Here is a 117,500-nt window from a genome sequence, read left to right as displayed (position 1 = left end):
AGGACAGAGCAGGTTTAGAGCTGCTGTTCATGCTTTTCACCAGCAGGTGTCATTATCGTGCACTGGCTTTTCATTAAATTAATTTCATGGTTTCAGATCATCATCATTTTGATGATCTGATAATGAAGTTCAGTTATTAAAGAGCTGCATTAGGACATCATTATGTGTATGAATGTTTTCTTTCTTTTAATCTATTCACCTCCGTTTATTTATCAGACGGGACTGAATGTTCTCCAGGAAGATGGTCGTTCTGAGGGATGAATACCTGACTGGTAGTTTCTCACGTCTCTTGTGGTTTGTGAGATTTTGGGATAACAGTAACTTCGACACAAGCTCTGATTCACCGCGACAATCAGCTTTGAAGAAGTGAACCACGATTTGATATCAAACGTCCCTTTGCTGTCCGCTCGGTGACTTAAGGCCTCATTAAATGGGTCACTGCCCGGTCCACCCCACTGACCTGTCACAGCTACAGTCATGTTCAGCTGACAGAGGGCTGCAAAACTGCTCCTGGGAGAGGAGACGGGTTGGATGGTGAGGAAGCAGTGAAGGAGGGTCTCCTCTCACTGTACAGCTCAGCTGTGTCACTTCATCTTCAGGCATTTGTGCAGAACAGTAACTGGGGGAAGCAGCAGCTTCCAGACAGGCTTTTTAACAAAGAAAACGAAGTCAAGAGGTTTGAGGCTGTGGGTGAAAATGGACATTTTTTTATCTGTTCAATTTCAGCAGAAAAATTGTTTATTAATACCTGAAATGTTGGTGAACCTAAACGATTGGAATGTTTCTTTAATGAAACATTATGTTTATGCATATATATATATATATTTGATATGATAAAAATGTAGCATCATGTGACAGATTTTCCTCACAGCACTCCTGTTAAAGAGCTCTGGTTATCGGCGATTCTGTTTTACGGCACGTGAGAATAGCTTCTCCCTTAGGGGTGTCAGTAGCAGTTGACTGTATACCGGGGAGCCAGGGCGCCGGACATTAGAGGGAACCTGAAGCTGCTAGCTAGCTGTAGATATCCAAGGATAGTCACTCATCTAGGTACTAATGACGTTCGTCTGCGGCGGTCAGAAATATCCAAAGATCAGAAAACAATGTGGGATTTGTAGATAATTGATCTACTTTTGAGGGCAAGCCTGGTCTTTTGAGTCTCTCTGATAGCCACCTGCTCAGCAACCACCTTGGACACCATAGCAACCATGTAGTAACTGCTCAGCAACCAACTTGGACACCATAGCAACCACATAGTAACTGCTCAGCAACCAACTTGGACACCATGGCAAACACCTACTAAAAGGTTAGCAACCAACTTGGACACCGTAGCAACCACATAGTAACTGCTCAGCAACCAACTTGGACACCATAGCAACCACATAGTAACTGCTTAGCAACCAACTTGGACACCACAGAAAACATCTACTAAAAGGTTAGCAACCAACTTGGACACCATAGCAACCACATAGTAACTGCTTAGCAACGAACTTGGACACCATAGCAAACACCTACTAAAAGGTTAGCAACCAACTTGGACACTGTAGCAACCACACAGTAACTGCTCAGCAACCACCTTGGACACCATGGCAAACACCTACTAAAAGGTTAGCAACCAACTTGGACACCGTAGCAACCACACAGTAGCTGCTTAGCAACCAACTTGGACACCATAGCAACCACACAGTAACTGCTTAGCAACCAACTTGGACACCATAGTAACCACCTAGCAACTGTTTAGCAACCACCTTGGACAATATAGCAACTGCCTATCAACAGCTTAGCAACCACGTTGGACACCATAGCAACCGCCGAGCGCTGACTCATCACGCTCACAGACGTCAATGATGTACATTAAGCTGCGTTAGGAAGTTCTATAACTGGAATTCAAACGTGCTCGGAATCATAACAGCTGTGCTGAAGTGTTTTATGCTGTTGTGTTCAGGAAATTAATTTACTTTTCTATATAAAATATTTCAGCATTTACAAACTGACTTTGCACAGAAGCTCCTTATTAACCCATTCATTTTGAACTCGCTCGGTGGCGCCCTCTGTCAGACAAACTGTTCCAGTAGTCAGTCCTCAGCTGCAGCCTCGGAAACGCTGCACTCAGGAGCTCTGAACAGGTGAGCACTCGCTCTCAGATTCGCTCACACAGTAAACACGAATCTGAGGCCCAGATACGTCCGTGTGAGTCAGTCACCCAGCAGCGTCATAAAATCACACTTTGTTTTGCGCAAATGCTAATTCTGTTAGCATTGTTAGTGCCAAGCTAGCCATACTTCACCTAAGCAACTCATAGCATATTTCCAAAGAGACGTAGTTAGCCTGTCAGCTAACCTGTTAGCAGGGCAGGCTACGTTTGTGTACGTTTGTGTGATGGTTTGTGTACGTTTGTGTGATGGTTTATGTACGTTTGTGTACGTTTGTGTGATGGTTTGTGTACGTTTGTGTGATGGTTTGTGTGATGGTTTATGTACGTTTGTGTGATGGTTTGTGTACGTTTGTACGTTTATGTGATGGTTTATGTACGTTTGTGTGATGGTTTGTGTACGTTTGTGTGATGGTTTGTGTGATGGTTTATGTACGTTTGTGTACGTTTGTGTGATGGTTTGTGTACGTTTGTGTGATGGTTTGTGTGATGGTTTATGTACGTTTGTGTGATGGTTTGTGTACGTTTGTACGTTTATGTGATGGTTTATGTACGTTTGTGTGATGGTTTATGTACGTTTGTGTGATGGTTTGTGTACGTTTGTGTGATGTTTGTGTGATGGTTTATGTACGTTTGTGTGATGGTTTGTGTACGTTTGTGTAATGGTTTGTGTGCGTTTGTGTGATGGTTTGTGTACGTTTGTTTGATGGTTTGTGTACGTTTGTGTACATTTATGTGATGGTTTGTGTGATGGTTTGTGGACGTTTGTGTGATGGTTTATGTATGTTTGTGTGATGGTTTGTGTGATGGTTTGTGTACGTTTGTGTGATGGATTGTGTGATGGTTTATGTACGTTTGTGTGATGGTTTGTGTGATGGTTTGTGTGATGGTTTGTGTAGGTTTGTGTGATGGTTTGTGTAGGTTTGTGTGATGGTTTGTGTACGTTTGTGTGATGGATTGTGTGATGGTTTATGTACGTTTGTGTGATGGTTTGTGTGATGGTTTGTGTAGGTTTGTGTGATGGTTTGTGTGATGGTTTGTGTAGGTTTGTGTGATGGTTTGTGTAAGTTTGTGTGATGGTTTATGTAGGTTTGTATGATGGTTTGTGTAGGTTTTATGATGGTTTGTGTGATGGTTTGTGTGATGGTTTGTGTAGGTTTGTGTGATGGTTTGTGTAAGTTTGTGTAGGTTTGTGTGATGGTTTGTGTAGGTTTGTGTGATGGTTTGTGTAGGTTTGTGTGATGGTTTGTGTGATGGTTTGTGTAGGTTAGTGGGATGGTTTGTGTGATGGTTTGCTCATAATGAATCAATAAAGTGCGATACTTGTGAAACAGAGAAAGTTTTATTGCGTAGGCCGCTAAATACAGCATGTGATATTTTGTAGGTAGAACTTAATATTGTGAGGCTTAAAACTTTTTTCCAGACGAAGACGGAAGTGAGATAACATACGTTAGCGCTAACAGCAGACGCGCATTTCTGTAGCCTCAGAAAGGAGTGCTCCTTCTCTGGAGATCCAAAACATTCTGAAAGGAGCCAGCAGATGGCGCAGTTCTGCACTGTCCCTCCTCATCGCCAGCAGATGGCGCAGTTCTGCACTGTCCCTCCTCATCGCCAGCAGATGGCGCAGTTCTGCACTGTCCCTCCTCATCGCCAGCAGATGTAGTATTTTTGAAAATGAGTTTCAGGCTGTAAGATATGGAGGACCAGATTTGCCAAAATGAAAAATAAATTAAATTAAAAATAAATGACTTTATAAAGTAAATTAAGTAAACTGTAGATTAATATATGAAGTAGAATTGCTAAGAATAATGATGATAAATCTAAAAATAAATAAATATACATAACAATGAAGACATTAATAAATACAATCTTATATAAATTAATGTGTGCATTTATTTGTGTCTATTTAGTAATTTTCCCTTCTCGCTAATTTTTGTAATTTATTTTTTTGTTATTTATGTTTCTTTATGAACATTTTTTGGTTTTTTTTATTAATTTATTTCCATAACTATTAATTTCTATATTTATTTATTTCTGTATTTCCTTGTCCTTATGCTAATAAAGGGGCTCTCAGTCAATGATGTCACAGCGTCTCAATATTCCTATTGGTTGATCGATATCAGATTCTGTAGATCGATTGTTCATGTCTTGCCCTCTCAACGGTAACTGAGGACCAGACAGTACAGTAACGGCTTCTTGCAGCAGCAGACAGTCAGAGATCTGAGAGTCTCGGCTGATCTGGCTGAAAATGCAGGTCCGGTTTATTGACTCTTATATATACTTTGTTACACTTTAATATATATATATATATATATATATATATATATATATATATATATATATATATATACCTTATTTAGCTGTGTATTGATTAATTTACTGAACCATTTATTTTTTAATTTTATTTTTCGATTTGATGCGATAACAGGGATTTCCACTGCATCACTTCATCAGCTACGGAGAACGCAAACGCCGCGAGATCCGCCAGGTCAAGTTGGTTTCATGTAGCGACTGTCCGACTTGACGGCTCTTTTCCACCCTCCTCCTCCAACTGCAACCGGTTGCTCTCGCTGACCACCGAGGCGAGGCGAGGTCCATCTCGAACACGAGCAGTTCAGCCCTCCTGAGTCGGTAACCGGAGCTCTGAGCTGATCCGGTCTTGCTGAAGACACTGTGTCTGGTTGGTTGTGGTAGCTTTACGTTTTTACACTGTTCACTAAAATATCGGCATCATTTCATAACAACGTCTGTTTATCCGACATGAGTGAGGCTTTATTACAGTGAGCAGCTTTTATTCCACTGCCTGGATCCTGAACTGCTGCTGAGGAACGAACACCCTGTGATACACACGATGCTTTTATTCCACCTCCATATAAACACCTGAGCTCACCATCGCCCCCCAGTGTCAGAATTAAATCACTGCACCGCATAGTTTGTGTAAATAATCGTTTTTCCTCTTTAATCTATGAAATGATGTCCACAGAAAATAAACGGATTTCATACAACAACAGATTTATATTCATCTTTTAAGGGCAGTTATAGTTTAGTCTTTATGTTGTTCTCTGGGTGTGAGATGAGCATATATACATATATATACATCTTTTATGACACACAGTTTTTATGACATGCAAGAAAAATTTGTCCTGTTGGAATTAAAAAAGTTAATCTAATCCAATATTCATATATAGAGAAAGATATAGAGAGGTAAACATGTAGAGTAAGATTCAGGGGGAAAGCCTCTGCTCAGCAACCAATCAGCACTCAGTATCAGTAATGCTAACCAATCAGCACTCAGCAGCAGTAACGTTAATCAAGTTAACCGAGTGCTGATTGTTTATACACAACTTTAACTAACAACAACCAACAATAAACAACAACATTTAGTCCCTTTGTTGGAGGACGTGCCACCATGAGCCTCTGCGTGTGTTCATCTGCCTAGCACCACCCCCCCAGAGCCTCTCAGATCCAGCACCAGCCAGCAGAGGACGCTACAGTACCAACAATAACATCAGTACAGATCATTACTGTCCACTGTTTCCTCAGAGTGGAGTTTATGTTATTAATGACCTTCACTGCTTCAGAGATGAACTACACACTTTAAATCACTGCTAGATGAAAAGATCTGGACTTTTATCCTGATAGCTGCAGTTCATCCTTTTCACCACCAGGTGTCATTAATGTCCTCTGGATTTAAAAGCTTCCAGTAACGAACTCTTTTCTAACACAGTTTAAAGAGAAGCTTCACCAAAGATTCTATAATTATAGAAGATTTTTATCACAAAGACTGCAGACGGAGTTTATGAACAGAATCACAAATCACAGTTTATTTAAACAATAATAAAGCGTTCTGCTGCTGTCTGGCGCCTGAGACTCTGGAGGCGTGGCTGATCAGATAAGCACACGCGGCATTGTTCACAGTGGTGGTGATAGGAACCAAATGTCCACCTCTAAAAGCTCCCTCACAGAAAGTTACTACAGTAAATGGTTATGAATTCACTGCCTGATGTCTGAGACACTGTTTTATGATAGTTTAGAGAACTTAAACTCCATTCATGGTGGAGGGATACATGCAGGGCGCTGTGAGGCAAAATAGTCCCCAATAAAACGTATTATTTCAGATTTTCCACTATTTTCCATCATCAATGTTCCATATAAACTCAGAAGACTCGTGTAGGTTCACTGGTGGTTCTGGATAGTAAATAAAATGTCTATATTTGTGTTGTAGTCATGGCGACCCCTGGTTCCTATCACCACCACTGTAAAGACATCAGAACCATTTCAAACCAAACCACTCTGAGTCACTCTGATTACATCACACACACTGAATTATGGGGGAATTTGAAAAAATTCCCCTTTAAGATCCTCCCTAAGGAAAGCTCGCGTGAATCCGGCCCTGGAAGTTCTGGAGGAATTGAAGATGTGCTGTAAAAATGATTCAGTGTTTTGACTTTAAAGGGTCAGTAAACTGGTTTCTGAGTCCACTGATCTTCTAATAGTGAGTGAACAGAACAGTGCTGTGTGTTTTACTCTCTGTTCGCTGTATTTGAAGCTCAGTGAACTCTTTTAAAGTTAAATCACTGAATCGTTTGTACAGTGTGCGTTGAAGATGAACCTCTTGTGAGAAGAAAAGCGCTCAGAGGGAAAGAGAGAGAGAGACGAATCAGGCGCCTCACAGCGGATCAGCTAATCGCAGAGACGTGGTGAGAGTAAAGCCCAGCTAGCCGTGCGTGACCGGCCTGTAGAACCGCTTCTGTCCACTTCTGATGATGTGATGGTGGAGAAAACGAGTCCTGTTTTAACAACATTCATCTAAAACAGGCCATCAGAGACGGTGAAGCGCTGCAGAGTCGTGTGAAGGGAGACGCCCGTCTGTCTGTCTGAGTTCAGCTCAGCGCTCATTTCACTGGCTGGAGTCGTGACCCTCAGGCAGGAGGTCAGCACGGCTCATGCAAAGTTCTGGCAAAGCAGCTGAAGCTCTGGAGGAGAGAGTGATGATGTCAGCGTGGTGCAGAGTCAGCCTCGCCTCGCCTCGCTGCTACTGCTTTTTAACTGTTTATTTGTCTTCAGGTGTGTCAGTCTGTCTGTCTGTCCATCAGTCTGATCAGAAAAGGATAAAACACACGCTCAGGAATAAAGGAGGACATTCAGCCTGATCGCCTCATATCCACAATGTTCTCATTTCACAACAGCCTCAGACAGAGTACACTCTCAAATAAGAGGGTTCTTCAAGGGTTCTTTAGTAAAGAAAACGGTTCTACATAGAATCATGAACACTCAAAGAACTCCTTGCATGATTAAAGGGTTCTTTGCATGGTGAAACGGTTCCTCAGATTGATGGAGAATGAGCTGTTTATGGTTTTACATAGCACAAAAAGGGTTCTTTTATTGTTACTATGTCAAGCTTGGAAGAATAGCAGAACCCTTTTTGGTGCTATACAGAACCATTTGCAACACATTCTCCGTCTCACGAACGATTTCACCATGCAGAGAACCACAGTAAATCTATTGTGTGTATTGTGTCCCATGGCCATCAGATTGGTAAGGTTCTCTAAAACGGAACATTTGACATCAAACCGCTCGACTGGTGGTTGGTATAGTGTAGTGAGTAACACCTCTGTAGACTGGGGTTTGATCCCCGCCTGGGTCACCACCCTACACTATACCAATAAGAGTCCTTGGGCAAGACTCCGAACACCACCTTCACCCCCCTGTGTACAATGATCAAACTGTAAGTGGCTCTGGATGAGAGCGTCTGATAAATGCCCAAAATGACTGACCATTCACTGAATTATGCAGAAATCTTGACTGCTTTCCTTTAAGTGCTCCTAACTGAGTAAACAGGTGGTTTCCACCCACCTCTCAGACTCTGAGAGCCAGTTTCCCGGACCCAGATTAAACCTAAGGCAGTGGTGAATCACTCTGCTTTAGTGCGGGTCTTGGCCTAATCAGCATCCGGGAAACCGGCCCTTCCAGAGTCTTTTGTCCTGGCCTGCAGTCTGAACTGCTGGACCTCTGCTGCTGCACGTTCTCCAGCCCAGCTGATCTGTGGAATGCCGCGTCGCCATGGTGACGAGGGGGCCTGAATAAAAACAGCTCATCTAGTACCCCACCCCTGCGCTGTGGGATGATGTCATGCGTTACTGGAAGCAGAGAGTGAACTGAACTGTGGGAGCTGACTCGACCGGAGAAAAGAGTGCGCGCTGAGCCGAGGTCAGAGGTCACAGGAGCATGGCTGCGTAAGGAAAGACTCACTGCACTCTTCAGGGGGGGGCCATCAGAAGAGTCTAATCCCCCCCTAACGACCCCCCCGCCCTCATACACCCCCTTTTCATCATCCAGGACGCTCTGCAAGGCTCAGACGGGAGTCCTCATTACTCCTCTGTACAGAGCTCGTCTTTAAAGGGACCGTAGACGACACTCTTCTTCTGTTTTAGCTTCTTCCTTTGAGCACACGGAAAACCCTCGGGTGGTTTTAGGTTCCGAAAACAGTCATAATTCATTTCTGAATGACCATCTGAACGTCTTACTGTCACCTAGAATTAAACAGGCTGTTTTTATTAGTGTGCCTGTAAGGCTGATGTACAGTGAACACATCCTCTACACAGAACACACTTAAGCGCTCTATTATCATTATAAATGCATCATTAGTCTCTGTACAAATTTTCATTTAGAGAATCAACAAAACATGGAATCTGAACAAGGGTGCACAAACTTTTGCAGCTCTAAAAGAAACACAAATGAGCTCTGTTCTGATTGGCTGTACCTCAGTCGAAAAGCAGTCTGAAACACTCCTTACAGCTTCAGCGTAAATGGGTGGGGCTAAACTGCTGTAGGCAGGATTATGCAAATGTGACAAACAGAAACAATAAATTCAAAACAGCGAACTCTTCATATGTGGGCTTGAACACTTCATACACAACATCAAATTCTTATTTAAAAGCTGATTAAATCCCTGTTTTATAAAGATATGAGCCCTTTAACTCCTCCTTTTCTTCTACCTGTTCCTTCTCTTCAGGCGGCACGGTGGCGCAGTGGGTAGCGCTGTCGACCGGGGTCCTTTCTGTGTGAGTTTGCATGTTCTCCCCGCGTCTGTGTGGGTTTCCTCCCACGGTCCAAAGACATACAGTCAGGCCAATTGGACATGCTAAATTGCCCCTAGGTGTGAATGTGTGCGTGATTGTATATGTATGTCTGACTGTCTGCCCTGCGATGGACTGGCGACCTGTCCAGGGTGTATCCTGCCTTCTGCCCAATGACAGCTGGGATAGGCTCCAGCACCCCACCCCACCGCGACCCAGAAGGATAAGCAGTTTAGATGATGTATGCATGCATGCTCTTTTCTAACTGAAGTGACTCCATCTCAGCGCACTGAGGGATTTTTATCAGTATCATGTAAATGTGTAAAACACAGTAAACGTGTGGAGGGAAACCTGTATCACCACAAGAACTATAGAAAATTACACTTTTCTTCATTAATTTCTGCAAGGGGTTAAAATAATACTATATGTTTTTAAAGTGGGGTTAATTAGGGGTGTGGCTGTGGGGCCTGGTGGCCTGATTTGGTGTAATCTCAGACAAGCCAATTCTAATCGCACTAATCCGCTCCTAGATTATGTCCTGCCAAGAAAAGCTTACAGATTACAGTTGTTTTTGCCCAAAACTGCTTGAAAAGGCAACATAATATTAGTGTAATACAGAAACAGTGAGCAAAACATTGTTTTTGTCTTATATTGATGGATTTTATTGTAAGGGATGTTAACTGGCACAACGTGGACCTCTTTTAATTCAAATGTGTGAAATGGTTCAGATGTCTTTACAGTGGTGGTGATAGGAACCAGGGGTCGCCATGACTACAACACAAATATAGACATTTTATTTACTATCCAGAACCACCAGTGAACCTACACGAGTCTTCTGAGTTTATATGGAATGTTGATGACGGAAATTTTTTGGGGGGACCTTAAAATACATTAGTACTCAAAACTATCAGAAAACAGTGTCTCAGTCATCAGGCAGTGAATTCATAACCATTTCCTGTAGTAACTTTCTGTGAGGGAGCTTTTAGAGGTGGATGTCTGGTTCTTATCACCACCACTGTGAACAATTCTGACTCGGTAAGTTTATCTAGAACGGAAAACCACACTGAACAACTCTGTTTACATCTTAACCATCTAATCATGCAGAACATTCTCCTTTAACCTCCCACATAAAGTGATTCACTTGCTGGACTGCAGCGAGATGCTAATTCAGTGGGTCATCTAATTTTGTAATTCCCCCACTGAAGGGTCCAGTGTGAGGCCTTCAGATTAAGAGTGTGAGTCAGTTCCACAAAGAGTCTACAAGATAAGAGGGAACAGCCATAAATACCATTTATAAACTTGGGATGTAAAGGAACACGAATATTGGGAATATGTATTTAGAATACAGTAACCTTTTACATGTTTAGGTGAATAATGTTAGAATACTCACTCAGTAAACTGGAACAGATGCAATCTTTAAAAACACGATCAATGTTTTTATTAACTATTTTAAAATCACATCATGAAAGAAACAGCTTCTTTACAGTCACTGAAGTTCCTGCTAAAGCCTGAGTAGACTGATAAATCAACATGATGATCGGTTATTAATTAACATTACTGAGTTCTGCTAAAGCCTGAGTAGACTGATAAATCAATATGATGATCGGTTATTAATCTCAGCGTTACTGAGCTCTGCTAAAGCCTGAGTAGACTGATAAATCAATGTGATCAGTTATTAATCTCAGCGTTACTGAGCTCTGCTAAAGCCTGAGTAGACTGATAAATCAATGTGATCAGTTATTAATCTCAGCGTTACTGAGCTCTGCTAAAGCCTGAGTTATCAATATGTGTTCTAAATGTATTCTGAAGCCATTACTGTCGATGTACTGTAATGGAGTACATTACTGAGTACATTGGAGACTGTATTCAGTATTCCGAGTATTCTGCCCAACTCTTCTTACAAACCAATCGAAAATTCAGGATAAAGTCACGCGAAGACGAGAACACGAACCTTTTGGAACAGCTACACGTGTTATCTATGTTTTACAGGTGTTTTTTGCAGGTACAGTTTCTGTTCACGGCTAAAACTGAGTTGTCCACCTTTTGTTTACTCATTCAAACCGCCGGAGTGGGTTTGTACATATTCACGGCTGTAGGGGGAGCGCCTGATTTTATTGGGTTAACTTTTTTGACTGTTTTTGAGAATGCACAGTATAATTAATCTAGACTTATATTCACACCTTGTTCTGTATACGAAATTATATGCTCTCCTATTCCGATCACAAGAAGATTAATACTGAATATCCATAGGCGGGAACCCCCCCGGCAGGCCGACTTGGTACAGTCCACTGTGTTCAGTGCGTTCCTCTCGCCGTGGCTGCACTGAGCTGAGCTGAGCTGCTGGAAGTGGAGCTGCGGGCTGGTTTCTCTCACCGTCTCAACCCGAAATACACTCCAAACGCTGATTTTCACACGCAGGTGAGTTCAGGTTCTGTCTTTCACATTTGCTGTCTTAATGGTTTCGTTCGGCCGGAAAATGTGACCGAAAAACTGAAAAAAGCTTCAAATTAGCGGAGAGTGTGCGTCGTTATTAAAGGGGAACGCCACAGACTTTTCAAAAGTCCTGCGTGATGAAACGGTTAAGATGTAAACAGAGTCGTTCAGGGTGGCTCTCCGTTCTAGATTCACAGTGGTGGAGAGCACGACTGTGGTCTAAATCTGACCGTCTGTGGACTGAGTAGATAAATAATCTGCCTTAAGATCATCAGTGAACAAAAAAAAAGATCAGCTATCTAAGCTCAGAGAGGAATTACATTTTTCTAAATGTCTGAAAAAAATGGTTACGATGTAAACAGAGCGTTTCAGAGTGGTTCTCTGTTCTAGAGAAACTTACTGAGTTAGAACTGTTCACAGTGGTGGTGATAGGAACCAGACACCCACCTCTAAAAGCTCCCTCACAGAAAGTTATTACATGAAATGGTTATGAATTCACTGCCTGATGACTGAGACACTGTTTTATGATAGTTTAGAGAACTTAAACTCCATTCATGGTGGAGGGATACATGCAGGGTGCTGTGAGGCAAAACAGTCCCCAAAGAAAACTTATTATTTCAGATTTTCCACTATTTTCCATCATCAACATTCCATATAAACTCAGAAGACTCGTGTAGGTTCACTGGTTCTGCTCAGAAACACTGCAGAGAACAAATATATATGTTAGGGAAGAAGGATTGTGGGTAAGAATAAAGTAATGGTCGCCTTTAAAGACAGGAACGTCTGGTCACTGAACCAAAAAATTAGACTAGCCAATGTCTTGCTCTCAATTAAACTATTACAGCAATCTGTTAATGTTATAACACTTCATTCATAGCCCAACAGTCTACAGTAGCTTGAAGGGAAACTCCACCAAATTTTCAAAACTGCTCCATGATGGAAAAATGTGTAAAGTGATGGTAAAATAGTGGGACATCTGGAATAATAAGCTACAGTTTATTCCTCTGGGCTGCGGGAGGGCAGTGAGTATTGATTTGTTGTTGTGGTTGGGGTCTTCGTCCTTCTGGCCATGCAGAGTGGATGAGATTATAACTGTTGAGGGACCCAGAAACGCTCCGTCCTCACGCAGTATCCGCCCGTCTGGAGACGTGGGGATGTTATAACCCCATTCTTGTTCAGTTTGGGATTGTTAATGAGGCAGGGCTCATGGTACATTAACTGCAGTGGTTACGAGGTTAATGTCAGGTGCAGGGCTCAGGACTGAGCTTTACTGTGGGAAGATACAGAATGAGCACAAACAGCCTCAGACATGCCAAAACATGCTCCCGTAACGTTTTTGTTTGCAGGTGGAGATACAGGTGTTGATGGAGCTGTGGGTAGGTGAGCATTATTCACCGTAGGCATGCGGAGCTCTTTTGCCTCGGAAGTTCGTGGTACTGGAAAAACAGGACTATTCCGTTAATAACGCCCACTCTGACTTCACTGAGCGGTTAATGGAACAGGATCTAAGGGAAATATGATTATTTAATAGAAGAGTTATATGGAGCATTCTGCACATTCCACAGAGCAAAGTAAAAACAGACCAAGTTTCTCAAATCTGTGTAATTTTAAAGCAGTTAAAAACACAAGCGCACAAGCTGAACACTCAGGTCACTCACTGCTGCTGGTCTCGCTCTGACTGGACTCTCTGGTTCTTAAACACCTCAGTGTCACTGCTGGACTGAGAACGAAAAACATCCAGCCAACAGCGTCCTGTGGGCAGCGTCCTGTGTCCACTGATGAAGGACTAGAGCATGACCAACACAAACTGTGCAGCAGCAGATGAGCTATCGTCTCTGACTTTACATCTACAAGGTGGACTGACAAGGTAGGAGTGTCTAATAGAGTGGACAGTGAGTGGACACAGTGTTTAAAAACTCCAGCAGCACTGCTGTGTCTGCTGGTCTGAGTGGATCACAACACACACTAACACACCACCACCACGTCAGTGTTACTGCAGTGCTGAGAATGACCCACCACCCAAATAGTACCTGCTCTGTGAGGGTCCATGGGGGTCCTGACCACTGAAGAACAGGGTAACAGAGTATGTAGGGAAACAGATGGCCTACAGTCTGTAACTGTAGAACTACAGAGTGAAACTATACGGTCAGTGGAGCTGATAAAGTGGACAGTGAGTGTAGAAACAAGGAGGTGGACTTAATGAAGTGGCCGGTCAGTGTGGAGTGAGCATCATTATGTGGCGGTTTTGTATTTATTTTAATGATTATTTTATTGTTAATACTGCACATGTGAGGTAAATAATTACATGGAAACATTTGGTTTTATAAATATTTTAAAAATGCAACGTAATGATGCTGTAAACGCGATTATAGGTTTATCATAAACGGTATTATTGTGATTTTTTTTTATGCCTAATTATGTCTTGAAGCTTTTATCTCTGCTTAGTTTGAACGTGGTCAGTGATCTCTAATCAGAGACGAACCTTTTACTTGCCCATAAATATATCGCTGCTGTCGGAACAAAACCTCGTATCTCCAAACGGTAACTTTACAGGAGAAGGAAAAAACGTGCTTTACTTTTAATGTAAGTCAATAGAACCAGACGTCTTTCCAAGTCATTTTGGGTCGTTTCTTTTGGTCCATTCATCATGAAATTTACACACAGTGTGAAGAACAACAGGCATTTTCAAATTTCATCAAAAACTGAAAAATGACAAAAGCGAAGATACAAGGTTTTGTTTCAACAGCAGTGATATGTTGGTCTCTGTTTGGCGGACCCCACCCCCCCAACCCCGGACTCAGTGAGGATCCGATAGGCGCACTGCTCTCATTAATATGATTAGTTGATTTGGAGAGATAAGCCCCGTTAATCAGCGCAGGACTGTACCAGGCGGGGCTCTGCCCAGCGCCGGACCATACAGCTGAGTAAGCAGGGCTCGTGCCTCTCGTCCCTCTCTGCAGCTCCGGCTCGGCTCCTGACTGCAGGACACCCTCTCTGCTTCTGCTAAAGGAGTGAGTGGTGTGTTCTACACAGGGGTGTAGCTAGAACATTCTCAGTGGGGTGTCCAGGTTAGACGCAGTAGTTTTGTTTAGGTGTCTGCTAGAGGGGAACAATATGAGAGGATGATGTCCGACTGAGTGGCTTCCACACTTAGAAATATGCCATTTATGTCTAGAATGAAGCGAGAGATTTCACAACAGCAGCCGCCTGACGTCAGAGATGGAAATCACTCCCGCACCCTGTTACAAGCTCCTCACATTCAGTGCTGCTTAGCAGTGGACAGTACGAGCAAAAAATGACACCCTGGTGTGATTAAGATCACTGACGGTCACGGTATGTATAACGCTTTAGTGTGTTTGTGCTTGTTTTTGTTCAAATAAACCCGTTCTGGACGCTTCAGTAAACCGTCTTTGTAGATTATCAGTGCAGTATTTTTCTGGACGTCCCTTCACTTTTAATAAGAACCTCATTTAACAGCTGAAGTAGCTCTTAAATACGCTTATTGGGTGAAACTGTAAACAGGCATGATCAATGAAGAGTCAGGTGTCAGTGTTGCTGTCTGTGTCTCTAAACGCTGCTGAACGTTGTCATCACGCATCCCTCCGGCTCTGAAGCGTCCATGAACTCCATCTCCCGTAACCCTCTGGGAGATCAGGTGCCTGCTGACCCTCCACAGTGCTCCAATCATTGTTCACGCTCACCTGAGGGCTAATCTGGTTCACCTGTTCTTCTGGTCGTGTGATCTGTTAGAGTTAGTATAAAATCCAGGCTTTTAGATTCGGTTCTCTATGAGGTTCTGCTTGTTCTTGTGGACCTTTTGTATTTTGACCTGACTTGGATTCTCTGAATTTGCCCTTTTGATCTGGTTGCCTGGTTTTATGTTTGTCCTTCTTTGTGATTTGACCATCGCCTGTTGATCGACTTCAAGTTTTACCAAAGCCTTTATTAATAAAGCCTCATTTTCCGTTTTTACCACAAACGTCTGAGTGGTTTGGTTTTGTTACGGTTTTTTTAAGTCATTTGTCTCATATCTGTGTTTAATTTAGTCCAGACTCAGTTTAATGTCACTGCTTCCCCCGATCGGCTGATTTAGGCTCTTAAAATATCCTCCTTATTCTTCTAACGCTGTTAACATCTTCTAATAAAGACATTTACCAGCTTCTTGTTTTGAATCTTCCCGTTCCACCTTAAATGGTGCAGCCATTATTATTGTAATGCATAATTTTACAGTAATAACTGTTGCACCATTTAAGGTGGAACGGGAAGAGTTGAACGAGATGCTGGCGGATAAGAAGCCGACTTCAGCTTCGTAGTTTTAACACTGGCAGGATTTTCTGATTAAGGTGATTTTGGCTGTGAAAATGTCCTACCTGGGGGTTTTGGCTAATGGCTAACAGCTAACCCCAAGAGACTGGCTTTTCCTTCTGCTCTATTTTCCCCGTTAACTCATTACAGTCCGATGCCACTCCTTTGACCGTAAACTGGACTGACTGACCTCAGACTGCTGCTCAGTACACGTGAGGTGAGGAGATCAGTGAGTTCTGACCTGTTTGTATGTCACATTATCTGTGTTTATGCACATACAGGTGTAACGGTAATGACTATAGAATTTCAGCCGATACACTGGGTGAACCTGCATATTGTCCACTACTGCTGCTGCGTCTTCACTCAGAGGAGCCGTGCAGACAGGTGTCAGAAAATGATTTTACGTCTTCAGGTGTTTTCTGAATCCGTTTCTGAGTGTGCTGAATGAGGCCTAACTGACTCACGATGAAGGTGGACCTGCAGCAGAGCTCGTAAAGCTCTTTGCCAAATAATGTGAGGAATGCGGTCCGTCCCCCTTGTGTTTCTGAAGGGGGCTTATCTGATTTGGCTGTGCTGACCAGTCTTAGCAGCTTTGGTCTCGTACTCTGGAGTTTTCTCTCCGTTCAGAAACTTTATGTAACTGTATCTGTTTATATAATCAGGACTGAATGGATGATTTTGCAACATATTCACTGCTTATTGCTCACTGCGCTGGTTTATTCTGTGGGACGTATGAGGCGATTAAAGACGCTGCTGATGATTTTAACTCTGATTTAAAGTTTTCTGTTGTTTCTTTTTTAGATGAAGATGATGAAGCTCATCTGTGGAATAAACAGCCTGGAGAGGGACACGGTGTGAGGATAGGACTGGCTTAGTGTGTGTGTGTGTGTGTGTGTGTGTGTGCACGCGGAGAGAGAGTGGATGAAATCATGTCCGTCTCAGCCAAGCAGGAAAGGACAGTGTGTGTCCTGCTGCCCACCAAGGAGACGCTGGACATCACTGTGGGGGTAAATTTTCAGTCCTTTAAGCATGAATTAAACAGACTCGTCAGACTCTCTGCTGTATTCAGTCGAGATAAACAGGCTCAGTCAGAGTCAGAGGGGTGCGAAGTTCAGCGGGGAAGGTTGGGGGGGTAAGGAGTGTCGAATGGGCATTTTGTGGGGGCAGTTTTTGCTATAGACTATCATTATAGACAGAGTTATTCTAATTTTGTGGTATTCTGTATGCAGGTCTGATTATAATTATGCAAATGAAATGCAAATGAAGTCAATTTTTCTTGTTGCAAGAACCAAGAACAGACCGGATCCTAATTAATGTGCTTTATAGTAAACAAAGTCAATAGGTAAAATTCAGATTCTTTATTCAGTCAATAGTCATATTTTTTTTATCATTATCTATCTATATATATATATATGTGTGTGTGTGTGTGTATGTGTGTATATATATATATACTCTGCACTCTGCCTTCATATTTTCCATCTGGTTTTTGCAGCCAGTTTGTAATCAATTAGTCTTATAATCAAGAAACATATGTTTTTGATAAATAATATCAAATTAAAAAATATGATCAGTGATTTAGATTCAACATTTCACTGCGTTTAATCAAACTGCACTGGACTAAACATGCAGTTGGGATGTTTTTAGGTGGTGATGATATCCATGATATTCTGATTAAAAAAAAGCATATCGTAAAATGATTTATCACAGTAACAGTAAATACCATCATAATGCCCAGAACTGTAAACATGTAATAATGATTACTAAGTGGAATATGAAAATAATGGTGGTGATAGGAACCAGGGGTCGCCATGACTACAACACAAATATAGACATTTTATTTACTATCCAGAACCACCAGTGAACCTACACGAGTCTTCTGAGTTTATATGGAATGTTGATGATGGAAAATAGTGGAAAATCTGAAATAATAAGTTTTCTTTGGGGACTATTTTGCCTCACAGCGCCCTGCATGTATCCCTCCACCATGAATGGATTAAGTTCTCTAAACTATCATAAAACAGTGTCTCAGTCATCAGGCAGTGAATTCATAACCATTTCATGTAGTAATTTTCTGTGAGGGAGCTTTTAGAGGTGGGCGTCTGGTTCCTATCACCACCACTGTGAACAGTTCTGACTCGGTAAGTTTCTCTAGAACGGAGCGTTTCACACCAAACCACTCTGAATTAAATTGGTGGAATTATTGTCCTGAAGTTGTGGCTCAGTTTATTCACATTGGCTGAATCATCAGTAAACGTCTCCCTGCTTCCTAATTCTACAGAACACATTAAAGGTTTGGACACTTGATCTAGTGCACTTGGTCAAAATGGGATTTATCTGGATTGAGCCGACGTGGCTCGTCAGTTGTGCCAGTGCTGGATGAGCAGAAGAGCATTTCGTTCCCTTTTCCATTATTTATAATGCTTTAAAATGTAAATTTGTTTTTCCACTTAAATTAGGTCTTAACTAAAAAAAGGATTTTTAACAGTGATTGATCATGGCTGTCTGAATTTGGCTTAATCTGTGACGGACAGACAGAGAAACTCGCCCTGGCTCCTCGTATACGCTGCGGTTCTTATAGCACTGACTAAGTTTCTGCTGTATATACTGTATGTTTTCCTGTGTCGCGTGTTAATCAGATCTCTGTGTCTCCTGTTGTGTCCAGCTGAAGGCTACAGGACAGGAGGTCTTCTCTCACGTCTCTGAGCTTCTCGGCGTGAAACAGCTGCACAACTTTGGTCTGACGGTTGTCAAAGGTGAGGAACCATCTGAGCTGAGTTTCTAGTCACACCTTAGAGGCCAGTTTCACTCACACTCCACACACACATGCTAATTCACAGTATTGTAATGGCGTCACACACACAGAGTTTCACTAACTTCCCAGTCATTCAGCAGCGCAGCGGCGGTTTATTATGAAATAACAGCCATAACTGACCCAGAAAAGGCAGTGAAACACGGTTATTTAGGAAATACTCACTTTATTAACTTTATTTTATTTGATTTGTTGCTGTATTGATAATAAATGAAAGCTGAAATCTAAACGGCTGAGATTTCCCGCTGTGTTACTGGCGCCCCGTCCCAAACCGCACACTAGCTCACTAAATAGTGTGTAAAAATGAGTGCACTTCTAATTAGTGTAGTAGGTGAAGCACAGAAGTGTTTGGTTTGGGACGCGGCGTTAGATCAGCCAGTGAGGCGCGTTCAACGGAGATGAACTTTCTGTTGTTTCGTGATTCTGATCGGTGGTATCGGCTCTATCGGCTTGGTCGGCTCTCTCTCCCTTTAAACCACAGCGTCCGGTCCTGTCTCTCTCTCTCTCTCTCTCTCTCTCTCTCTCTCTGTTTCTCGCCTCTTTCATTCCTTTTCTCCGTTTCTCTCCGAGCTTCCTCTTCCTCACATACCTCCATAATCTGGTGTTGCTCACCTCTTGCACAAGACCGCCTTTGTTTGTGTAGTGTGGGGGGAGGGCAGGACCACTAAAGCCTGAATTCCAGCTATATTAACTTCATTAACTCTGGCATGTGTTCAGTGAAAACAAATAGCTGAGTTTGAGAGGGTCACGGTCTTCCCCTGTTTTGATTGTTGACCTGAGAGAGAGAGAGAGAGAGAGAGAGAGAGAGTGTGAATGAGTGAAAGGAGATCTAATCCAGAAGGAGGCGTGTCGGTGGAGTGCTGAAAGGTGGAGGTGATAGAGCGAGCGGAGGGAGTAAAGCTGGCGGTCAGTGTTTTGCGTGAGGAGTTATGTGTTATACACATTATGAATGAGTAAATAATGCTGTAATCATTCAGACAGACGAGGAAAAGGCCTGTCTCGACACCTTAAAGGGCCGCATCATGGAAACCTGAAGTTTTTTGAAGAGACTGATGTGATGCAGTGTCTTGCAAAAGTATTTAACCCCCTTAAGTCCTCAGATTTGTCTGGACTTTGTTCAGACCTTCAAAATTAATTTGCCGTATTACAGAAACTTCCTGTCTTTCTGTCATAAGTTCACTGATTCTGATTACAGAAGTAAATCTGATCTTAATTTAGGAATTTTATCTGATCTTACAGCATCTTATCTCCAGTTAGGAAATCTTAACCTACTTAATCAAAGTCGACAATCAGTTACCTAGCAGCCAACCATAAACACACAGCTGAAACGTAAACACTTCAAAATAATCAGCCTAGTCAGCCGGACAGCTACAGTTACTGCTGTTAAAAAGGTCAAACAGAGCTAAAGTGTGATAAACTGTAAGGTGTGAACACTGTGAGAGCGCCCCCTGCTGTTTATCAGAGCGTCACCGCTCCCCAGTTTCAGTCTCCATTTCCCAAACGCGTTAGCGCGCTAACGTTCCTCCTCCTAATAAACAGACACGCGTTCAGCTTTGGTGTGAAATGGTTCTGATGTCTTTACAGTGGTGGTGATAGGAACCAGGGGTCGCCATGACTACAACACAAATGTAGACATTTTATTTACTATCCAGAACCACCAGTGAACCTACACGAGTCTTCTGAGTTTATATGGAATGTTGATGATGGAAAATAGTGGAAAATCTGAAATAATACGTTTTCTTTGGGGACTATTTTGCCTCACAGCGCCCCGCATATTATGTATCCCTCCACCATGAATGGATTAAGTTCTCAAAACTATTATAAAACAGTGTCTCAGTCATCAGGCAGTGAATTCATAACCATTTCATGTAGTAACTTTCTGTGAGGGAGCTTTTAGAGGTGGACGTCTGGTTCCTATCACCACCACTGTGAACAGTTCTGACCCTGAATAAAACCTTTTCACTAGCAGTCGGGAGTCAATCTTAAACTGGTTTAATCACTTTTGTTAGTGAAATGTCAAAGAAGTTTTGCTGATGGTTTTTTTTTTTAACGGTTCCTCAAACATTCAGTGAACTGCTTTGACCTCTCCACACTCTGCTTTTGAAGAACCGACCCAGCAGTCCTGTTGTCTGCTGATGCTCTGCAGGAGCGTCTCTGCCTTGTTGTCCTCTCTCTGATTGAGGCCATTGTTGGGCAGATTTCATGCATGAGTTCCTGTTGCTTTTGTTGGCTGTGTGAAAGTATTTGTTTCATTTCCTCTCTGTATGTTTTGGGGATCATCCAGACAATGAGCACATGTTTCTGGACATGGAGGAGCGGCTGGCCAAGTACTTCCCCAAGGAGTGGAAGCAGGACTCGGCAAAGGTGACTTTCTTTATCTGTTCCTACAGGTCTGATTACAAAGCTCCCCACACTTTAGATACGTAATATTGAAGTGTCTTATGGTTATTCGGGCGATATTACAGTATATATCATTATCATGATAAATTATGTCATAATGTAACACAAGATTCATTATAAAGAGAGCAAAATTGGTCCTGTTTAACTGGATTTAGTGCCAGATATTGAATAAAAATCTCTGTGTTCAAGTTTTTGATAGTATTTTAGAAAATGTAGCACTGACAAAATAAATATTGTGTATTGTGAAATTTTTTTAGTATCACAATATTATGTTTTGTCCATATCGCCCAGCTCTACTGCTTATTATCCTCGATTGTGTTCTTTTCTGTCCAGATTCTGAATATGAGATTTACTTACAGCCGATCTGTGAAAATCATGATTCGTTTGCTGCAGATAAATCAGAGCAGATTTTTAGTTCCTGTCCAGTTTCTCACTCTGTGGACTATATTGCGGTCAGTAGGGCAGTTAGAACACGCAGACAGAACCATAACTGGGGAACCAATGGCATGCGAGAGTGGGCGCATAATGAGGGGGCTGCCACGGTAACCTACTTAACTCTGTTGTGGTTCTCCGCAGGGGTCTCAGAGGAGGTGGCTCCCCCCGCTGCTCTGTCTGAAAGTGCAGTACTATGTGGAGAACGGTAGGCTTATCTGGTGAGTACCTGTTACGATTCCGCAACTCCAGATCAATAAAACACCCCTTTAGATCAAGGAAGAGGAAAAAACAATTCATCGTGCTTCAGGACGAATGAGGACCGCGGCTGGTGGAGTTCCTCAGGGCTCTGTTCATATTTTACGCTCATATAAATGATCTGTCAGGTATACAAAACTGTCACATATGTATACGGATCATATATGTAAAATAAGAGTAAAAACTGTGTAGTTTTCAGATCTTAGACATTTACAGTGATTCTGTTCTGATCAGTAATAAACTAAATATATACACAGTCATTTATAGAGTGCTTTCTACTGGGAGGAGTCTGTCCCAAACACTAACCTCTAAATTTACATAAATGTTTCTCTCTCCCTCTCCAACTTCCCTCCCCCCCCCAACCCCCGCGGACCGAAGTGAGCGGAAGGCGAGGAGGCTGTACTACGCTGATCTGAGAGAGCGAGTCCTGCGATCAGAATGCCGACAGCAGGAGGAAGTCTATTTCCAGCTGGCGGGCTACGCTCTGCAGGCCGATCTAGGAGACCACCCTCCGGAGGACCTTGGCCAGCGAGTCGCTCCATACTTCCAGCCCAAGGACTACTTCCCTCCCTGGGTAAGCCTGCGCGCTGGCTGAGTAGCATTCGTCTGGATCTGTGAAGTTAAACTGTAGTGATATAAGAGGGTTGTGTTAAAGGTGCCGTGTGTAAGACTTAGTGCCATCTAGTGGTGAGGAATCATCCCCCTCCCTCTCACCTCCCTCTCCAAGAGTGTAGTAGAACCTACAGCGGCCGTCAGGTTTTCTGCCGTCGTCTGTCCCGAGTTTGTTTTGCTTTTTTATGTTTTCTCTTCTTTGCCGGCGAGGATTCACCCTCTCTCACTTTTTCTTCTGCTAAATAACAAATCTGATTGTTTATTTGTCAAAATTTGGGTTCTCAAACTTCTCACAACACAAATTTCAGATTTTCCATCATCAACATTCCATATAAACTCAGAAGACTCGTGTAGGTTCACTGGTGGTTCTGGATAGTAAATAAGATGTCTATACTTGTGTTGTAGTCATGGCAACGCCTGGTTCCTATCACCACCACTGTAAAGACATCTGAACCAATTCACACCAAACCACTCTGAGTCACTCTGATTACATCTCACACTCTGCTCTGTGTTCCTGTGCAGATTGTGGCTAAGCGTGGTGTGGAGTACCTGCTGTGTCATGGGCCGAAGGTGCACCGGGAGCTGTGGGGGATGCCCTCTCGAGACGCCATCCTCCTCTTCATCAGGGAGTCCTGCCGTTTGGAGGACGTGCCCGTCACCTTCTACAGGCTCCACAAGGTCAGAGGTCTCACGATCACAGAGGGCATGTTGGGAGTTTAAGACCCGTGGAGCCGTGGAATGTGGGAGGAAGCTTAGGGGGAGCGTTTTAATCAAAGTCGGGGCTTAGCGAGGTCATAGCGTGACGATGGGGGGTTATTGGCCTGTTTAAAGGCTCAGGTATGTCAGACCTGAAGCTCTGCAGGTCAGTTTCTTCAAAGCCTGTCTACATTTACAGACTCCCAGATTGATGAAGTGTGACTGCAGGTGCATAAACACACACATAAACACTCTGATGGGTTTATAGACCAGACTGTTCACACTCACAGGATGCTTTTTTAGGTCCACCTCCTTGTTTCTACACTCACTGTCCACTGTATCAGCTCCACTGACCATATAGTTTCACTCTGTAGTTCTACAGTTACAGACTGTCGTCCATCTGTTTCTCTGCGTACTTTGTTTCAGTCACACAGCTCTGCTACAGAAGCCGCGCTGGGTGATGTTCGTATATGTCGCTGAAATACGACCATTTTTGTTTACATCCGTTAATTGGCTTTGCTCGGTTCGGTCCGCTGAAGTACTTTGCTGGGTCCGGCAGTTGACCACAATGGACTAGATGACCAATAGATGAACTATCGTTTCTGACTGTACAGTGAACCTACACGAGTCTTCTGAGTTTATATGGAATGTTGATGATGGGAAAATAGTGGAAAATCTGAAATAGTAAGTTTTCTTTGGGGACTGTTTTGCCTCACAGCGCCCTGCATGTATCCCTCCACCATGAATGGAGTTTAAAACACAGTCTCTGGTATCAGGCAGCGCATTCACAACTATTTCATGTAGTGAGGGAGATTTTATACACTGTAATACTGACATTTCACATCAGACCGCTCTGAACAACTTTGAATTTTTGATAAATCAGTGGACTTCCCCTTCAGTTTATTCATCATGTTGTCATCACTGCAGGACAAGAGAGAGGAGAAAGGCTCTGCCCTGCTGGGACTCACCCTGCGAGGAATGCAGGTTTATCAGGTGGGTGTGGGGGTCAGAGTGTGTGGTGGGGTGTGTGTGTCTGTGTGTGTGTCTGTGTGTGTGTCTGTGTGTGTGTCTGTGTGTGTGGTGGGGGGGGTTATTTGTGTGTGTGAAGACGAGTGGGGTGTCTGTGAGTCAGTGGGTCGTCAGTGAGTCAGAGCAGAACCTCCCTCGGTCCTGTGTGCCAGTCCCCACCAGTCTGATAGCCCCCCGCCAGACAGGGGAGGAATGCGCAGGTTATCGTCAATAAGCCGAAAACAGGATTTGGGAAGCTGCCTCTGCGCTGATCCCTCTGAACTCTGTGGAACGAGTCCAGATTACGCTGAGAGCCCTGAGTCTGACCCATTACGGCCCCAGAGCCTGCTGGGAAATTCTCCCCGACCAAACCCCACTTCAAAATCAGAATCAGAACGTGTTTTTCTTCGCTAACATTCTGAATCAGGATATCTGGGTGGGAATAAATGTGGGCGAAACACGACGGAGTCGGACTGTTTTGTAGAAAATAAACAGTGATAAACAGAGTTTGTGAAAAAACAAAGTCTGCTCTTAAAGATGGTTCTTCAAGCGTTCTTGAGTACAGACAGTGGTTCTATATGGAACCACATACACTGAAAAAATGGTTCTTCAGATTGATGGAGAATGTGTTTGATATGGTTCTATATAGAATGTTTTTGAAAAGGGTTCTATGCAGCACCAAAAAGAGTTCTTCTATTGGTACAGTCTCGTAACGATAACGGAACCCTTTTTGGTGCTGTATAGACCCACATACAACACACTCACCATCACTCTCAAGAACCATTTCACCAGGCAGAGAACACTTTAAGCATGCACAGTGTTCATGGTTCTATATAGAACCACTGTTTTTACTAAAGAACCCTTGGAGAACCATTTTTTTAAGAACGTAGACTATTCTGATGTGTATGTTCTGAACGTGATTCATTAATTACTAACAGCTCGATTTTAATATTAATTTTTTTACTTTTTCTTTAAGACGTAAACGAAGCGCAGGGCTGGTTAGCAGGCTAGCCTGTTAGCGTCTGCGCTGCTTTTCTTACCTTTTCACAACAAAAGCAAGAGAACAAGAGCGCAAACAGGAAGAAGTCAGGTTATGGTTAAAATAAAGCCGTGTACGAGTGTAACTGCCAACCGTGTGACCGCGTGACCGAGTGTGGGCGCTTCTGCTCTGATGACCTGTTATCATATAAATAAGTTAATACACCCTCTACACACTTCTGCACATTTAGTGTTATTGTTTAATCACTGTATAAAACAGATTTTGGGGGAAAAAAATGTGCAAAATTCATACATTCCATAAAATGAACCAGGAGCTGAGCTGTATCTTATCTTAGTGTTTGATTGTCTTTATTCTAATGTTGAATGATGTTTTACACACTCGTGTATTTCTGTGTAAATGGATGTAAATAATGCGCTCGGACCTTTTGAACAGTCCTGCATGTGTTATACTCAGTTCTTCCTAGACTTTCTCTCCTTTCTTGGTCTGATTGTTCTTCCTGTTCTAATTCACACCCTCAGATGAAGTGAATGTTGTGGTAAAAGTATTGTTTGTCTCATTCAGCTCTGTGTCTCAGCTCAGGGGGTCTGTAATCTAACACCGCTGTGTGTGTTTGGTTTGTGTCACTTAGGAGATGAACAACGTACGTGAGCTGCTGTACGACTTCCCCTGGACCAACGTGGGGCGACTCACTTTTCTGGTACTTTCACATTGGTTCCCTCATTCCAGAGCGACGGGATCTTTTAACAGGCCGTTCTTCGCTGGCGTTTACTGAGGGTTTACTCAGCCTGTGTTGACCTGAGGGTCACAGTAGGAGTTCACTGCAAATATGAGATCTCAGCCAGTGTAAACACCTTAAATCTAGTCGATATATGTGATATTTCTCATTTAGACATTGTTTTTCATCATTATGGTGCAGATTGATGACTGATGTGTCAGGAGGTCGATTTCAATAGATTATATAGATTAAAGTTGTTATGCTGAAGTTTATTGAGCTGTAATTACAGATGTTACAGATGTTCGTCAGACTCCTCGTCTCCTCGGCTCTGTTTTAGGGGAAGAGGTTCGAGATCCAGCCGGACGGGCTGCCCTCAGCGAGGAAGCTGATTTACTACACCGGCTCGGCTTTCCGCTCTCGCCACCTTCTCCTCCACCTGAGCAGCAGCCATCGCCTCTACCTGAGCCTGCAGCCCGCCATCAAACACCTGCGGCAGCTGGAGGAGGCCGAGGGTGAGTGAGGGTCCCGCTCGAATGATGGTGTCTGATTTTCAGGCTGAGCATGTGAAATGGTGTCGACTGTGCTTGAATGATAAGGCAGTTATTAGCTTAAAGACTTAAAGGGGAAGTCCACTGAGTTCAGAAACTTTCTGCCTAGTTCAGCGTTTTGAGACGTAAACAGTCATTCAGAGTCATTTTATTTACTATCCAGAACCACCAGTGAACCTACACGAGTCTTCTGAGTTTATATGGAATGTTGATGATGGAAAATAGTGGAAAATCTGAAATAATAAGTTTTCTTTGGGGACTATTTTGCCTCACAGCGCCCTGCATGTATCCCTCCACCATGAATGGAGTTTAAGTTCTCAAACTATCATAAAACAGTGTCTCAGTCATCAGGCAGTGAATTCATAACCATTTCATGTAGTAACTTTCTGTGAGGGAGCTTTTAGAGGTGGACGTCTGGTTCCTATCACCACCACTGTGAACAGTTCTGACTCGGTAAGTTTATCTAGAACAGAGAACCACTCTGAACCACTCTCAGTGATTTTATTTTGGAGAAATTTTGAAAAATTGGTGGAGTTCCCTTTTAATGCTCTGCATGCTGCTTCAGGCTGTGTGTAGTTGACAGTAATTCAGAATAAGAATAATGAAAAGTTTGAAGCCTCCAGCAAACAGAACATTATTTATCTTTAAATTTGAGGTGTCATTGATTATTAGCAGCCTCTTAGCGTTAGAGATGGCGCTGATCTGATACCGGTTGGGGTGTAACGATACACTCGGTCCACAGTTTGATTCAGTTCTTGAGGCTCGATTCACGATTTGAGATTCTCTTGATATTTTCAACAAATTTCTGATGGATTTACATCAGGGCCACCACTGCTTATGGCAGCTTTGTGTCTCCTGCTGCCTTCAAATTCTCCTCAGAAGCTCCTTCTTATGACTTTGGAGGTCATTTGTGTTCCAGTGGTTCAGATAAATGCCCTGGAAACAACTTGGAAACTCAGGACCCCTAGAAAATCCCACTAGTAGATATGGCACTGTGGTGGCCATCATGTGTTCGATATTTCGGACACGAATTGACGGCGTCTCTCCTCTCCTTTCCAGAGAAAAAGAGATACAGGGAATCGTACATCAGCGATGACATGGATCCAGACCCCCCCTGCAGTGAGGGCAGCCCCCGCCTCTCCAGACATTCCACCAGCAGCTCCGGCATCGAGGCTGACGCCCGGCAACGCAGCGCCTCCGTGGAGATGGTCTCTGTGGAGGAGGAAGAAGCCCTGAGACGGACGGAGAAGTCCTTCAGCTCGGCGGCCAGTCACGGCTCCTCCCACACGTCCGGCATCGACACTGGCAGCAAAGCCCGCACTGAGGAGGAGGAGTGGCAGGACGAAGGTGAGGGAGGAGGTCATTCCTCATTCCATAGCAACACCTTAGCAACCACTTGGGATTTTATAGCAACACCTTAGCAACCACCTGTGATAACATAGCAGGATCTTAGCAGCCATCTGAGATAACATAGCAACAGCTTAGCAACCACCTGGGATTTCATAGCAGCATCTTAGCGACCACCTGGGATTTTAAAGCAACACCTTAGCGACCACCTGGGATTTCATAGCAGCATCTTAGCAACCACCTGGGATTTCATAGCAGCATCTTAGCAACCACCTGGGATTTTAAAGCAACACCTTAGCGACCACCTGGGATTTCATAGCAGCATCTTAACAACCTTAGCAAGGCTTTTTTGTTCTGCATCGACTCGTCAAACCTCAAAATAGCTAATTATTGATCATGATCCATAAAATTTTCTTTGAAGATAGAGCAACCTCACTGCTGCGCTTTAGTTACATTTAGGGAATCATACGCCTTCAAAGAGGGGGGCAATTATTTATTATCACCCACCCCTAATTCTTCAGTGATATGAAGCTGAAGTCAGATATTCTCCAGATTCTTATTAGAATTATTCTGTTCCACCTTAAATGGTGCGGCAGATACATTCTAGAGCGTCAGGTATCAGAACTGCCGCACCATTTAAGGTGGAACAGGACATTGATCTGGCTACCGAGACGTCAGCACTACCAGCGATGTGTGCTTGGTATAAAGAAAATGACCGTAATACACTGAAACTACGTTAAACTAAGATAATATTTTTCACAATTCTTAGTTTTCTTTTTTTTTCTCTCTCTCATTTTGTCGGTTTTTCTTTTTTCTCATAACGCTCCGTTTGTAGTCTCTGAAAAACCTCTGTTTGGAGGGTCATGTAGCCTTAACACTTCACCCTCCCCCTCTATCTCAACAAGAATCGGGACACCCTACCCCTAGACGAGAACACGCTAGACGGAGTGGTGGGGCGAGGGGTGAAACGGGACTGGGCTTTGGTGTTCAGGAGTCGGGATTTCTCGGCGTAACTGATACAGATGAATAACGACAGCAGGTCATTCACTACAGTGAGATGCTGTAGTGGATTAGTTCAAGGATCTCTTCCTGAAAAACACGGCAGGTGTTGCAGTAAAAGGCTCATTATGCATGAAGGGATGTTCATTTATTGTTTTGATTAAATGCTCTAGATTTTCAGCACCATGTGGACGGACCTGGAGAGGTTTCTGTGGACGATCCGGAGGAGATGCTGCGACTGGCTGAGCTGCTTCAGGGCGTGTCCATGGATTGCCCCTCCCTCGGCTCAGAGATGAACGCAGGAGGTGAGAAGCGCTGATGGGTTTCAGCTGATGGTCTTAGTCACGTGCAGGTTTGGTGTCAGGACTGGAATCTGACCCGATACTGATTTTAGGGTCATATAAGTCCCAAACTGTAGGCAGGATGTTCTAGAGGAACACTGTCCAGAGGGTCACCAGGACTTAAACAACTTGATGTTGCTTGTTATAAATGTATATAATATTGCACACAGATGTAGAAATAGATTTATATGTGGTTGGTGTAGTGTAGTGGGTAACACCTCTGCCTTCTACGCTGTAGACTGGGGTTTAATCCCTGCCTGGGTAAACACCCTGTACTGTGAGTCCTTGGGCAAGACTCCTAACACTACCTTCACCTACCTGTGTAAAGACATCAAGTTGTAAGTCGCTCTGGATAAGAGCGTCTGCCAAACGCCGTAAATGAATATAAAGATTTCATTCTCAAAAAACAGTAAACTCCCTCCTCTAAAACGGAGCTGACTGTGGTGAGTTATTAACGCTCAGCTCTGAACCCTGAACACGTTCAGTCACTATTGTTCATCACAAGTTCATGTTTTACAGCAGAAACGGTCAAACGCCAGCGCTGCTCTCCAGCAGAACCCCATAAATCCGTTCAGCCAATCAGAGCGCAGTATTCGAGTCAGATGACGCAGGACTGCCACCGACTGTTTGAGGCAGAGAACAGAGAACCACTCTGGACCCAGCCATGAGAGACGATTCATACTGGACACAGACCAATATTTGGGTGGAAAAGACTAAATTTCATAACTCATAGTGACTCTATAGGGAGCAGTGAGGCATCTGAGACTCAGCCTTATAGATGATCTTATAGATGATTAATATTGATCGTTAACGGCTGTTTGTGTTCAGTTTTCAGATCTTTACCTGCTTGGTTCATGGGAAAGATGTTAAATATTGACCTAAAAGAAGCTCCGAAACATGAACTGACCACAGGAGTTACCTGCTTTTGACACAAACAAAAATTAAAAAAAAAAAAATCAGAAAAGTTCCATTTTGTAAGTTTGACTGATATTACCTGGAAATAACACAATAAAAATGTGTGTGTGTGTGTGTGTGTGTGTGTGTGTGTGTGTGTGTGTGTATATATATATATATATATATAGTGTTTTTGTTTATTTTTGATTATTTATTACCTTTCATTTTTCTTATTGTCATTAGTTCTCTTCATTGAGGTGGTGTGTTCTGTCATTTACATAGATGTATTTATGTTTCTTATTCTGATATGATGGTGTGTTGTGCTCAGATTCGTCAGTACACTGTTCTCTGTCATGTTTCACCATTTCCAGTAAAATTGTGGGTCGTCAATATTGGGCGATATTATTGGCCAGCTGATGTACCGGTCAGTCTGTTAAGAGGCTGACGGAGCGGATTATTCTCTGTTCAGATGACCAGAACAGCATGTTGGCAGTAACAGAGCATGTCTTGATTACTTCTCAGAGTGACCACTGAAATCTCAGTTTCAAGTAGATAGTCAGTCAGTGTTGTGTCTGTCATTCAGATGACCACACCTGTCCACCCTGTTAACTGACTGGCCTTCATCCTCCAGCAGGAGGGATCACAGGTGGGCTAAACTGGATTTTGAGAGCTGGGGTGGGTAGGTGGGGGTCAGTGGACACCGCAGCTGTTTTCAGTCGTATTGTGAACTATAGAGGGCGCTGGTGGTCTGAGTTGGCAGGTTGTGAAGCTCACGCACATCTGAGGAATGTGCAAGTCTGCGCCCCTGTGGTGACACTGTGTCATTACAGACACACTGCCACTACATTTCCATGCGAAAGTGTATTTGTGTGAGAATGTTTATGCTAGAAAAGTGAATAATTACACAAACAAAAGAGATCTCATGTTTTTCTGTTCTGCTTTACTGTGTTTCAGACGTACATTTAAACCTTGTTCAGGCGACGGACGGTCCAGCAGAACCCTGTGACTCCAGCACCGCAGAGCAGGTCAGGCACCTCCACATCCTTCTCTTCTCTGTTCATCATCCATCGTTTCCTCAGCCCTTCTTTGGTCTTTACTGTGTAGTTAAGGGGGCCTATTTACAAAGGAACGCGAGGACAAATCAAACAACTGGAAAACATTAATAAAATGAGTAGAGACTCGTTTCCACTTTATCTTTTCAGTACTGATGCACCAGTATTGATATACCCATCAATAGCCAATGGTTTTCTTTATAAAAGAGTATAACGGTCTTACATCTAGTCAGTTACTCATGCCATTAGTATACTGCTGTTGTTGTTGTTGTTGTTGTTGTTGTTGTTTACAGACTCTCTAGTTGCTCTAAATCTGTCTTATTATGATTCATGCAGTTGTTTGGTTTTCTAGAATTACTGACAATACCTGTGAAAATCTCACACAAGGGATGGACGATACGGCAGAACATCAATATCATGGTGCTTAAAGATGTTTATTGCGATATTTTAGTTTTTCTGAGGTTTGATACCAAAGAAAAAAAGACCAGCCGAGCTGAATACAATCAAACACAGTGACTGTAATGATTTTTACTCAGTTTCACACACTGCACTGCACTAAACCCAGTTAAACAGGACTAGTTACTCTTAATCAGTGATGAAACATGCAGGTGGTCAGTGTTCTTTCTGCCCATACCATGATGCGGTTTAAAGTACCGTCCTGCTGGTCAGCCCTGCTTTAATTTATCACACTAACTCCAACACTGTCTGTCTCCGCTCTGCAGGTTCTGAAGTGGAAGTCTCGAGGTTCTGCTGACCGGCACAGTCAGAGTTTGGATGACGTCCGTCTTCTGCCTCGTCCTCTCCCGCTGGCTACCCTCGCCAGCACCTCCCACAGCTACACCTTCGGACTCCCCGACGCTCCGGACTGCACGGAGTTCGGCTCTTACCCAGCGAAGCCCTCTTTCTACGGCCGGCGCTCCATGAACTGCCTGGCCCTGGACCTGCTGGAGGATGACCAGCTCCTGGAACTCGTTCTGTGACCGTTGGAGTGAACAGTGTCGTGGCCAGGAGCTGAGAGAGCGGTCAGGATGGAGACCGTACAGAGAGGGTTCTTTGGTGCAGCTCATAGAGGAACCACTTTAGAACCTTTCAGTGGAGGCGTGGTGGTTTTAGTGAGAGTGTGAAGAACCTTTTCAATGTATAAAGATCCTGATCTAAAAGTTGTTTCCCCAAGAACCATAAGCGCAAGCTGAGAACCACGGAGAACCTCTGAGGAACCCTGTTTGTGAGGGTGGAGTCACTCAGATAATGAGAAAATGAGCCTCTTAATGTTCTGATGTTACACTGTTTCACTGTGAGGCTGTCGGTCAGTCAGCTGTCAGAATCCTGAGCTGAGTATTTGTTCCTGACGGACGCTGTTTGCACAGTCCAGCCTCCAGCTCAAAGGATCAGGAGGGTGACGGTGATGACCTGCGACCTCAGGATCAAAGAGGTGTTTAGAAAGCATGTGCTGCAGGCAATGAAGCACCACTTACAGGGGAATTCCACCGATTTTTAAAAATTCATCATAGTTCAGTCATTGAGACGTGAACACAGTGATTCAGAGTGGTTTATATAGAATGTAATGAAAGTCAAAATCTTCTCAAAACTATCATAAAACAGTGTCTCAGACATCAGGCAGTGAATTCATAACCATTTACTGTAGTAACTTTCTGTGAGGGAGGTGGACGTCTGGTTCCTATCACCACCACTGTGAACATTTGAGACGCTGTAAGTTTCTCTAGAACGGAGAACCACTCTGAACCGCCCTGTTTACATCTCAGTAATTAAACTGTGCAGAAATATCAGTGGCTTCAAGTTTCCTGTTTAAAGTTTGTTGCAGGATCTCCTGCAACACAGCCTCCCAGCCTTTTGCTACTCGCAGCCGACCACAGGAGCCTCCACAGCCTCCAAGATTCAACCAAACCATTAAAATGCAAACAAATATAAAAGTATAGTCGGTGCAGCCTGTAGGATTTAGTTTGACTGGATCACGGCAGGGCGGCACGGTGGCGCAGTGGGTAGCGCTGTTGCCTCACAGCAAGAAGGGCCTGGGCTCAATTCCCGGCCGGGCGACCAGGGTCATTCCTGTGTGGAGTTTGCCTGTTCTCCCCGTGTCTGCGTGGGTTTCCTCCGGGTACTCCGGTTTCCTCCCACAGTCCAAAGACATGCAGTCAGGCTGATTGGACATGCTAAATTGCCCCTAGGTGTGAGTGAGTGTGACTGTGTATGTCTGTCTGTCTGTCTGCCCTGCGATGGACTGGCGACCTGTCCAGGGTGTATCCCGCCTTCCGCCCAATGACAGCTGGGATAGGCTCCAGCACCCCACCGCGACCCAGAAGGATAAGCGGTTTAGATGATGTATGTATGTATGTATGTATGGATCACGGCATCATAATAACACCAATAAAATATTCCAAACTTTGGAGAAGTGATGGAATGGAGGATGCGTCGCTTCTCACAGTATCAGGGTGATCATGCAGCAGCTGTCAGTCTCTGCTCTGACGATGTTTCTGAAGCTGGTGTTTCACAGCGTAGCTGCTCTGTACATAAACTGCATTTACAGAGCAGCAGGGAGCTCCGTACAGCGGCTCATGGAGCTCAAGTGTTCCGCATTTCCTACTGAGGCATGAAATTCCACAGGACCCCCAAACAGAAGTAACTGAACTTGGAGTGATTCCAGCCGGAGGCTCCGCTGATGAACTCGTTCAGTGTGTGACTGACGGCACACAGAGGAGCTTTATGTGATTCTGTGAACTCCTGCGTATGTTTACTCTGTGCGGGGAATGTAGGCCACGTTCTCTGAGTGCAGGCTGTGGGTGTTTTACTGAGCTTTACCCTTTTCTCCTCCTTGGAAAACTGAAAACACACTGCATGGTTATTTCAGTCGGAGTTCTAGTGTTTCTCTATTAAATAAGACCCTCCGTAACGATGCTGTCTCTCCACAGAGTCTCATAAATGATACTAAATATGAACTTCTGTTCAGGTGGTGAACCCAGATGAACTGTTATGAAATTATACAAACAAAGCCTCTTTTTGTTAATTAAACCCCGTGTCTGCCTTATCAGGTGCACCTGCAGGTACTTTAAATTCATCTGATTAATTAAGTGCTACCCTCTTATAGGGGAAAGTCCACCAATTTTCAAAATCCCTCCATAACTCAGTGTGTGAGATGAGTGGTTCAGAGTGGTTTGGTGTGAAATGGTTCTGATGTCATTACAGTGGTGGTGATAGGAACCAGGGGTCGCCATGACTACAACACAAATATAGACATTTTATTTACTATCCAGAACCACCAGTGAACCTACACGAGTCTTCTGAGTTTATATGGAATGTTGACGATGGAAAATAGTGGAAAATCTGAAATAATAAGTTTTCTTTGGGGACTATTTTGCCTCACAGTACCCTGCATGTGTCTCTCCACTATTAAAGCATGTTTTAAATACATTTTAGGCATTTTTGGGTATTTTGCAGACACCCTTGCTTGTCTAATTGTGTTACAGATGTAGGCGAATGCAGCAAATTCTGCATAAAAGCTTTCAGTGAGGGAGCTTTGAGTCGTATCAGACGTCTGGTTCCCATCAGCACAACTGTGAAGAAGTTGAAGCGTGTCACACCAAACCACTCGGCATGACTGTTTACATCTCAAATTTTTCAGAAATTTTGAAAAAGTGGTGGAATTCTCCTGTGGGTAAAACACTATGGAGGTATTATGTTGTCAGTCTGAACAGGAGTGACCATTCTCTGCTCTTCATCTCATGTTTACAGTCTTGTACAGTCAGTGTTGAGTCTGTTGCTCTTCAGCCCAAACGCTCCCCTTTCAGTGAAAGGAAAGAACAGTGTGAACGATTAATATCAGAAATAAAGACATATACTTTCATTAAACTGCTGTATGATTGTGGTTTTTATGGTGATTTCCCTTAAAATGAAATCCAGCCAGAGAATCTGTATATCAGGTCATATTAGCAGGCATGTGACTGAAAAACAGCAGAGGGCGCCTGTGAGCGAGTCTTCAATGAATGCCAGTAGAGTTGAAAGGCTAGCACTAATGCTAACCAATCAGCTCTCAGTATCAGTAATGCTAACCAATCAGCTCTCAGTATCAGTGATGTTAACCAATCAGCTCTCAGTATCAGTGATGGTGTCTGTTTGCTGTAGTGAGGGATCGTCCAGGTGAGTTCTCTGTGCCGTTGTAGTCAGTTTAGTTCTTCTGCTGTCTGAATGAAAGGAAAGCTCTGAGAGATTAGAGACTATTTAACTGTGTTTTTAGCCGTTTAGCTCCATTTAGCTCCATTCACTCTGTCTCTCTCTCTGTCGGTCTCTCTCTCTCTCTCTCTCTCTCTCTCTCTCCCCCCCTCTGTCTCTCTCTCTCTCTCTCTCTCTCGCTCTCTCTCCCCCCCCTCTGTCTCTCTCTCTCTCTCTCTCTCTCTCTCTCTCTCTCTCTCTCTCTCTCTCCCCCCCCTCTGTCTCTCTCTCTCTCTCTCTCTCTGCAGCGGTGGAACGGAGCACCGCAGATGAGCAGCCAGACGCACAGGGCAGTGGACAGGGAAACTCTGTACTCTGGTAGACTTAGGATGGCGACGATAATACACACCATACAGGAGAGTTACGCTTACTGAGCTCGTTAACGTACTAACGGAGTATAGAGCTCGGTGACCTTCAGCAGCCTGAATACAGCCGGAAAAATTAGCTCGCAAGCTACTGAGGCGTCAGCACTGCTAGCGATTTTTTATTCTTGTAATGAAGAAAAGGACCATAATACACTGAAACGACATTAAACTAAGATAAAACAGTGATTATTGTCATTTTTAACAGAGAAATATTCTCACATTTGTGGGTTTCAAGGTGGAACGGGAAAATTCACCCAATAATCTGGTGAATGTCTGACTTCAGCTTCATATCACTGAAGAATTAGGGGTGGGTAATAATAATCACCCCCCTCTTTGACGATCATATGATTCCCTAAATGTAACTAAAGTGAAGGAATGAAGGGAATGAAGGAGCTCTATGAACAATCTCGCCGTGGCCTGCAGGGGGCAGCAGTCCGCCATCCTGCGCTCAAAGCTCGAGAAGAAGAAGAGCGCGACGAAAACACCAGCCACGTGGGTGTCTGTGTGTCTGAGTGTGTGGAGCAGAGTGTGTGGAGCTGCTGATGATGTCCTCCTCCTCCTCCTCCCTCCTGCTGAGCGCTCTGCTCTCCCGCTGCCCCGATGTGGAGCCGGTGTTCGAGGCGCTGCGCTGGCCGGGCTCCGCGCTGCCTGAGCCGGAGAGGGTGGAGTCTGTGTCCGCGCTGGTCGGGGAGCTGATCCGGAGCGGGGAGCGCTCAGAGCGACTGGCTATCCGGCTGCAGGCGCTGATCTGGGATCAGTGTGTGCCGCTCCTGAAGACCATCTCCAGGCAGGACCCGCAGAGCAGACAGAGCGGGCAGCTGCTGCCGGCCGTCTGCGCGCTGCTGGGCCTCTGTGTGGGTCAGAGCTCCGCGGACACCCTGCGGGACCTGGCCGCGCTGGCCTTACCTGCGCTCAGGTAACTGGAACGCTGACCCTCCGTACCAGAACTCACAGAAAGCAGCTCAAAAAGTCCGATACACTCTCACACAGGAGGGTTCTTTAGTGAAGACAGGGGTTCTGTTCACAACCGTGAGGACCGTTTACACGCCCGAATGTTCTCTGCATGGTGAAATGGTTCTTCGGACTGATGGAGAACGTGCTGTGTATGTGTTGAATGTGTTAGTAACAATAGAGGAACCCATTTCAGTACTATATAGAACCCTTTTCAAAAAGGTGCTGTGTGGAACCATGTACAGCACATTCCCCGTCAGTCTGAAGAACCATTTCACCAAATTGAAGAGCAGGTTCATCATGCAAAGAACCATTTAAGCATGCAAATGGTTCTTGTGGTTGTAAATCGAACTGTGTCTTCACTAAAGAACACTTGAGGAACCATAAGAGTATAATTAGTGTAATTAGACTCCAAGCTCTGTCACTACAGCTTCACTCTTAAAAAGACGGTTCCTCAAGGGTTCTTTAGTAAAGACCATAATTCTGTTTAGAACTCTGAGTGCTGGATAGAATCATTTCATAATCAAATGGTTCTTTGCGTGGTGAAAAGGTTCTTCAGACTGATAGAGAATGTGTTCTATATGGCTCTACTGGTTCTGCTTTACTACTATATGGTTCTAGGTTCTTCTGATTTTGTTACAATGTCGAGTTTATAACAATAGAAGAACACTTTCTGGTGGTATATGGAACCATATGCAACACGTTCTCCATTTCTATCAATCTGAAGAACCATTTCACATGGCAAAGAACCATTTAAGCATGCAAATGGTTCTAAATAGAGCCACTGTCTTCACTTGAAGAACCATAAGAGTGTAATTAGACTGTGAGTTCTGTTTTATCTCGCATGTGAACAGTCAGTGCAGCTCGCTCTTAAGAAGATGGTTCTTCAAGGGTTCTTTAGTAAAAACATTTGTTCTATATAGAACCACGAACGCTCAAAGAATCATGTGCATGCTTAAATGGTTCTCTGCACGGTGCTGTGTGTGGTTCCTTTTTGAAAATGTTTCTGCTTAGCACCAAAAAAGGTTCTGCTATTGTTATGATGTCAAGCTTAAAACAGTAGATGCTCCTTCGCGCTCTATAGAACCACATACAGCACATACCCAATTTCATTGTACCTTGTGCAGTGACAATAAAGAATCTTGAATCTGGAATTTAAATCAGTCTGAAGAACCATTTCACCATGCAGAGAACCCTAATCTGATCTGTGTCAGTGTCTTCTATGATTTTATATAAACACTCCTAGTTGGTTCTGTTGCTGTTAAGCTTTATGTTCTGTCTGTAAAGCACTCTGAGCTGCCATCGCTATGAAGCGTGGTCTGTAATCATCATCATCATCATCATTATTATTATTATTATTAATCAGTCCACCTGAGGGCGACGAGGAGCAGCTCCACCTGGACCTTGACGTGGCTGTAGAGCTGATGGCGGTGCTGCTGTCGTCTCAGAGGATCTCAGAAAGCCCCTCTTTGGCCCTGAGGTCTCTGTCCTGCACGCTCAGCAGCATCAAGCGGCTCTCGGAGGCCCAGGCATCCAAAATCATCATCCGCATCTGCTTCACGTCCCTCAAGTCCTCCAGCGAGGAGAGACGGGCAGACGTTCTCCAGCACATCTGGGAGGACCTGCTGGGCTGGCATGAGCGCGAGGACACGGCTGCGGTGACCGCACGGGCGCTGCTGTGTCTGACCGCTCTGTCAGACCACCTCTTCTCCACCTGGGAGCAGAAAACGTCCATCAAAGACCAGAACTGCAGACCGAAGCCCGACCCGCGAGAGTCCCGGGCCTTCTTCAGAGTCATCCAGGCCGGGCTGCAGCACCGAGACAGCGTTTCCCGCAAGCGCGCCCTCTACCTCCTGAAGAGGTGCGTCGCTCTGTCGGAGGCGCTGGACGCTGCTGTCGGTGTGAGCGAGCCAGGTGAGTTTGGACTTGGGTCTGTAGGCGGGTCACCAGGCTGATTCTGAAAAACAGCCCAAAACGTCCAAATAGGAAAGACATTTCATCTACAATACAAAGTAATCAGCATTAACATGACAGAATTCACAGATATGTATTTGAAGGACAACTCCACCAATTTTTAAAAATTTCTGAATCACCAAAGCATCGTGACGTAAACAGAGTAATTCAGAGTGGTTCTCGGTTCTGGAGAACTTACCGAGTCAGATCTGTTCACAGTGGTGGTGATAGGAACCAGACGTCCACCTCTAAAAGCTCCCTCACAGAAAGGTATTGTAGGAAATTAAAATAACGAGACGTTGTTTTTGTCATAGTTTTGAGAAAATTTTGGTTGAAAACGTTTTCTTTAATCCGTTCATGGTGCACGATGCATGCAGGTGTTCATATAAACTCAGAAGACTCGTGTAGGTTCACTGGTGGTTCTGGATAGTAAATAAAATGTCTATATTTGTGTTGTGGCTTTATTGGGCATCACAGCGTCTGGTTCCCATCAGCACCACTGTAAGAGGTCTGAGCTGGTACGTTTTCTTTACACACCAAACCACTCTGAATGGCGTTACATGTCAATCATCGTATTATCCACAAATGTTAAACTGGTGGAGTTGCCCTTTAAGATTTTTAGAGGGTGCTGTTGATCTTTTAACCTCTTATGCTTGTGGGTATATTTTGGTTTGTCCATCTGAATTTTCATGACCAAATCGTAAGGCAAATTATTCAGTAGCTGCATGAAATAAATGTAAATTTTTATTTTATTTATTATTTTTTTTAAAACTCTCCTCAAATTAACAGAACATGTGTTTTATGATACACATATTACTATATGCTTACAATTTACTGCTGAAAGCCAAAAATCTTAGACGCTCTTTGTATTATTTTATAAAAATAATGTTTACAGAGCAGATCACTGAAGAGACGCCATCTGTTTATAGTTTATAGCCCAGATTTGTGAAAAATGGGTCGACTTTCAGGAAACAAATAAACTGTGAGTTCAGCTTCTTTTATTATAAGGGTTTAAAATGACATCACCCATCTATTTGACTGGAAAGAAGACAGTTACAGCTCTCATACGACCCCCACCTTTAGAATGTAGCTTATGAAATATGAAAGTTATGAAGAATATGACAAAGTGTGTTTTGGAACCCCAATCAAGGAGTTGGAGAGGTTAAACAAACATGGTTATCGCTGCTACAAAGAAACGAAATCTTATCATGTCATTTTTAGCATCCCTGTCAGACGTCTAAGAAATCTGGAGCCCACAGGAGCTCACGGTGTGTTTTTATGAGATTTTATGAGACTATTAAAATAAAAATCTGTCTGCGAGAACGCTAGAGCTTTTATTATCTCAGGATCTTTTTTTGGCATCAATATCTCAAGATCATTTATGTTGATATAATTACAAACCTAACAGCTAATTAGCAGCTGTTCGTTACCATTTTTAGTCACCAAACAGCTGTTCTGCTGCACTCTAGAACCAGAGCTGGACAGGAGTGTTCTAGATAAGCTGCCTGTACATCTGTGCAGCGTCTCTGCCTGCAGGTAAAGTGAATTAACGTCTTGATCCTCTGCAGAGAGCCTGTTCAGATGGACACCGGGCCAGAAGTCAGTGCTTCGGCAGTTCTGGGAAGATTACGCGCTTGTGTTGGAGACTCTGGAGGAGAACCAGGTAAACAGGACTGTGACCATCATGACGTTTCAGATCATTTTACACCATTAATCATCGTGGAAATAATGGCAGTAATTTCATGAAGTACTACATAGTAAATTCAAGCCAAAAGTGGCTCAATCGATCAGATATCTAGGAAAAAAAATGAGAGAGAGAAATAGAAGTAATAGAAATAGTCACATTTACATTCAGAAACCCTGACCTTGACCTGTGGTGTCCAGATCCACGTGGTGCGGCCCGTACTGAACCGACTGGACGTTCTGGTTGAGAGAACAGCTGCAGGTGCTGAAGGTAGAGTTCGGTTCACATCTGTCTGGATCATCTGTGACGTTTGGGTTTGGATCGATGTTGACTGGTTTGTGGTTCTCTCAGGCGGCCGGCTGGTCCACCCGTCCTGGCTGCTGTGTGTGTATCAGCGCATGTTCCACAGTGAGAACAAGGCCGTGATGAAGGAGGGCGTCAATCACCTGCTGGAGCTGCGGCTGTTTCAGCAGCCTGGCTTCACCTCGGCTTCCTCTCAGGTCTGTTTACAGTCTCGTACTTCGTATCGCTGAAGGTTTATGTCAGAGATGATCTCGCAGCTGCTGGGAGGGTCCAGCTGATACCTTTGAACTGGTCATGTAGCTAATCTAGGCTGGGCGAAGTGGGTTAAAGTGAATATATCGGTATTTTTCAACCTTTATAAACGATATTTATGTCGATATTCGTGCACTTTTTCTGGAGCGGCTTTAAAGAGGGATCAAAATGAGCCATGAGACGACCTTCGTTAAATCCAGTGAAACTTGTAGAGTAAAAATATGTTACCAGGTATATTCAGAACTAAAACACTGTGACAAAAATATGTGATCCAACAATACATGTCCTGAAATGACTCTAGTGTGAGTACAATAAAGATCACGTTCATCCAGCACAACATTTTAGTTAATCTAACATGCAGTGTTTGGTGACTTCAGTACATTTTGCTTAAACTTGCTGGTTTGTTTACAAATGCTTAACGTAATTTCTTAGGGCAGCAGGTTTCCTGAAACATTTTAAGTTCTGTGAACTTGTTTGGGCTCACAGTGTGTAGGCCGTCCTTTGTGTGTGTGTGTGTGTGTGTGTGTGTGTGTGTGTGTGTGTGTGTGTGTGTGTGTGTGTGTGTGTACCTTTCCGTTCGGATATTTTCCGAATCCAAGGACTCGTGGAGCTTGTAGTCTATTCATGGTCAGTTATTTCTGAGCTGCTGTAAATGCCTGTGGAATGCCGATCGTTTCCCGCCTGCTCGCCGTAGTTGTGCAGACTGTGAAGCAGGTGTTTACGGTAGTTTTAGTCCATCAGGTAATACAGACACTGAAGAGAAAATCCAGATGTTCGTAAACTAAAGATTTTACGATTTACCGAATACCCAAACGTTGTTTAGCTTGGGGCTGTGATGTCAGTATGAGGCCATCATTGGTTTGAGAGTTTACGGTTCGTCTCCTGCTGTCTCTGCTTTCTTTAGCCTAATATGTAGAATTATTAAAATAAAAAACACACTTTATAACACTGACTCGACCGTTAGAGAATAAACTAACGTTTCTCACATTTTGAGAAAATTTATGACTCCAACGAAATATGTATTCCTGCTGGTGTGGATTTCCACAGAAAAAGCCTTCTTGAATGCTAATGGCGCCCCCTTGTGGGGACCCAGGATTATGCAGAGAAGCATTTCAGAAATGAATATTGAAATTCGAATCGTTTTTAAGCTGCTTCTGTTGTTTCCACGGTTAAAATGACAGTTTGTTCCACTTATTGAGATTTTTGATCACTTTGTGATTTTATTCAGTGCTAAAAAAATCTTCTATTCCTTTCGTACTGAAGGAGATCCTCTGCCCATGTCGTGGTTGGTGTAGTGGGTAACACCTCTGCCTTCTACACTGTAGACCGGGATTCGATCCCCACCTGGGTGAACACCCTACACTATACCAATAAGAGTCCTTGGGCAAGACTCCTAAAACTACCTTCACCCCCCTGTGTAAAATGATCAAACTGTACGTCACTCTGGATGAGAGCGTCTGATAAATGCCGTAAATGTAAATGCCTGTCTCTCTCTCTCTCTCTCTCTCTCTCTCTCTCTCTCTCTCTCTCTCTCTCTCTCTCAGTATGTTTTAGCTTTGTACCAGATTAATATGGTAGATGAATGCAGCGATCAGCATCAGGCTGTATTCCTGCCTGATCAGGGAATTGAACCCGTCCTGTGCGGGACAGTGCTGTTATCCACTGTACCATCCAGCTGCTCTACATGCATTATATTAGGTCTCCTTTTTGCTAATTAAGATGCTCACACTCGCGAGACAAGGAGGGGTCGCCTGACTGCTGTGGGCTCCCGGAAACTCAGCAGCATGCATAAAATGTGCATAATGAGGCAGAATTCACAATGTTGTCTAAATTTGTATAAATAACTGCAAATATATATCGCAAATACGATACATCGCCCGGCCTTACAGCCAGTACAGGCCCTGAGGAATCGCCTGCAGGTAATACACACTCAGTGTGATGTTTACTCACTCATGTTGGACTGGAGACTTTTAGACAAGAATGATTTAAAAATGCAACCGATTGTTGTTGAAATGCTTATCATTCAGCACTTGATATCATTGTTGGCTCTAAACTGAGCACATTACACATTTAATAACTAAGTAATAACACTTAATTCAGTTACTGTTGGTCAAATGTCAGATATTGATGTGACTGAAGCTCAGACTGATGCATGTTTCTGTGCTCTGGCTGTCAGTTTGTTGTAGGTCCCTTCATGGAGGTGCTGACCGAGAGCTCACTTTACCACAGGTGAGTCTCACTGTACCACAGGTGTGTTTACCACCAAAACCTGGACATTCATGGAAAATCAGTGTGCCAAAATCCAGTACTGAACTCTCCCCGACAAATAATACAATCAAAAATGTACTTTTCTTTACTTTTTTTTCCTTTTTACACCATAACTGTATCACTGAATCTGCCGTTAGCATGAAAACTGCCAGGTCGACTGCAGTGACGGAACAGCTGAACTTGCTGGAATCAGCCAGAAACAAACACAGTACAGTTCAGCAAATAAGATGGGCTACAAAGAGCTTCACAGACTGGCTGGTACAAAATGACATTCAGCTTAATTTGGAAACAACAAAAGGCTGAGCTGAACCTGATATTTCCACAGTTCTCTATTCTTACCACAAAAGCTGAGCCTCACAGGGTCAGAGGTTCTCCTGAACTGCACACAGGGCTCAACAGGCTCGGGAACCGTTACGCTCACATAGCAGCAGCTCGTGTGTTGTGGCGGAAGGTGCTGTCAGTATTAAAGCGTGTTCAGGGCTTCTTTGATTTGTTTCGTTATTTCATAAAACCTGTTGTATAAAAGCGAGGGAACACTTGAGGTTGTGTGTTACTGTGAATAACATCACGGCTGTATATATGACACTCACCTTCGCCTCCTGCTGTGATATTATTCACAATAACACACTTCCTCTGTGTTTTATTGCCTAAATATTATCAGTTATTATTTTACATTGTGAATAGTATCATGTCTATAGTCATCTTGCACGTCAGTACGTGACGAGATCTTATTTAGAACAAATTCTGCCCGGTTTTTTGAGGCGTGAATTTCCAGAACAGTTGTGTTTCGTCTGCTGTGTATAGTTTTTAACTGGTTTAGGCTCTTCTGGTTCTGCTCTGGAGATTCAATACTGAGTCCTGAGCCCTTTGTTCTGGAGTTTTTGTCTGGTGCTGAATAATCATGAACAGTCCTTGAATTTGAAAATGAAATGAAAGTTTGTGTCTCGTGTTTGTCCAGGTCAGCCGGACAGGCCGTTGGGGAGTGTCCGGAGATCGGGCTGAAGCTGCAGAGGTTCATGGTGACGTTCTTCAGCAGTTTGCCTGAGGAGCACCGAGGTACGACCAGCCGGTCACAGTGGCTGACCATGAGGCGTAGCGTCTGTTTATAGACTGCTGATTTATGATTTGGAGCTTGAGAGTAGCTTCAGCTCTCAGGACGCTGCGATTACATTTACACCCTTACATACAATCACAGGTTTGACAGTCTGGAATCGCATTTAAAGACGTACCTGTTCTGTACTGTAAATTATTAACAGAGATGCACCGTATCACTTTTTCTTTTCTCATACTGATATACAGTTGTATGCAAAAGTTTAGACACCCCCACTCAAATTGTGTTTATTTTCTAAGTGTAAATAAGTGAACAATCCTCTACAGAGACTCACGTAAATAAGGCATTTTCTGCAAGCTTTCTGCAATTTCTATTTATTTGATTAACATAGTTTTAACAACAGCTGTGCATTAAAAGTGTGTTTTCTGTAGAGGTTGTGTTAACTTTTGGATGCTGGTATTGGACGATACCAGTAACTCGGTTCAATATTAAAACAAAACACACAAGGAAAACCTGCTAACGTTACAGTGAAACTCTTCTACCCACCCTGCTGTTATTATGTGTGTCGTAGGTTTACTGATGTGACTTTCTTTCGCTTTGTGGTGCTACAATCAGTTCTCTGATCTTTCAGACTAGAACTGGATTCATTAATTCATTCATTTCTCCCTCTGATATCCCATCTGGCATTTTCTGCTGGACCAATATCGATACCCAGTATCAGATCAGTGCCGTCTTTAAACCCCTGGGGTCCTCAAACCCGTCTGTGCGTCAGATTCAGTGTTTCTATATCTGTTTATCTTTGTGATGATCCAGCTCAGAAATCCAGTTCAAACACTTCCTGAATCTGTAGAGTCGCCCTTTCCATTCCATCTTATCTCGAGATCATACGAGACTCACAACCGGAGTTATGAGCCTATGAAGAGGGGCTGAGATACACATCATCTGCCTCTCACCGTGTGGAACTGGTGGATTGCTGTGTCCGTCTACATTCTGTGTGAAACTGACCAATGGACACTCAGGAAATCACTAAGGACGGACCATCACACCGGAAACCCTTCATTCTTCATTCAGTCCACATCGGAGACTCATGTGAAACGGTGTGCAGAGAGTTTACAGCTGCTGAAGCTGCTGCAGCGGTTTTGGAAAGTAGTGATGAAGATAACGGAGCATTTAGATATGAAACATATGAGGATCATGTTATATGAAGAGCCTTTAAAGGGGAGTTTAAGGAGAGATGAACGAATCATATGACTGAATGTAGAATGTATAGTAACAGTGATGTTTGGTGCTGTGTGTTCAGGTTCGGTGTTGGTGCAGCTGTTCTGGCGGTTGGGCTCTCAGCACTGGTGTGCTGTGCCTCTGCTCTTCCTGTCTCAGGCCCTGTCCTGCCTGTCCCCCTGTCCTCTGCTCAGAGCGGACGGCCTGCACGTGCTCAGGTACGTTACTCACAAGAGCTCTAGGCGTCTGAGAAAATGAGGTATTGTTTATGTTTACAGTAAGTGTTTATTTGCTTAGGAAATCCTTAAAAAACAAATTAAAATAACATTAATTCATGAGTTTGCGTGTGTCAGTGTGTGTTTAACCCTTTCCTGCCTGCTCCTCGTGGCAGCCCAGTATGTCCAGTAAACCACCTCAGATCTCACTGGGCTGCCGACACGCCTGTATCTGATGTCAGGTGAGGTGATGTGATGGATGTGTCTGCCGTGTGTTGGTTTCAGAGAGGTGCTCCGCTGCACTGTGATCACACACCAGGTCCTGCTGAGAGGAGCCACACAGTGCTTCCTGCTCCACACCGCCCTCTGCCTGACGGACGTGGTACGACATCTTATTGTGACTACGGTTTATTAGTGCAGTCGTTTGCATTGTTAGTAGCAGCACAGCGAACAAAAATAACTCACTCGAAATCTGACACTGTCTGTCATCCTCTTCATTTCCTCCTCCGGTCACTGCTTGGCAGCCGTTCCTCTGTTCGCCATCACCTTCAGTTCCTTTAGCAGCATTTTAGAGCATCGAAAAACATTCTTACATATTCATTTAACACTGTAGCACTGCAGAGCTTTCAGCTAACCTGCTGTGATCTCATTAAAAAACCCTCCAAAAAAGTAGCTCCACCAAACAATTGAGGCCTGATACTTGATGATCCAGGCTTGGTAGTAGTGATGCATTACAGTTCTTTATGGAACAATTGGAATCAGTTGAAAATTTTACTACAGTTTGATTATTAGATTATTTTGGCACAATTCTATACACAGTTAACACTGGAGGATCTATTAGCCCAGTAGTGGACATTAGATAATCAGAGCCGTAAATCATTTTTACATTCGAGGACATTCATTTTAATTATACTCACTTCTACCCTGTCAAAATTGATGCAGTTGACGCAGATACACTCGTACAGTGTGAATTACCCAGTTAATAGTAAATGTTTAATCATTGTCAGAGCAAAACCTTTTAAGTCTAAGTTGGAAACTTTTTAAAAGATGTAAAAATAATCTCAGTTTCCACTGTAAATTAATGTCATTTTTTTTCTATTTGGTCCATTTGACCAATATAATGTACATTTAGCGTAGTGTGGAGATCTGTTTGCATTTTCACATAAAAAAAAAATGTTTTAGGCTGATAAAAATGCATAGTTGTAAAATATAATACAATGTATATAATATCTGACTGAGGTCCCTGTTTGTCGACAGTCTGCCGTGTCCCTGGATGAAGTCTTTGGTTTCCTCGTGTTGTTCCGAGCTGAGGAGTCTCTGTGTCGAGGCTCTGCGCTGTGGAGAGAGGTGAGACACCTGACTGAGCGAAGAGGACAAGTTTAGCATCTTAAGTCTAAAATTGTTTGTTTTTTTCAGGTGCTAACTTGGCGAATTGTGAATAACTGACCATTCACAATGCTAGCCAGGTTAGCATGACGCAGACGGCACAGGCGAGTCGTCGGTTAGCCGTGTAAGCGCTTATGAGGGAATCTTAATAGAGATGAGTCAAAATTTAGTTATGTAGCGTTTTTTACAGCAGGCCTTGTTACAAAGCAGCTTTACAGAAGATCCACGTCTACAGGAAGAACCCTCGAGAGGAACCAAGACTCAGCAGGGGAACCCCTCCTCCTCTTGTCCCCACTGCATGGCAGAACAATAACACGAGCAAAATGAACAGATTTTACAACTAATATAACAATGAATTTATTATGTTAATTAAAACATTGAATGTAGAGAAAAGGAAACCAGGCTGTGATTGGACAGAGGAGTTCAGATTATCCAGTGATGACCAATGACTGTTAGAGGCCGATCAGAGTAACACTGAAAAACAGTGGTGTGTGTCAGTGTGTGCGTCCTGTCCAGACTCACTCCTCTGCTGTTCTGCAGGTCTGTGATTGGTTGCTGGCTAACGAGGGCAGATTTCGTCCTGCTGAAACTTCTACCACCAGCACCCCGGAGAGGATCTCGGCTCACAGCTCCAGCCGGCTGAAGGCCTTCCTCACGGTGCCGGCCTGCTCAGGTGACTGAAGACGCTGTATCAGAGAACTTGTAGAGAGGAGAATTCCCGCTCTGCAGTGTCTTCCGGGTTTCTCAAACGCTAGAGGGCGCTCCCGGGCGAGTCCAAAATGAATGGGTTGATATGGAGTATTTTAGTAAAATCATAGTTTATAAACACTTAAACATTTTTAATGTAAAAGAATGCATTCATTTCCAGAACATAGAACAGCTTAAAACACTTTAACACCGCTGTTATATTTAAGAGCTTTTAAACTCGAGTTATAGGAGATTAAAACGGCGCCTCATGTACATTCATGACGTCAGTGAGCGCGAACAACCAATGAGCTGCTCCGCTCGCCAACCAATCAGCACTCAGTAGCAGTAATGCCCGCCTTCTGCTGCCCAAAACCCGTTTACTGTAGAAAAAGGAAACATACAGGTGAGACTTCTATGTTTATTTAGTGAAATCCATCCTTCTACTTTCTAAAACTAAAGGAAAGTTCTGATTAGAAACTATTTTAACTTTCCATTTTTTAGCCGTGGAGCTCCATTCACTCCCATTCATTGAGGACTCGCTCGCGGGCGCCCTCTGCTGTTTAGTAGTCCTGTTTTTGATATAACGGGGGGAATAGGAAGCAGCCAGGCTCCTCATAAACCGGCTCTGGCTTTATCTCACAGCAGTGACTCGCATTTCATACCAGTGAAGTTTTGTTTTCAGAGTTGCAGCAGTTCACAGCGCCAACTAGAGGTGTGGTGGACATGCACAGTCTGGATACGGTGGCTGTTTATGAATGTATGCATTTAAAAATGTGCACTTGTGACATTTGCTGTGTTCAGACTGCAGGTAAATCAGATTTGTCTCTCAAATTAGGTCTTTTGAGTTGACTGTCCGCTCTGTTATCTGCGATCAGATCAGATTTGTGTGTGCAGACATCACCAGTCTATCTGCATGTGTTGCCGTGGTAACGTCAGAGGTAACTACGTAGCTCTGCTGGTGACGCAGATTTCGAACGGGGATGCAGGAGAGATGGAGGAGCATCATCTCCCCTCCAAACTCTCCAGAACTCTCTTCATCATCTTGAATCTTTGGAGCTCTTCTTGAATCCCAGAACTGCATCACTCTGGATTTGACATTGTCGCTGTTTGTCGTGTTCTGAGCGACGAAAAAGACGCTCTGAAATCTGATTCACACCTGTAAAAATCTGACTGGAGTGACATTTCAGACCCCCTCCAAATTGGATGTGATGTTTTTTTTTTTTTTTAGTTGTCAAAAATCAGTCTGGATAAAATCTGGAAATGAGAGGAATCCGTTTGGGGCTGGCGGTCTGAATGTGGCCTTACAGGATTTATAATTATTAAAAAATCCCTTGAACACAGTTTTCCCATTAGCTGGGGAGCATCGTGTCACAGCTGAAGGGAGTTTATATCTTACAAACATCTTTATCTTTTAAAATATCTTTTACAGTTTGGGCAGCAGATACGTCTTATCTGATTGTCTGCATAAACCACGTTCTTAAACACGTTAACATGTAGTGTAATAAGTATTGCACTGCCGTATTGAAATACGGAGTATTGATCTCAGCAGCACTCGGACTAGAGCACAGGTTAGTCTCGTTGCTCATCAGGACACAGTATAGAGCGGATTGACTTCCATTTACAGTCAGTAACTGTTCATGTGTAGCTTCTGAGTGCTGCATGCAGTGAATGTGTTCTGGATACAGTGCTGTGAAAATGTTTGACACCTGAAAAAAGCACTGAAAAATAGGCAGCGTGTGTTTATCTAATTTTAGAAAAACTAAAATTAGAATGAAAAAATAATATTAATACAATAATAAGTCCGTTTTTTAACCATTTCCTGTCCTCTCCTCGTCACAGAACAGTATTATTTATATTCATCATCACCAATAAACCAATACCTTGTTTATCTAATTAGTACTGTTTTGTGTTAAATCAGGTTCTGGTGATGGATTTTAATAAATCCATGTACCAAACTTTGTTTGTCAAACTAGCTTACAAGTCATCATTTACTTATTTTTTATTTTGTTTTTTTACATTTACAGCATTTAGCAGACGTTCTTATCCAGAGCGACTTACAAAAAGTGCTTTGTCTGTCTAGAGAAAGTATCTTTGCTAATTATAAATAGGTTAGAGAGAGAGACGGTCCTGAGCTCAGATACTGCTAGAAACAAGAGTCCATATTGATACAGAGAGAAGAAGGAACAGAGTTAAACACAGCGCAGTGCAGTACATTTCAATAAGTACTTAACTCAGTGCTCGTTTCAGTGCTGTATAAAGAGACGGTCTTCAGTCTGCGTTTGAAGACCCCGAGAGACTCTGCTGTACGGACAGCCAGTGGGAGTTCGTTCCACCACCTGGACTCCAGGACAGAGAAAAGTCTTCATGCTTGTCTTCCACGTCTCTTGAAGGATGTCCCGCATAGGAAGACCAGCCAAGAGCGAGTTGCAGTAGTCAAGCCCTGAGATGACGAGACTGAGCGAGCGCCTGGGTGGCCCCTCCACCACACTTTTCGCTGTGTTTATGTTTGTTTGCATCTATTCATTCAGTACCGACAGCGTACATGGTTTTAAGTAATGTGCTTAGGTGTCTAAGACTTTTGCACAGTACTGAAAACAGTATCCACATGCAAATCGTTGACCCCCGACCTCAGGGGGCCACCATGGGCACTGAACGCTGTTGGATGATTGGCTGTGGGCATCTGTTGTGGACGTGTTTGGTTTTGAAAGTGGATTTTAATGATCGGTAATATGAATTGCTGTAAATACATGGTTAGGATATTCTGTCCCTTATATGGTGCTCTGTTTATCTAATGCCTGCGCATGATATTTACATCAGCCCACGAAACGGGGTCACCAAGGGGCCCTGACCGAGTTAGACCACCCTGAAGTGACCCTACAGTAATAGCACCTAAATCAATGGTGTGGACTTTGTCTTCCTTTCGCTCTAACAGATCAGACAGACGGCGTTCCGGACCCCGGCGAGGCCGAGCTGCTGGCTCGCGCTCTCCTCCTCTCTGTGGATGTGGAGTGGAGCAGGAGAGAGGAGCGCAAGCCTGACGATGACCGACTGGAACAGCTCCTCTGCCCGCTGCTGGACGTCCTGCGTCGGCTCAGCACCAGCGTCTACCTGCCGCTGCGCAAGACCGATAAGAGCCTGCAGCTCACGCTGCGGCTGCTGCAGCTGCTCGGCAGTCGCTCGGGGGCGGAGAAGGAGAACGGTGCGTGCTGTGGCTGTGGATGGTGGAGATTAAGGCGCGTGTGGTTTTTAAAGCTCTCTCTCTGATGTTGTAGAGGACATGGTGGCCGCAGCGCTGACGAGGCTGCTGCTGGGGGCGGTGGAGCCAGTTCACGAGTTCATACTGAGGAGGCTGAGTGGTGAACTGCAGGAGGTGGGCACTTTACAGGAACCCCAATACAGATCGAGAACATTCTGCTCGACTCTGAGACGACACACAGCTCCAGGTTTTGAATCCAAGCATGAATGTAGTCTAAATCTGACCGTCTGTGGACTGAGTGGATATAAATAATCTGTCTTATGATCATCAGTAAACAAAAAAAGATCAGCTATCTAAGCTCAGAGAGGAATTACATTTTTCTAAATGTCTGAAAAAAATGGTTACGATGTAAACAGAGCGGTTCAGAGTGGTTCTCTGTTCTAGAGAAACTTACTGAGTCAGAATTGTTCACAGTGGTGGTGATAGGAACCAGACGTCCACCTCTAAAAGCTCCCTCACAGAGTTACTACATGAAATGGTTATGAATTCACTGCCTGATGACTGAGACGCTGTTTTATGATAGTTTAGAGAACTTAAACTCCATTCATGGTGGAGGGATACATGCAGGGTGCTGTGAGGCAAAATAGTCCCCAAAGAAAACTTCTTATTTCAGATTTTCCACTATTTTCCATCATCAACATTCCATATAAACTCAGAAGACTCGTGTAGGTTCACTGGTGGTTCTGGATAGTAAATAAAATGTCTATATTTGTGTTGTGGCTTTACTGCATCTTTTCAGCCAGGATCATGTTTAGGCTACACAGGCTAAAGTTCTCCTGCTGGTCTGGTGGACGTCACTGCCAGCAGTATGAGTGACCCCAGCGCGACAGATTAAAGCTGCACTGTGCAAGTTTTTTGTTAAAGCTGAAAAAGTGTCATTCCTGAGTGAGGAGAATATAAACAGGCTAAACTATGGTGAGCTGCTCTGAGTCGCCCTGTAAAGCCTGAAATAATCATTTAAACTCAGAGGCGTCGAGTTTTTCACTTACACGTCGTATGTCTTTACATATTAACATCACTCACAGACTCTAAAAGAAGGTCCGGCTCGATGTTTCGGCCTCAAATGATCTCAGAATCAACATCAAACTGATGAAGATGTGATGATAATAGTGGATAATTCACTCTCATCCTCAGAGACGCTCCTTCACCAAGTTTAGACCGAGTTCTCTCTGATTCTCTTTCAATCAGCAGATTCATCCACTCAGGGAAGGTGCAGTTACACATCTCCACCAGAGAGGTCTCTAAATCCCCAAATCTTACACAGTGCAGCTTTTTTTTAACTTTAAATGTTTATGGGAAAGGACATCCATCCATCCATCCATCCATCATCTAAACCGCTTATCCTTCTGGGTCGCGGTGGGGTGCTGGAGCCTATCCCAGCTGTCATCGGGCGGAAGGCAGGATACACCCTGGACAGGTCGCCAGTCCATCGCAGGGCAGACAAACAGACATATACATCCACACACACACTCACACCTAGGGGCAATTTAGCACGTCCAATTGGCCTGACTGCATGTTTTTGGACTGTGGGAGGAAACCGGAGTACCCGGAGGAAACCCACGCAGACACGGGGAGAACATGCAAACTCCACACAGAAATGACCCTGGTCACCCAGCCGGGAATCGAACCCAGGCCATTCTTGCTGTGAGGTGACAGCGCTACCCACTGCGCCACCGTGCCGCCCGGGAAAGGACATGTATCCATTAAAATTAACGTGCTTCTTTTAACATATGGACCACTAAAAATGGTGGGAGGTTTACTTACCTTTACGTCACTAAATCTGGACCAAAAAATTTCCGGTCTTATAAACATCAGATTAAAAAAATAAATAAAGGAAAAAAAGAGGAAAAAGATGCATAGAAAGCAGGTTCTCACCCTGTTTTTTACCCTGAATGTAGAACTGTTTATGAGATGTTGGACATAATGCGTTATGAATAATAATTTAAGAATGAAAGCAATAAAAGACGGAAGAATGAAGCAAAGAGACAGTTTGTGAGATCTCAGTCTCACCTGAACTCAAACCTTGTTCATGATCCGGTTCCTTTAAGTTTGGACGAACACTTGAAGCGCTTCTGCATTTCTTCTGCTGAGTGTGTGTTGTAAGCGTGACTGTGTTGTTGTTGCAGCTGTGTGATGTGGACAGAGCCGGCCTGTATCTGTCTGTCCTGCGGGAGCTGGTCAGGACCTACAGCGCTGTTCCCAGCTATCTCTCAAACCTGCAGAAGAACTTTGTGTCCAGACTCGCTGTGAACTGCATGAGGATCCTCAGTGGGCCTCCTGAGCAGGTACCGTAATGTACTGTGTGGTCAGCAGGTGGTCAGCATGGTTATGTTTACTTGGCTGGGCAGAGTGATGTTATCAGTGTCGCGATTAACTACGTCACAGGTTCTCTGAGCACGTTGTGGACATCGTCAGTACTTAATCACTCGCTGACTGCAGGTTTGATTACAAGCCGAGCCTAATTAGTCCTGTTTGATAGGATTTAATGTAGCATAGTATATGAAATAGATCTGGGCTATATGGCAAAAACGTAAAGTCACGATACTTGAGGTAAACTGGAACAGACAAAGTAGCGCCACATTTAACAGATACTGTAAAAACCAGCATAGTAGTGGATGATATAGGGGTTCATCCTGGATACTGGCTAAAATTCTTCTTAAGGTGTTAGTTTTTTAATTATTGCTACTATTATTATTATTATTATTATTATTATTATTATTGCCGTTATACCGGTGTGCACATTAATGCAGATAACGCACCGTAAAAAAATCTACGTAAATACACTGTACCGTGTTATATATAGGGAAAGCATCAGTGATCTTAATAATACTGATATTTTTCCCATATCGCCCACTACTAATCCAACGATCTGTATTATGAGATTACTGTAACATTTCACACACTGTGCTACATCAGATCCTGTTAAACAGGACTAATTACGCTGTATTAATCAAACAAGCTCAGAAAAGCATATTGTGATGTAATTTATCACCTTTCTGATAAATATTTGTAACGTCCTGTCTCGTTCTGTCTTTGTCTTTCTCTGTTTTAGTCTTGGTGTCCTTGTTTTCCTCTGTGCTTTTGTTGTGTTAGCTCCTCCCCTGTTGTAGTGTTTATTAAATGTGGTGTTGTTTGTCGTTTTTCCTGACTTATCACATCACAGAAATAAACATCTGGTGAAGTCGCCCCCTCCGTCCCGTCTGTCTGTGATTTTGAGTCTGAGCGAGTTTCCGGCCTCGTCCTGACTCTCTGAATTGGACGTTCACGTCCTTCTGCTCTGTTTTTCAGACTCCCTCTGTTGCTGGGCAGGTGCAGAGAGCAGTGAGCATGGCTACGCTAGCTTTGCTGTGTGAACTTGCTCAGCAGGGTTTGTTCGACCCCCAGTCTGATGCCGTGAGGACCCTCTGCTCGCTCGCTGACTTCTTCTGCACGTCTTCATCCTCCTCATCCTCACTCCAGTGCTTTAACCAGCCCTTACTGAAGCCCTCAACACAGGACGTCTCTGGAAGGTCTGATCAGATGAGCAACCAAGTGTTATGAAAGCAGTAATCTGTGAGAGCCTCACGTGTGCTGGTGATTTCAGGGGAAGGGTGTTCCTAGGCACAGCGCGAAGCAGAGTAAAGCCTCCTTTCCTCTGATAAAATCACTGTAGTGTCCAGCCTCAAGAGGCTCATTACTTTATAGAACAGCGGCCAACATGAAACATAATAAAACACACAGTGCTTTAGAAAATATTTTAAATTGTTACAGTAATGAAGATACCATAGCACAGCACTGTTTAATGCAGAAACCTTCGCTTTATAAGTACTTTTTGGTCACCAAATCACCACCTTGAGTCTTATTCAGCACCAATCCAGCAGCTCCTCTTCTCACGCTGGGGCTGAATCTCAAACGGCTCCCTGCTCCCTACATAGTGCACTACAGGAGTTTAAATACTGGATCCTGCAGCCCAACAGAGCAAAATACAGCTAATAAACAGTCATTTGGGACTCAGACACATCCACACTCGATACATGATGCACTGTTTGGCTGTAGAGGCTAGAATTTCTAATCTTTATAGCTGGAACACTATTTAGGGAGTATAGAGCCGTTTGGGATTCAGCCTGGGTTTGACGCCACTTCTGACTGAAACACGAGCATTTGAGGCGTGTAAAACATTCAGGTGACGTTCTTTAGATTTTTATACTGCAGTTTTACAGTGAATCACACAGTCAGTGCTTTAATTCAAGCCTGTGATATTAATGATGGAGCTGTTCAGGCTGTTGGCTATTTTAGCCTGTTAGCTAGCTGACCAGCCTGGTTCCAGTTAAGAACATAAGCTGTCAGCCCCTCAGTTTAAACAGAACCGGGTTCTTACTTCATCAGTACACGCTGTGCTCCATGTGATTTTTCATGGTGCAGTAATACACAGTTCAGTGGCTGTGAGGTGGTCAGTGAGCGTATATTGTGTGTTTTACATCAACTTTGAGCGCGGCTCAGCCAATCAGGTTTTAGGGCCTATCCTTTTTATTATGAATTAATTCATTAATTAATCCTTTAATGACACTATATAACACTTATTACTATATAATAAATATTTCTGTCAGTAAAACTGTATGTGCAGGTCTTCCTGGGTACTAAAACGGCCTGGTGGCCACTTTTATAACACATTTTAAGTATTGAATATTTGTCTTTGGTTAATAAAAGATTCATTTTAAGCTATACATCTACATTTTAGCACTGCAGCTGAAACTTAAACTTACTGCAGCTGAACTTAAACTCACTTCACAGTGATGGGTTTTGACTGACTTCATTTCCCTGAAGAGATTTTACACACCTCACAAACACGAAGGGGACACTAAAGGCCAAAATTCAGTTTTGATGTTTTTTGAAAGTGACCATTGTGCTGAATGTGTAGAAAACAGTCACACTTAAATTGCAATATTGGTCAGAAAGATCGAATCCCATATTTTTCCCCTAATCGTTCAGCCCCAGGATCGATCAATACTTAAATCAGTGTTTAAGTACCTGCATGTTTGTTTCCGCCTCGTTTACTGGACTCGCTTTTCACTTTTCTTTAAACACAGTTTACCCAGCAGTGATCACATATTAATGAGGCTAAAGCAGAAGATAAAAATATTAATATTCCAAGCTAAAGTTTCATAAACAGTTAGCTCCCTCTCTGACATTCACTGTGAGCTACATCAGCGTTTTTGGCTGCTCTTTTCCAGTTTGAGCTCCGACAGTCGTCCAGATGACAGTCCGGTGCTGAAGGATTGGGGCAGAGTGGCTGCCCGCTTCATCCGAGACCAGTGGACGTGTCTGAGCTTTCTCCAGAAGGTTGCCGTCCCTGTCGGCCCCCCTGAGGCCACCAGTGCCACGGTGGCCTTCCAGGCTGCTCTGGAGGCTGTTTCGCTGCTGCCCAGTGATCTGGTGCTGCCTGTGCTGGACTTCATGTCTTCAACTTTACCACAGGTCAGACTCAGCTTACCACCCCACACTCTGTCTGAGTCTAGATCAGTCAGTCAGATGTAATCAGAGTAATTCAGAGTGGTTTGGTGTGAAATGGTTCAGATGTCTTTACAGTGGTGGTGATAGGAACCAGGGGTCGCCATGACTACAACACAAATATAGACATTTTATTTACTATCCAGAACCACCAGTGAACCTACACGAGTCTTCTGAGTCTATATGGAATGTTGATGACGGAAAATAGTGGAAAATCTGAAATAATACGTTTTCTTTGGGGACTATTTTGCCTCACAGCGCCCTGCATGTATCCCTCCACCATGAATGGAGTTTAAGTTCTCTAAACTATCATAAAACAGTGTCTCAGACATCAGGCAGCGAATTCATAACCATTTCATGTAGTAACTTTCAGTGAGGGAGCTTTTAGAGGTGGACGTCTGGTTCCTATCACCACCACTGTGAACAATTCTGACTCTGTAAGTTTATCTAGAACAGACAACCACTCTGAGCCACTCTGTTCACATTGCAATGATTTAATTATGCAGAAGGCGCACTGTCAGATCGTCTGCACCGTCAGTCACTCCCGATACCACTTCTTCCCTTCTGAAACCCCACATACCTGATCTTTTAGTATCGGTTGATACCGAATACCGATACAGATAGTAACTCTGTCTAACCTAACTCCCCTAAAACTTACAATTTTAAAACATTTTATTTTGGTAAAATCTGTTCTGCATCACAAATAAAACACACTCGGCTTGGCTGGATGGCATTTACTTGTTATATTATATTTATTAGACCCTTAAGAAAACATATTTTGTCTATTTACTGTGTATATTTAGTATTTACTGTTATATAATTAGGAATAAGAATCATGTTTAAAAACTTAAGTAAATGTAGAACATCTTTATTGTGTAAAGCAGTTAAAGACAGAGCTGAACAGTGTACAGATACTGTGGTGTTTACACATCAGCACACAGCAGCTTCTCTGGATCAAAAACGGAGCTGAATGTTGTTTAATGTCTGAATTTCTCGAGCCGTTTGTCTCAGACGTGCGTCTTGTTCACTCGCGCTGCGTCTCTGAGCGTCAGTTTGGTAATTATCACCGTCATTCACGCTGTCAGTGTCAGTGACTTTCAGTATTTTCAGTGGTCACTGAAGGAAGCAGCTCAGCCGTTCAGGTCAGCGGCTCCGTTAGCGAGTTCTTCACTCCCAAAACTGCCGCGACAGATTCGGCTATGAGCGTTTCTACTGCTGCTTGTCGTTCCACACGCCGACGTGTTGCTGAGTGATGCTAATATCACTGATCACTGATGCTAATACTGCGTTTAAGTGCCAGTATCGGCGCTGATACTGATACAGTATCAGTATCGCTGCAGCACTAGTAAACACATTTATCACCTCAGCCTGCTTCGTGTACTGTAGCATACAGAGCAGCACAGCTGAGCACACAGCGTTGTCTAAATAAGGCTGGTGTAATGTTACGCTCAATAATGTTATTGAGTAGTAGATCACTGGATTTCATGCCGAGCTGACTTTTTGTGTAGTATTTTTTAAAAATTCTCTTGACTTTAACTCATTAAATGCTGTGTCCATTTTAGTAATGAAAGCTGGTCATTTCTGTCTCGTCCACTAGGTGGTGCTCTACGATGAGGCGCTTTGTGTGGAGGCGGTGCGTGTGTCCTGGAAGCTGGTTCAGGCCTTGAGCACGAACGCTCATGACTTCTGGCTGGCGCTGGAGGCTTTCGTGCGCCTGGCCTTCCATCGCAGCGTCCTGGAGCTGACCGACGCTCAGAGCCCTGAACTCACCTCCTGCATCAGACAAGTGAGCTCAGATAATCAGCCGGACAACAGAACGGCTGCAGGTTACTGAATGGATATACACCGAACACCCGGCACTGCTGAGAGTGAACGAGGGGCACAGTCACAGTCTGAGGGGCCTCAACACTTCTGTTTAGATACGTTTACAGATATATATATATATATATATATATATATACACACAAATATGGGTCATTCTCCTTCTGGAGTGGGAATTCAGGTGGATACATTTTAAAAAAATCTATTTCTTTAACCTCAAAACTGAACAATTTTAATATGTCAATTAACATCTATTATCATATATGCAGAAAGGAGAGCTTAATTCAGTCAAATGTTACTGTCACTGGTGTTGTATGAATATGGAGTAACATCAGTGACGGTGACTCCAGTGACATTCTGGTTAAAACTGAGGATTCTGTAAATTGGCTGACTCGTTGTCCATCAGGTGACCTTGGATGTATTTAAAATTAGTAATAAAAATGATATACAGCATTATTTTCACAAAAATTTAATTACCCAGCCAATAAAGCACATAGAAGTTCTGAGCTGCCTGATAAACAAAATTATTAATAAATTAATGAAATATAGTGAGCGAGTGTAACTCGCCTTCCCATGCCTTGAGCTGCTTCCTCTCTGATGAGCCTCAACCCAAAGAGGCAGTTTAATAGAGCTGAAAATACTGTGTTAAAATGTAATACAAGAGTTCTGATAACAGCAGAGACCAAAACCTCTGTGACAGATGAATTATTTAAATAAAATACATACTTTTTAAATGTAGCATAACGTTAATGATATAAAGAGTAAACATGAATCTGTTTTATACAAATTTCTAAGTTAAACCTCTTAAAAATATTGTTTTATGTTAAAAATGGTTTGAAAATTGGTTTTGTGAGGAGCTGTTTTACAGATGCAGGGCGACTATGAAACAGGATAAAAAAAGAAAAATCAGAGAAATCATAAGGAAAAAGTGTTATTTAGTCTTAGTTCAACTGTGTAAATGTACAAACTGACTTTTGGAGCTGTGCCTGATATTTTAAGCATCTTTTTAAGCCCTGAAACCTTTGTGACATGGTTTCCCACTACAAATGGAGAATGACCCACATATGTGTGTGTATGTATATATATATGCGTGTATATATCTCTGTGATGTCTGAACAAAACCTCATATCTCCACAATAGTAACTTTACAGGAGAAGGAAAAAACTTGCTTTACTTTTAATGTAAATCAATAGAAACAGACTTTGTTCTAAGTAATTTTGGGCCGTTTATAAATATATATATGCATGGGTGACATTTGATATTTATGTTGGGAGGGAAGCCATCTCAGTCAACTATATAGTAAGTATGAAACCTATTTTTAGCAAATAATCCATATCAAAGTATAAATGATGTCCCACCTCAGTGAAGTGCAAGATGGTCATCATCAAATGCACTGACTGTGTAGCTCCATTCACCTCCATTCACTGAGGACTCGCTCGTGGGCGCCCTCTGCTGTTTAGCAGTCCTGTTCTTGATATAACAGGGGGAAACAGGAAGTGGCCAGGCTCCTCATAAACCGGCTCTGACTGCAGTGCTTTTGATAGTACGCTGCCTATCAATCTCTATTCATAGTAGAGAGTTTTGACTGATGTCAGTATTCCATAATTAAAGTGAGTAGACAAACCTTTCAGCAGGGCCGAATGCCACCCCCTCCCTCCCAAATGTCGCCCATGCATGTATGTATGTAGAAAATCAGGTCCATAAATATTTGGACATTGCTGGACATAGCATGTTGGTGATTTTGAATGCAGAAGGCCTGGCGGAGCATCACCCAGCATCTGGTGATGTCTGGGGGTTCCAGACTTCAGGCAGTGATCAAGTGCAAAGGATTTGCAACCAAGTAGTAAAAAAAGACCCTTTCGTTAATGTTTATGTTTATGTTAGTTCTGATTACTTTCGAATCTGGAAAATGTGAGGTGGCTGTTTTAATTCACTCTATTTGGATGCAAACCCCCTCTAATTTTGAATATTGATTATCTAATTTAATATGCTGTGGTGAACAGCTACAGTAGTGATGTCTTTGTCGATGCATAATTTGCATAATTTGTGGAACTCGCACTCAAGTTTTTCACTCACCTGTGTCCCTGTACTCTTGTGATGTGACAATAAATCTGATTTGATTTGATTTGATTTGTCCAGATATTGTATTCAGAGCAGATGTCAATGTGTAAATGTTTGTATGAAATTACTTCTGCTTTGTTTTTTTGTTTTTGGCAGGTTGCCTGTGAGCTGGTGGAGCTGTCCCAGGCGAAGTCCGGTGTGATGAATGTGCTGATCCAGCACTGCTGTCAGACCTGGCTGCCCTCTGACCCTAATAAACATACAGACGCCGGCATTCAAAGCGCTATTAACCACTTAGACGTCCTGACCGAGGCGTGTGTGTACGGGTCGGTCTTCAGAAGAGATCAGAGGTACCTCCCACAGATACCACCACTTTTCATTAGAAAAGACTGTAGAGAGACTGTAGAGAGACCGTACTGTCCTAGCGTGAACATCATTAAATCTGATGTTAAATGAAGTGCATTAGCTCGCTATGCTACATCAGTGATCTCTGATCGAGCAGCGCTGCGGTGGAGGTTTAGTTCCCCATCAGAAAAGCTCTTCTGTACAGCTGTGAGTAAAGTAGGTGTTATAGTTTTGATCCTCATCCATCTCTTTCAGCAGCAGCACAGCGACAGCAGGAATCACATCCGAGGCTGACGCATCCGAGGAGCTCACGCTTCCAGTTTTCCGTCTTGATGTATCTTTTAAGACTAACTGAAACTGAACTAAAATCAAAAAACAAAATGAAAAACCCCGGTCCAGAGCTGGTGTGGTCAGAGCTGGTCTTACTGGTCGTCGTTATTGATGGACAGGGTCGAGGGAGCTGATAAATATGCAGAGACAGATGAGCTACAGTCGGCACCTGTATGGCAGCATCACAAGGTGTATTTGCTGCGTTACTCAGCAGTTTCTTCTCCTTCTTGCAGGCTCATTCAGGAGGTTCAGACCTATGTGGAGCAGCTTGGCGAGGACTGTGCAGCCAATACAGTGATCAGCAGGTCAGAACCTTAAAGAAACTATGACTCTGCGAAATAAACACTGAATTACAGCAGGATTTCACTTAGAGCTGGGCGATATGGCAAAAATATAATATTGTGATACTTCAAGAAACGTTCGCGATAAATGATACGTCACAATATTTTTTTATTCAGAGTCAGACATCTGATCAATCGGAACAGAGAAAAAAAACAGAAGTGCTACAGTTTTAAAAAATACTATCAAAATTTGATGATTTTTATTTAATATTTGGCACTAAATCCAGTTAAACAGGACTAATTTTGCTCTCTTTATAATGAAACATGAAGTTGGTCAGTGTCTACAAGCACTGACGATAAACACAATATGTTCAGAAAAGCTTATTGTATTAAATTGTGATATAATTTATCACTATTATGACATACATACATGGTCATATTGCCCTGCCCTTGAAAGCAGTGATACACAGATATAAAAAGTCTAGACAGTCTTGTTTAAATTTTAGGTGTTTTGGGTCGCAAAAAATAGAAATTGAGAAATAAAGAAAATCATGTCAAACAATTTCTTTCTTAATTGTGACTAACAATCACAATTGATCAGAAATTACATTATTATGATGATTAAAAATTAAATACAGCACCCTGCTTGTGTACACACCCTCACAACTAATGCTTTTTTGCAGCACCTTCTGCAGTTACTATTGATAAAGGCAGTAAGTCTTAATAAATGAGTCTTTAGACCTGTGATTTTATCCCACTTTTCCTTGCGAAGAGTTTAAGCTCCTTTGTTTTGCCAGCTGATCTCTTGTGCACAGCCGAATGGAGGTCATTTCACAGTTTGTCTGAGGGAATCAGGTCTGGGCTCTGACTGGGCCATTCCCAGATGATATTCCTTTTTTGAACCCATTCCCTGGTTGACTCGAAAACATGATATGAAACATGATACTCCCACCACCATGCTTCACAGTAGGTTTGGTGTTCTTCAGTGTTGTCATTGCACCAAACATAGATCTTAAAATTCATCTTAAAATCGTAAGATCTTAAAATTCGGACCAAAACTTCAACCTTTGCCTCATCTGAGGGTTTTGGGTGGTTTAATGTATTTTTGTGAATTTTATAGGAGCTTTGGTGATTTTCTGTTAACGAAAAATGGCTGCCTTGTGTGTGACGTTAATACTTGAAGACGTACAACGTGGTGTGAAAAACGACGCCTCTGACGTTGAAATGATTATTTCAGGCTTTACAGCGGCGCACGCTCACCGTATCTTAGCCTGATTATATTCTCCTCACTCAGTAACAACACTGCTTTCAGTTTAACCCACAAAATAAGCTTCTTATTGGCAGGATGACAATTTATGAATTTGATTCAAAGATAGTCAAAATGCTAATTATCGTCCCCTGTTGGTTCTGCCTCTTCCCCCTCAGTGAGAACAGAGATGACCAGTTTCCACGCTTGTGCGTTCTGGCCTTCTTAAGTCGTCTAGAACCCTCCAGTGGCCTGCAGCGGAGCCTGATGGAGGAGCTGGTGCAGCGCTTACTGAGAAAGGTTTGTGAGTGTTTTTGTACATATTTCTCTTATTTTATTTGTTTAATTTGTGGAAATGAAAGCTCAACCGTATCCTCTCCCCTTTTCTCTCTGTGTGTGTTCAGGATGAGGAGATATCAAAGTCAAAAGTGCGTTACTATAGCAACTCCATGCATCACCGTGTGAAGAACAGGGTGTGGCAGACGTTACTGCTGCTGCTGCCGAGACTGAGGCCGGTGAGGAACACAAACACCCACACAAACCCACTTCACTCGCTCTCACGCTGCTCCTCAGTAGTGTGTGACTCTGTCCCGTCTTCACAGGAGTTTGTGGTGCGGTGTGTGCTGGTTCCGGTGTGTGAGGCCGGCTTCTGCGGCAATCAGGCATCCGTCAAGTACCTGATTGAGTGGGCTCTGATCCTGATTCTCCACCAGAACCCCTCCCACATTCAGCACCTGTGGGACTGCTTCAGTACGGTGAGCGTCCTCTTCCCAGGCATCAACAGATCAATGCAAAATCCACACCGGTAGGCCTGTGCCCAAAATTCTGCATACTGAAGTTTTTAAGTTATAGACAGAGTCATTCAGAGTGGTTTGGTGTGAAACACTCTGTTCTAGATAAACTTACCGAGTCAGAACCGTTCACAGTGGTGGTGATAGGAACCAGACGTCCACCTCTAAAAGCTCCCTCACAGACAGTTATGAATTCACAGCCTGATGACTGAGACACTGTTTTATGATAGTTTTGAGAAGATTTTGGCAAAATAGTCCCCAAAGAAAACTTAACATTCCTAAACAATCATAACTCTACCAAACTGTACAAGATGTGTCAGTAGTGTCTGTGTCAGTAGTGTCTGTGTCAGTAGTGTCTGTGTCAGTAGTGACTGTTTCAGTGACAATTTTAGCTCATTCTGAGCTCAGAAACTCAGCAGAACTTGACCAGAAACACAGCTCTGAACAGTTAACAGTTAAATGCCTGTTTTCTGTGGCTCGGCAGGATCAGGAGAAGACGAAGACGAGCATCTGCACATTCCTGTCCGTCTTAGTCCACCTGGACGTCCTTCTCCCTCAACTGGACGATAAGGTATGACAGTGTCCTGATATTCTACCTTCATCCTCTGTCCGTAGTACATGCTGCTCCTCGTGTGTCTGTTAGCACTGTCCTCAACTGACCTTAAACACAGAAACAGAAATCGGTGGTTAAAATGTACGTTTCTCACAGTCCGGAAACAAATCAGTACATTTACAGGAGAAGGCAACTCGGAATGGAAGTTAATGTAAAGACGTGTTTTTCTGAGAGCGTGTGTTGGTCCGCCCCTTACGAATGTTTCTCACAGTGTGACAGACAGCTGCCGTGTGGACACGATATCGAAAAATAAAAATCGACAAAAATGGTGTTTTTTTGGACAGCAGTGAAATCGAGTAGTTCGGCACACCCTCTTTATAAATGATTAGCTTCAGTAGGACCTACAAGAGGGACAGTCTCTAAGCTTTACAGATTTATTTCTGAACCTTGTAGACCACTACCAGTAGAAGTTACGTGGCGTGGGGATCTGTCTCCTGTAGATGATGAAGAGATCTGTTGGAGCACGGGGCGGAAGAATTTGTATAGTACATCTAAAAATCCTGATCATGATTAATTCTCACTCTCTGAGTCCCTCTATGAAAATCATCACATCCCCACATCACAACCATGACTAATGTCCACTGAACGCCTTGGGATTGTTTATGCATATGCATTGGGAGTGTCCCGATGTTGTCAGTTTATCTCTAACCTTAAGTTACCTACTTAAAATTAGTATCCTACTCTCACTGGGCTGACTCTTTCCTCAAAATTGTCCTGATGAAAGGGTGTATAGGGGTTTGAGGACTGTTAATTCCTTATGATCACATAAGCCTGCATTTGTTTGTATATGTTTGGTTATTATATAAATACATTGGAGGGGGAAGGGGTGAAAAAAAAGAGAAAATATATGATGTATGATGTTTCCTCCCTGTACTCTTCTCACTTAAAATTTCATCACCAAGAGAAGCAAAGTCTGATAGACGTCTACGTTTTTAATCACGTATCGTTTCTATATGTTTTTAATGAAGTTACACTCAGTTGCTAAGATAATCAATAGTGACCGGCTGCTGATTTGCTCCACGTTCTGGGAAAATCATCAGATTTTGTGCATATTCCTCTGAGCGGTGCAGTCAGGGCGCTTTTCCACCACATGGTACAACTCGGCTTGACTTGACTCGCTTTTGGTACCAGCTACATCATTTCCCACTGCAGATATAGATATAGTGATTCTCTCCGACCAATCAGCAGCCTGCAGTGTTTTCCCATCACCTTTTGGTATCAGCTCAGCTCGCTTGGAATCCCAACGGAGGTGATAAAAGCAGTACCAGGTACCAGGTTTGCCTGATGGGGATCCAAAAAGACGAGTGGAGCTGAGCTGAGCCGGTACCGTACAGTGGAAAAGCAGCTCTAGGCTTTGTATAGAATAAATAAACAGTACGATTTAAAAGCCTCTCTAATTACTTAAGTTGATCATGCTCCTGATCTAGTGGACAGCACGTCTGCAGTGAGAGTCCAGCTGCCTCCGTCTCTTCACCAGGGACTGTTATTGACTCGGATTGAGGAGAACGGGTTACTGAAACTGCTCACATCAGCGCTTCTCAGTCCTCAGAGACTTGCAGGCCTCTTTGTGTTTGTGTCTGTTTAACTACCTTAAAGATTGTGTGTGTCCGTGTTCATGAAGCTCCTCTGACGCCCAGTGAAAGGTCCTTTTTTAGGCAGCGTAATGACTCCTTGTTATCCAGTTGTCATAAATCAAACTCGTACCGAACGGCTGTTTGTAAATGTGAAATATAAGAATCGCAGATGAAGAACAGAAGAGATCACAAACAGGGAAAAATCAGAGGGGTTTGCTGAGTGGAGCAGTTCATCACCGTTTTCAGTCATATGTAAAATTCAGTGGCATTTTTCTCAACATTTTAATGTACAGTTAATGTTTATTTGCTGAGTTTAAAGGGACCTCCATAATTTTTTCAAAATTTGTGCATGATTAACTGGTTGAGATGTTGAGTGGTTCAGAGTGGTTCTCTGTTCTAGATAAACTTACCGAGTCAGAATTGTTCAAAGTGGTGACGATAGGAACCAGACGTCCACCTCTAAAAGCTCCTCACAGAAAGTTCCTACATGAAATGGTTATGAATTCACTGCCTGATGACTGAGACACTGTTTTATGATAGTCCATTCATGGTGGAGGGATACGTGCAGGGCGCTGTGAGGCAAAATAGTCCCCAAAGAAAACGTATTATTTCAGATTTTCCACTATTTTCCATCATCAACATTCCATATAAACTCAGAAGACTCGTGTAGGTTCACTGGTGGTTCTGGACAGTAAATAAAATGTCTATATCTGTGTTGTAGTCATGGCGACCCCTGGTTCCTATCACCACCACTGTAAAGACATCTGAACCATTTCAAACCAAACCACTCTGAATCACTGTTAACATCTCAATGACTGAACTATGGAGCCATTTTTAAAATTGGGTGGAGTTCCCCTTTACAGGCTGTGATAAGCCGTGCTGTGTGTGTGTTCCAGGCGGCGCAGTGGCGGAGGGCTGTGGAGGTGATCCTGCTGTGGTGCTTCAGTCATAACTTCAGTGTGCGGCTCTACGCCCTGCTGGCTCTGAAGAGGGTGTGGGAGATGGAGGGGCTGCAGGCCCTGGCTGAACATCAACAGGGGGGTCCAGCTGCTCTGGGAGGGCTGGCGGCTGTCGTCCAGGCCTGCCTGTGTCAAGCTGAGGCCATGCAGAACACAGGGTGAGAGGAACTGAAGAGAACGGTCAATCCACCATCCACTATGAGCTCTTTAAAGGGGAAGTCCACCGATTCTTCTGAATTTCTGCATAGCTCAATTGTTGAGATGTCAATCAGTCATGTAGTAACTTTCTGTGAGGGAGCTTTTAGAGGTGGACTCAGTAAGTTTCTCTTGAAAGAGAACCACTCTGAACCACTCTGTTTACATCTCAACCACTTAATAATGGGGGAATTTTGAAAAAATTGTGGACTTCCCCTGTAAGGTTTAGCTGTGTTGTGTTCTCAACAAGTCAACATGGACTCGTGTCCTCAGTTTATTAAAGCAGATGATTGAGAATCTGTCTCATTACCTTTAACTCATGAAGTGATGCGTCTGTATGTCTGTGTTTCAATATCTGCAGCAACGCCATGAAGAACTGGACCAGAATCCAGGAGCACTTCTTCTTCAGCGCCTTCCATCCTCTTAGAGATTACAGTGCCGAGGTGAGGCTGTCTCACTCTCCGTCTCCTCTCTTTCGCCCTCATTCACGTTTTCACACTCAGATTCATGACGTGCTCTTAAAGCGCAGAACTGTTCTCTCCTTTGTGCTCTTGAGTGTGTAGATTCTGTTCTTACCTAAGAACTAATCCCACCTAAGAGAACAGTGGAGAGTCAGAGTCTTCTAGAAAACTGCGTAAGAAGAAATTTCTTCTTAGGACGGTTGGAGAACGAGGCCCTTGATTTCGTGTGATTTCACCAACATCCAGTCAGACCAACGGAGGCTGTGTGTTCCAACCAGTGACGTTATGCATATTATATACATATATATCGTATGCAAAAGTTTGGGCGCCCCTGGTCAAATGATGATGATGTTTATTTTCTAAGTGTAAATAAGTTAAACATCCTCTACAGAGACTCACTACTGCACACTGTAAGACACACTTACTGTTTATTTACTGCGTTTGAATGTGAAGGGCCGCACCGCAGAAAACTGATCTTGCTTTTTTAATGAAAGTCGTTTGTAAACATGGTTAAAGTTCCTGTTCACTCCCTGGTCTGTTTAAAAAAAAAAAACAGCCTGTTTTAAAATTTTAGTTTTTTGTGATGTAATGAAAACCAGCTCATTTTCGCATGTCAGCCTATAGCGGTTTAGCTCCGCCCACTCAGGCTGAAGTTGTAAGGAGTGTTTCAGCTCAGGCTGATTTTGGAATGAAGCACAAGGCAGGGCAGCCAATCAGAGCAGAGCTCATTTACATAGACCAGTCTTAAAGACACAGTAACAGAAACACCCTGTTTAATTCTAAAGGATAAAGAGAGGTTGGAACATGATCGTGTAAAAATGAATTATTTATTTATTTCAATAAGTATTTATTATTTTGGTATATAAACCCACTTGAGGAAAAATAAGATATGGGAAAAGTGCAAGATGTGGACCCTCCAACATACTGGGGCAAAATAAACAGCAGATTTGTCGTGTGCATAATTAGGCCATGTTATATTTTGTTGTTTTTTTCAGTGTGTTTCATGTAGAAGATGTGTTTACTTACTTCCACTTGTGTTCAAAAGTGTCCAAAGTTTTGCGTACGACTGTATATCAAATGTATATTCGGCGGCTGCAGCTCCTCCACGATTGTAGCCTTTCGTTGTCACTCTCGCTCTTACAGCTTCGCCAGTGGGTTCTTGTTATAGTGGAGGCTCTTGAGGAGAACTCGAGAACTCGAGGAGAACTGCGGCGTCCACTCTGCTCTGCTTTTGTTAGTTTGCTACTCATTGATTTATCCATAAGAGCACAGTGTGGTCTGCCGAAGGTGCTGGTGTTCATACAGTCACAGGTTCTGTTATTACAGCGTACGAGTGGCTGGCCTTTAGCCTGAACTTCTACGCATTGTTTGAAGGGACAAACCAGGAAAATGCCACCATGTTTTCAAAATTCCTGCATGATTACATGGTTAAGATGTAATCAAAGTGGTTCAGAGTGGTTTGGTGTGAAACGCTCTGTTCTAGATAAACTTACAGAGTCAGAACTGTTCACAGTGGTGGTGATAGGAACCAGATGTCCACCTCTAAAAGCTCCCTCACAGAAAGTTACTACATGAAATGGTTATGAATTCACTGCCTGATGACTGAGACACTGTTTTATGATAGTTTAGAGAACTTAAACTCCATTCATGGTGGAGGGATACATGCAGGGCGCTGTGAGGCAAAATAGTCCCCAAAGAAAACTTCTTATTTCAGATTTTCAACTATTTTCCATCATCAACATTCCATATAAACTCAGAAGACTCGTGTAGGTTCACTGGTGGTTCTGGACAGTAAATAAAATGTCTGTATTTGTACTGTGGCTTTATTGTTCATCACAGCATCTGGTTCCCCTCAGCACCACTGTACAGAAATCTGAGCTGGTAGGTTTTCTCTACAGTGAATGACTATGTTTATGTGTCACTGACTAAACTATGAAAGCTGTTTAAAACAATGATTGTTAGTAATTGTGCTACTAATTTTACGACTAAGGCTTTAACAGCCTTAATTCTCTCTCACACACACACACACACACACACACACACACACACACACAGACACACACACACACACACACACACACATACATTCATCTCTCATACCAGAGGCTTCTTAACCAAACATTATAACCCATGATTAAAACAGTCCCTTCTTCTTTCCAAGACCATATTCCACACGTTCCCCAGCCTGTCAGAGCTGGCGGATGATGAGTGGGTTCCAGTGTGGAAGTTTGAGAAGCTGGTGGACTTTCACTCCTCTTTCCCCTTGAGGAACCCAGGCAGGGAGCTGAGAGAGCTGCAGCCTGGAGACTGGGTCCAGCAGGACAGAGGTAACACCAGCAGGGGGCAGCAGAGAGCACCACCAGGACATCACATGTGGTCACAGTCAGTAGGGTTCTCCACTTTCAGAGAAATGACACCGGCATTGTTCACACAGCAGGTCAGATTTAGGACACCGTGACCCTGTTCACACCTGGTCACATCAGGGCAAACTATGCTTTATTTACATTTCGGTGGCCCCTTTATTTCAAATACAGGGCATCGAACAAAGCCACATCACGCTTTTACAGAAAAGGTCACATATAAGCTGCGTCCCAATTCAGGAGCTGCGTCCTTTGAAGGACGCGGTCTGTGCAGTTCTTTTAATGTTCTGTAAACAGAGCCAGAAACTTTGATTTCAGTGTTGTATTTATTAGAGCTGGAGATGCTCAGACTGATGAGATTGGGTCTTTTTAACATCACCATCGTTCGCTATTCGACTCAGTTTAAACCCAATACTTACATCCTTGGTTGCCATGGAAAAGAAGGACACATTTCTCGGCTGCATATGAAGGAGCCTTTGAAATGGGACAGTCTAGTCGTGCCACTGTGACACATTCGGCCTTCAAATGCAGCCTCTGAATTGGGACACAGCCTTACTGTTTTCTATTGCAAAGACTTCTTTCCAGTTTAAAAGCAGTACATTTTTGTTATTTGTATGTGTGTGTGTGTGTGTGTGTGTGTGTGTGTGTGTGTGTGTGTGTGTGTGTATATGTGTGTGTGTGTGTGGGTGTGTGGGTGTGTGTGCGCCCTGTAGCTGAGCTGGAGCAGGAGGAGCGCTGGGCAGACGTGCAGAAGAAGATCGCCCCCTGGAGGCTGAGTGTGCAGGAGCAGGAGCCGCAGCTGATGGCTCAGCAGAGAGCGGCACGTCTGGGCAAACTCACCAACGCGCTGCTTGTCGTAGCCTCGCTCATCGACAAGCCCACCAACCTGGGCGGTAAGGGGGGTTTCTTTCTCACAGACACATCGCGTGGAGCGTTAGGAGCGGAGCTCTGCACAGGCCTGACGCTGCAGGTGCTGGCGGTGCCATTTAAGGTGGAACGGAACACTAGAACATGATGCTAACTGCTAACTAGGAGTGCCGTGAGTTAGAGAGAGCAGAGGTCTGAGAAAACAAAAAAAAGCTGAATGAATGTTAATAAAGTAAAATTTGTAAGAAATATTCAACATTCTGCACTGTTTACAGGTCACTATTAACAGGTCAGAGTCTGCTGATCAGACACGTTTACACAAACCTGTGCAGCTCGAGAGCATGCGGTCATTAAACCAGAAAAGGGACACACCACCAAATTCTGAAATTCATGTTAATATTTCTAGGATTCTACCTTCACTCAAATTGTTATGCTAATAATAGAACTTGATATTTATCTATAAAGCTCTTACTGACCGTTTGCCGTCATACATCGCCGAAATGCTCAGTGTGAATAATGCAGCTTATCAGATTCGGTCAGTGACTGATCAGCCTTCAGAGCTTTTACTGCACTGGGGAAATCTGCTTTCAGCTGCAGCACCGGTGATTTATTTTACAGTTTATTACAGGAAACTCTGAAGCTTCCTGTCTCTGACCACCTCCAATCAGCCTGACACTGATTTACTTGATTGTAGGTTACTTTAAAAGTGTTTTTTGGTATGTTTTTAGTTATTGTTTCATTTTTATTATTCTGTTCTCATTTATTTTAATATTGCTAAGCTATTGTTTTACATCTTTTTTTTTCATCAATTATATTTTTTATTTATCCTTATTTTATCTTATTTATGAAGTTATTTAGGTAGCATTTGTTATGTTTTACTATTTAACTTCTCAATCCCTGATCCCTGTATTCTCAATCCCACTCCCTCAGTGTACTCCGGGTTTAAGTAAAGGTTGATTGATTGGTTGTATTAGATTAGAAAGGTATGCAGAACAGAAGCATTTTCACTAAAGGTCTCAGACCTTTGGACTCTCTACAGTTAAATTTGGGCTCACAAATTCAACTATAATTGAGTAGTTAAAATATTTGTCAGGATGGGACATAAAAGAGGTATAAATAAGGAATTCAAATAAAAATGTAAATTTTGGGGAATTTATCCTCCTCATCCAAAAATGAATGGATTAAATAAACACGTTTAAGGCCAAAATCTCACAGCTACCGTCTCCGTCGTCAGGCGGCGCATTAAACCAGCTTTAGTGACGGGACAGTTTAAAACTGACTAGTTGGCTGTAATAAGCTGAGAATGGGCTCATATGTGAAAGACCCCCACAGACCCCACACTCCCCTGATGTCATGGTCCATCGTCCCAGTATAGATCATCATATGCCAGTTAGGCCAGTTAGACGCCCCCCAGCCCCACAGCTTCATCTCCGCCGTCGCTCTCAGGCTGCAGCTCATCGAGGAAACTCTTATCACTGCGTGAATGGAGATGGTCCGATGGCCCAGGTGAACAGGGGTCTCCGTGTGTGTGCATGCGCGTGTGATGTGAGTGTGTGTCCCCGTCTGTCCTCTTTCACTCCGACAGATGTGAAAGCGTGTCGGGCTGTTTCTGTTGCCAAGCTCTGCCGCGATGTCCTCCCAGCTGAAACGCAGCAACCGCGACAGCTTATCTCAGCGTCCTCTGCTCTCGGTGTGGCTGAATCAAGAGACGCATCGTAAAGTGTTTTCATTTCATTTACACTTCCAGCGTCTCCCGTTGTGTCCTTCTCTTTTTTTTTTCTGCTTTTTCATTTCGCGAGAACCCATTTCATGAGTAAATATTGACTCTTAATGATAAGACAGATTGAGGGAGCTTATTGTCCTGCATAGAGCTTTTATATTGACACCAAAACACTCCGGCAGGTTATGGACCCTGTGTGACCGTCAGTCAGTGTTTGCCCAGCGATGCGCCTGCTGTAATGTCTGAGTTCAGACACTCAGATTTAAACAGCTTAATGAACGAACGTGCAGAATTATTGACTTCAAAAGTGCTGAATCTCCACCTTTAAGAGTCGTAATGAACTGGAATATGACTCACTCACATCTGCACATCACAGGGCTGCTGAGTGTGGATCAGCACAGAACACAGAGATGATTATATTAGTTAGTATAATTAGCTTAGTGTGTTAAATATGATTTTATAAATGTAGATGATCGTTACTGAACTGCACTCAGACCTTTTTAACCCCATTTGAAAGTCTAAGCAGATGAGGAAAATATTTTTTCTGCTTGAAAAATAATTTACTGATTTTTTTTTTTCCAAATTTCTGCCTAATTAAATGTTTAAGCTCTACACAAACTCATCCAGAGAGGTTTTGTGTGAGATGCTTTGTTCTAGACAAAATTACAGGTTCTGAATTGTCCCCATCCATGGAGGACGTAACCAGACGTCTGAAGAGTTTAATGCCTCTAAGGAAGTTATTACATGAGATGGTTATGAATACACTGAGTGGTTCACGTGCACACCAGTAATCAGATTATAATCTGATTTCTGCAGGTATCTGATTATTAAGTGGTGGTGTAAACACACAGTCTGATTTCTTAGATTAAGGTCTGGAAATCTGATCAAGAAATCTTGTAAAGAGGTCATTGACTGACTCACTCACTGACTGACTCACTCACTCACTTACTGACTGACTTACTGATTCACTCACTGACTGACTGACTGACTGACTCACTGATTCACTCACTGACTGACTGACTGACTCACTTACTGACTGACTGATTCACTGACTGACTGACTGACTCACTCACTTACTGACTGACTGACTCACACACTGACTGACTGGCTCACTGACTGACTCACTCACTGACTGACTCACTTACTGACTGACTGACTGACTCACACACTGACTCGCTGACTGACTGACTGACTGATTCACTGACTGACTGACTGATTCACTGACTGACTGACTGGCTGATTCACTGACTGACTGACTGATTCACTCACTGACTGATTCACTCATTCACTGACTGTCTGACTCGCTCACTGACTCACTGACTGACCCACTGACTGACACACTCACTCAGCAGGCTGAAAATTCTCCAGAAGGGTCACTCAGCTAGTTTTTGGTGCCACCAGTGAAGTCTCTGATCTTTTGATGTGTGTGTGTGTGTGTGTGTGTGTGTGTGTGTGTGTGTGTGTGTTGCAGGTCTGTGTAGGACGTGTGAGATTTTTGGAGCCAGTGCTTTGGTTCTGGACAGCCTGCGTCACGTCAGCGACAGACAGTTCCAGGCCCTGAGCGTCTCATCTGAGCTGTGGCTGCCACTGCTGGAGGTGTGTGTGTGTGTGTGTGTGTGTGTGTGTGTGTGTGTGTGTGTGTCCTAAAGCTCTGTCCTGCTCTACGCTCTGTCATTTGTCTGCTTCTGCTCCAAAACTGGATTTATGTGATTCATTTCACAGCCGATCATCTCAGATCACACCGCAGTGAAAACACCCATCACTCCTCACTCCTCACTCCTCAGTCTCACACCCAGTGAGAGATTCCTCTCTGTCAGCTTCAGGCACAAAGCTGCTCTTCACTGTCAGGGTGTGAGACTGATGGCCCGTAAGCTGAGCGCCAGGTTCTTTCTGCACAAAAAAAACAAACAAGATTCGATTATTTTTATCTTTGGAGAAGCTGATTTTTATACAAAGGACAGTGTCTAGAGACCACCACAGGACCACCACAGCTGACTCAGCCAGTCATGATCATGACATTTTAGCTGATCGCTATACTAATAAATTGCAATTAATAATTTCATTTTTTGTTTTTTTGGATTTTTTTTGCGGTGATGAGAAACAGTTCCTAGACATCAAATCATATCTTTACATAGATGGAACAGACAGGATAGAAGGATAGACAGATGGATGGGTAGACAGATAGACAGATAGACAGACAGATAGATAGATAGATAGATAGATAGATAGATAGATAGACAGACAGACAGACAGACAGATAGAACTGTGTTAATCCTGAAGGGAAGTTGCAGTGTTACATTAGCGAGACATATAATTGCACATAAACTTTCATTTATTAGACAGAAATAAAATTAGACGTAAGTTACAGTATGAGAGAGTAGAAATGTCAGTATATGTATTTACATGTTTACGTATCATATAAGACAGATCTGTTGTGTTTACGTGAGAGCAGGTGTTGCACTAAGTGCTCTGAGTGTTATTCAGTTATTCGTTTTTGTATCCAAAAAAAAACTGTTTAGTCTTTTTTAGTCGTAACAGACTCTCAGCCCAGCCTGTGTGTGACAGTAGAGGCGTATCTCATCACGTCCCTCTCTGCTGAATGTCGGTGGTCCCTCTGTTTCAGGTGAAGCCCACAGAGCTCACAGACTTCCTGCAGCTGAAGAAGAGAGACGGATATTGTATCGTTGGGGTTGAACAGACAGCCAACAGTCAGAGTTTACAGGACTACAGGTTTCCAGAGAAGACCCTACTGCTCCTGGGGTAAGACCACCTGCTCAGGCTGCCTTCACAGTACAGTCCTCACTGCTGAAATCTGATCTATCTGACATGATGGTTCACTCGTTTAGGTCAGTGACTCAAATCTGTGAACCGCCTCCCTGAAATGAGCCGCGTGTGCACATTATAATCGGTAACGAATCACGTGAATGAAGCACGTGTGTCATTAACAGCGAATTAGCGAGCAGAGAGAGCTTCACTGTGAAGATCATTAACTCTGATCAGCTCTCAGCTTCATTATTAGAGTGAGACGGGGGTGAAAAGGCTGAGATGAGCTGCTTTTACACCGTTTACTGAGCTTCTCGTTAATGTCATACGGCCACGAATCGGACACGTATCCAATCTAGGACCACGCATGAAAGTGGCTCAGGTCCACACAGCTCTGAAAACATCAGATCTGAGTCACATTAGGACAAAAATCAGATTTGTGCTACTTCATCTGCTAATGTGAACGCAGCCTTATTCACAGCAGACTCTGAGCCACACAAGCTCCAGTGTTTACTGTGTGTGTAGGTCAAGGGTCATAGCCCAAATGTTAAGAAGAGCCACTTTGTCCTTTCAACAAAAATCAAAACACATTTTATGTCCATTTTAACATCTTGGGTGTAAATATGTTTCAGTATGTGTTGATGTGCTAGTATAGGATAAAAAATGTAAAATAAATGAAAACAAACTCTGCTCTGCTTTAATCTTTAGCTCAGCTGTAGCTGCTTTTCTCGCATCTCCAGCAGGAAACTTTTCCTCAAAAGTAGAACTTGTAGAAATAGAAGTAGAAATTTCTTGTAAAATGTCTCTCAACATTTTCTCTCGACTGTTTATGAGGCTGAAGTCAGTTTCCCATTCGCCAGCTTCTCATTCGAATTTTCCCGTTCCACCTTAAATGGTGCCTGATGCACCAGAATGTAACTGCTGCACCATTTAAGGTGGAACGGGAGAATTTGAACGAGAAGCTGGCGAATGGGAAACGTGACTTCAGCTTCGCGACTTTATAGTGTTTCTCAGTTTCTCACTGCAGATTAAACGTATCAGGAAACCAGCTGGAGTGATTATAAACGCTAATAAGTCCATTCGTCTCCAAATTATCGATGTCCGTCTTAAATCTCTCTCTTTGCCGTTTCGTTAGCTACTATCTAGGTGAGACTGTTGTCAGTGTCGCTATGGTGACCAGCAGTCTGCGCTGATCTTCAGGGTTAAAGGGTGAATCAGCAGTTCTACATTAACTCCAGAGTTTAAGACCATTTATTGTTAAACTGTGTTGAACGATCAGCAGAGCTTTATTTTACTGTAAAGGAGGATTATTTTATTATTACCTACTAATCTGATTCAGCTGTGGAGCCACAACAGGGCAGTGAAAGAGATGCATGTTGCCGACTCCTGATTTAGGTGCTTGTTTTGAGTCAGTGTGTGATGATGGTGGAGTGACGTGCAGGCAGCGCACACACACACACACACACACACACACACACACTCCGAGGCCGAGCTGCGGGAGCTGGCTGCACGGCGGAGTGTTATCAGGCTAATTGACGTTGCTCTCCCTGGGTGATTTCTTCACCTCTGCACGCTGCTGGAGTCAGAGCAGGCTTGTCCCAGCATGCCTGAGCGCTTATCAGCAAAACCATCACTCTCACACACACACACACACACACACACACCTTGGCCTTCCATTACTTCATGCTAATTAAGTGGCTGCAGCTTTACTCTCTTGTTTTGTGGCAATCCAGACAGTGTGTGTAGAGCGTGAGCTGAACTGATACCAGTTTAACCAGCCCTCACTGCATTTACAAGGCCTCGGAGCTCTTTCACAAGTACTTTAAGTGCATCCGAGGGTTTCAGTCACGTAATTTTTCTGTTGTGGCCGCCATTTTTGGGACCGAATTTCTGGCTTGGCTGCTCCGCACGAACGTAACTAGAGGTGAGAGATGTCTAAAATTGCTCTCCTTACTTTGGAAGAGAAAAACGTGACCTTAACAAAGTCGATAAAACAGGCTGAGATCCTTATACAGTTTCCCCTGAACTGCTGATCCCACTTAAACTGGGGGAAAACTGTCAAATTTGTGTTTTCCTGACATTTATATTGATCTCATACTCAGCCCCTCTCCCTATTCTGAGAGTCTCTCACAGCATTTAAAAGCACAGAAGCCCACCGGCTCTTCACGTCAGGGTGGGTAAAGGACCCCATGGTGTTCATAAAGAGGAGAAACACTCTGTGATCATAGGAGGGTAACGACATCAGTTAATTAACACAGATGCAAACAATGCTGGCCTTTAGATAACTTTAGCTGATGTTACCAGCCGAGAGATGAACAGTCGCCCCCTAACGGAGCTGCAGACCGCCGGTATAACTTTACTCTCTGTTTCTGATTTAAATGAGGTTCGAATGGAGAAACATAAGCGTTAAATATCAGACTGAATGTCGTGGGGCGGAAAACGACGTCGTGTTTCGACAGACGTGATTCTGTAAGTTTGCTAGTGCAGTTAGTTCAGAGTTCAGCTCCAGTCCTGAAACCCCTGCACTGCATAACTGTGGTTTCCTGGTTGAAATACCTGATATTATCAGCTAATTAATCCCTTCTTGAGCTGAACGAGGTGTGAACAGCAGATAAACACTATACAGTGCAGCGGCTCCAAGCCTGGAGTTAAACACTGAATTAAAGGTCTGTGTGTCTCTTGGCTTCTGACGCGTCTTGCAGGTGAATCATTTACAAAGCTCAGCTAATTAAAGGCATCGTGCAGCGCAGTCACTCCCTGATTCGCGCTATATAGTGTGACGTCACACGAAACGCAAGAATACAGTGCGAGTAAAGCGCCTACCACTCCATTATGCATGAATACAGTGTTGGAAGGATGCAGCCTCTGGCCTCTAATACTGTATTTACAGCACATGATGAGTAAATTAGCCTATTAGCTCACTGCATATGTCACTGGAAGCTGATCTGCTAAATCACTGACATGCATAGCTGTCAAATCTCATGGTGTCGTTAAGAACTGCTGGTTTACACACTGAAAAAGCCGATATCGGGCTCAGCTCTGAACACGGCATCGTGAAATTAGAGCCCAGTGTGTTGATTTTATTTAAAACAGATGCCAAACAAACCAGCTAAACGGCCCTCTTAGAATCTCCTGACTGGAGCGTTTAATTCGACTGAGATGCTTCTAAACTGTGGAGCTCAGTTCAGCTTTTATTAGACAGTCGAGCTCAGAGCTCACTTTTAATAAACATCTGAAAACTCAGCTCTTTAACTCAGCGCTTCAGTAAAACTCTACGTCTATTTGGTCTTTATCTCTTTCTGATCTGTATCATTTTCTTATGATTCTAAATTAATACTTATAATTTCTTGTGTTACTGTGTAGCTTTATCTCCTGTCTGTTAAGCAAAAATATGGATGGAGGTGCAGGAACACAATTAGTGTTAATTAGATAAAATCTGAACGACCGAAAATGATTCCTGATGTTTGAGGTGTTGGACAGCAGAGGAGGAATGTGATCATTGAATTAAACATCCGCACTGACGGACAGGAGGAATAAAAAGTCTTGCCGCACACTTTTCCTCTCTTCCATGTTGCTAAGAACATTAGCTGCCAAGCTCAGACTCGTTCAGAGTCAGCACAGCTGGGTGTTCCACCGAAAGGACTCAGAGGGCAGTTAGTTTCAGGACTTTTCATCCTCTTTCCTGCATGTTTGATTGTGTGATGATGGTGCTTGTGTTGTTTATAGTTTCATTCACCGATTTCAAAGTACAGTATAAAAATTCAGTGTCCGGTTTTGTTTCGCCTTTTGTTTTTATCAGGAACTAAACAGGCCACATACAAAACACGCCAAAGAAACACATTAAACGCAAATGCTGCTGTGAATTTGGAGAAAAGCTGCTGCACAGTCAAGAATTTTAATCTGCCACAGTCATAAAAACTGATATAACCGTGAAAACCAAATGATTCGGTTGATAAACTGTAAGAGGAAACAAACAGCGCAGGCTTTGATGCTCTGATAGGAGCTGCTCTGTGTTTACCTTCTGTGTCGCGTCTAATTGGCTGAGCCCGTTTACAACATGATGATATTTGGCAACCGAATCCATTTGACTGAAAACGAGAGCAGCATCTTCACAGAAGCCCCTGTGCAGCCGACACAGCTCACGTACCGTCTGAACGACAGCGGTCAAGATAATCCTGAATATTAGCTCATCACTGCATCACTGTCAGCCACGTGTCCAGACTTGTGACTTATCACAACACAGGAGCAGGAAGAACATCCTGAGATATCATTACTGTAATGTTCCGCACTGCACGGTGGCCCCAACCTAAAGTTTACACGCCCCTGCCTCAGTCTGAGATATTTACCTTTTTAAATCACTGTGATTTCATTTATTGTTAAGGTGAGAGCTGCACCACGCAAGATTAAAATATGGTGTGCGCTGCTGTGATTTGCCCTGTAAGGCCTGAAGTACATACTACCCTGTACCCTCTGTTCTGTGTGGAGTACACAACGAGGCCTGGGCTATGGAGTGATGTAATCAGATATCAACGATGATGGACAAGTAACCCGATGGTGATGTGTAAAAAGAGATAATCGCTGTTTTGGTAAAAGAACGGAGAGAGAATTAGAGCGGACTAATTTACCGTTAAACCGCTTTAAACATCCGTTGGGAAAATGGAGTTCACGTCTGAGTGTGCGGGGTCGCGCACCAGTCAGTTTCACACTTAATTCACTTTACGTGAACGGAATCATAAATAAATGCTGACGTGCTTCGGATCTTCAGCTCATCTCAAAGTGACTCGCTGCAGTAAAAAAAACAGCTAAAATGACTGAAAGTTAGTGTAGACCAGCTAAGTTAACTCTAACCTGGAGAGAAAGTTCCTCTGATCCTCGTCTGCGGGCAGCGTTCTCAGAAAAAGGTAATGAATAATACTGAATAAAATGTGCTCACAATGTTTTAATCACTTTTGTGATGATTTACTCAGTAAAATCTGCAGTGTTTCTGTACAGATTAAGTGCTGAATTATGAAAACACTGCTGTAATGACGTTTTTAATGTGGAAAGCCTGCGGGCACGGCTTTGGAAATCACTAGCAGTCTGAAGTTTCTCCAGCAGGGAGCGCTGTTAGTACGCAACTCACTGTGAATCTGCAGCAACAGAAGCTCTCGAATGCACATGTCTGCAGTTACAGGTGAAGTATTTATTAAAGATTTTCATCAAAACAGTTCATATTAAAAAAACATGTAAACTGAACTAGAATATAAAGTAGGTCAAAGCTGAAAAATCACGATTTTTAACTTGTAAATATTGTGCTAATTATTTTTGGATATGGCCCAGGTCTTTTCAATTCAGCAATGGGTTAGGGAATAGCTGAGATTTTTTTTATGATAAAATTTACTGAAATAAGACATGAAAACCAATAAAAATGAAACAGAAAACAGAATAAAAACTTAAAAATACAAATTCTTTAATTCATGTTCATCATCAAACACAGTACCCAGCCTGACCCCACTGCCCGCTCCCAGATCAGAGTGCTGTTGTGGGTAAACATCTGTCCCAATTTCTCAATATATAGTGCCCTCCACAAATAGTCCTCCCCAGGAATCAGAATGAGCTGTAAAAATTCTTAATTACTTTAATTAAAAATTCTTGATTACCGTAATTAACTACTTTTGATCTTCACCAGCTTCTGCTGGAATTTTTCATTCCACCTTAAATGGTGCAGCAGTTCTGGTGCCTGGGGAGCCAGAATGTAACTGCTACACCATTTAAGGTGGAACAGGACATTTAGCCTAGCTAGCTACCGAGACATCAGCACTACTAGTGATTTTTTAATGGGGCTGAGTTTAGGGCCGAGGGGGGAAATGGGACTGGGCCTAGATCTGTTCTAGCTAGATATCCCCCTCATTACAGTACCAAGCTAAGTCACTGTGAAGGCGTGTGTGATGAGAGTGCAGGTAGAGAGACTGAGCCAGTGAAGAACCGAAGGGCTGATGCAGAACCCGTCCTGGAGAGGAACCTGAACAGCCTGATGGTCCTCATGCACTCGCTGTGGCACATGCGCTGTAATACAGCGTTTATGATGCTCTATCAGAGCTGCGTGTGGTCGTTATGATGCTCCTCAGAGTGTGTGGGAGTGTTTGTGTGTGTGCAGCTTCATGTTTGCGCTTTGTGATTGGTTTTGATCCATCGCGGGAAAAGACACACCTGCTGTTCTTCGCTCAGCAAGCGTCCGAATCAGCGTCCAGTTACGGGCTGTTACCTAATTCGTCTCTCAGCTCTGCCATCCACATTAGTCCTGTCTCAGCTTCTCTGCCGTCTGTGGGTGTTTTAGATGGTTTAATGATGACCGACTCAGAAACGCCTTTACTTTTCCCCTTTAAATGCCTGTTTCACTGCACTTTATAACCAAGAGAATTAATTAAGTTGGCTTTAAAAAAACAACTTGCTGTTCTTCATAATCTTCTTATTATTATTCTACGTTCAAAAATAGTATTGCCTTTTGGTTTTCTCTTTTTTCTTTGTTCCCCCTGTTTGAATAAAGTGGGTTTACAAGTCTCTCTCTCTCTCTCTCTCTCTCTCTCTCTCTCTCTCTCTCTCTCTCTCTCTGTGTCTCTCTCTCTTTTGTCTCTCTCTTCTTTCTCTCCCTCTCTCTCTCTGCTCTCTCCTCTCTTTCTCTGTGTTCTCTGTCGCTGCTCTCTCTCCTCTTTTCTCTCTCTCTTTTCTCTCTTCACTCTCTGCTCTCCTCTCTTCTTTTTCTCTTTCTCTTTTATCTCTGTCTCTCTCGCTGCTCTCTTTGTCTTTTCTCTCTCTCTCTCTGCTCCCTTCTCTGTCTCTCTCTCTCTCTTCTCTCTCTCTCTGCTCCCTCCTCTCTCTCTCTTGTTTCTCTCTGCTCTCTCCCTGTCTCTCTTTTCTCTCTCTGCTCTCCTCTTTTCTCTCTCTCATTTCTCTCTCTTTCTGTCTCTCTCTTTTATCTCTCTTCTCTCTCTGCTCTCCTCTTTTCTCTCTCTCTCTTTTCTCTCTCTCTCCTTTTTTCTCTCTCTCTCTCTGCTCTCTTCTTTCTCTCCCTTTCTGTGTCTCTCTTTTCTCTCTCTGCTCTCTCTCCTCTCTCTTTTCTCTCTCTCTCTCTCTTCTCTCTCTCTCCTCTTTTCTCTCTCTGCTCTCTCTCCTCTCTTTTTTCTTTCTCTCTCTCTCATTCTCTCTCTCTCTCTCTCTCTCTCTCTCTCTCTCTCTCTCTCTCTCTCTCTCACACTCTATCTCTCTTTCTCTCTCACGCTTAGGAACGAACGAGAGGGCATCCCCGCTAACCTGCTGCAGCTGCTGGACGTGTGTGTGGAGATTCCTCAGCAAGGGGTCACTCGCTCTCTCAACGTGCATGTGAGCGCCGCCCTGCTGGTGTGGGAGTACACGAGGCAGCATCTGGGTGTCGGCCAGGACTCTTAACTACAGATCCTCACTCCTGACTCAGAGCCTCAGATCCTCGACCACCATGAGAAGAGATCGATCAGTTTACACTGTATGGCTGAACCGTTAATCGATTTTATCGGACTCGCAGTTTTCATATCGCAGGAGCTCCAGTCCGTCGGTGGACACTCAGCTGCAAAAACAGCTCGTTTTGATTTCACTGTTTTTGTGATGTCACACATGACGCATTTAAATACACTGACCCATTCAGCCTGAAGCAGTTTAGCTCCGCCCATTCAGGCTGGAGTTATACGGAGTGTTTCAGCCCGGGGCTGCCAATCAGAGCAGAGGTCATTTACATACATCAGGCTTAAAGGCTCAGTGACAAAAACAGCCTGTTAAGCTGGAAGGGATAACGAGAGGCTGGAAAACAGTCATGTAAAAATTAATTTAAGTGGTTTTTGGTTCATAAACACACAGACTTCAAAAGTAGAGGTGGGGGGTTAAAATACAGGGATATGGGCCCTTTAATTACATCTATAAATGATTTAAGGCTTGAAATTTACCCTGATCACCCAAAGCTCCTGATCTCTGTTTGGCAGTGCAGGATGTGCTGATCCTCCAGCGTCTTTGCTAATGCACAAACTTCTGCACACGGCTGTGTTTGATTTGTTTGGGGAAAAACTGCCTTTAAGCCGAATGTTTCATTGTGTAGTTCATCTGTCTCTTCAGGTTTGACCAGATGCGGCTCTTGGACTTGCGCTGGACTCTCTCTCTCTCTTTCTCTTAGTTACGGGTAACTGTCACTCGTCCCCAAAGCTCTGTGGTCAGACTGTAATCCACCTTTACCTCCTGAAGAGCTAAGGACTGTATGAGGTCCCGACCGTTACGTTGCTGTAATGCTGACCTGTTTTCCTACAGTTTTTAATTGATTTTTCATTCTAATAAACATTGTTTTTTAATTAAAGTCAGTGTTACATCACAAAGTGCGAGTCCTGTCCCGGTGGCTGAGTCAGTGTTTAGGGAAGCGGAAGTGGTCAGTAAAACACTGTGAAACCACACTGCCGGTCAGTGAGGTGACAGAAGGTTGCAGGGCTGGATTCAGTGTTTGCTCTTCCTGCTGCCTCGTTTTGACTCTGTCTCATTAAGTGTTTGATTTTCCACTTTGTCAGCTGTTGGAGCTTCTGCAGCAGCTGCTCTCCGCTCTCCGCGCCCCGCCCATCCCACAACGCAGGTGAGGAGGAGAACAGGGACGGATCTCACTGACTCACCTGCTGCTGCTCTGTTCACGAAGAACCTCGCTCTCATGCCTAAATGGCCGCCTCGCCTCTGACCCTCACTCAGGTGGTCCAGGAACGGTTTGTTTCGGTCGGTTTTGGATCTCAGACCTGACGGTTCGGCTTTAGGAGGATGGAGCTGCCGGGCAGCAGGTGGCTGGACTCCAGCGAGCCTCTGCTGGGCGAGATGCGAGTGTCGTGGAGAAACTCGACGAGCTCTCGGCTCAGCGGGGCGTCTCGCGGGAAGCTGCTGATGGAGGTGCTGATGGTGCTCATGTGTGTGGGTGCGGTGACAGGTGGGCTCTGCTCTTACAGACAGCTTTCTGTCAGGGGAAGTCCACCAGTTTAAAAACGTGCACAATTAAGTGGTTAAGGTGTAAACGGAGGCGTTCAGAGGTTCTCTGTTCTAGAGAAAATGCAATTATTTAATTCTGCAGAAATTTTGACAAACTGGTGGAATTCCCCTTTAAGCCAGAGGTCCAGTCTTGTCCGTAAAGGTTTTTCTTGCAAACCAGCAGGAGCGTCCATTTGTTTAATCAATTAATTCAATTAGTAGATTGGACATTTCTGCCTTAAAGGGGAGCTCCACCAATTTTTCAAAATTTCTGCATAATTAAATCATTGCAGTGAGTCGTTCAGAGTGGTTCTCTGTTCTAGAGAAACTTACTGAGTTAGAACTGTTCACAGTGGTGGTGATAGGAACCAGACGTCCACCTCTAAAAGCTCCCTCACAGAAAGTTACTGAGATGGTTATGAATTCACTGCCTGATGACTGAGACACTGTTTTATGATAGTTTTGAGTTCTAAAATGTATTTTAGGATCCCCAAAGAAAAACTTTCCATCATCAACATTCCATATAAACTCAGAAGACTCGTGTAGGTTCACTGGTGGTTCTGGATAGTAAATAAAATGTCTATATTTGTGTTGTAGTCATGGCGACCCCTGGTTCCTATCACCACCACTGTAAAGACATCTGAACCATTTCACACCAAACCGCTCTGAATCTCTCTGTTTACATCTCACACACTGAACTATGGAGAGAATTAAGATCCTCAGCAGTGCACTATATAGGGAGTAGTGAGCTATTTGGGACAGAGCCATAGAGAAATCCAGTTTACACGTTTATATCTCACACACTGAGTTATGTAGAAAATTTGAAAATTGGTGGAATTGCCCTTTAAGTACTTCAGTATATTTCAGCGTTTTCAGTGTATCGGTCATCTTTCTTTCAGGCGTTTTATGGCCGAGTGTCTGTGTTTGTCCGATCCAGATGTTTGACGATGTTCGTTTTCTATCGTGATGCGGTTTAGATGTGAGTGAGATTTTTAACTGGAGTCTTTCCAGAAGCAGCGTCTCCGGTTTGAACGTGTGCATCTGGATTAATGTGCCAGCATCTGTTTTGCAGTAAAATGGGGGGTTTAGGTGAAAGTTTATAGTTTATTATTGATTAAAGTCCTAATTAATGTTATAATGTAGCTGAAATGATGGTCTTTCCAATACAGTAAAGCACCATTTACATAATAATTAACAAAATAAATAATTAAAAAAAGATACTGGGGGCTGTATATGCTTTTTGAGTTTTTTTTTTTTTTAATATATTTTAAATTTTGATTTTATTGTAATTTTAATTACTGTTTAAAGTCCAAATCTGAAAGTGTTTTGGAATCTCTTCAGAGCAATCCATACTTTGTTACTGTCCAGTTAAGTCCACTGTTGTTGCTTGGCTTTATTAAAATCTGTTTACTCTGTCGTCAACATGATGGATAGATTAAAATATTAATAATATGATTATAGAGCTTCTGGAATAATAAGCCTTTTAAACAAAAAAGTACAGAAACAAAATAATAGAAATTACCATTAATATCATTAACAGATGGATTGTGGAAAGTTATTCTGGAGCGATATCCAAGTATTTAAACAGTACAGTATGATATTTTCATCTTAAATTATTGTCAATATTACAGATAATACAAAGAACTACAGATCTATCGCCAAGTTTAAGAAGCAAACACGAGTTAAGGGCTTCCTAATATTAAAGTCAGAGACGATAGCTCATCTGCTGCTGCACAGTTTGTGTTGGTCATCCTCCAGTCCTTCATCAGTGGTCACAGGACGCTGTTGGCTGGATGTTTTTGGTTGGTGGACTATTCTCAGTCCAGCAGTGACACTGAGCACTGCTGTGTCTGATCCACTCAGACCAGCACAACACACACTAACACACCACCACCACGTCAGTGTTACTGCAGTGCTGAGAATGACCCACCACCCAAATAGTACCTGCTCTGTGAGGGTCCATGGGGGTCCTGACCACTGAAGAACAGGCTAACAAAGTATGCAGAGAAACAGATGGACTACAGTCTGTAATTGTAGAACTACAAAGTGCTCCTATACGGTCAGTGGAGCTGATAGAGTGGACAGTGAGTGTAGATATAGTTTAATACTGGTCTAAATGGCTCTCTAATCATGCAATCAAATATTATAATGCAGATTTATTGTGTGATTAATAATTGAATTATATCAGTCACATTTGAAACATACAAAATGTTGGTGCTTTTGTCGCTTTTGTGTCCGTCGTTTTATCCCTAGACCGCAGTGCTGACTGGTCAGTCTAATCTCTGTTTGTTCTGTGATTGTTATGTATGTCAGGAAACATCCTGGTCATCGTCATCGTGGTGGCAACAAAGACGTTCCATCATGTGACGTCAGTGCTGATTATTAATCTGGCCATCAGCGACTTCCTGGTCGGCATCGGCGTCATGCCCTTCGTGGCAGTTTCCATCATGAATAACGGATGGGTGAACTGCAATGTGAGTGTCACCATCTGACCACTAACACGGAATCTCACAGTGCCCTGTAACGGGGCTACTTCACATCAGGCCATGCTGAGTGACCGTTTACATCCCAACCATCTCACTGCACTGCAGAAATGATCTCTTAGCTCCGAAATCTTCCCTATTTATCTAAAAATTCTCATTATGAGGCTCTTTTTAGAATATCAGAAGATAATTTCACCTGTTTCTGTACATTTTTACTCGTTTGAAGTCATTTAGTGAGAGTTTTTCCACTGGCAGATCATTTTAAATATGATTTCTTTAAATAAAAAATTACCTGCACCGTTTTTGGAAACAAGTAAAATGATCTGCCAGTGAACGACTTTCACTGAATGACTTCAAACGAGTGAAAATGAACAGAAACAAGTTAAATAATCTTATATTCTTACCAGAGTCTCGTAATGAGAAATATTAGATATATAGACACGATTTCAGAGGTTTTCAGTAGATAAAAAGACCATTTTTTGCAGTGCAGTGAGACGCTTGGGATGTAAACAGAGTCTCTCAGAGTGGCCTGATGTGAAATGTTTAATAAAACAAGTTTTTTGAAACAAGTAAAATGATGTGGCAGTGGAAGGCGACACTTTCATCAGATAAAATGACTTAAATAAGTACATGAACAGGTTAAACAGTCCCATAATATTCTTACATCAGTCTCCTAAAGAGAAAAATCAGATTTAGGTCTTGTTTTCCCGTGTTTAAATATCCTCCTTCGTTTGTGCTGCAGGATCTGTGTCTGTACGTGGGCTACACCTCCTCGGTCTACTGCACTGCCTCAGTGCTCACGCTAGCGGCTATCGCTCTGGACCGCTACTACTCCATCGTGGACTGTCTGCGCTACGACTCTCGCTGTACGGTGTGGCGAACCGGAGCGGCCGTGCTCTGGATCTGGCTGCAGGCCATGCTGACCAGCTCTCCTCCGTTGCTGGGCTGGAGTAACGTCAGCTTCGTGAAGCCCATGTACAGCTGTTCCGTCAACTGGGCCAGCAGTCCGAGCTACACGGTCTTCATGGCCGCCCTGTCCTTCCTCCTCCCGGCCACAGTCATCCTCTTCTGCTACGTGAAGATCGTCCGGGTGGCGAGGCACCACGCTAGACGGATCCACAGCCTGGAGGAGCACCTTCAGCGCAGCCGGGGGCGCCCCCCGCCCACGCCTTCCGAATCCGCCCGCCGGTGTTCGCGTACGGACCTGGAACCGCACGACCCCTCCAGGCTGGTGTACTACGTGAGTGGGAGGTTCGTTTCAGAAGCCCAGTTTGATGGTCCTCACCAGGACCTGGCAGGAGATTCAGCTCCGCAGCTCGAAGGTGAGAGCAGCTCCAAACCTTCCAGCCGGCGCCTGCACACGTTCCTCGCTCACCTCCAGAGCAGCAGCGCCCAGCAGGCCAGCAACCCTCATCACGGCGTCGTGAGGCTCTTCATGGTCATCGCCGCCTTCTTCCTGTGCTGGACGCCTTACATCAGCGTTGCTCTGGTGCAGGCCACCGAGACCGCCCTCTCGCGCTCGGAGAGCCAGGTCCCACCTGCTGCGGTCACCTTCTCCTACTGGCTCGTGCTCTTCAACTCAGACATCAACCCGCTGCTCTACGCTCTCCTCAGCAAGCGTTTCCAGGGGGCGCTGCAGAACCTCAGGCTCAAGATCCAAGCCAGGCTAGGTGGAGCAGTCGGGAGGGGAGGAGAAAGGAGAGCAGACGGAGAAGGTGGAGGATGCACGACGCCCACTAACGTAACGGCTGCTAACGGGGAGCAGCATTCCAGAGACGGCGGTCCCCAACCGATGGGATCAGACTACTCCTCTGTTTTCACAGTGAATGCTCCTTTCCCCAGGAGGCTCAAGGAACGAGTGAACAGAGGCCTCCTACCTGGGAGTCTGTCCTCCTCATCAAACTCCTCCTTCTCCACCACCTCCTCTTCCTGTTCCGTTTGGAATAACTGCAGTGGAAGTTCCTCAGAAAGGTCAGACTGCTTACAGGTTCCCTCCAAGCCACAGGAGCGGGACAGACTCCCGACCCCAGCGCTGACCAAGGAGAGGCAGACCACCTTCTTTTACGGCCAGATCACAGTTCGAGTGGAGCATGAAATTTGTTGACCCTGAACTGCCCCATGATGGACCTGAAACGTCATATTACTTTGAATAAGGCTTAAAAGGGGAAATCCACTGATTTTTAAAATTTCTGCATATGTCAGACTCTCAGATTTCTTTACAGTGGTGGTGATAGGAACCAGGGGTCGCCATGGCTACAACACAAATATAGACATTTTATTTACTGTCCAGAACCACCAGTGAACCTACACGAGTCTTCTGAGTTTATATGGAATGTTGATGATGGAAAATAGTGGAAAATCTGAAATAAGAAGTTTTCTTTGGGGACTATTTTGCCTCACAGCACCCTGCATGTATCCCTCCACCTTGAATGGAGTTTAAGTTCTCTAAACTATCATAAAACAGTGTCTCAGTCATCAGGCAGTGAATTCATAACCATTTCATGTAGGAACTTTCTGTGAGGGAGCTTTTAGAGGTGGACGTCTGGTTCCTATCACCACCACTGTGAACAGTTCTAACTCAGTAAGTTTCTCTAGAACAGAGAACCACTATGTTTACATCTTAACCAGTTAATTATGCAGAAATGTTGAAAAATTGGTGGAGTTTTCCTTTAAGGCAGAAATGTCCAGTCTAGTAATTAAACTAATTGATTAAACAAGTGGACACTCCTGCTGGTTTGCAATAAAAAAGCTTTACCGACAAGATTGGACTCATGGCTTAAAGGGGAACTCCACCAATTTTTCTAAATTTCTGCCTATTTAAATTCAGACGTCTGAAGGATTCAGTGCCTCTAAAAGCAGAAAGTTACTACATGAAATGGTTATGAATTCACTGCCTGATGACTGAGACACTGTTTTATGATAGTTTAGAGAACTTAAACTCCATTCAAGGTGGAGGGATACATGCAGGGTGCTGTGAGGCAAAATAGTCCCCAAAGAAAACTTCTTATTTCAGATTTTCCACTATTTTCCATCATCAACATTCCATATAAACTCAGAAGACTCGTGTAGGTTCACTGGTGGTTCTGGATAGCAAATAAAATGTCTATATTTGTGTTGTAGTCATGGCGACCCCTGGTTCCTATCACCACCACTGTAAAGACATCTGAACCATTTCACACCAAACCACTCTGAACCACTCTAAATACATATGACTGATGCAGATTTTTTTTTTTAAATGGTGGAGCTCCCCTTTAAGGGACTCTAAAAGAGAGTAGCACCATTTTGAATGTGCTGTTTGTACAGTTGAGCTTAAAATAATGTAACTGTAGATTATGATGGTCTACACACACACACACACACACACACACACAAATGTTTAAATCTGTACTATGTGATCTGTTGTTGATCATCATTAGTCACAGAACTGATTTTACTCAGAATAAAACGGGACACTTTTCACCGACTTACAGACGACATCAGCTTTGAGGATTTCCTCTGAAAAGCCCTTTCAGCTCAGGATGTTAGCAGACGTTCATATCTGTGATTAAAAATGTCTGAATTCTTTTCATACTTCGCTATCTTTATAAAAACATGCGTATATTGCACTATATATATATATATATATATATATATATATAAGTACACTCTGGATTTTGTACCCTGTGGTGCTGATGATAAAACATGAAAAGAAATAAACATGAAAGGCTGGTCTGAAGCTGATCATGGACTCTGATTCAGCCTGAATGCATGGAGTGACATCATCAGTGGGATTATGTGGGATGATTGAAGGATGATGTGAAGTGAAGATTTAAGGGGTTAAAACTCTGTAGATCTCCGAAGTCTGAATGTGTGAGCTGGATTTCTCTGTGGCTCCGTCCCAAATAGCTCCCTACTCCCTATATAGTGCACTGCTTAGGGCAAGAAAATGGCTTCTGCACTAAAACTGTGCACTGAATGTAGGATAGAGAGTCGTGCACCTGAGGGGGAGTTTAAAAACCTCTCCATAATTCAGTCACTGAGATTTAAACAGACATTCAGTGTTTTGATGTGATCATTATAGAGAAACTTACTGAGTCAGATGTCTTTACAGTGGTGGTGATAGAAACCAGGGGTCACCATGACTACAACACAAATATAGACATTTTATTTACTGTCCAAAACCACCAGTGAACCTACACGAGTCTTCTGAGTTCATATGGAATGTTGATGATGGAAAATAGTGGAGAATCTGAAATAAGAAGTTTTCTTTGGGGACTATTTTGCCTCACAGCGCCCTGCATGTTATGTATCCCTCCACCATGAATGGAGTTTAAGTTCTAAAAACTATCATAAAACAGTCATCAGGCAGTGAATTCATAACCATTTCATGTAGTAACTTTCTGTGAGGGAACTTTTAGAGATGGACGTCTGGTTCCGATCAACACCACTGTGAACAGTTCTGACTAAGTTTATCCAGAACAGAGAACCACTCTGAACCACTCTATTTACATCTTATCTGGTTAATTATGCAGAAATTTTGCAAAATCAGTGGAGTTTCCCTTTAACAGCTGAATGGCTTTCTATTAGACATATTAGACATATAGAAGCTGTTATGACTTGTTCTATGTAGTGCACTACACAGGGAGCATGGAGGCGTTTGAGATTTAGCCTGTGACCAAAATGAATGTAGTAAACAAAAAGGTTCCAGACCTGATGCACTTTGTTCTGTGTGTGTTTTTACACTCAGTGTCACTGGATCGTCTGGATTATGAGCTTTTTTAAGCGCTCGAAATACGAATAAGGCTGCACACGTTCTCCAAGCAACATGACGTCACATGACAGTAAGTCAACTGCCCCACAAATGAGGCCTAAAACTGCTGAAGCCTCTGAATGACCACATTTAATGAAGCGTCCAGGTTTGTTTGGGGTGTTTTGGTGAGGCTTCCCGTCTTACGCTGTCTCACGTCTGCGTTGATGAAACAAAGCTGTTCTGCACCTCACAGCGCTGCGCAACCAACAGCAGCACAAATCCACACAAAGTGAAAATGCATGGCTGTGTCCGAGTCTGGAGGCAGCTGTCTTGATGCCTCGCTGCCCGTGCTGCCTCACGAGTCAGGGCAACGGAAAGCACCGCTGTGACGAAGACGCCTCCGACCGAATCATGTTTGAAAGGAAGCAGCGCGTCACGATGTTGACAAGATGCCAATGGCTCGATGTTAGCATTATCCGTTAGCATGTTTTAACCAAACTACAAAGTATTTTGAGAGGGCTAGCATGATGAACTTTTTCTAACCTAAACGTATTTTACATAAATTAAACATTTTCCTCACAGTAAGAAGCTCTAATGCTCAAAAAGCACCAGCGTTTCACTGGGTTTAGTGGCCAGGCCGCATTAGCATTAGCATTAGCTTAAATTAGCCTACAGGACGCTGGCAGCAGAATGTAAAACAGACGTGATGAAGAGCTCAACAGAATAAAACACAGCGCTGCAGCACCTCAGTGGCTCTTTACCTACGATTAGTGTGATTTAGCACTCTTTTCCAAAGAGCATCAGCGCTGACAGAGGATTATGGGAAATGTAGGCAGCATTCTCACACTACTGGGTGCCTTTCAGTCTCAGAGCGCTGTCTGAGTAGAGACATAATAAACTGAAACATAATAAACACTGGTTAACATTACTGGTACTGAGAGCTGATTGGTTAACGTTACTGATACTGAGAGCTGATTGGTTAACATTACTGATACTGAGAGCTGATTGGTTAACATTACTGATACTGAGAGCTGATTGGTTAACATTACTGATACTGAGAGCTGATTGGTTAGCATTACTGATACTGAGAGCTGATTGGTTAACATTACTGATACTGAGAGCTGATTGGTTAACATTACTAATACTGAGTGCTGATTGGTTAGCATTACTGATACTGAGAGCTGATTGGTTAGCATTACTGATACTGGGAGCTGATTGGTTAAAACTACTGATACTAAGTGCTGACTGGTTAACATTACTGATACTGAGCGCTGATTGGTTAACATTACTGATACTGAGCACTGATTGGTTAACATTACTGATACTGAGAGCTGATTGGTTAGCATTACTGATACTGAGAGCTGATTGGTTAACATTACTGATACTGAGAGCTGATTGGTTAACATTACTGATACTGAGTGCTGATTGGTTAACATTACTGATACTGAGAGCTGATTGGTTAACATTACTGATACTGAGAGCTGATTGGTTAGCATTACTGATACTGAGAGCTGATTGGTTAGCATTACTGATACTGAGAGCTGATTGGTTAACATTACTGATACTGAGAGCTGATTGGTTAGCATTACTGATACTGAGTGCTGATTGGTTAACATTACTGATACTGAGTGCTGATTGGTTAGCATTACTGATACTGAGTGCTGATTGGTTAGCATTACTGATACTGAGTGCTGATTGGTTAGCATTACTGTACTGAGCGCTGATTGGTTAGCATTACTGATACTGAGAGCTGATTGGTTAGCATTACTGATACTGAGTGCTGATTGGTTAGCATTACTGATACTGAGTGCTGATTGGTTAGCATTACTGATACTGAGTGCTGATTGGTTAGCATTACTGCTACTGAGCGCTGATTGGTATAACTTTGGAAAATTTGTCTGTGCAACTAGAGAATGGATTCATTTTACCGATCGAGCTGTGATGTGTCGAGGCACGCCGCACAAACAACTGAGAAAGTTTTTTGTAGAGCTGATTGAGATTAAAAACATCACACCAAACAGAAAATCATCATCACCACAAATTTCAAACTACAGTGTCAAAATGAAGCTGCATCTTGGTTGGTCAAACTTAGCTTGGTGCTCCAGGCTTCTCATTTACGGTAACTCTGGAAATCACTGCCTGTTACCATCAGTTTGAGAACTAGTCCTGTTATAGCTCCTGTTTATAATTACATGGCTGGGCAATAGAACATCTCGTAGAAACTTTTCTCTTCCTGTCACCACAAATACTGCATTTTGGCCTTACAAGAACTGCTAGAGGGCGCTCCGCAACATTAACGAACGTTTCGAGTTGAAAATCTAAAAAAGGAAAGCTGTCAAAAACCATTTTGAAGGCCACCTGCAGATGGCGCAGCTCTGCACTGTCCCTCCTCATTGCCAGCAGATGGTGCAGTTCTACACCGTCCCTCCTCATCGCTAGCAGACGGCGCAGTTCTGCGCGGGGCCTCCTCATCGCCAGCAGACGGCGCAGTTCTGCACTGTCCCTCCTCATCGCCAGCAGACGGCGCAGTTCTGCACTGTCCCTCCTCATCGCCAGCAGACGGCGCAGTTCTGCACTGTCCCTCCTCATCACCAGCAGCAGGTGAAGTTCATTACTAATTAAAGGCCTTTAGATTTAAGAGACGCCGCTAAGTGTAAACCGTAAGATCTCCTTCAGCTGAAGAGAACTCAGCTTAGCTTACACAGCCCTCAGGTGGAGCTCTGACTGTGGATCAGTTCTAGTTTGGAAGACTGAACTCCTCTTTATCTGGAACGCCAACACGAGAACCACAGCACTAAAACAAGATATTTGTGGTTAACTAAACTCCCCAGAGAGCGAAAAGTGGACGAGTGAATGCTCCCGCTGCAGATCAGGAGTTCATCTCTGATTTCTCTGTTTTCTCTTTCTGAGCAAAGTGCACTGTGGGGATCTCGCGGTCTCTCTCCAACAGTCTTAAACTATCGCTCAGGTGAGGATAAAGTCACTGTGGTCACTGTTACACAGCACAAAGAGCACCAGGACGGAAACTAGAACGGCACCGTTGATATTTTACAATTAGCACCTTTGTGAAGTGTTTACGAAGTGCCGAAAGCTGTCTAGGAAGCTAACGCTAATCATTAGCATGTGTGCTAGCAGCTAGAGAGTGTTTTTGTTGCTATTCTCCTCATTAACGTCAAAGACGTCGACAGTTAAGCCCTCCTGAGGTTTGCAAACCGAGCTCTAAGCGGATCTGGTCCTGCTGAAGACTCGCTGTTTCTGGTTTGTTCTCGTACCTTTACATTTTCCCACCGTTTTCCAAAATGACAGCACTGTTTCATGTCATACTAAGGTCAGTTTAGCCTACATGCCTTTGGAGCCATTCTTCTTTCATCCATTTGGAGTCACCGTGCTTCTAACATGACACCTCATCGGCTGATCTGTTAACGTTTCATTGGCCGACCGGTCCGTTATTGATGTGACGTCGACGACTATGTTCAGACCCTTTGGGATCTGGGTCCGAACAGTTCTCCGCGCAGCTGGATCCCGAACTTCCCGACGGGCCAACGCCAGGCGGTACGGATGGGCGACGTCACCTCCTCCTCGCTGACCCTTAACACCGGAGCTCCTCAGGGCTGGGTGCTCAGCCCTCTCTTGCACTCCCTGTACACCCACGACTGCTCAGCCAGACACAGCTCCAATGCCATCATCACATTTGCAGATGACACCACGATTGTGGGCCAACGAGGAGGCCTACAGAAAGGAGGTCAGCTTCCTGACACACTGGTGCCGGAAGCAAGAGAAAGCGCACACCCCCGTCACAGTCAACGGAGCCTCTCTAGAGAGGGTCAGCAGCTTCGAGTTCCTCGGGCTTACATCTCAGAGGAGCTGACGTGGACCGAACGTACCACACGGGTGGTGTGCATCCCCGCATCTTCGGAACATTCTACACATGTACTGTGGAGGGCATTCTAACAGGCTCCATCACCTCCTGGTACGGGAACTGCACCGCCATCAAACGGAAAGCTCTGCGGAGGGTGGTGCGGACAGCCCGGCGCATCACCGGGGTCCAGCTCCCAAATCTCCTGGATTTATGCACCAGCCGCTGCCCGAGGAAGACCAGGAGGATTCCGAAGGACTCCACCCACCCGAGCCACTGTCTGTTCTCACAGCTGCCGAGCAGGAGGAGGCGCAGAAGCGTAAAGTCCAGAACCGCCCGGTCCCTTCCCCCGGGCCGTCCGGCTGCCGAACGGCCAGTGGCGCCGGCGTATCGGCCTATAGGCCTGTCGCCGCACCTCCGAGTCATCGTCGCGATGATCTCCATGGACAATCCACACCTCATCCACACGCAGCTTTTCTATACCGTATTCTGTACTCGTGTTTACCTAGACTCATTTTTCTGAAATAAAACTTGTGGTTTGACTGGTTTCCAATAGAGATCACGTCTAGATCCCATTAGAAAACCATGGGATGCATTTGAAAATCAGCCACCTGTTTAAGCATTAGGAACACCTCGGTTCAGCACAGACTACCAGCACACATTTCTCAAATTATGTTCTGGCCTTCATGGGCTTTGAGTTGTTAGAGGATGCAAGTTTTGTGTGTCTTGGAATCTTCAAGACAAACCCCCAAAAAAAAGGCTGCTGTGTGTGAAAGTTGGTGGCTTAGTGGGACCAGCCTTGGCCTCAGATGTGGGAGGTTGTGGGTTCAAGCCAAGGAGGAGGGAAGGGAAAACAAAAAAAAAAAAGGGGGCAGCATTTTAGTCAGCTTGGTAAGTAAATTAAGGGTCCAAGTAGGTAGAATTTTTGCATACCCAAAGGGTTAAGTGCAACTTTTTTTTCCCAGCAAAATTCTGCATAACCCCCTCTTGTCCTCTCTCCTGGGCCCCAGGGGGGAAGACGGGTATACCTTCCCCCCTGGTTCTTGGGTTGCGCCCTCCGGCCTTCCTCGCATGTCATGCATTGTACACCCTTCACCCTGTGTGTGTGTTTGTGTTTCACCACCACCGTGATGTGAGGATCCTGCTCGGGATATGAACCGATAACCTCCAGACTGTAGAGGCAGGGCATCTACCAGTGAGCCACAGGACCTCACAAATGTCTTTCTTTTTTTTAACATTTGTCTTTGTTTTTGCCATCTTTACTGATGAAGACATGCAAATGAAAGCCCTAAAGTGGGGCTTGAACCAACAACGCTCTGGTTGTAGAAACATGATTTATACCAGCAAGCCACAGGGCCTGCAGGGAGACTCCTTTTTTTTTAACATTTGTCTTTGTTTTTGCCATCTTTACTGACAAAGACATGCAAATGAAAGCCCTAAAGTGGGGCTTGAACCAACAACGCTCTGGTTGTAGAAACATGATTTATACCAGCAAGCCACAGGGCCTACAGGGAGCCTCCTTTTTTTTTAACATTTGTCTTTGTTTTTGCCATCTTTACTGACAAAGACATGCAAATGAAAGCCCTAAAGTGGGGCTTGAACCAACAACGCTCTGGTTGTAGAAACATCATTTATACTAGCAAGCCACAGGGCCTGAAGGGGGCCTCCTTTTTTTTAACATTTGTCTTTGTTTTTGCCATCTTCACAGATGAAGACATGCAAATGAAAGCCCTAAAGTGGGGCTTGAATCAACAACCCTCTGGTTGTAGAAATGTGATTTATACCAGCAAACCACAAGGCCTACAGAACAGTGCCTTTTTTTTTGGACATTTGTCTTTGAGATTCCCAGGTTGTGCAGTTACCCACATTTGGGCACATCTTGTGCCAGGATGATTTATGGAAGCGATGGTTCCAAAAGGCAGTTCCAGCTCTGGAGCTCTTACGGTAAAAAATGAAGACTGAATGCTTTTAGCCGTACAATAAACACTTGTAACAACACTATACTTTTTATGTTCCTGTTTTAGGAAGAGCGCTCTCAGGGAAATAGCAAATGCTAAGTAGCAGTAATGCTAACCAGTCGTCGCTCAGTATCCGGTAATGTCAGCGTCTGTTTGCTGTAGAAAAGGAAACGTACAGGTGAGGTTTTCTTTGCTTTTTTAGTGAAGTTCTGTGTAAACGATTCGAAACAGTTTTAACTTTTCAATTTTAGCCGTTTAGCTCCGTTCACCCCCGTTCACTGAGGACCCGCTCTTGGGCACCCTCTGCTGTTTAGCAGTGATATTTTTTGAGATAAAGGTGGAAACTGGAAGAGACCAGACTCCTTATAAACCGGCTCTCTCAAACTTTGATTTGGCCATCCAGAAAGTTATGCCACTCCCTCATCCAGTGAGATAAGAAAAAAATGAACTATATTTGTATTGTACATGTAATTTACTATATTTACTCCAAATAGTACTGCTAAAGTATTTCAGTAACATAATATAGTGTAATGTTAGACAATCATGTTAAAATCTCAGTTTGAAACTATTTGTTTATTTTGTACTTTTGGGCTTTTTTGTTGTTGTTACCGCAAATACTGCATTTTGGCCCGACACGAAAATGACCGCTAGAGGGCGCTAATGAGCGTTTTAAGTTGAAAGTATAAAAAATGAAAGCAGTCAAAAACTGTTTTGCTCCTCATCGCCAGCAGATGGCACAGTTCTGCACTGTCCCTCCTCATCACCAGCAGATGGTGCAGTTCTGCACTGTCCCTCCTCATCGCCAGCAGACGGCGCAGTTCCGCATTGTCCTTCCTCATCACCAGCAGATGGCGCAGTTACACACTCTCCCTAGAAACAGATCAGTAATCAGTGGAGTGGATATTCCTGTAATGAGCCACACCCACTGCAGCTAATTAGCTTCTTCAGAAGTGCCTGATTGGCTGAATCAGATGCATCTGTGTTAGCTCTTACCATACTATTGAAGGTTAGTCAAAAAATGCTTATGGCCTTAAAATAAGCCAGTGTGCTGGTTTATATGGTGTATTTAAAAAAACCCTGTCAAGACTTTCATCTGTGGTTTTTGGGTAAGAGTGTTATGTTACGGTGTAAAATATAAGGAACTGCTAGATTACAGATACTGTGGTACCTCAGAAGTGTTTACCATCAATGTGAAGCCTGGTACTAAAATGCTTAAAAACTGTTAAACAGCAAATGCACATCTGTGTAAAATGGTCTAGAGTTTAATCTCCATGACTGTTACAGAGTCCAAAAAAAAACTAGTCCAAAAACACCTTTGCGTCTCTGACATTAAAATAAACAGAAAATGATAAGCATAAATTAAATTGAAAATTTCAAACTCCAACCTCCTTTCTTGGTTGGTCAATCTTGGTTTGGTGGCCTCGGATTCTCATTCATGGTGACTCAAAAATTTGCAAAATTACAATATTACCATGCTAAGAAATGACTAGAGGTTACCATCAATTTGAGAACTAGTCCTGAAATAGCTACTGTTCATAAGAAAACATAATGCGACAGAGACTAAAAAATATCCATAACTACACAATGGTTGGTAAAATAACACTGAAATGACCAAAAACAGAAACGCACAAATCATTGCAGAAAGGAATTACTGCATAAAAATTTCTAAGCACAAGATCAAACGGAGAACCAACTGCTTCATTGGTCAATCTTAACTTGGAGCTCCAGCCTTCTTCTTTATGGTAACTTGTGAAATTAGCATATTACCATGTGTGGAAATCAATAAAAGTTACCATCAATTAACCAACTAGTCTTGAAGTAGTTATTGTTCATAGTGCCTTTTATTTGTATAAATTTGGGCCGCTCAGGTTGCGTCATTTCCATTGCGCTGTGCTTGAGATGGTTGGCTGAACCGATACTGGTTTGCCTCAAATCCTGCCTACTATGGGTGAGGCTGAGGGACCGCCTCTTAAACACTGAAGGGCGGGGCATCGGCCCAAATTTACTCTACCGCCACCGCAGCCCTTTTGGGAACGCCTGGGTGGTGGACACCACCTGTCAGCTACAGCGCTGATCTAAACACAACAAACATTTTTGAAAAAACTGATCTCTGTTGCGATGCTGGTACTTACTCTATGTGTCTAGGCTTCTCGTTCGTGGTAGAAATACCTGTTTATTAGTGTTTTTTCTCGTCTTCACCGTCGTCGAGAACAGCGTTCACATCACAAGCCTTATAAAGACTCGTTTGATTTTTTTTATTTAATTGGCTTCTCTGATTGGTTGCTTGCTCATCAATATGCAAATGTATGCAAAACTGGTGTGTAAGATCAATAAGTCCATGAGATTCTTGGCGTCTTGCATTCTGGGAAGGTTATTTGTGCTGCAGAAAATCCAGCTGAATGAACTCAGACCAACAACCAGGAACTTTTCAGCATGGAATGAAGATCCAGAGGCCAAAATCCAGACCCAGTTTCCTGAAAGCATCACAGTGTTAACATGATCAGAGCTGTCAGAGCAAGTGAAAACAGTTAAACGTACCTCCAACATTTCATCAGTTACTACACAATCTATTCACCTCATTCACTCAGCAGGTTGACAACATAAAAACAATTGTGATGTTAAAAGTTTACTACTAGCAATACTGTCATTTACTTAAAGATTATATATTCATAAATTGTCATTCATATAAAAACCATAAAAACCTTAATCAGGTAAACATCAGGACACAACAAGCAGAGCAGAGAGCAGCCAAAAACTGATACCACCTAAAAACTACATTAGTACCATAAAGAAAAACAGAGCTGCTACAAAAGCAGAGATCTATAATTTTTCTCTACTGGTCAAATTTCCTGAGATACTGAGGATAAGAATTGTGAATAAAAATAAATGAATAAATGGGAATGTAAATTAGAAATATCTAAAAAGTATCAGAAACGTTCTATGGGAATAAAAAGATCAAGCAAACAACCAAATCATAAACGGTCAGAAAAAGACAGCTGTACAACTTTTAGGAGTGTTTTCTCAAAACAGACACAAAGTCTTGTAAATTATGTCACTGTCACATTTCCAATGAAGCAGCACCAGCACAGTTACATTAATCAGCAAAATCTTCTGCTAATAATTCCTGACAGTAGACAGTTCTGGGCTGATAGTGGCTTTCACACATGAGTGTTGGTCAACTCCGGGGCAGATGTTAGGCATTCAGGCCAGAATAGGGCCAGATGCTGTAATGTTGAGTACAGCTTTGCCTTGGGTCTATATGTGTGGGCCAATTCTGGCATAAACGTTATGCACCAACAGTGTAGAGATTCTAAAGATTACAGTTGTTTCCATATCATTTTGTAAAGATTATAAGATTTTTGATTCAGATATCTGACATATATTTTAATGAGTAAGTTAATGAAAAAATAATAAATGTTATTGAATGTCCTGGTGACCTGAAATCGTCTCTGGAAATTTTAACCTGTTTTGAAGGCCACCAGCAGATGGCGCAGTTCTACACTGTCCCTCATCACCAGCAGCAGGTGGAGTTCATTACTAATTAAAGGCTTTTAGATTTAAGAGACTCCGCTGAGTTTAAACCGTAAGATAACTCAGCTTCGCTTACACAGCCTTCAGGTGGAGATCTGACTGTGGATCAGTTCTAGTTTGGAGGACTCAACTCCTCTCCTCTTAATCTAGAACACCAACATGAGAACCACGGCACTAAAATGATATTTGTGGTTAACTAAGCTGATGCTAACATTAGTAGCATGTGTGCTAGCAGTTAGAGAGTGTTCTTGTTAAGATTCTCATTAACGTCAAAAACATTGGCAGTTAAGCCCTCCTGAGGTTTGTAAACAGAGCTCTGAGCTGATCTGGTCTTGCTGAAGACACTGTTTCTGTTTTGTTCTTGTACCTTTACATTTTCACACTGTTTACTAAAATAACAGCATCATTTTAGTTCATAAAAATGTCTGATCAGCCTACCTGACCTTGGAGCTGTTCTTCTTCCTCCATTTTGAGTCACTCTCCTTCTAACAGGACACCTCATTGGCTGATCTGTTAACATTTCATTGGCTGATTGGTCCGTTATTAACACAGACCTCCTCATTACCACCAGATGGCGCTAAACACAAAAATGATGAGACCTTTTAATGAGTCACTTTCATCTACAGTTACAAAATAAAGCAAAGGTTCAATTAACAAGTCAACTACGGCTTGTGTTTCTGGGAACGCACCCCTCCCTTTCTGGTGCATAACGCGGCCGCTTCTTGACCACATCAGGAAAGACCATCAGCGTCAGTAATTTATGTTGCTGACACCTAAAAACAGACAATATTAATAAACCATTAATAACAATTTCAGATTATGTTCAACCACATCATCTTAGCCTGAAAGCAGTTCATTCAAATAGTAACCGTTTCAATAAACTGGGCCGGATTCATAAACCACACTGCGGAATTTATTATAATGTCGATGATGTGAATTACAAGTAGATTTTATTGCAAATTAACACCAACATGCGAATATAACCTCATTTAGTCAGAAAGTACATCTCCTGGTAAAAAGCCACTGTGCACTGATGGAGTTTCCTCATAGGCTACTGAAATGTAATTATTCATAACTGTGTTCACAGTTGATTACGTAATATATTTAAAACACACTGACTCATTTTGATCTGTTTAGATCAGGGTGTGAAACTCAACCACTAAAAGGGCCACATTAAAAAGCCTCAGTAAATTGGTGGGCCAGCTGTGTTTTTACTTAACATTTCTCAGTGATCCGAACGGACCACTGTTTATTCAACACGTGCTGAAACTGGAGCAGCAAAATAGCCACTGAACACTTATTCAGGAGTCAGTATGTTGCAGTGCATACTGGGGACTGTAGTGCATCTCAGGGTGAAACGGGCTAATAAGTACAGAAAAATAAAATCATTTTGCCGGCCGAATAGGACTGTGTCACAGGCCTGACTCGGCCTGCGCGCTTTGTGTTTGACAGGTGGGGTTTAGAGCATGCATGTCTACTAGTTTAGAAGAAGAGTGGAAAAAACTGATGCTTCATCAACTCAGCACTAAGATTTAATATTCACATAAATAGCCTGTTGTTTTTGTCCAACCAAAACATCTGCAAAAACAGTTCAACCAAAACTTTTCAACAAGCACAACGGTGGCTGAGAAAGTCCAGCTTAATGCAGGTTCAAAAAGAGACGCAAACTCCAAAACACCTGGATCAAACTGACCACACCTGTACTACATTTACCAAACGCAGTGCACACTGAGAAAAGATGTAAATACTTAAAAGAGTTCAGTTAACATGACACCACATACATTACATTACATTACACTGAATCATTCTTTTAAAAGATCTGAAGGAAATAAGAGAGGACGACAACTGTAAACACCCACCAAATATGCAGTCTTTCAAAGCCTGTCTTTGAACAGTCTCTCCTTTCATTTCCCAGCCCAGCTGAAATGACAGGTCTGCTTATAAGATAAGATAATCCTTTATTAGTCCCACAACAGGGAAAGTCTCAGTGCTACAGCAGCAAAGGGAGAGCAAGGCACTCAAGAAAAGAGTAACAAGAAGAGAATGAACAAGCAAGTAATTAACCTTGGTTAACTAACAGTTGGTCAAGGCTGACCGCAAAATACGTCGCATCATTTCCGGTGCAAACCTGGACACATACAAAAATAAACATTAGATTAAATAAGGTTTCTACAATGTTTGCAATAAACATGTACATACAGCTCGAAACACTGCTCAGCCAATGAGATTTCAGAATTGGTATAAAAATTTGCCTATAATATTACAGATATACGATACCTCTGATTGGCTAAGGGATGAGCTGGTGATGGAACTGAACAAACACACACTGGGAGGTGAAATCTGGACCCAAACTTTGACATGAGACGTTCTGCTTTCTTTTTCCTGTTTTTATGTTCACCTGTATGTGTTCTAATTAATTAAATAATGTGCTTGGGTGCCTAAAATCTACTGAATGAATGGCTCAGTCTCCAACCACTCCATATTCTCTATCTAGTGAACTAATAAAAACAGCCTGTATGCCCAAATATTTCATTATATTAAAGCAGAAGGAAGACGACTACATCCAGCCACGGATAACAAGGCTCTCTGCTTAACAATTAAAGTTCCATTAACGTGTAGTTTTTTAATGACTTATGTTTCTTAGTGCACTTATGCAGGGTGTAGAAATTGATTCAGGACTCGGTCCAAAATATCTCGTCCTACCACAGAGCTCTTGGCTTCTTCAAGGTTTTTGCAGATAAAAAGCATCTGAAACAACAAACTCAGCCAAAATCTGCAACATGTCTGACTCTGACACTACAGTACACTATGCATCACATTTCATAGTACAGGGTGATTCAAAAAGATTAATCCCATTTCAAAGCACCGTATTTCTACAACTGTGAGTCACCTAGGAACCAATCACAATCCAACTGAAAGAGGCAGTCATAGAGTTTCTGACTGGCTCCCTTCAGTCTGCGAGGTGAAGCGACCCCTGAGCAGAAAGCGTTCTGCGTTCACCATTTCAATAAGAGTGAATCAGTCATAACTGTGCAGCGCGATTTATGTGGGCAGTGAAGCTCCAACAGCTCGGAGTGTTTGTCGTTGGTTCCACAACACCGGATGATCTCCGAAATCGCACTGAAAGAGCCGTGAGTGCAGCGACACCCGACATGCTCAATCGAGTATGGGATGAATCTGAATATGGCGTTGATGTTGTCCGTACAGCTGGAGGAGGTTCATACTGAGCACATATACAATTACATAATAAACTTTATGCTCACTTAAACAATTTACACTCTACTGCATTATTCTGTAATGATTTACAAGTGAAATAAATCATTTTGAAATCAGATGAATCTTTCTGAATCACCCTGTATTTACCTATTCCTGTTAATAGAGGAGAGCACTTTTCACAGTGCACCTTCATGTACAAGCATCAATCACTATTTCACAGTTTTCTACTGCACTTAAGATTATTTGAGCTCAAATTGTGTTGTTTCAGATGCTTTTCATCTGCCAAAACTTTAAAGAAGCCAAGAGCTTTTGGGCACGAGATATTCTGGACCGAGTCCCAAATCACTATCTAAACCTATAAGTACACTAAGAAACATGAAAAAATGTCCTCTAGACCTTAATCGAACTTTAACTGTTAAGCAGAGAGCCTTGTTATCCGTGGCTGGATGTAGTCGTCTTCCTTCTGCTTTAATATAATGAAATATTTGGGCATACAGGCTGTTTTTATTAGTTCACTAGATAGAGAATATGGAGCGGTTGGAGACTGAGCCATTCATTCAGTAGAGACGTCTCCTGCTCGCGTATTTGTTAATTTGTCACTGATTTCTTTAAGTCTCTCCAGCTGTAAACTGTTTAACAGACCCAGAGACGATTAGCAACGATTAAAAAGGTAAAACATTGGGTGATGAGCTGAAGTGATGAGAATGTGGGAGTGTCTGAGGCAGAACAGGAATTTGTTTATCCAGCGCTTCTGTATTTCCAGTATTTTGTGAAAAGGGTCTATTCCTGTTCATGCAGAACTGAACTGTGTAGCTTTCTTTTTCTATCCTACTTACATCCCTTATTATCCTCCGTCTCACTGACCGGTAAGAAGTCATGCTGTTTGCAACATCATTCAATGCACCGCACTTCAAGAACAAGACTACTTACCTCTACTACTGCTACTACTACTTACCTCTGTTAAGACAACAAACCTGTGAAATTGTGTTGTTCATCTCCTTTTTCACCATCTGGGGTTCAAACAAATAAAAAAATAAATACAATTAGTCTCAGTCAAATCTACATAATCCAAATATATACTTGTATCACAGCACTGTACAATAGTACAATCTGTTTTAATAAAAGTGTTTGTTACCTCTAAAATAAATATTTAGCACACTTTGTAGAAAATACACAGAAATACTGTATATCATGTATGGCCACTTAGCGTAACAATATTAAGATATGATTTTTGGTCCCTATCGAACAGCCCTACTTTCAATCTGTTCATTTTATGAAAATAAAATGTATTGATTTAATTTACAGTAGATGTGCTACATTGTGATAATGCTATCAGGATATATGAAATGTTGGTCATATCGCACAACACTAATTTAATTGCTTAATTATTGCTTGTAGCACGTTTACTGTGTCTGGTGTGAAATGGGCTTAACATGAGCCGTACATGTGATACGCAACCATCCATGGGGGTCCTGGATCAACTACGATCCGTTACACAACACCTATTATTCAGTACGATTCATTCAAAATTTGCTGCACACTTTTTTAAATGGAACACGCAACTGTTCAATGTTTAATGTCCACCACATGCTCAGAAAAAGACACTGCTTATTCCAGTAACTTATCATGACAGCAGTGGTCAAACTGCCCACCTCTAATGAAATGTTCACACAACAGTGACTGAATTATTCTGACGTTGAATAATTGGTAAAATTCCCAGTTAACAGTTCCAAGTGTGAAGAACTTAAATTAATCAGAGTTTATACCTGATTCTAGGATTTGTTAATCTAGGTTTTAAATTAAGTTCTATTGCACCACATATTTTTGATTTACTTTAATTTTCACTGTCTATCATGATGGATTTGCTACTATAATCATCACCAAACACCTTTTGTTACTCTCTAGAAAAAGCTCCACACTGAGAACTAGCACAAAGCTCCCGTTACATTAAAACACAGCTCTCACAGGCAAAGAAGGAATTTAACGTTAACGTTAAACAGCTGTTTTTGGGTGGCAAAATCTTCCCAGTGGTTCAACCCACCGATTATGCGATTAAAGACGAATTAAGGCAACTGATGGCACAAAAGACATTTTTCTTTAAAATGATTGGCCCAAATACAGCCAATAAAAATGCATTTGGTTGCTAGGCAGATTTCACAGTCTAAATAATATAATGTGATGGTTATTTCAGAGTATCTAACCAGTAAAACTATCATATGTAGAAAAATATGTAAACAACATTCAAACTTACCTGCAACTCTGAAGCAGAGTTTAACTACTAGCTAAATTCACATTTCAAATATTGCATCTAACAGCATTAATGCACCTTCGCACCATTTCCTCAAAGGGTTCATGATCAAATTGAGACTATAAAAGTTCTAATTTTTTCACTTTGCTGACTTAGATGAAGTAACTTTATTCTCAAGTAACACATTTAGAAATTGCTCAACTTCGCTCTTCTTTACTATTTCTTTTCCTCACAAAGTTAGCTAGCTAGCTATATATATAGTTATTTATATGTTGTACATTTCTAAACATATATATATATATAAACAGAATATGTGTAAAAATACACAACATATAAATAACTATATTTCACTACTTTTAGTGATAAGTTTAATAGGTGTTCCTTCTCTATACCCTTCAAAAAGATGGTTCTATACAGGTTCTTTAGGAGGACAGGAGAGTGGATACCCACACCCTGATTAAAACCAAAAGCAGTTAAAGATTTCTGTAGAATTCTCTCTATAGATATGTATGTTTTATTGTAGGTCTAATTGTTACCTCTACTCTGTACCTATTGTTTTGAGCTTATATCCACATATCCAGTCACCCTACAGTGTTTGGTTTTACAATAATTTACATACATAAACTACAATCTATGTACAGTTTACATTGTAGTCTGGACATCCCTGATAAAACTCTGTGTGCTGTTGATTTTCCCTACAGACACATTTGTACTTCTGCACCTTCTAAAGCATGATTACCGTTTATTTCCTTAATTTAACACATTGCAAAAAAGTGACGTGCAAAATGGCACTAAATACATTATGTGTGTGTGTGTCTAAGTGTGGAGACATACATCATATTTAAGTGTATACCTGTGAAGGGTTTGTTCTCATATTCATGCTTGGAGCTTCAACAATGGCTATGTTTACATGCAAAGATTTTTGCCAATCCGACTGAACACAATCGGATTACAGACTCAGACTGAGGTGTTTATATGCACACTCTATACAACAATTTGATGGAAAATCTTCGTTTACATGCTCACTACAAGTAATCCGATGCAAAATGACGCGCATGCGTGGAGTAGCGCTTAGAGTGAACGTTGCCATGACAGCGAACATCACGTGAGGTCCAGTCTGAGTGAGATGAGTTTCCAGTTGGCGCGCTTGTGATTTTAACTGCTTTAAAATGATGTCAGACTCAGGAAAACATGCTTTACATGTCCTTATTGAAGAAGTTCTGAGGCACATAAGCTGGACGTCTGTCCCACCGCCGTCTTTTAAAGTTTAGAGCAGAACGTATTTACACGTTCCGATTGGAATGTAATCGGATACAGGCGTTTACATGGTTATTATTCTTCTATTTAACGGATTATTTAGAAGTTTACCCACCTCGTTCAATCGGATAGAAACTGTATTCCGAATGGCCTCAACTGGACTAGACTATTCCGATTGAGGTGGTTACATGGACGTATTCTATTCCGATTGAGCTATTAGTCAGATTATTAATGGATTATTAGGCTGCATGTAAACGTGGCTATTGTGTGATTTGACAAAGTCCAAAGTCCAAACTTCTACATAAGACTGTGCACTGTGCCATTTTCCAGTCACTGGCCAAGATGAGTTTTGCTGCCATGGTGAAACAAATCCTAATATATGGATTATGTGTTAATTTCCATCCTGAAAACCATGTTAGTAATATTTTATCCCTAAAACTGAAATGAAATGTTTGCCTTTGAACATTAAAGACTTTTCTACAAGTCTGTAAATGTGTGAAGGTGTATTATCAGTCTGTCTTAGCTCATATTTACTATGGCCATGTTGATCCACAAACTATAATTCATTATTGATTCAATGTCTGTTTTTCAACCTAAACATTAGGTTCATTTCTTCAATCAACATTCAACATTGATTTCATGTTTTTTTCATCTTCAACCAAAAGCAACAAAACTGTAGTGTGTTAGTAAAGAGAAAACCTTAGAAAGCCTAGCTGAGGACAAAAACAGCTGAAGAATAAAGCACCATGACTTGTGCGAAAGCTGTGTATCTTTTAATAGCAAAGTGCACTACAGTATGTATGATATAGTAGTAGTACGCGGTTGTGGATGCAGCCTTGGCTTTAAATTAAGTGCAGTCGACAACAGAAAACACAGAGTCGTGCATCGCTATACAAACCCTGATCCTCAAGAAATCAATGTCTTGTAAAATCAAAGTTTCTGGCCAGCAAAACTTGGATTTTTACAGCCTCGTAAATGAAGTCATAATAATAAAAAGTCACTGTTTTATTTACGATTTTGTTTAACTGAGGTAAGAGTTACAGTCGGGGCGCTCAGTCCTGCTCCTGGAGATCCATCACTCTGAAAAGCTCACATCCAACTTACCTGGCTCTAATATTCAGATGTGCCTGGAGGCCTTGATTATCTGGATCAGGTGTGTCAGATCAGGGTTGGAGCTGAACTCTGCAGGGTGGCAGATCTCCAGAACTAGAACTGGACATCTCTGAGATACACTAGTGCAGAGCCCAGTCCTGGCCTCCCAATTGAAAAAAAAATATCATGGAATTTAATTTAATCTCTGTCCAGGGAACCAACTCGTTACCTCATTAAAATGTACATTTGTAATTAAGTTTAGTTCTCCTAGTCTAATATACAGCAAATCAAAGTCTGCAGAAATATCCAGAAATGTCAGGCAGGATGGACTGATGTCAAACTGAATTCTACAAAAGTTGAACATGAGTTTCATTTAAATGATAATTTACAAAGTAATCAGTGAAGTGCTGTTCCTAAACCACTGTCTCTCTTCATGATACCTCAGCTGATCATGTTGTTCACTGTGTTATATATTAGAATTTGTACACATAACAACAAACGTATTCAAATTTCTTTGATTTTTTCTACATAAATTCCTTGATAAGTGCTAAGTGATTGTGGATGAGTGAGTTACTGGCAGTAGAAGGTGAGGACATTCTGCTGGTTTCCTCTAATCAGCAGGACAGGGCAGTGCAGTCCACAGCTCAGTGTGTCCAGTCAAGCCATGTAGAGAGAGCTGGGGAAGCAGCCCTGAGGGACAGGTCATGACCTGACACAGACAGACACACAGTAATGTGCACGGCTTCTGCTCTTTGATCTTCATTAGTTATGGGATTAACTTCATGAGAACAACTGAGCCTGACTGAGGAATTTCAAACAATATTTGAATTTGCATTCTTTGGTTTTGAGCTGAATATTGAACAGAATCCTTATGAAGTTCAGCTGTTAATGAGTATGAACTGGGATCAGGACTCACAGTAAGACCAGAGCAGCGTGTTTGGAATTCCTCCTGATGATCTCCTTCAGCCTCACCTTTCTCTCAGACTGTAAGACAGAAAATCCACAAGGAGAGCAACGTTCAAATGAGGGGAAAGTACTGATAACCACGTTGGTGCTTGCTCTCTCAAATGGAGAGGAACAAACTGAAAAGCAGTTACTGTTATTTTACCGTAGTGACGTGCAGAATACGAGCCAAATGAAAAACAAACCTTCCATCACAACGTTCTCACGTCGCTTGAATTCCTAGCTGTAAAAACAAGACTGAACTCATGTCTGAAATGAATACACTCGGCCGCGAAACGTAAAAAAGACTTCACTGTACTACTTTCCACCGTTAAATCAGTGTAACAGAGCGCTTAGTTTTCATTTTGGCACATTTTCTGTATGTTACTGTTTAAATGTAATTTAATGTGCACTACATTTCACTATTTTTGTTGTTTTTCAATCAAGCAAATATGTTTGAAGTACAAAAAAGAGGACAAGTGATGTGAAAACTGTGTAACAGAGGTTTCGTTTTTCATTTTGGCTCATGTTTCCGGTGGCCGACAAGATGCTATTGATAGTATAACTGAAAACACTTCGCAAACTTGTAAACGCTCTGCAAACAAAAACACTTTCATCAAAATGACGACACCTGAACTACATTTCACAAACGCACTGTAAATACCACAAAACACATTGGAGGTGAGCCACAACACAACGGTGATGTTCACGGTTAACCTGGCTGGCTAGTTTCCTATTGTTGACGAGAGGCCACTGTTCAGTAATATTGTCACCATACAGATGAGGAATTAAATTCACTTTGTTTTGTCAGAAACAGAAACATTTATCCAGCACATTCATGTATTTCGTGTACCTGAACAAGAGCAGCATCTCTCTGTAACTAAAGCCTCGGGTTCACTACACGACTTTTAAAGTCTTAACAGATTATAAAAAGATTGGGCGTCTCACACTGTCAGACTGGTTTTTGCAGATTTTCTTGGGCGACTGAAATATTGGGGATCCACACTTTTAACTTTTATGCTGCTGCTGAACTGAACGGAGCTCACTGATCTTATGAACTCACTCAGAGAACTTACTAAGAGACGCAAACAAACGTGGAGCTGCAGCTGCTGATTTCTCTGCCGTTTGCACTGAAACAGTAAAGAAGCAGCATGTAAACATGTTTAAGTGAGGATTAATGATTTAAAAATGTGATCAGTTGGTATTTTTAGAGTTTTAAATGTACATAAACTTTTGTGCTTTAAACTCAGCTCATTAAAAAGCTTCGCTCCACTCGTGAGAGACTTTTCACCATTTTTATTTGTTTACTTGCTGTATTTTCTTCTTTCGCGCTCTCAGTTTTCAGTGGCTCTTGCAGGAATCTTTTCAGATTGAGTCGTTGATCAGTTTACACTAGATTACACTCAGAGTCAGGTTAAAAAATCAGACATGTTGGTCTGAAATGCAGCAAATCTGAGTCTGAGATATCTTACAGCCTCTTAAATGAAGTCATAATAATAAAAAGTCACTATTTTATTTACAATGTTGTTTAACGGAGGTAAGAATTACAGTCGAGGCGCTCAGTCCTGCTCCTGGAGATCCATCACTCTGAAAAGCTCACATCCACCTCACCTGGCTCTAATATTCAGATGTGCCTGGAGGCCTTGATTACCTGGATCAGGTGCGTCAGATCAGGGTTGGAGCTGAACTCTGCAGGGTGGTAGATCTCCGGAACTTGAACTGGACATCTCTGAGATACACTAGTGCAGAGGTGCCCAGTCCTGGCCTCCCACCCTAAACAGTTCAGACCCAAAACACAGATATTCAGATTCCCCTCCAGGCCTTCATTAACTGGATCAGGTGTGTTTCATTACAGTCTTAAAAACATGGTTCTTCAAGGGTTCGTTAGAAAAGGCAATGGTTCTGTTTAGAACCATGAGTTCTACATAAAACCATACACAACACATTCTCCATCAATCCGAAGAACCATTTTGCCAAGCAGAGAACCATTTAAACAAGCAAAATATTCTATATATATTCCACCTAACAGGAAATCTATCTATCCATCCATCCATCCATCCATCCATCCATCACTGTGAACAATTCTGACTCAGTAAGTTTCTCTAGAACAGAGAACCACTATGAACGACTCTCTTTATATCTTATCAATTTAATTATGCAGAAATAAAAAAAAGTCATGGAATTTAATTTACTCTCTGTCCAGGGAACCAACTCATTTTCTCATCAAAATGTACATTTGTAATTAAGTTTAGTTCTCTGAGTCTAATATACAGCAAATCAAAGTCTGCAAAAATATCCAGAAATGTCAGGCAGGATGGACTGATGTCAAACTGAATTCTACAAAAGTTGAACATGAGTTTCATTTACATGATCATTTACAAAGTAATCAGTGAAGTGCTGTTCCTAAACCACTGTCTCTCTTCATGATACCTCAGCTGATCATGTTGTTCACTGTGTTATATATTAGAATTTGTACACATAACAACAAACGTATTCAAATTTCTTTGATTCTTTTCTACATGAATTCCTTGATAAGTGCTAAGTGATTGTGGATGAGTGAGTTACTGGCAGTAGAAGGTGAGGACATTCTGCTGGTTTCCTCTAATCAGCAGGACGGGGCAGTGCAGTCCACAGCTCAGTGTGTGGAGTCAAGCCATGTAGAGAGAGCTGGGGAAGCAGCCCTGAGGGACAGGTCACGACCTGACACAGACAGACACACAGTAATATGCACAGATTCCACTCTTTGATCTTCATTAGTTACGGGATTAACTTCATGACAACAACTGAGCCTGACTGAGGAATTTCAAACAATATTTGAATTTGCATTCTTTGGTTTTGAGCTGAATACTGAACAGAATGCTTATGAAGTTCAGCTGTTAATGAGTATGAACTGGGATCAGGACTCACAGTAAGACCAGAGCAGCGTGTTTGGTATTCCTCCTGATGATCTCCTTCAGCCTCACCTTTCTCTCAGACTGTAAGACAGAAAATCCACAAGGAGAGCAACGTTCACATGAGGGGAAAGTACTGATAACCATGTTGGTGCTTGCTCTCTCGTATGGAGAGGAACAAACTGAAAAGCAGTTACTGTTATTTTCCGTAGTGATATGCAGAATACGAGCCAAATGAAAAACAAACCCTCTAAAACAAAAGGCTTCACTATATTGCTTTCCTCCGTTAAATCAGTGTAACAGAGCGTTTACTGCATTTCACTGCTTTTTTTACTTTTCAAGAAGTTGAGTGATGTGAAAACTGTCTAACAGAGGTTTCGTTTTTCATTTCGGCTCAAATATACAGTGACCAACAAGAGCCTATTCATAGTAGGGGTGGGAATCCATGGCACCTCACGATTTGATTCGACTACAATTCGGAGGCCTGTGATGCGATTATAAAACCATTATGGATGCATCTTTTTTTCTATACAGGATTTTTTTCTCACTGTGTGATGACTTGGTAATTTTAAAGTATTTGTAATGATCTATAATGAATTTACTCCCAATATCTTTTATTAATAAATCAAATGGAAGTGATGTGGCAAGTTCATTGGAAGGTTCTCATTCACTGCTTTTGTTTAGGGGTGGGGGGGGCGGGGGGGGTCACTGTGTCAGTAAAATATCTGTGAGACGGGACGTGTGCTACATAGCGCGAAAGCCCTGTTTTTTCAACGAACCAGCGTACAGACTGCAGGTCACTTAGCAACACAGTCTCTCCGAGCAAGTAGCGAACGAAAAGGCAGAGAGAGATTTAGCTAAGACGAACATCTGGAGACAAATGGACTTATTCCCGTTTATAAGCGGCGCAGTTGGGTTCCTGGAACGTTAAATCTGAAAGACTGTCAAACACTAAAAGTTGCGAAGATGAAGTCGCTTCTCTTTCGAATTCGACAGTTGGTGGAATTGTTGTTGTTATGTGCCGCCATAGACTGTCCAGGTTCTGCACTTCCCCACTTCCAAGTTCCGCTTTTTACGTTCAGTCACCATTACGGTATGAATTAAATATTTAGCAAATCGATTTTTGAAGTTTATGAATAGATTCAGAATTGTCCACGTCTGCATCGCGATGCATCTAAGAAACGAGTTTTCCCCTACACACAAATATATATAATTCATAGTACGATTGAAAACATTTTGCAAACTTGTAAACGCGCTGCAGACATAAAAACAGAAAATGCTTTTATAAGAACGACTACACAGGAGCTACATTTCACAAACGCACCGTAAATACAGAAAACGGCTCTCTCTGCTTTAAAGCCAGGTTAGGTCAGGAGTCACAACCCAAATGATAAGAAGAGCCATTTTGTCCTTTCAACAAAAATCAAACCACCTTGGGAGCCACAACATGTATGTCCAGTGATAATGTGCTAGTTTAGGCTAAAAAATATAAACGAAAACACAGACTTACTCTGCTCTGCTTTAAGCTTTAGCTATAGCCGCTTTTCTTCAAACTCCGCCAGAAAACTTTTCCTCAAAAGTTGAAGAGTTTCTTGTGAAATGTCTCTCAGCTTTCCGCTGTTTTACGAGGCTGAAGTTGCTTCTCATTCGCCAGCTTCTTGCTGAACTTTCCCGTTCCACCTTAAATTCTGACTGAGACGAAGAATGTAAAAGCGGCACCATTTGCTAGGTGACCTGCAGTCTTTCGCGCATTATGGATCACTACAAATACTTTGTTTTAAAACTACAAAGTCCTCAGACAGTAAGAAAATAGAAATCATGTATAGTTGCATCGAGATGCATCGATAATCGTTTTATAATCGCATCGCAGCCCTCTGAATCGTAATCGAATCGAATCGTGAGGTGCCTAGAGATTCCCACCCCTACAGGAAATGCTTTTATAAGAACGACTACACAGAGCTACATTTCACAAACGCACTGTAAACACAGAAAACGCTTTGATCAGAACGACTACACAGAAGCTACATTTCACAAACGCACTGTAAACACAGAAAACGCTTTGATCAGAACGACTACACAGAAGCTACATTTCACAAACGCACTGTAAACACAGAAAAAGCTTTGATCAGAACGACTACACAGAAGCTACATTTCACAAACGCACTATAAAACACAGAAAAAGCTTTGATCAGAACGACTACACAGAAGCTACATTTCACAAACGCACTGTAAACACAGAAAACGCTTTGATCAGAACGACTACACAGAAGCTACATTTCACAAACGCACTGTAAACACAGAAAAAGCTTTGATCAGAACGACTACACAGAAGCTACATTTCACAAACGCACTGTAAACACAGAAAACGCTTTGATCAGAACGACTACACAGAAGCTACATTTCACAAACGCACTGTAAACACAGAAAAAGCTTTGATCAGAACGACTACACAGAAGCTACATTTCACAAACGCACTGTAAACACAGAAAACGCTTTGATCAGAACGACTACACAGAAGCTACATTTCACAAACGCACTATAAAACACAGAAAAAGCTTTGATCAGAACGACTACACAGAAGCTACATTTCACAAACGCACTGTAAACACAGAAAACGCTTTGATCAGAACGACTACACAGAAGCTACATTTCACAAACGCACTATAAAACACAGAAAACGCTTTGATCAGAACGACTACACAGAAGCTACATTTCACAAACGCACTATAAAACACAGAAAAAGCTTTGATCAGAACGACTACACAGAAGCTACATTTCACAAACGCACTATAAAAACACAGAAAACGCTTTGATCAGAACGACTACACAGAAGCTACATTTCACAAACGCACTGTAAACACAGAAAAAGCTTTGATCAGAACGACTACACAGAAGCTACATTTCACAAACGCACTGTAAACACAGAAAACGCTTTGATCAGAACGACTACACAGAAGCTACATTTCACAAACGCACTGTAAACACAGAAAACGCTTTGATCAGAACGACTACACAGAAGCTACATTTCACAAACGCACTGTAAACACAGAAAAAGCTTTGATCAGAACGACTACACAGAAGCTACATTTCACAAACGCACTGTAAACACAGAAAACGCTTTGATCAGAACGACTACACAGAAGCTACATTTCACAAACGCACTGTAAACACAGAAAAAGCTTTGATCAGAACGACTACACAGAAGCTACATTTCACAAACGCACTATAAAACACAGAAAAAGCTTTGATCAGAACGACTACACAGAAGCTACATTTCACAAACGCACTGTAAACACAGAAAAAGCTTTGATCAGAACGACTACACAGAGCTACATTTCACAAATACCACAAAACACAATGGAGGTGAGCCACAACACAACAATGATGTTGACGGTTAACCTGGCTGGCTAGTTTCCTATTGTTGACGAGAGGCCACTGTTCAGTAATATTGTCACCATACAGATGAGGAATTAAATTCACTTTGTTTTGTCAGAAACAGAAACATTTATCCAGCACATTCATGTATTTCGTGTACCTGAACAAGAGCAGCATCTCTCTGTAACTAAAGCCTCGGGTTCACTACACGACTTTTAAAGTCTTAACAGATTATAAAAAGATTGGGCGTCTCACACTGTCAGAATGGTTTTTGCAGATTTTCTTGGGCGACTGAAATACTGGGGATCCACACTTTTAACTTTTATGCTGCCGCTGAACTGAACGGAGCTCACTGATCTTATGAACTCACTCAGAGAACTTACCAAGAGACGCAAATAACGTGGAGCTGCAGCTGCTGATTTCTCTGCTGTTTGCACTGAAACAGTAAAGAAGCAGCACGTAAACATGTTTAAGTGAGGATCAGTTCATATTTTTAGTTTTAAATGTACATAAATTTTGTGCTTTAAACTCAGCTCATTAAAAAGCTTCGCTCCACTCGTGAGAGACTTTTCTCCATTTTTATTTGTTTACTTGCTGTATTTTCTTCTTTCGTGCTCTCAGTTTTCAGTGGCTCTTGCAGGTTAAAAAATCAGACATGTTGGTCTGAAATGCAGCAAATCTGAGTCTGAGATATCTTACAGCCTCGTGAATGAAGTCATAATAAGAAAAAGTCACTGCTTTATTTGCGATGTTGTTTAACGGAGGTAAGAATTACAGTCGAGGCGCTCAGTCCTGCTCCTGGAGATCCATCACTCTGAAAAGCTCACATCCAACTCACCTGGCTCTAATATTCAGATGTGTCTGGAGGCCTTGATTACCTGGATCAGGTGTGTCAGATCAGGGTTGGAGCTGAACTCTGCAGGGTGGTAGATCTCCGGAACTTGAACTGGACATCTCTGAGATACACTAGTGCAGAGGTGCCCAGTCCTGGCCTCCCACCCTAAACAGTTCAGATCCAAAACACAGATATTCAGATTCCCCTCCAGGCCTTCATTTACTGGATCAGGTGTGTTTCATTACAGTCTTAAAAACATGGTTCTTTAAGGGTTCTTTAGAAAAGGCAATGGCTCTGTTTAGAACCATGAGTTCTATATAGAACCATTTCATGCTTAAATGACCAAAATGTGACCATACCAAACTTAGAACAATAGAAGAAAGATTTGGTGCTATACAGAACCCTTTCCAAAAGGTTCTATATAGAACGTATGGTTACACAACACATAGACAACACATTCTCCATCAATCCCAAGAACCATTTTGCCAAGCAGAGAACCATTTAAACAAGCAAAATATTCTATATACAATCAAAAAAAAAAAAAACGGTTCTTCAAGGGTTCCTTGGTAAAGACAGTGGATTTATAAAAAACCATTAACCCTTAAAGAACTATCTGCATGCTTAATGGTTCTTCAGACTGATGGAGAATGTATCACGTAATTTTCCACAATAAGAATAAATTATCGTCATATTGTCCACCCCTAGGTCAGCTGGTAGCTAACAAGCTCCTCCCATAATATTCAGAGACAGGCTTTTTACATCTCACCATCGAGCTGCTCTGGCTGAGCACAAAAGGGTGGAGAAAAAAGTATATGTTAACGAAAAAACACCTCAGTTTATTTAAAATGAAGCCAAACTCATTCATTTATCTTCTGCACTGTATTTACAGACGTATAGTAAACATACCACAAAAATCATTCGTTCATTTTACAGTCATTCACTGAACGCTTGAATTTATGTCAGAGATGTCAGACTGCAGTCCTGCCTGGCACTGAAGAGCTTAGCACCTCATTTAACTCACCTGATTCAACTCAGCACCTAATCAGCAAGAGCTCCAAATTCAGAGAGTGAGGAGAGGGGAACCAGCACGGCTGTAATCATATATTCTTGTTTCTGAATCTTCTATAGGAATAGCTCAGACATGACGTTACTAACGGAATGAAAAACGGTTCCTGTTTCCCCTCATCAGTAATGATATTATTATTCTGTATGACTGCCAGAACTTATTAACTTGTTTTCTTTTATTTGCTCTTTATTGAAATGTGAAATACTATAAGATAATGGGAAAATAATCAGTGTGTTTACATACACTTGATAATCTGA

General features: G+C 42.8%; 3 protein-coding genes and 1 long non-coding RNA gene across 8 annotated transcripts; 3 read left to right on the top strand and 1 right to left on the bottom strand.

Annotated features, from left to right (window-relative positions):
* Positions 1–11,540: 11,540 nt before the first annotated feature.
* On the top strand, positions 11,541–32,644 carry zgc:172136 (uncharacterized protein LOC566376 homolog). The gene is made up of 14 exons (XM_036583336.1): positions 11,541–11,649; positions 16,771–16,976; positions 18,632–18,722; positions 21,063–21,142; positions 21,755–21,831; positions 22,247–22,442; positions 23,003–23,158; positions 24,104–24,169; positions 25,813–25,881; positions 26,237–26,411; positions 27,507–27,794; positions 28,967–29,098; positions 30,983–31,053; positions 31,803–32,644. Exons 2-14 carry the CDS (start codon positions 16,899–16,901, stop codon positions 32,058–32,060), a joined length of 1,737 nt encoding a protein of 578 aa, XP_036439229.1. The 5' UTR covers positions 11,541–11,649; positions 16,771–16,898; the 3' UTR covers positions 32,061–32,644.
* A 3,515-nt stretch (positions 32,645–36,159) lies between these two features.
* tarbp1 (TAR (HIV-1) RNA binding protein 1) lies at positions 36,160–82,219 on the top strand. The gene is made up of 30 exons (XM_036583334.1): positions 36,160–36,585; positions 37,987–38,534; positions 40,142–40,236; positions 40,458–40,527; positions 40,609–40,757; positions 42,989–43,041; positions 44,039–44,136; positions 45,432–45,567; positions 45,850–45,946; positions 46,822–46,911; positions 47,491–47,623; positions 50,570–50,836; positions 50,910–51,007; positions 53,020–53,178; positions 54,182–54,402; positions 56,104–56,347; positions 57,978–58,166; positions 60,419–60,612; positions 61,171–61,242; positions 62,644–62,764; positions 62,869–62,979; positions 63,067–63,219; positions 63,740–63,826; positions 66,339–66,559; positions 66,958–67,039; positions 69,219–69,384; positions 70,131–70,310; positions 73,476–73,600; positions 74,628–74,764; positions 82,030–82,219. The coding sequence occupies exons 1-30, from the start codon at positions 36,212–36,214 to the stop codon at positions 82,190–82,192; spliced, it is 4,833 nt and encodes a 1,610-aa protein (XP_036439227.1). The 5' UTR covers positions 36,160–36,211; the 3' UTR covers positions 82,193–82,219.
* A 1,314-nt stretch (positions 82,220–83,533) lies between these two features.
* On the top strand, positions 83,534–88,480 carry LOC118816758 (5-hydroxytryptamine receptor 1F). Its single transcript, XM_036583335.1, has 3 exons — positions 83,534–83,726; positions 86,078–86,238; positions 86,990–88,480. Exons 1-3 carry the CDS (start codon positions 83,564–83,566, stop codon positions 88,349–88,351), a joined length of 1,686 nt encoding a protein of 561 aa, XP_036439228.1. The 5' UTR covers positions 83,534–83,563; the 3' UTR covers positions 88,352–88,480.
* Positions 88,481–96,917: 8,437 nt separating this feature from the next.
* Positions 96,918–117,493, bottom strand: LOC118816756. Of its 5 annotated transcripts, XR_005007899.1 has the most exons (11): positions 116,221–117,493; positions 111,984–112,051; positions 111,642–111,776; positions 110,728–110,849; positions 109,051–109,118; positions 108,709–108,843; positions 102,386–104,547; positions 102,181–102,255; positions 100,760–101,094; positions 98,923–99,264; positions 96,920–97,660 (listed from the first exon to the last, which is right to left on the bottom strand). It is a non-coding gene; the product is annotated as an uncharacterized LOC118816756 (long non-coding RNA). The 5 variants fall into 5 exon arrangements; XR_005007902.1 differs by lacking the exon at positions 110,728–110,849 and having other exon boundaries at positions 96,918–97,660; positions 102,181–102,258; positions 108,709–109,118; XR_005007901.1 differs by lacking the exon at positions 110,728–110,849 and having other exon boundaries at positions 96,918–97,660; positions 102,181–102,241; positions 108,709–109,118.
* Between the last annotated feature and the right edge of the window lie 7 nt (positions 117,494–117,500).

Source organism: Colossoma macropomum, unplaced genomic scaffold (genome assembly GCF_904425465.1).
Source record: "Colossoma macropomum unplaced genomic scaffold, Colossoma_macropomum, whole genome shotgun sequence".
NCBI classification, from domain to species: domain Eukaryota; kingdom Metazoa; phylum Chordata; class Actinopteri; order Characiformes; family Serrasalmidae; genus Colossoma; species Colossoma macropomum.
Note: the sequence above shows the minus strand (reverse complement) of the source record. Positions and strands in the feature narration are given on the sequence as shown.

Bases quoted from the DNA above. Each gene is read 5' to 3' on its own strand.
- zgc:172136 (XM_036583336.1), top strand. From the start codon at position 16,899: ATGTCCGTCTCAGCCAAGCAGGAAAGGACAGTGTGTGTCCTGCTGCCC. The intron at 22,443-23,002 runs GTAAGCCTGCGC...GTTCCTGTGCAG, and splicing joins AGGACTACTTCCCTCCCTGG to ATTGTGGCTAAGCGTGGTGT. The intron at 25,882-26,236 runs GTACTTTCACAT...GCTCTGTTTTAG, and splicing joins TGGGGCGACTCACTTTTCTG to GGGAAGAGGTTCGAGATCCA.
- tarbp1 (XM_036583334.1), top strand. From the start codon at position 36,212: ATGATGTCCTCCTCCTCCTCCTCCCTCCTGCTGAGCGCTCTGCTCTCC. The intron at 36,586-37,986 runs GTAACTGGAACG...ATTATTAATCAG, and splicing joins CTGGCCTTACCTGCGCTCAG to TCCACCTGAGGGCGACGAGG. The intron at 40,528-40,608 runs GTAGAGTTCGGT...TGGTTCTCTCAG, and splicing joins AACAGCTGCAGGTGCTGAAG to GCGGCCGGCTGGTCCACCCG.
- LOC118816758 (XM_036583335.1), top strand. From the start codon at position 83,564: ATGGAGCTGCCGGGCAGCAGGTGGCTGGACTCCAGCGAGCCTCTGCTG. The intron at 83,727-86,077 runs GTGGGCTCTGCT...TATGTATGTCAG, and splicing joins GTGTGTGGGTGCGGTGACAG to GAAACATCCTGGTCATCGTC. The intron at 86,239-86,989 runs GTGAGTGTCACC...TTTGTGCTGCAG, and splicing joins ACGGATGGGTGAACTGCAAT to GATCTGTGTCTGTACGTGGG.